This window comes from Stenella coeruleoalba (genome assembly GCF_951394435.1).
Source record: "Stenella coeruleoalba genome assembly, chromosome: 9".
NCBI lineage: Eukaryota > Metazoa > Chordata > Mammalia > Artiodactyla > Delphinidae > Stenella > Stenella coeruleoalba.
The window spans coordinates 23,099,486-23,243,664 of record NC_137155.1 but is presented as its reverse complement, the minus strand read 5'-3'; the positions used below and the strand labels follow the sequence as shown (position 1 = coordinate 23,243,664).

Sequence of the window (144,179 nt, the reverse complement as noted above, 5' to 3'; positions counted from 1 at the left end):
TCTCTGGGAGATTTTCACCATTTGATATAACGTGGAGCTGGGAGTTCTCTGGTGGACCAATGTCCTGAACTTGGCTCTACCATCTCAGAGGCACAGCCCTGATGCCTGGGTGGAGCACCAAGAGCCTGTCATCCACACACCTTTTGTGCCGCTCTAGTCTCAAAGCTCCCACCCCTGCTCCTGAGGCCTGGGGCCCCATAGTAGGTGGACCTGTGTGCTGACACTCTCCTGGCTTTTTTGTTTGCCTCTTCTCCTTTGACAGCTCATTCTCATCTAACAAGCCATTTCCAGTCACTCACCAATCCTGACATTTCTGTCTCCTACTTGTTGCTCAAACCTATCTACTCCTCTCCACCATAATTACCTGCTCTCTTAGTCCATACCAAGATGGCCATTTCTTTTGTTCAACATATATTTCCTGAGCAAAAATGAAGGGACTAGGAATGGTATGTAAAATTAAATAGTGTGATTAGGGAAGGTCTCTTGGAAAGGTGATTTTTAAGCAACAAGGTTGAATGGGTTATGGGTTAAGTCATTGAGGCTAGAACTGAGTGACATAGGGAGAGAGGAACAGAAGGTAAAGTCAGAGAGTTAAAGGTGGATGGTGGACTGATCACCTGGGATCTTGAAGGATAGATATGTGTGGGAAGGTGTAAGAGTCTGGGCTCATTGAAATCATTCCTTTGATATGCACCTTAATTATTTAGGGCCAGTATCCTGTTTTCTCCATCCTGAATCCCCTCAGGATGCACCATCTGGGGACACCTGTGGTAGCTGATGTCTTAATGGCGACAACATCCTTTGTTTATGGATATGGCAGGTGACATTCTTTGCTCACAGTGCCTCCTCTTGGTGATGAATTCAACTAACATTTGGGAGGCATTTCATGACCAGTTTTGTCCTATAGCACTTAGGAAGGCTCATTCCTAGACCAGCAAAGCTTCTCTTGATAGGCCACTCAATGTGTTAATTTTTGGATTAGGCCCTGTTGGTAATCTAAAATTCTCTGGATCGCCTGTCTTTACCAGCCTATTATGATACAGGAGATGTTTTCCCTTGTTCCTCTTCCCATATCTAGAGTTGCACTTTATTAACTTGTTGATACATACTTAAATATGTATCAACCCATACATGCTCATACCATTCATGTAGTCTCTTTCAAGTCAAATCATTCCAAACATAACCTTCCAATTTTTTACAACTCTATCTAGTCATTTGTCTCTATTTCATAAGAAAAAGACAGAAACTTAATGCATTATATAGTCGAGTAAAAGATGCTAGGAGGCCTCAGTCTAATGCATTTTTTTTTAAGGGCCTTAGAAACCAGTTAAAATCCCAACCATTCTTCCTGCTTCGTTCTGTTCAGATTCCTTTGAGATGTGAAAAGCTTTGGAAGGAGTGCTTAATTTAATCTGAACTTACCAGATATTTATCATCCTGTGTAAATGCAGGTCTGAGAGGTAGAATTTGATGGGTATAAAATGGAAAAGGGTAAATGTAGGGATATTATTGGAAATTGGGAGAGGCATGTGACCAGAGAGGAATCACAATGGATCAACAGCACCTCCTTCACAAATGAGGACAAGCTTATCTTGATAATGACATTAACAGTGAGGTGTTAAACTGTTACTGTGAAAAATTATTAACAAAACAGACGGAGGAAAAGTTTTCATGATAGAACACATCTTTCAAATAGCCTGTAAATTTCAGATAAATGTTTCATTATTTGAAATTTAGAGTTTATTGCTTAGAAGTTTTGCAGACTATTCAAAGACTCGCACTATTCCTGCAAGCACTGGCTAGATCGCCTTCTGATTCATGCACTTGGGTCACACTTAACAAGACTTAGCCACAACCTTTGTTGGAGAATGTTCTACAACATATTGTGCTAACCAGCTACAGATCTGACGAGAAACATTCCCTCTCACATATGGGAGAGCACAATTGTCTTCACATGTTTCCTGCTTAGTTAGAACTCTGGGTCATAGTCCATGTCTCCTCAGACTGTGGTAATTAATTTGAATCTGAAACTAAGCTTTATTGTAGGGATGTTGTTTGCAAGTGTGAATCTATGGTTTTCTTGGGGAGAGAGAGAGTGGGGGAAATTACTGAGTCTGAATGACTAGAGTGTAGACAGTACCAGCAGGGAAGCAAAGCCTCTACAGAAAGGCTACTAAAAGGCAGAGGGAAGTGTGAGGGGACAAGTGTGACACCATTTGGCTTCTGTTCCATATATGTGAAAATTAAATGACTCTAGCAATGTGACTTTGAATCAGTTTCCTGTTTTTCTCTCATGAGAGCCAAGTAAGGGCTTTAACTCATAGAGCAAGCATCCTTGTGATATACAGTATGAGAACCAGTAGAATGTTTTACCTGGAGTAGAGAAACTTGAGAATATCCATAGAAATCTGGAAATCAAATACAGATACCTGCCACTGGAGTTTGAGGGCACTGAGGGTGCTTCCCACAGGAGGGATGGGGGTTGGTTAAGGGGAGCCTACATGACTTGAGGTCCTCAGCCCCACCATCTGAATCACAAAAGGGGGGAAAAGGCTTTGAAATAACAGTAATCAAAACTTGCTTAGTGCTTTATAGTTTACAAAGCGATCTTCCATACAACCCCCCAAACCCCTCTAATTTAGGTAGTGCTTTAGTATTTATTATTTCCAACTTATGGGTAAAAAAATGAGATTGAGAGAAGATAATACAGTTCCTCAAAACTTTTACTAGGACCCAAGCCTCTTTTTATACACTTTCCACTATACCCTTGTCTGTATAGCCATGCCATTGGTTCAGTGTTAAACTAACGTATAGAAAGTGTTTCATATGAAGTATATCTCTGTAGATTAGTGATAGGAGTCTATTAATAAATTGAATAAACATGTCAAAGTCAGAAGCTCATTCTTTGAAAAAAGAAATATTTGGTTGTCCATCCGCCCACCCCCACCCCCGCCGTCCCCCTTCAAGCTCACTATATTTAACATTGGATTTCATCTGCCATCTAGTGGAGTTTTGATAAACCACATGTAAAAACTAAGGAGTCATTCCCTGCAGTAGGCTGTCCAATGTACTTCTGAAATTTCATCAAATTTTTTATGTTCACCTTACACTTTTAAAGCACTTGTATGTGCAGATTATTTCCTATATCAAAAATTAGTAAGTGTTCTATCACCTTGAATTTTTGTACAACCTAGTTCTTGACTACTAATATCTTATGTGACCTAGGATAATTATCTCTCTCCTTACTTTATTTTACTTTTTTTTTGACTCTCCATTTACTCTTCTACAAAATGAGGTTAAAATCCCTGTCAGCTATAAAATTAAATGGCACTATGCTACATTTTGACTTCATAACAGTAAAAAATCAGTATGTTTTTTAAAAATTTGTTGATACTCTTCCCCTATTCCCATACCTAACTCTACCCTACCTTTACTCAGATAATTCCTACAGATCAGTGAGCTATTAGAAGACCAGAATTATGTGGAAAATCAACAAGTGATGTTTTAAAAGATGGTTAATGTATGTCACATATGTCATGGGAAAGAGGAAAACAATACCCACTGAGAGAACCATTGAGCCTACATAATTAACTTACATAGATAAAATATTTTAAAATTTTATTTAATCATTACATAAAATTTCATTTTATCTTCACAACAGCTCTGTGAGGACTTTGGAAATGGTATTGTTATCATTCTTTGCCAATGAATAAACAAAGGAACAGAAATATTTAGACGATCAATCTCACAAAGGCAGGCGGTTGTAGAAAATGAATTAAACTCAAATCTGTGCTACTCCCTGCAGAGTAGCAGCTTCAGGATCACCTGGGAGAACTTCCCTGGTGTCACAGTGGTTAAGCATCTGCCTGCCAGTGCAGGAGACACGGGTTCAAGCCCTGGTCCAGGAAGATCCCACGTGCTGCAGAGCAACTAAGCCTGTGTGCCACAACTACTGAGCCTGTACTCTAGAGCCCGTGAGCTACAACTACTGAGCCCGCATGCTGCAATTACTGAAGCACAGGTGCCGTGCTCCACATCAAGAGAACCCACTGCAATGAGAAGCCCGCGCACCACAATGAAGAGTAGCTCCTGCTCACCACAACTAGAGAAAGCCCGCATGCAGCAACAAAGAACCAATGCAGCCAACAGAAAGAGATCACCTGGGAGCTTGTGAGAAATGCAGACTCTGAACCCACATCCTAGACCTAAAGAATCAGAATCTGAATCCTCCCAAGATCCCTAGGTGATGTGATGCTCATTAAAGTTTGAGAAGCACCAAACTAACCCATGAACCATTTATCAGACCAAGATGTCTTTCCAGGGCATGTAAGGAAGCCATGTGGTCTTTGAGGACTATTTGAATCAGTTTTAGTCTGAACAAAAGCTTAAATATGAGAAAATACTGTCTCGAGTGAGAGGGCAAATTTCAAAATAGTCAAATCTCAACAGATATGTAAAATAATAAAATGCCTTGAATGATTTGGTTTTTTATTATTAAAAAAATTTTATTGGGCTTCCCTGGTGGCGCAGTGGTTGAGAGTCCACCTGCCGATGCAGGGGACACGGGTTCGTGCCCCGGTCCGGGAAGATCCCACATGCCACGGAGCGCCTGGGCCTGTGAGCCATGGCCACTGACCCTGCGTGTCCGGAGCCTGTGCTCCGCAATGGGAGAGGCCACAACAGTGAGAGGCCTGCGTACCGCAAAAAAAAAAAAAAAAAAAAAAAAGTATAGTTGATGTACAGTTTTACATAATTTACAGGTGTACAATATAGTGATTCACAGTTTCTGAAGGCTATATTCCATTTATAGTTATTATAAAGTATTGGCTGTATTCCCTGTGTTGTACAATATGTCCTTGTAGCTTATTTTATACATAATACTTTGTACCTCTTACTCTCCTACCCCTATATTGACCCTCCCCGCTCCCTCACCCCACTGGTAACCACCAGTTTATTCTCTGTATCTGTGGGTCTGCTTCTTATTTTTGGTTATATTTCTTAGTCTGTTGTATTATTTGGATTCCACATATAAGTGATATTGTACAGTATTTGTCTTTCTCTGTCTGACTTATTTCACTTAGCCTAATGTGCTCCAAGTCCATCCATGTTGCTCCAAATGGAAAAATTCCATTCTTTTTCCTGGCTGAGTATCTTTTCGAATTAGTGGTCTTGTTATTTTTGGGTATATACCCAGGAGTGGAATTGCTGGGTCATATGGTAGTACTGTTTTTAATTTTTTGAGAAGGCTCCATAATGTTTTCCACAGGGGCTATACCAATTTACATTCATACCAACAGTGCACTAAGGTTCCCTTTTCTCTGCATCCTTGCCAACATTTGTTATTTGTGTTCTTTTTGATGATAGCCATTCTGAGAGGTATGAGGTGTTATCCCATTGTGGTTTTAATTTGCATTTTCCTGATGGTTATCAATGTCAAGTATCTTTTCATATCTGCCTGTTGGCCATTTGTGTATCCTCTTTGGAAAAATGTCTATTCATGTCGTCTGCCCATTTTCAATTGAGTTATTTGGTATTTTTTGGATGCTGAATTGTATTAGCTATTGGTATATTTTTGATATTAACCCCTTGTCAGTCATATGATTTGCAAATTTTTCTCCCATTTGTTGTAGGTTGCCTTTTTGTTTTGTCTGTGGTTACCTTTGCTGTGCAAAAGCTTTTAAGTTTAATTAGGTGCCATTTGTTCATTTTTGCTTTTATTTCCCTGGTATTAGGAGACAGATCCAAAAAAATATTAGTATGATTTATGTCAAAGAGTGTTCTGCCTATGTTTTCCTCTAGAAGTTTTATGGTTTCTGACCTTTATTTTAGGTCTTTAATGCATTTTGAGTTTATTTTTGTTTATGGAGTTAGAGAATGTTCTAATTTCATTCTTTTATGTTTAGCTGTCTGGTTTTCTCAACAACACTTATTGAACAGACTGTCTTTTCTCCATTGTATATTCTTGCCTCCTTTGTCATACATTAATTGACCATAAGTACCCACATTTGTTTCTGGTTTCTCTGTTCCATTCCATTGATCTGTGTGTCTGTTTTTGTGCCATAACATGTTTTGATTACTGTAGCTTTGTAGTATTGTCTGAAGTCTAGAAGGGGTATGCCTCCAGCTTTGTTCCTTATCCTTAAGATTGCTTTGGCAATTCTTGACCTTCTATGTTTTCATACACATTTTAAAATTATTTTTTCTAGTTATGTGAAAATGCCATTAGTATTTTGGTAGGGATTGCATTGAATCTGTAGACTGCCTTGGGTAGTACAGTTATTTTTCCAATCCAGGAACACAGTATATCTTTCCATCTGTTTGTGCCATCTTCAATTTCTTTCATCAGTGTCTTACAGTTTTCAGAGTACAGGTCTTTTGCCTCCTTAGGTACAGTTATTCCTAGGTATTTTATTCTTTTTCATGTGATGGTAAATTGGATTGTTTTCCTAATTTCTCTTTCTGATAGTTCAGTGTTAGTGTATAGATATATATATATTAATTTTGCATCCTGCAACTTTACCAAATTCATTGATGAGCTCTTACAGTTTTCTGGTAGTATCTTTAGGATTTTTTAATATATAGTATCATATCATCTGCAGATAGTTGTAGTTTTACTTCTTCCTTTCCAGTGTGCATTTCTTTTATTTCTTTTTCTTGTCTGATTACTGTGGCTAGAACTTCCAATACTATGTTGAATAAAAGTGATGAAAGTGGGTATCCTTGTCTTCTTCCTAATTTTAGAGGAAATGCTTTCAGTTTTTCACTGTTGATTATGATGTTAGCTCTGGGTTTGTTATATATAGCCTTTGTTATGTTAAGGTATGTTTCTTCTATGCCCGCGTTCTGGAGAATTTTAACCATAAATAGATGTTGAACTTTGTCTAAAGTTTTTTCTGCATCTATTGAGATGATCATATGGTTTTTATTTTTCAGTTTGTTAGTGTGATGTATCACCTTGACTGATTTGTTGATATTGAAAAATCCTTGCATCCTTGGGATAAATCCCACTGCATCACAGTGTATGATCCTTCAGTGGATTTGATTTGCCAGTATTTTGTTAAGGATTTTTGCATCTTTGTTCATCAGTGATATTGGCCTGTAATTTTGTTTTTTTGTGATACCTTTGTGTGGTTTCGATGTCAGGGTAATGCTGACCTTCTAGAATGAGTTCAGAAGTGTTCCTCCTCTGCACTAATTTTGGAATCATTTCAGAAGGACAGCTGCTAACTTTTCTCTAAATGTTTGATAGAATTCACCTGTGAAGCTCTCTGGTCCTGGACTTTTGATTGTTGGGAGTTTTTAAATTACTGATTCAATTTTATTACTGGTAATTGGTCTTTTCATATTTTCTATTTCTTTCTGGTTCAGTCTTGGGAGAATGTATCTTTCTAAGAATTTGTCCATTTCTTCTAGGTTGTCCATTTTATTGGCATATAATTGTTCATAGTAGTCTCTTATGATCCTTTGTATTTCCTTTTTAAGATTTTTTTGATGCAGACCATTTTTTAAGTCTTTATTGAATTTGTTACAGTATTGCTTCTGTTTTATGTTTTTTGGTTTTTTGGCCATGAGGCATGTGGGATCTTAGCTCCCCGACCAGGGATTGAACCTTCACCCCCTGCATTGGAAGGCAAAGTCTTAACCACTGGACCACCAGGGAAGTCCTGATCCTTTGTATCTCTATGGTGTCAGTTGTAACTTCTCCTTTTTCATTTCTGATTTTATGGATTTGGGCCCTCTCTCTTTTTTTTCCTCGATGAGTCTGGCTAAAGTTTTATCAATGTTGTTTATCTTTTCAAAGAACCAGCTTTTAGTTCAATTGATCTTTTGTATTTTTTTAGTCTCTATTTCATTTATTTCTGCTCTTTATGATTTCTTTCCTTCTACTAACCTTGTGGTTTTTTTGTTCTTTCTCTAATTCCTTTAGGTGTAATTTTAGATTGCTTATTTGAGATTTTTCTTGTTTCCTGATGTAAGATTGTATTGCTGTAAACTTACCTATTAGAACTGCTTTTGCTGTGTGCCATAAGTTTGGATGTTTTTGTTTTCATTTTTCTCTAGGTAGTTATTCATTTCCTCCTTGATTTTTTCAGTGATCCATTGGTTGTTTAATAGCATATTGTTTAGCCTCCACATAAGTTGATGTCTAGTCTTACAGTGCTGTGGTCAGAAAAGATGCTTGATATGATTTCAGTTTTCTTAAATTTACCATGACTTGTTTTGTGGCCTAGCATGTGATCTAGCCTGGAGAACATTTCATGTATACTTGAAAAGAATGTGTATTCTGCTGCTTTTGGATTAAATGCTCCATATATAACAATTAAGTCCATCTGATCTAATGTGTCATTTAAAGCCTGTGTTTCCTTATTGACTTTCTTGAGGATCTGTCCATTGATGTCTATTTTAAAGTCTGTTTTATCTGATAAAAGTATAGCTGCTCTGGCTTTCTCTTGATTTCTGTTTGCATGGAATAACCTTTTTCCATTCCCTTATTTTCAGTCTGTGTGTGTCTTTAGATCTGAAGTGAGTCTCTTATAGGCAGCATATGTATGGGCCTTGTTTTTGTATCCATTCAGCCACTCTTTGTCTTTTGGTTGGAGCATTTAGTCCATTTAAATTTAAGGTAATTATTGGTATTTATGTTCTTGTTGCCTTTTTAATTGTTTTGAGGTTGCTTTTGTAGTTCTTTTTTCCCTTCTTTTGTTCTCTTCTCTTGTGATTTGATGACTATCTTTAGTGTTATGTTTGGATTCCTTTATCTTTTTTGCATGTATATCTATTATAGATTTTTGGTTTGTGGTTACTGTGAGGTTTTTATATGGATACATATATATATGATCCCAAATTCTTTGATCATCTTTATGATCATTACCCTGAACTCTTTCTCAGGTAGATTGTCTATCTTCAGTTAATTTAATTCTTCTTCTGGTGTTTTGTCTTGTTCCTTCATCTGAAACTTGTTCCTCTGTTGCCTCATTTTTACTGAGTTACTGTTTGTGTTTTTATATACCTGGTAACTTAATTATGTTTCCCAGCCTTTGAGAAGTGCCCTTTTGTTGGTGACATCCTCTGCATTCTCTCAGTGGACTCCCCTTTTGTCATACAAGCTGTATGTTCTAGAGTTTCTCCTGATGAGAGCTGCATGGGTCCTTATGTTGTGGCAGGCTGACTATGTGGGAGGTCTGGTAGGCTTGGTTGACTCTTGGTCTGGTTGGTTGCCAGGCCATGCCTTGTTCAGAGGCATGGTCTGGTTGGTTGCCAGGCCATGCCTTGTTCAGAGGCTGCTGGCTGGTGGGACAGGTCATGAAGTGGCTGACTGCAGAACCTCAGGGGACCCCAGGGCTAGTGCTGGGTCACTGGTAGGCAGAGTCAGTGTCCAGAAGATTCTGGTGCTCTTGCCCACCCTCTGGTGGGTGAAGCCAGTTCTTGGGGTTAGTGCTGGACTACTAGCAGATAGAGCCAGGTCCTGGAGTTTGGTTACAGGACCCTGGGATCCTAGAGCTAGTGCCAGATAACTGGTGGGGAAGGGTGGTTCTTGACACAGTTGGGAATGGGGTCGTGGGTGTATGAAGCTTGCATGGGCCTGCTAGTAGGCAGGGCTGGGACCTGGCTGGCCCTAGGGCAGTGTCTGGCCTGCTGTGGGCAGGCTGGGTCCACAGGCTGTGGGATTGTGGTTTTATTGCATGTGGTCTCTGCCCCCTGGTAGGTGAAGCTGGTCCAGAGGCTAGATAAAACTTTCTGAGTGCAGTGCTGGGCCCAGAGGACTCTGAGGCTGGTGCCTGCCCACTGGTGGGTGGATCTGGGTCCTGGACCCTCTGGTGGGCAGGGCCATGTCCAGAAGCTTCTGTGGACTCAGGAGATCTTTAGGCAGTCTGTCTGCTGATGGGTGGGGCTGTGTCCCCACCCAGTTAATTGCTTGGCCTGAGTCATTCCAGCACTGGCACCTAGAGACTGTTGGGTGGGACCAGGTCTTCATGCTAATGGCCTGGAGGAAGGATTCTACAATGGCACTCACCAGCACAAACATTTACATAGTAGAAGGACCTCTCAAGAATGGATCCCACCAGTGCTTATGTCCCCAGGGTAAGCTTCAGGCACCCCCTGCCTCTCTGGGGATCTTTCTAAGACAGGTAGTTCTGGCCCATGCTCCTATCAAATAACTCTTTTGCTCTGGGTCCCAGAGTGTGTGAGATTTTTCTATGCCCTTTAAGAATGAAGTCTTTATTTCCCCAAGTCCTGTGGGACTCCCAAGATTAAACCTCACTGGACTTCAAAGCCAAATTCTCTGGGGCCTTGTCTTCCTGGTGCAGGACCCCTGGGCTAAGGAGTGTGACGTGGGGCTTAGAAGTCTGACTCCTGTAGGAGAACCTCTGCAATGTAATTACTCTCCAGTTTGTGGGTCGCCCATCTGGGGATGTATGGTACTTGACTATATCACAAGTCTGCCCCTCCTACCCATCTTGTTTTTGTTCGTTCTTTGTCTTTAGTTGTAGAAGATCTTTTTTGGTAGGTTCTGGTCTTCTTACTGATGGTTTTTCTGCAAATAATTGCGATTTTGGTGTGTTTGTGAGAGGATGTGAGCTCAGGGTCTTCCTAGTCCACTATCTTGGCCTATCTCTCCTGAATAATTTCAATCAGATTACTTTCAAAATATAATCACTATTGTTCTTGTTTACCAATTTTCTTGTTTAGTGTATTTCTGTACCAGTGTATTATAAGCAGATAGGCTTCTTTAAGAAAATCTAGAGTTTGCAAGATAAATAGCACTTAGTTTAGCTCAGTTACTTCAGTTTACAGGTGAAGCAAATCAAATCCACTCAGAAAGTTATTGGAAGCTAGCACTAAATTTGGCAGCTGGTCTATTTTTCTTCAACCAGTTCTTCTTTCCCCTTCACATATATGGATCATAATTTGTCTGGATGACCATTTCCTAGGGCCTGTTCTACACAATACTCGTTCTGCAGGTTGTTCCGAAAAAATATGTTTCAGAAATATTACACAACATAGCTTGTTTGTGGTGATTCTTGGTATATCCTTATAAAAAATGAGAGAATCTATCTTAAAGAAATCTAACTCCTCACCTCAGTTTACCAAACCCTGAATGAAATGTGCTTGCCTTCTTCCCTCTGATGTTTCCTGCTACATTACTTTTGCCTCCAGGCAGAAAAAATTCTCTGCTTTGAGGACTCACACAATTAGTTCAGACCCACCTGGATAACCTCCTTATTTCAAGGTCTGTAACCTTAATTACATCTGCAAAGTTCCATTGCCATATAACAAAACATACAGGTTCTAGGGATTAGAGCATAGGCAACTTTGGAGGGCCACACTGCTTATTGCAAATTCCAAATCATGCCTTCCCTGATTACCCAATATGAAGGAACTACTCAGCCACTTTATCATATCACCTTAATTGAATTCTTTATACATGCCTTTTAAAAAAAATGTTATATCACTTGCTATAATGTAAGCTTAATAAGAAACAAGAACTAGAATCTGATGATCTTGGAATAATATTTGGCACATAATAGGTGTTCAGTAAATATTTTCTGGCTGAGTTTTGTTAAATTCAGGTTTTCCAAACTTATTACACATAAAATTTAGGATATATGCTTGTTTGAGAAACCAAATATTGTGTGAAACAGGACAGTTTTTATGTTCTTATCTGTATACACATACATATATAAACAGACACATATATGCACACATATATATATACATATACATGTGTGTGCACGCACATGCGTTTGTGTGCACTTGTACTTCCATTTGTTTATCTGTTTCAGAATTTTACATGTAATAGGAAATTTTTCTCATGACTGAGAAGTTAAGGTTCAGGTGCTTTAGGTACCCACTCAAATAATCTGCATTTGGAGCTTGACTGCTGCCAGCTAAATTTGAGTGTTGTCCTCACTTATTTCCATTCAAGCACTTTCTTAGGAGTAAAGGGGCTGCTTTTTTGAGCCGACATGTATCTTCTTTGTCTTCCTTATATTGTACCCATTTATCTGGAGCTCTTGAAATATATGAAATATGCATAATCCTTCTATCACTTAGCAGCCCTATTGGAAAGAAGTACTAAACATTTCTCTAGGTTGGCTTTCCCAAATTAGAATTCTGTGTTACTACCCTAAATATTTAATGGAAAAAACCATGTTCCATGCTTACATTTAGAAAACATTGGATTAAAGGAATATTTGTGTCTTGGAACATATATCATGCTTTTATATTTATTGACTCCCCAAGAGGGCTATTTAGTTTGTAATATTTCCCAAATATTTTACAAGAGGACCAGCTTTTCCCATATAGCATCTATTATTATATCCCAGAATTAGTGTTCTAAGGGACACCATTTAGTAAACATTACTACAGAATATCTTAATTCTCAAATATAAGAAACTTCAAGATTTCCAATTTTATTAACACAGGTAGTATACAGGCTGTTGGTTACTTCAAAGACAACTTTAAAACCTTCTAGCTTTGGGGGTTCTTTTATTATTCAAAACTTTTTCTTTTCATGATCATGTAACTTAACAAAATCTGCATGGCTTAACACAACAACAGTTGATTTCTTTCTTATAACACATGCCTCACACTTGAGAGCTGGTGGGGCTGTGCTCCACACGGTCACCCAGGAAGTCAAGCTGATGGGAGCCCACCATCTCATCTGCACGTGGTCAGGTGTAGCAGCAGCTGATAAGGACCTGAATGCTCTGCAATGCTTCTGAGGAAGTATTCTGTGGCGCTGCCATCCACGGACAATCAGCCAGCATTTATTGCATAAGTGCTCCTAATTGTAGGGGTCTGACAGATGCAGGGGAGTGGACAAAATATTTGGGGCTACCACTGTATCTGCCACAGCTAATAACACTCCTTAACTTCTTTTTATGAGCAAAATTGCCATGGCATTAACTGATTGATGTCTCCTGAATGTCATGATAGCTTAATCTAAATATTGTACAATGATGAATAGAATTTGTCACAGAATGAGGACATATTAAATATAAAAAAAGATTAAATCATTAGTAAGCTATCTCACACGTAAGAGTAAGAGAAGAATTTCAGAAATTTACAGCAGAGAATTAAAGGAATATTTAGCATTCAGTTAAAAATGGTAGCTGTGTGGTCCAGGAATGTGTCATGTACAAAAAGTTAATAAAACAATGCAGTTACTACCATGATCAGATGATTAAAGTTAGGATGTAAGTGAAAGCCACGGAATAGGGAAAACAACAATTTCAAATATCGAGCACTTTATATGTACTGCTTTCTGCCTAAGCACTTTATATTCATGCATAGATCAAGTATATTACAATGTTCTTTTTTTAAAAAAAAGACAAAATAAATTGTGAGAGGCAAGCAAAATAGCAGTAACCAAGAGTACTTTTAAAAACTGTACTTGGCATTTATAAGTATTAAGTAAAAAGAAACCATGGTCATAAAACTTCGGGAAACACTGAACAGTAACTTTTCCTCTTGGATATTTTATAGCACATTAAGCGCTCTGAGAAGTCTTCCCAGAAGAAATCACTTTAGTGTCTTTTACCCACGTTTACCAAACTTTTTATCATATAGCCAGAAAGAATAAAGAAAAACTAACCTATTATAAATACCCTGCTCAGCCTGGCATACAACTGAAAGAAACAAAAAGAGGCCTTGCTTACTGCTTGCTTTCAAAGTGGTAGATTCCTGATATTCAGTCTTCCTCAGCTATGATATAAACTTACTATGTGCACAGTCCATTTGACCTTGTTACATCTCCCCTGTGAGATTTGAGGTCAAGGGGAACTGACAGCCAGTAGGCTAATACTCATGCTTTTTTACTGAGCTGTAACAAAGTCTTTTGTCTCTGTCCCAGTAGTATCATGTGCCTTCTGCCAACATCCCTGAACAGTTTAGGCTAACTTATTAGCCTGTAAGTAGGGTAAATTCAAATCCAGGATACAATACTGCAATGTAGTAATAATAAAATTTTTCCTCTTTCCATAAGTTGATTAATTTGAGTAATTTTTCCTGGGCTACTAATTTTGACAGAGGAGAAATATGAATTACTAGACAACCAACTCACAGATGCTATGATCTAACAGAGTTACAAGGCCTTTTTTAATGTGTGTGTCAATATCACATTTTATTAATTTTTTTAATTTAATTTTTTATATTAGAGCATAGTTGATTTACAATGTTGTGTTAGTTTCAGGTGTATAGCAAAGTGATTCAGTCATACATATACATGTATACATTATTTTTCAGATTCTTTTCCCATATAGGTTATTACAGAATATTGACTGTAGTGCCCTGTGCTATACAGTAGGTCCTTGTTGATTATTGATTTTATATATAGTAGTATGTATATGTTAATCCCAAACTGCTAATTTATTCCTCCCCCCACCATTCCCCTTTGGTAACTATAAGTTTGTTTTTGAAGTCTGTGAGTCTGTTTCTGTTTTGTAAATAAGTTCATTTGTATCATTTTTTTAGATTCCACATATAAGGGATATCATATGATATTTATCTTTCTCTGACTTACTTCACTTAGTAAAATAATCTCTAGGTTCAACCATGTTGCTGCAAATGGCATTATTTCATTCTTTTTATGGCTGAGTAATACTCCTTTGTATATATGTACAATGTTTTCTTTATCCATTCTTCTGTTGATGGATATTTAGTTTGCTTCCTTGTCTTGAGTATTGTAAATAGTGCTGCAGTGAACACAGGGGTGCATATATCTTTTTGAATTAGACTTTTCTCTGGATATATGTCCAGGAGTGGGATTACTGGATTTTATGGTAGTTCTATTTTTAATTTTTTAAGAAACCTCCATACTGTTCTCCATAATGGTTGTACCAATTTACATTCCCACCAGCAGTGCAGGAGTGTTCCCTTTTCTCCATACTCTCTCCAGCAATTATTTTTTGTAGACATTTAGATGATGGCCATTCTGACCAGTGTGAGATGACACATCATTGTGATTTTGATTTGTATTTCTCTAATCATTAGTGATGTTGAGCATCTTTTCACGTGCTTTTTGGCCATCTGTATGTCTTTTTTGGAGAAATGTCTATTTAGATCTTCTGCCCATTTTTTGATTGGGTTGTTTGTTTTTTATGTGATATTGAGCTGTTTGTATATTTTGGAAATTAATCCCTTGTCGATCACTTTGTTTGCAAATATTTTTTTCTGTTCTGTCGGTTGTCTTCTTGTTTTGTTTATGGTTTCCTTTGCTGTGCAAATCTTTTAAGTTTAATTAGGTCCCATTTATTTATTTTTGTTTTTATTTTTATTACTCTAGGAGACAGTTCGGAAAAGACATTGCTGTGATTTACGTCAAAGAGTGATCTGCCTATGTTTTTCTCTAAGAGTTTTATAGTATCTAGTCTTACATTTAGGTCTTTAATCCATTTTGATTTTATTTTTGTGTATGATGTTAGAGAATGTTCTAGTTTCATTCTTTTACATGTACCTGTCCTGTTGTCCCAGCACCACTTATTGAAGAGACTGTCTTTTCTCCATTTTATATTCTTGCATCCTTTGTTGTAGATTAATTGACCATAGTTGTGTGGTGTTATTTCTGGGCTTTCTATCCTGTTCCATTGATCTGTATTTCTGTTTTTGTGCCAGTACCATACTGTTTTGATGACTGTAACTTTGTAGTACAGTCTGAAGTCAGGGAGCCTGATTCCTCCAGGTCCTTTTTTTTCCCCCTTAGGATTGGTTTGGGTATTCAGGGTCTTTTGTGTTTCCATGCAAATTTAAGAGTTTTTATTCTAGTTCTGTGAAAAATGTCCTTGTAATTTAATAGGGATTGCATTGAATCTGTAGATTGCCTTGAGTAGTTTAGTCATTTTGACAATATTGATTTTTCAAACCAAAGAACATGGTATATGTTTCCATCTGTTTGTGTCATCTTCAAGTTCTTTCATCAGTATCTTACAGTGTTCAGAGTACAGGTCTTTTGCCTCCTTAGGTAGGTTTATTTCTAGGTATTTTATTCTTTTGATGCCATGGTAAATGGGGTTGTTTCCTTAATTTCTCTTTCTGACCTTTCCTTGTTAGTGTATACAAATGCAAGAGATTTCTTTGTATTAATTCTGTATCCTTCAACTTTACCGATTTTCTGGATGAGTTCTAGTAGTTTTCTGGTAGCATGTTTAGGATTTTCTGTGTATAGTATCATGTCATCTGGAAACAGTGACAGTTTTAGATTCCTTTTATTTCTTTTTCTTCTCTGATTGCCATGGCTAGGACTTCCAAAACTATGTTGAATAAAAGTGGTGAGAGTGGACCTCTTTGTCTTGTTCCTGAACTTAGAGGAAATGCTTTCATCTTTTCACCATTGAGTATGTTGTTAACTGTATTTTTGATGTATATGGCTTTTATTATGTTGAGGTAGGTTCCCTCGCTGCCCACTTTCTGGAGACTTTTTCTCATAAATGGGTGTTGAATTTTGTCAAAAGCTTTTTCTGTATCTGTTGAGATGATCATATGGTTTTTATTCTTCAATTTGTTAATGTGGTGTATCACATGGATTGATTTGTGGATATTGAAAAATCCTTGCATGCCTGGGATAAATCTCACTTGGCCATGGTGTATTATCCTTTTAATGTACTGTTGGATTCAGTTTGCTAGTATTTTGTTCAGGATTTTTGCTTCTATGTTCATCAGTGATATTGACCTGTAATTTTCTTTTTTTGTAGTATCTTTGTCTGATTTTGGTATTGGGGTGATGGTGGCCTCATAGCATGAGTTTGAGAATATTTCTTCTGCAATTTTTGGAATAATTTCAGAAGGATAGGTATTAATTCTTCTTTAAATGTTTGATAGGCAAGGTCTTAATTAACATTTGAGTGGTTGCTCTCTTTCATTTACTGTGGAAATGACTTTATATGCACTAACTTGTTTACTACTCAAAGGCATTCCATGATGGAGGTGCCAGTATCTTCATTTTACAGATGAGGAAACTAAGACACAGAGGAGTTAATTTTCTCAAGGTCGCACAGTATGTGGTAGGCCTGGAATTCAAACCTAGGTATCAGAACCAAATTTCTATCCATCACATAAAGAGAAAGGAGATATAGGAATTTTAAATTTATTCACAGTAGAAACCAGAACAATTGTTACAAAAATAATAATAAAAGATCTCATTGAAGAAAGATTTTTTGAAATATTAAAAACTTGAATTTGTAAATTTCTACCCATTAAAAGAAAAGCAAATCAAAATTTAATTGTCCAACAAGTGTAAGGAATACCTGAGAAGAGAGCAAATGAGTTTTGATCTAAAAGAGAGGGCCCTACTGATTGAAGATATGGTTAACACTTCTTATTTAATCATTCAGATCGTATCAAGCAGAGCAGCCCCATTCAGATGGTAACATGGGCCTCTAATCCCCAAAGTCCAGAGTTCATTGTTGGTGTGGCAAAGCAATTCAGTCAGCTGAAGAATAGCTGTTTTATGTAGTCCGAATTCAACATAACATATACTTTACATAGCTGTGATTGGTTAGCATAATTGTAGTGTTGTAGGAAACTTTCAGGTTAACCAAGCCACTCAAAATGATTACTCATGATACCAAGAGCTACAAAATTGAAGCACCTTCTGCTACAGGGGTCAACAAACTGGCATGTGGGCCAATTCTAGTTCACCCTTTGTTTTGTGAATAAATTTTTATTGTGACACAGTCACACCCCTTTGTTGGGTATTGTCTATGACTGCTTTGTGCTACAATGACAGAGCTGAGTAGGGGCAACTGCCACAGAGGTCATATGACCTGCAAAACCTGCAATATTTCCTATCGGGTCCTTTACAGAAAAAGTTCGCTGGCTCCTGTTCTGGTCCTTTAAGCACATTTTCATCAATAATAAATATCTTCTCCAGCGTGTATATAAAAGTGAGTCAAACATGCAGCTTTAATATCTAAAAGTGAACCTTACTATTAGTATATGCTGAACTTTGAGAATTTTTATTTGTAAATATTTCTACAGTGTGACAGTGAATTAAATTATTTGACCATAAATGTTTATCTCATTTACTGATGTCAGTGGTTAAACCTACACATTAACTTGCCCATTTCATAGTTACCTTTAGGGACTTTTCCTTTCCCTAGAGGTCCAGGGATTTTTCTCTTAACATTTCTCACGATAGAGCTTGCTATCTGTTCGTGGCCTTTGGTCTACACAGATCTTGGACTGTCTATATATCTTTCTCAGCCAGTTTCAGTCTTTCTCAACCAAATGATTTCAGGCAACTACAATCAAACCATTGCTAAAAGAAACTTACTTGCCATCTGGGCTTTATACTGTATACACTATTTGTAATTTTTGTTTATTAAGCAAGTGTGTTGAATATTTTCCTTGTATTTTGCATGCTGGCTTACTCTAAATAAACAGAAATTTGTTTTTGATCACAACATAACTATAGAGTTGGGTAGGAAATTACCTTGACACAGTAGTGGCCTCCAAATATACTTTGAGGCACTTTCCCAGAGGTCTTAGAACAAAAAATCTCAGAGAACTTTAGATAGTTGAATACCGTAATTTTAAAATCAGTTTAAAATACATAGTGGCCTCCAAATACACTTTGAGGCACTTTCCCAGAGGTCTTAGAACAAAAAATCTCAGAGAACTTTAGATAGTTGAATACCGTAATTTTAAAATCAGTTTAAAATACATAGTGAGAAATTAGGAGAGAGAGATGGGGTAGGTTTCCAAACTTTGGACAGGGTGCAAGCAAGGCAGAAGACTCACTACACCTGAATCCTGAGGTACATGATTCAAGAGCAGGGGAGTCCAAAATACAGAAGGTGCTTGGTGTCTAATTCTACCCTTGTTGTGTTGGAGAGACACAGGAGCAAGTATTGCCACAGCAGCAGACAACCAGTGACCTGATGGACAGCATAGTTTTTACTTTTTTTTTTTTTCCCTGTGTGATACGGAGAGGGGACAAATAGGATACCTCTGTGTCTCCTACAAATATAATGTCTTACAGATTTATTTACTCTTGTGTACTTGACATTTCCACCCCTTCCTTTTTTCAAAAAATGCTAAACTTTAATGAGTCACACTAGCTTCTTCCCTTCACACTTAGTTTCATCTATTCTTGTTATTTGTTACTCTTATTAGCATAGCTGAATACACTTTTAAAAACTTGTATAATTGAAGACAGTCACTGCTCCATATCCACAGGCTTCCCACCCACAGATTCAATCAGACTTGGAGTTCAGTCTGTGGTTGGTTGAATCTGGGGGTGTGGACGATGGACATAGAGGATCAACTGTACTATATACCATTTTATATATAAGGGACTTGAGCATCCCTGAATTTTGGTGTCTGTGGGTGTCCTGGACCAGTCCCCTGCAGATACCTAAGGATGACTGTCTAACATTACCTTAGTTTCAGGTGTATAACATAATGATTTGATATTTGCATATGCTGCAAAATGATCACCACAATCAGTCTAGTTAACAGCTATCACTGTAAATGGTTACAAATATTTTTTCTTATGATAGACTTTTAAGATTTACTATATTAGCAGCTTTCAAATATGCAATACATTATTAACTAGAGTCATAATGTTGTACATTACATGCTCAGGATTTATTTATTTTGTAACTGGAGGTTTGTACCTTTAGACTCCCTTCACACATTTCCCCCACACCCATCCCTTGCCTCTGACAGCCACTGACGTGTTTTCTGTACTCATGAATTTGTTGTTTTCTTTTTTCTTTTGGATTCCACATGTAAGTGAGAGCATATGGTATTTGTCATTCTCTGTTTGATTTATTTTATTTAGCATAATGCCCTTAAGGTCCATCTGTGTTATCATAAATGGCAGGATTCCAAGTTTCACGGCTGAATAATATTCCATTGTGTGTGTGTGTGTGTGTGTGTGTGTGTGTGTGTGTGTGTGTGTATCAGATTCTTTATGCATTCATTCACTGATGAACCCTTAGGTTATTTCCAGATTTTGACTTTTGTATGTAATGCTGCAATGAGCATGAGGAGTGCATATATCTTTCAAATCAGTGTTTTTGTTTTCCTTGGATAAATAGCCAGAAGTGGAATTGCTGGATAGTATGGTAGTTCTATTTTTAATTTTTTTAGGAACCTCCAACTGTTTCCCAAGTGGCTGCACAATTTACATTTCCAAAAACGGAACACAGGGGTTCCCTTTTGTCCATATTCGTGCCAACACTTGTTGTCTCTTGTCATTTTCGTGGTTGGTATTCTAACAGGTGTGAGGTGAGATCTCACTGTAGTTTTGATTTGCATTTCCCTTATGGTTAGTGATGTTTGAGCATCTTTGCCTGTACCTGTTGGCTATCCTTATGTCTTCTTTTGAAAAATGTCTATTCAGATCTTCTGCCTATTTTTAAATCAGGTTGCTTTTTTTGCTATTCAGTTTCATGAGTTCTATATATATTTTGGGTATTAATCCCTTGTTACATATATGGTTTGCAAATATGTTCTCCCATTATGAGGGTTGCCTTTTAATTTTATTGGTTTCCTTTGCCTTGCAGAAGATGTAGAGTTTGATATAGTTCTATTTGTTTGTTTCGGCTTTTGTTGCCTTTGTTTTTGTTGCCAAATTAAAGAAATCTTCACCAATGTTTTCAACCTATGTTTTCTTCTAGGAGTTTTATGGTTTCAGGGCTTACATTTTATGGTTTCAGGGCTTACATTCAAGTCTTTAATCCATTTTAAGTTAATTTTTGTGTATGCTGTAAGATGGTGGGCTAATTTGATTCATTTGCATGTGGCTCTCCAATTTTTCTAGCACTATTTACTGAGGAGACTCTCCTTTCCCCATTGTATATTTTTGTCTCCTTTGTTGTAAATTAGACAATCATATATGCATGAGTTAATTGCTGGGCTCTCTATTTTGTTCCATTGATATATGTATCTGTTTTATGCTAATACCATATTGCATTGATTACTATAACTTTGTAATATAGTTTGAAATCAGGGTTCATGATATCTCCAGCTTTGCTCTTATTTCTCAAAATTGCTTTGGCTATTCAGGATCTTTTATGGTTCTATACAAATTTTAGGATTATTTGCTTTATTGCTCTGAAAAATGCCATTGGAATTTTGATAGGGATTGTGTTGAATCTGTAGTTTGCTTTGGGTACTACAGACATTTTAACAATATTAATTCTTCCAATTCATGAGGATGGAATATCTTTCCATTTCTTTCTGCCTTCTTCAGTTTCATTCTTCATTGTCCTACAGTTTTCAGTGTGCAGGTTTTTCACCTCCTTTTTGCACCTTTTATTTCTTGTCTGATTGCTGTGGCTAAGACTTTGAATACTATGTTGAATAAAAGAGGTAAGAGTTGGCACCCTAGTCTTATTCCCAGTCTTAGAGGAAAGGCTTTTATGTTTACACTGTTGAGTTTCATTTTAGCTGTGGGCTTGTCATATATGGCCTTTATTATGTTGAGGTAAGTTCCCTCTAACTTTAAGAGTTTTTATCATACATGGATGTTGACTTTTGTGAATGTTTTTCAGTATCTATTGAGATGGTGATAAGATTTTTATCTTTCATTTTGTCAGTGTGGTATATCACAGGGTTTGATTTGAATATTTTGAACCATCCTTGGACCCCTGGAGTAAATACCACTGAACATGATGTATGATCCTTTTAGTGTGTTGTTGAATTTGCTATGCTAATATTTTATTGAGGATTTTTGCATCTATGTTCATCAGGTATATTGGCCTGTAATTTTCTTTTGTTGTGGCTTCCTTATCTAATATTGGTATCATGGTAATGCTGGCCTCATAAAATGAGCTTGGAGTGTTCCCTCCTCTTCTATTTTTTGAAAAAATCTTAGAAGGATTGGTGTCATTTCTTCTTTCAGTGTTTGGTGGAAATCACCAATGAAGTTGTCAGGTCCTGAACTTTTGTTTGGCGAGAGGTCTTAGATTACCGATTCAATCTCTTTACTAGTAATTGGTCTATTAAGTTTTTCTGTTTCTTCATTATTCAGTCTTAGCAGTTTGTATGTTTCTAGGACTTTATCCATTTCTTCTCGGTATTCAAATTTCTTGACATATGATTGTCAATAGTTGTCTCTTAGGAACATTTGTATTTCTGTGGTATCAGCTGTAATGTCTTCTCTTTCATTTCTAGTTTTTTTTTTTTTTGGATCCTCTTTTTTTCTTGGTGTATGTAGCTAAATATTCGTCAATTTTATTTCTCTTTTCAGAAAATCAGCTCTTAGTTTCATTGAACTTTTCTATTTTCTTTTAGTCTCCATTTATTTCTGCTCTGATTTTATTTCCTTCTTTCTACTAACTTAAGAGTTCATTTTTTTTTCTTTTTTCAGTTCCTTGAAGTGTGAGGGTAGGTTGTTTGAGATTTTTCTTGTTTCTTGAGGTAGAAATTTATCACTGTGAACTCCCTCTTAAAACTGCTTTTGCTGTCCAATAAATTTTGGTATTTTGTACATATTTTGAAACACATTCTCATTTGCCTCAAGATATTTTTTGATTTCTCTTTTGATTTCTTCTTTGACCCATTGGTTGTTCATTGGGATAGTAGCATGTTGTGGAATCTGAACATATTTGTGAATTTCCCAGTTTTGTTCTTGAAATTGATTTCTAGTTTCATACCATTGTGATCAGAAAAGATGCTTGATATTATTTTAATCTTCTTAAAGTATTATTAAATTTATTAAAATTTGTTTTGTGGTTTAACGTATGATCTATCCTGGAGATCCATGTACACTTGAGAAGAATGTGTATTCTGCTTTTGGATGGAATGTTCTATCTACATCTATATCTATATGTATATCCATATCCATATCTATATATAAGTCCATCTTGCCTGACTTATCACTTAAGCCCAATGTTTCCTTATTGATTTTCTGTCTGGATGATCTATACATTGATGTAACTAGGATATTAAAGTCTCCTACTAGTATTGTATACCTATTTCTCCATTTACTTTTGTTAATATTTAGTTTATGTATTTAGGTGTTCCTGTATTGGATGCATAAATATTTACAATGCTTCATCCTTTTTAGATTGACCCCTCTATTATTATGTAATGCTCTCCTTTGTCTCTATCAGTCTTTGTTTTAAAGTCTCTTTTGTCTGCTATAAGCATAACTACCCCAGCTTTCTTTTGGTTTCCAGTTGCATGAAATATGTTTTTCTATTCCTTCACTTTTAGTTTGTATACATTCTTATATTTGAAGTAAGTTTTTTGCTGGCAGCATATGGATGAACCTTTCTCTTTTTAATCCATTCAGCCACTCTTTGCTTTTGATTGGAGAATTTAGTCTATTTAAATTTATAGTAATTATTGATAGATATGTACTTACTGTCACTTTGTAAATTGTTTTCTGACTATTTTGTAGTTTCTCTCTCTTTCTTCTCTTGTTCCCTTCCTTTTTGTTTTAATGACATTTTTAGTGGTAAGCTTAGCTTTTTTTCTCTTTCTCTTGTCCATCTATTATAGGTTTTTGCTTTGTGGTTCCCATGAGGCTTACATATAACAACTTATGTTTATACTGGTCTATTTTATCTTGATAACTACTTAAGTTTGAACACATCCTACAGGTCTACATTTTCACTCTCTCCCTAATATTTTGTTTTTGATGTCACATTTTACATGTTTTTATCTTATATATCCGTTAAGTAATTATTGTAGTTATGGTTATTTTTACTACTTTAGACTTTTAAACTTCATACTAGCTTTACCATATATAATGTTTACCTTTGCCAGTGAGATTTATACTTTCATATGTTTACCTGTTACTAATTAGCACCCTTCTTTCATCTTAAAAGTTCCCTTTAACATTTCTTGTAAGGCTGGTTCAAAGGTAATTTCTTCCTTTAGCTTTTGCTTGCCTGGAAATTTTAAATCTCTCTTTCAATTCTGAATAATAACTTTGCCAGGTAGAGTATTCTTGTTTGGAAGATTTTTTGTTTTCTTTCTGCACTTTGAATATATTATGCCTCTCCCATCAGTACTGCAAAGTTTCTGCTGAAAGTTCTGCTGATGGTCTTATGGGGATTCTGTTGTATGGATCAAGATGTTTCTCTCTTAATGCTTTTAAGATTCTCTCTTTGTCTTTTACTTTTGATGTTTTATAATGTGTGTTTGTGTGGGTCTGTTTGGGTTCATCTTATTTGGAGCTCTGTGTGCTCCTGGATCTGGATGTCTCTTTCCTTCCCCTAGTTCAGACAGTTTTCATCCACTATTTCTTCAAATAAAGTCTCTGCGCCTTTCTCTCTTCTCCTTCTGGGACCACTATAATGCAACTGTTAGTCCACTTGATATTGCTCCATAAGTCCCTTAAACTATCTTCAGTTTTTTCATTGTTTTTTCTTTTTGGTGTTCTGACTTGATGAGTTCCACTGCCCTGTCTTTGAGTTCATTGATTCTTTCTTCTGCTTCATTTACTATAATATTTAACACATCTAGTGTATTTTTCAGTTCAGTCATTGTATTCTGCAGCTCTGTGACTGCTATTTCATACTTTCTTACATTTTCTCTCTCTGTGTTGAAGTTCTCATTGTGTTCTCCTGAGTTCGGTGAGCATCTTTACAACCATTACCTTGAACTCTTTATCAGGTAAATTACTTATCTCCATTTCATTAAGGTTTTTTTTCCTGAGGTTTTATCTTGTTCTTTTTGTGAAACATATTCCTTTAATTCTTTATTTTGCTTGACTCTCTGTGCTGGTTTATGTGCATTAGATGAAATAGCCACCTCTTCCAGTCTTGAAGGAGTGATCTTGTGCAGGAAATGAACCATATCACTCATTCGTGCCCTAGCTCTTGTTTGTCTCTCACATATCTGTGATTGTCCAAGCAGCCTGTTTTATTTTTAATGGCTGCAAGTATTTGGGGGTGTACAAGACCTATAGTGTCCCAAAAAAGAGGAGTTCAGTGAGCACCTAGATTCAAGCTGACTGGAAGCCAGACCTCAGGCTGCAGCTTTTAAAATATGCAAATTCATACTATCCTGTGGGACCACAATTGTAAGCACCATTGGCTACCAAAGACAGATATTCCAGAGGTGTTCCCCTGGGTGGCGGTTGCAAAAATCAGGGCTTCAGCCAAGTGAATAAGCTCCTTTCTGGGAGATACCAGTGAGCTGTGGTGAGACAAAGAGAGAGAACTGAGCTGGCATTCACCAGCCTATGTTCCATGAGAGTATTTCCGTAGGCCTCTAAATGTGTGCCAGTCCTGAGGTCTGCCCCTCAGCAAAGCTCCAGGATAAACAAATAGGCCTCTGTCACAGAAAGAATGGGGGTGTTTCAGTCTGTTTTCTGTGCAGTGGCCTGGGGGCGGTAGTCAACCAAGAACTGTCTCTCCAATTTGTCACAGTCCCATGAGACTTGGGAACTCAAGGCCATCTGGCCTCTAGAGTCAGGCAGTTAAGGGGTATCCCCTGGGAAGTAGCCTCCAAAATCACGACACCACATATAAAAGCAGAATCACCAAATTCGTGTAAACTTGCTCCCGTCTCTGAGATACAGGTTCTCCTTAGCACTGCAGAGGGAGAATGTGAAATTGGCATCTGCTGGCTGGAGTGAGGCAGAGGGAGAGCATAAGCATGGTGTCCACGGTGGGGGTAGGGAACAAGGAAGAGGAAGAGTGTGAAGATGGTGTCACCAGCCCCTGTCCCCAGAAAGTATCCTAGAAGGCCCCTGTATGTGGGTTAAGTGAGATGCCTGCCCCTCAGTCTGACATTTTAAGGTTAGCAAATGATCCTCTTTCATATACAATCTGGGTGCCTCTTGTTCTGCTACTTTTGTACCTGCTCCTGGGGCAGGTGAACCTGAGCGTGTGAGCCCTTTAAGAGTCATTTCTCAGTTTGTTATACCCTTGTGGGTCTCGTGGATGCAAGACGTGTTGGCTTAGAAAGCTGGATGTTCTGGGGGCTCATCTTTCAGGTGCAGATATTAAAAGCTAAGGTGCTCAATGTAGGGTTCAAACTCTTTGCTCCTCTGGGAAGAGATATGGGTTTTAAGTCTCCTCCTGAATGTTGGTTGCCATGCTGGGGGTGGAATTTTTGACAAGATTGTGTCTCAGCCTCTCCTGCCTGCTTTGATGTGGATTTTTCTCACTTGCTCTATGTGCAGGAATTGCTCAGCTAGCGTTTAGTTTATTCAGAGAAAATTGTTTCTTACATAGTTGTAGATTTGAAGTGTCTGTGAGTTAAGGTGAGTTCAGGATCTTCCTATGTTGCCATCTTCAACTGGAACCAGAGCTAAATATTCAGTAATAACACAACAAATATAAATAATACAGAAAAATAACACATTTCAGCAAGAAATTATTTGTAGAAGAAATTTCTGAATCCTAGTGACTCAACTGCCCATTCAGTTGGTTACTCCTCTGATACCCCTCCTTATACTTCTAGAAACATGCTACATGTGTGCTGGTGGCAGGCTGGGGTGGGAAGGGAATGGGGATGGGCAAAAGGAGGTGGCTGACTATCAATACAGATAATTCTCACAATCTTATAGGACCTTTAATTTTAAATGATTATTCAGATATCTATGGAAAAATGTGCAACACTAACGTATGTTAATATTTCCAAAAAGTTTCAGAAATAAGAAAAGTTTTAGAATCCTGCTCCCTGGTCTCTATCAAAATCTGAAGATATTTAATACTTTCTCACAATCCAGATTTCTATTTTAAGATGGTTCCTCAAAGTCTCCAATAACTAAATTCTCCTCTTTAATATTTAGGAGGTGGAGTTTATAAAATGACCCACCACTTATTTCCTATCCTTTCATGTAGACCTATCTTTTCATAATGACCGTGGTCCTCAACTATGTAGGCTGAGGGTAGGATTAGAGAAGAACAGTAGCTGTCAACTTGGCTCTTTGAGCCTAGATAGTTCTCTCCTCCACACTGGCCTTATTTATTCTTCTATAACTGTATAGACACTCATTCTTCTCTAGAAATAAGCCCTCATCTTTGTATGCTTCTCCTTTTCTCCTGCTCCTTATCCCACTCTTGACATCCTCCAAACTAGCAATCCTGCCCATTATCTTGCCCAGAGTAAAGCTCTATAGCTGTTAATATATTCCTTATAACTTATATAATATGTAAAACTCCTGGATGCTGAAGAGTCCCTTTATTCCAGTTGATAATTTCCATCTCAGATAAATTCTGGGGACTATCTCCAGTGTTAGGTCAGAGGCAGGTAAGAGATACTATCTCCTACTTTACATGCGGTCAGTATGAATGTTTGTCATAAATATTGTCAAGCAGATCAAATAAGATATTCCAGAAAATTGAGACAATAAAGTTAGTAGCACTTCATCTTCTACCCTGCCATATAGATTAGCTCTAATACTATCTGAAAATACCATTTACAGGCTCAACAAGGCAAACGACAAAACAGTGGAATACGTATAGCAGATTTTCAAGTCTGATGGGTTTCCTTTTGTCTCAGTAGGCTTATATAGCTTTGCTCTCTTAAGTCCTTGATAAATCAAAGTAATAGCAGCAACAAGTCAAATAAAACGGTTACATAGGTGGTCCAATTTCTGTATGACTTAAAATCAGGACTTTTCCGATTTTTTTTTGTATATGTGAATCACTTGAGGATCCTATTAAACTACAGATTCTGATTCAGTAGGTCTGGGTTAGCATCTGAGATTCTGTTTTTAAAAAAGTTCTCAGGTGTTCTGAGGCTGCTGACTCAGATTTCACAGAATTAAAGAAACCAAACTTTAAAACATTTATGTTTTCCTAGCTATGTCACAATTCCTCTTCATGAGTGTGTAGAACAGAGCATTTCTGAAATATGCACACATAAGCTTACTAGCATCTGAGAACAGTTGGGAAAAGAAAATAGGAGTTAATATGTCAATAATTCATGCATACACAAAAGCAGCTAATACAGAATTATAGTAGCAATATCAAACAACTTTGAAGTCAAACACATTCAAAAATTATAAAGGAAAAGTAAATCATTATTCTAATCATGGAAGTCTTTATGTTCACAAATATTTAAAAATGCAGCTACCTTTAAGTCAGGAAAGGAGAAAGCAGAGTATGCCTGTATGTATTTCATAACAATATTCAACGCTAATCCATTTTTAGTTCATTAGCTCAGCTCACTGCAAATAACCCAGAAAAACAATCATAGGTAGTTCTGTTAGTGTATGCAGAAAAGGGTAAGGGACAGTGATCATTTAAGTGGAGTGAGTGGAGTGGTTATTTAGAGTTGTAGACGGGCCAGAAGAGGCAGATGAAGAGAGAGCAGCCACAGTGTCTCTCATACATTGAACTTCAACCGGAAACACTGAACTGAGAGTTGTAACACACCTGCAACAAACTGAAGCTCCAAAGATAATTAATGTGTAGATCAGACATTGATAATGGGACAGATTATATCTAAACACAAATATCCAGCACCTTCACAAGTGTAAAATTTCAGTGATCGCTAGTTTGCCTATAGCTACATTTTTTCTGAAATGAAATCCTCTTTTTTTCTGAGAACTGAAAGCTGTGTACATTATTCTCTTTCTTCATGTACTTGTCAGCAAGAGTAAACATTAACCCATTTTAATATGCTATAGATTCTCTAATTTGTGTTAACGCCTTTGCAGATGCTATATTACACTTTCTGTAGGGCAAACTACAAGTCATACATTGAATGCATTCCCAAAAGTGCCTCATCCCATCTCAGTGCGTGCACACACACACACACACACACACACACACTCACTCACATGCACACACGTCCAAATATATTTTTCATTAAAAAATCTATCATTTTTTAAAGAAAGTATCATATTTTCTACTGGGTGTTTTTAATGTATTTCACTAATGTTTGTGTATGGATTTTCTTTCATCTTGTTCATAATTTCTAGAGTTTAAAGAAAATATGGTGAGGAATGATGAAGATTAGAATATACATATATTTAGTTAAATAATACTAAAGACACATAAGTCAAAATCTTTTTCCCGATGTATAAATACTATGAGATTCATTTCTGTATGAAGATTTAAAAATCTGAGTCATTGATTGGTTTTATGGTTCTACCATGAGGTGGATATGCAATTTCTCACTCCTTTTGAAGAGTTTCTACTTTACATCATTCAGCCCTACTTATTTTAAGAATTTAAAAAGTATCCTTTATATTCCTGCTAGATCAACATGTCCACAAATATCCTAATGCAAAGGGAGTAGACTTTCAAGTATCAGAAGAGGATGTCTAGGATTTCACATGTCCATATCTTAGGAGGATACTTTTTTCCCCTCCCAATTAAATGAAAGGACATTATATCAGTATATTTTGAGTATCTTCAGATTTTCCAAAGATCCTTCGGAAATGGTGGTATCTTGGTTTGGGGTTTTCAGTATTTACTGTGGCACCTAATATGAGGAGACTGAATTATTCTTGATTTTAGTAGCCAAACAAATCAGTTACAAATACTTTGTCCTATAAATTTCTGTTTGTAAAACATAAGACAGAATGTGGTCCATCTTCCCTTTCTATGGGGAGCTTTTTAGGAGAACTCGTGATCTCTGCCAAAAGTGAACCCCTGCTGAAGAAAGTAGGGTTATCCTTCACAGTCTAGAGCTTAAGTCCTGCTGCTGAAAAGGATGAAACCAAGGGATAAAAGATACTTGGTTGGTAAGCTGTAACCAAGTATCTTTTATTCCTTTTCCCCCAACTTGCTTTAAAAATTAGCTTAGTGGTCAAGATTGAATTAGTGGTCAAGAGTGAATTTAGAAAGAATGTTTCAGAAGAAAATGTTTCAGAAAAGAATATAGATGCATAAAGAAATAAAAGTTCAAATAGACTACTTCAGACATAAAATTAGACTGTTTTGTGACATAACAGGAACTAGGCAAAGCACAGGCATTTAAGAAAGGACATCTTTTAATGATTGAAACCAGTCTTTCTGCAGTTACTATGAAATATTACAACAAATAACTATGAATGCACATTCTACACTTTGTACTCTTCCACACAATAATTTCTTTATTATCATTTATATCTCTTAATACTAGCACAGCATTCTGAAGTTGCCAAGCATAAGTTGTATGCAACTGAATGAAAAGATCAAAATCTACTCAGTTTTCCAGAAGAGCTGCAGAACATGGAAAATGACAAAGTCCTTATACATGTCCATTTGCAGAATCATTGACAAAAATATAAGCCATATTCTTGTAAAGAGCATGGTTATAGTGCCTACTGATGCTGTACAAAGGATTCCATAGAGAAGGAAACTTAAGTAATGTATAATAAATGGTTCATAGGCCAAACATTTGGTTACCATTCTTAAATGTCTTTCAAAATAGTTGATGCTTGTGAAATGCAATGCCCTGACAGTCCTGGGGTCTGTGTGTTGCAGGGGCACTGATGAAGGTAATGCTATTTCCTCTTTGATGAGGAAGACAAGAGTTCAGGGTCCAGGATTTGTTTATATTGCCTACTCCTCTGCCAAATTTGCCAGCAGGGAATTAATTAGTGAATCAATACCAAGTAAGAATAATGGGATCATGAATAAGTGAAGTCTGTAGCAACTTAAATCAATTCGATTGTGTGTACCTGTTGAATTTTAAAAGGTACCTATTTTTGTTCAAAGTATGGACTTCACTGGCATCCTAATAATCCTTTAGAAATGTGCTGATGCTCAGTGCAAAAAAAAGTGCCCCCAGTTCTTCAACTATAAGATAAGGTGTGTTTTGCAAAAATAAAGCATACAAATCTTCATTTTGTAGGTCGATATTAAGAATGGTCCTGACGTATTTGGTGCATGAATGTGAAGACTCATTTGCTTCCTGGAAAGTAGAAGAGAGGTAAGTACTTAGTACTTATCAGAAAGTTGTGAAAAAATAAAACAGGTAATACTCAAATTCTCTACATATATAAGATATCATATTTTCTATAAGTTAGCCCAGTTTCTCAAGCTACAGAGAAAAATTCTGATGAACTTCATGGATAAGGCAGTTATTTTCCCATTCCAGGATACATGGAAGGCTGCTTCCCAGCTCTCAAGAGCTGCGCGTGGCCAGATAAGGAGGGGTAGCTCGTTAAATCTGCTCTGGATGAGCATTTCCACTCTTTGCTGTCCCTTCAGACCATCCTCCATTTAGCGGTGTATATACTGCTACTTTCGAAAGGACTATTGGCTTACTCTCTTTGTGATTCATGGAGTAAAAGCACACCTTAGCTCCACCATCTTTGCTTTATTCCCTCTTGTACACCCATTTCCTTATTTTTTCAATTGTGTGTAAGTCTGCCCAAAGGCACAATTATAACAATACTAAAACTGAGGCTTGTTTAAGGAAATCTATACCTGTGATTCTTCTAAATCTAGTAAATCATGTAATCTACAGAGAACAGTGTTCTTCTCTATCTGTAAAGAAAAAAAGAGACAAATCATTGTGTAAAGAGCAGTAACTTTTCCTTGTAACTGTCAAATGTTTAAGCCAAGTCAATATACTTGTTGACAAAGACACTCTAGAAAGTTTTCAATCTTTCACCTTAATTTAGCCACATAAAGACCCAAGATATTGGACATTCAGGGCTCATTAAGCACTGATGAAATAGATCATATAATTTTAGTAGAGAATAGTATCAGAAAAGTTTTACAACTACTATACTTCATTTTGAAAAACATATTTTCCCACTAGAACAAGGTTTTGTTGTAATTTGGCTTTTAAGTGGATAATCTTTTCTATCTATTATATAAACAGTTATATGAATTACTTTCTTTAATCATAACTTATCTGTTAATTGACTAATGACAGGTTTTAAAGGTGATGCAGTATTTCCTTCATTATAATGTGAATATATTAGGTTAGCATTTTGAATATATTCTGTTCAAAGGATTGTAGGCAGAATTGTTCAGTCCTTTTTTTAGTGAATAAATATAGGCAGAAAGCATCAGAACAAAAGATTGAGTTGCCTTCCTAGGCCCGAGCTCTCAGTCTCACATACTCACAAATATTGTTCCAAATGTTCCACTTTATTTTTTTAATATTAGATTAGATTCACATTTTGAAAATGGACAGTTTTTCACTGTTAAAATTTTAAATTTTCTGGAATGTCTCAAATAGAATGGTTGCTGATGAATCCCTGGCTATTGGAAACATAAAATTTTATTAGAGATTAGTTGTGATAATTCATGTAAAACAGCATAATTTTGGTGCATAAAAGAAGGTCAGTAATTATCAGTGGCAGCTCCAGAATTTCTGTATAAGACAGCTTACAGTCAGTAATCTGATTGGAAGTAGGGTAAGACTTGTTTTTTTTTTTTTTTTTTTAACATCTTTATTGGGGTATAATTGCTTTACAATGGTGTGTTAGTTTCTGCTTTATAACAAAGTGAATCAGTTATACATATACATATGTTCCCATATCTCTTCCCTCTTGCGTCTCCCTCCCTCCCACCCTCCCTATCCCACCCCTCCAGGCTGTCACAAAGCACCGAGCCAATATCCCTGTGCCATGCGGCTGCTTCCCACTAGCTATCTACCTTACTACGTTTGTTAGTGTGTATATGTCCATGACTCTCTCTCACCCCGTCACAGCTCACCCCTCCCCCTCCCCATAACCTCAAGTCCGTTCTCTAGGAGGTCTGCGTCTTTATTCCTGCCTTACCCCTAGGTTCTTCATGACATTTTTTTTTCTTAAATTCCATATATATGTGTTAGCATATGGTATTTGTCTTTTTCTTTCTGACTTACTTCACTGTGTATGACAGACTCTAGGTCTATCCACCTCATTACAAATAGCTCAATTTCGTTTCTTTTTATGGCTGAGTAATATTCCATTGTATATATGTGCCACATCTTCTTTATCCATTCATCCGATGATGGGCACTTAGGTTGTTTCCATCTCCGGGCTATTGTAAATAGAGCTGCAATGAACATTTTGGTACATTACTCTTTTTGAATTTTGGTTTTCTCAGGGTATATGCCCAGTAGTGGGATTGCTGGGTCAAATGGTAGTTCTATTTGTAGTTTTTTAAGGAACCTCCATACTGTTCTCCATAGTGGCTGAACCAATTCACATTCCCACCAGCAGTGCAAGAGGGTTCCCTTTTCTCCACACCCTCTCCAGCATTTATTGTTTCTAGATTTTTTGATGATGGCCATTCTGACTGGTGTGAGATGATATCTCATTGTAGTTTTGATTTGCATTTCTCTAATGATTAATGATGTTGAGCATTCTTTCATGTGTTTGTTGGCAGTCTGTATATCTTCTTTGGAGAAATGTCTATTTAGGTCTTCTGCCCATTTTTGGATTGGGTGTAAGACTTGTTATAAAGTTGTGATTTTCATACTAAGTATATTGCTTTTATTTTGATTGTATATATATATATATATATATATTTTTTTTTTTTGTATATATTTTTTGAGGTTCCTAGGAAGGGAGGAAGGATGGAAACTATGGTTAAGTGGAAAATTACCCCCCGCAGGCCATACTTATTCCACGTATGTTTATTAAAGAAAGGCTTCCATTTAGGGGAGATAAGGTCAGACAGTCATTCCTCTATGTACAAGGGGCCACAGGCAGTAATGTCTAAAACACAGAGGCCTGAACCACCTCTACAGTTTTGCTAAAACTCCTACTGTCCACATTTACCTGATTTTTACCTGATTTTTTCCTGTAAACTCTGAGTAATTCAGTTTTCCTGCGTTGAACATTGTTTTTCTTCAATTTTCTTGTACTGTTGTATTCAGTTTTAGTTCATGAGTTGTAATCATTCATCAGGGCATCCACATTTAAACATATAGGGTGCACACCGTGATTTTGGACGGCATGTCTATATGCTAAAATCCTGTTTCTGTATTAATATGTTATCTTCATTTTAAAATAGCATATTTATCCTATTTTATCTCTATCATTTACTGAGTTTTTATTTCTCATTAATTTCTAGGTTATTGAATTTTGCTTTTTATTTTCTTTTCTCTTGTAAATTTCAGTCTCCCGAAATATCTACCATTTTCATTTTTACATAACCTTTCCTAGTCAGTGACATAATAAATTGTTTGTGATTTCTAAAATAATTAGCTAGAAATAATCAAGAAATGAAAAGTTAGCACATATATAGCTTTTGTGCAACAGTCTAACTTTTCAAGGGAGACAATTTCATATTTTAGCCCATTCCTCCCAGAATAAACATGTAATATAGTGATATGCTTGATATTAATACGCCTTATTACTCATTCAGCCTTCATTTATATTTTAACTTACATTAAGCATCTCAAAACTTCAAGGATGTATTAAAAACATTAGTTGACCAGATATGTTCAGAAATATTTGCAGCCTCATTTATAACCTCTTTTTGATAAAATGAAAACAGCTAATATATAAACTACTGTTATTGAAGCTCTATATAATTTTTGTTATATACTTACTTATTTTACTTTGATCTTCATGCACAGTATGAAATCATAAAAGCAGTAAACATCACCACGCCAACACTCATTAAGATCATTTCTACCAGACCAAGGAGGTTTATTTTTCCAGTCACTTGATTTATGAACATTGCTCTCTTCTCATCACCAAATGGTGCCAGTCTGTAATCAAGTTAATAATTTTTAGCATTATTTGGGTAGTTTAGTGGAGCAAAATAGTCAAAACCCTCCACTTATGTATCAGTCTTTTTTCAAAACACTGCATACATTTTAGTCGTCTTTATCTGTAAGACAAACCAATGGAAGTCCTTTTGCATGTCAAACAAGGTAATAAATGCCAAGGTGGAATATTTAGAGAGAGAAATATAATCCTCTTCCCTTTAAACATGTTATATAGCAGTTTTCAATACACTGGCTTCACTGATCAATACAATGGTCTTACAGAAATATTTTCCAGTTTTCCAAATGATGTTTCCTAGTGACAGAGGGAAATGGCAAATATCAACAGTTTCCTTCCTCTAAAGGCTTATGAAATGCGTGTCCTAATTCTGTGCCTAATCAGTTCCATGATTCACACTAAAAATATCTTGTCAGGTAATAGATAAACTGCCTATACCTACTCAGACCTGGTCTTTATAAACTTGGTTGGCTTTTATTAGCAGTCAGAATTCACATTGAGTTATTTGGAGTTTCACGTTTGCCTCTTTCCCATCACAGGCAGTATGACAAGAAACAGTGTTTAATAGATGCATTATGAAAATAATCTTAAGTGATAGGAAGTACTTTGTCATTCTAAAATAAAAACACTGAAATCTAACATAATCCTGACATTTCTGTGTGTCTTGGTTCTCTCAAAATAATTAATTATATAATTAATAATGTATGAACTTGTCCATATGGGTAATGGAAACTCATACTTCAAATACTATACATACTTATTCAGTTTTCAAACATCAAAAGCTTTTTCTATATACAAAGAAGTTTACTGTTTTTAGTGACTAATAGATTAAAAAATACTAACCTCATTAAGCCAAAGAACAGGCATCATATAGTCTGTGTCAGACCCCTTAATGCTCTGTTATATACACTGAAAATAATTATGAAAATTTATACTAATACATTACACATGTATAACAGAAATGTTAGTAATTACTAGTGTAAATGAATGTTCAGAAATTAGTTGCTCTTGCAACTAATTTTTGTTCCCTCTAATAAATCATTTACATTTTAATATGGATGTTTCTCAGACATCTTTCACTCTTATAAATCTTTCTAATACAGATTTCTAATTAAATTAACTTTTTCTAAGCATATATTTTCCCTTTCACAAATTATGCCAGGAAACTAAAATATGAATTCTAGAAACTATGGTCATGGAAATATTTGGACAGCTAGCAAAATGAGCAATGCCACCATATACTCATTCCAAAATGTGTGTAAATACCATTTCAATAGAAAATATATATAATTCTAAATTACAAATGAAAGTTACAAGCATTTAATAATTATTTAATGACATTAAGCCAAAGAGAAGTTGACATTTTATGTTCTTTCCCCTTCCTTTCATAGATACACTCATATTCTTAGAAGAAAATACTAAAAATCATAATGAAGCTCGTTCAAGAGACTCACTCAATTTTTCTTGCTGGCTTAACCAGTATATTGATCTGCAGCTGTTTTTGAAATCATAAAGTAAATCCAGATACCTAAAAAGAGAACAAACTAAAATAATTACCCACTTCCTTTAAAAAAAAAAGTCTTTTATAAATCCAAAATTTATTTTTACTGTTATGTAGAACCTAAGGTGAAACTGTACTACTTGAAACTTATGAAATTTATTAAATAGTTAATTGAACATATTAAATATCACATACATAACTCTCCATAATTAAATTTTATTTGTATATGTCTGTGCATATACAGATGTATACGCATATGCGTATGCATGCACACACACAATTCCTTTTCCCAGCCTCGTGTCTAAGCTTTAGTTAGATTTGTGGTATTTTTCTGATCTGGTTTTGGAGGATCAACAACAACAACAACAATACTGTTACCTAGAACTCATACAGTCAATTTAAATCCTGAGCTATGCATGTTCAACCATATATCAGCCAGAACCTGTGAATCATCAGTATAATTATAATACTACTTCTATCATTATTTAAACTGAAACATGCCTGCTAAAATTCTGGCATGTCGTTTAAATTTTGAAAAGGAGAATATTAAAATAAATTAAAAGGTGAAACTGTTACACTATTGGAAATTTAATAGATTTTTTTCCTGACACTAAGTATAATAGATCTTGCCTCAAATACACATATACCCATAAAATCTCTTTTAATCCTTTGTAATCTACAGTGTCAATTCATAAAAGCAATGCTTGTAGTTAAGTATAAAATGAGCATAAAATTGTAATTTATACCAAATTGTTTTAAGCCAGTTAGAATCATTCCATCATTGCTTTCCCTGACCTGTGAACAATTAAAAAGTCTATAAAATTCCACATGCTAAAAACCTAGGCTAGAATTACTGTGACATTTCATAAGCAACAATAGGAAGAGATCAATGTAATTTTCATTGAGGTAAAAGTAAGTAATTTATCAAGATTTTGATGTAATAAATATGATCAATAAATATAATTGAGAAAATGGAGATAATATAATTTTTCCTTCATTTTTAGAAAACAGTATTAAACCAATCAGATCAATAATGTAGTTGCTTACAGGTTCAGCATCTAAGTACATACTATGTTCTTCTTCATTTGGACTTAAGCCTTCAAAAGATTCTGTAATTTCAGGACTTGCATGTAGAAAATGAGGAAGTGAAATGTACACAGGTTTTCCTGAAAACAAGTTTTAACAGACAATCGGGATAAATCATTTTCCTCATTACACATACCTCTCAGAAAAGATTTCCTTGAAAATAAAGCTTTTTAAGTTAAAAAAGAAATGCAAATTTGGCTTTGAATACTAATTGGAGGGTCAGGGTAAGGGAAGATTATAACATCTAATCACTTTTGAACAAAAATAAAGTTTAAACTTCTCCTAGTAACCAGTCAATTGATGTCTGTTGTTCATCGCTTTGGTGTTTATTTTAAATATGCAAAGCTTAGCTGTTGAACACAAAGTTACAACCATATACCTTCATGTTTCAGGCAGTAATATGTCTATGGACTGAGAATTTATTGAAGAGGTTTTTCTCTCTTTAGTCACACTAACTCCAACATGAAGAAGGTGAGCAAAATAAGATAGACTCCAAATTTCGTGTTTGAGTCAATTCTTCTTTCAGAGACATCCTGAAATATACTTATTTTTATTTACCATTTTCTAGGGTAGAAAAAGTTAGAAAAATGTCAGCTGGATAAATTGGGATGCAAAAAGTATTCTGGGAACTATTTTCATTTTACCCTAAATCTAAAAGGAGCACAGGGTTTCTGCACAGCAAAGGAAACCATCAAAAATGAAAAGGCTACCTATGGGATGGGACAAAATATTTGCAAACCACATATCCCATTAGTGATTAACATCCAAAATATACAAGGCATTCACACAACTCAAAAAAATAAATAATCCAATTAAAAAATGCATGGAGGACCTAAAGTTATATTATCCAAAGTAGCACAGGGAAATATCAGTATGGTTTTACCTAACAGTAACTAAGTTTTGCAACACTGAAACAACTGGGAGCTTGAAAGCGGTACAAAAATCAGAACAAAAATATCCTACCATCACCCTAACTTTCTGCCCTTATTGCTTTCTCACTTTAAATTTCTAGTGGAAAGGAATCCCGGGTGAAGTTTACATTTTAAAGAATAATGCAAATTATGCCATGGATAGTGACACTGAGAACTTGTACTCACCTTCTTTGCATTTGCTAACATCTAGCACACCATATAAGGTATAGTCTTTGGAGGTAATTGTTTCTGTGCAGAAACAATGGTTGCCTGGATTTTGAAGTGGAGATGCAAAAGCCCTGGATGGAAAAATGAATCTACACACAGGGATTCCTATCAGATCAATTTTGCCTTCAAACACAGCATAGAATGATCTAAACACAGATAAGAAAGAGCTTCATTCTGGGAAACTGAACTTCATTCTGGAGATCCATCTTTTCCTATTTTTAAATTTATATCATTGCTTTAACTTACAAAAATTAGATATAATCTTGTTAGAATTCATGCTTAAATCTTAGGGAAAAAATATCTTGGGAAATTTTAAGGCTTAGCAGAACTGTACTTGAGTATGAGCTATTCTTATCTTTGTTTTCAGAAGCTTCTCAGATTATTTTTTGCTTATGAACTACCAGAGAATATTTATATTGAAGACATTTCTCATAGTTAGTTTCCTCTATGGACTAAATATTTATATGACTCCCTCAAATCCTTTATTTTTGCCTAATTTAAATGAAATAAACATAAAGTTTCAATCTTCCAAAGCTTAATCCTGGAGAGAAAGGCTGCTCACTTGCTGGGGTCCATGCATGTGGGTGTTTATTGTATGTCTCCTACGCTCCATTGTTTACTACGTGTCCACCATAACCCCTAAGTTTGTTGTCTAAGCTGTGAGTCTGTTTCTGTTTTGTAAATAAATTCATTTGTATCATTTTTTTTTAGATTCTGCATATAAGCAATATCACATGGTATTTGTCTTTATCTGTCTGGCTTATTTCACTTAGTATGATATCTCCAAGTCCATCCATGTTGCTACAAATGTCATTATTTCATACTTTCTAATGGCCGAGTAATATTCCACTGTATATATGTACCACATCTTCTTTATCCATTCATCTGTCCATGGACATTTAGGTTGCTTCCATGTCTTGGCTATTGTCAACAGCACTGCAATGAATATTGAGGTTCATGTATCCTTTTGAACCACATTTTTCTCCGGATATATGCCCAGGAGGGGGATTGCTGGATCATATGGTGGCTTTATTTTTAGTTTCTTAAGGAACCTCCATACTGTTCTCCATTGTGGCTGTACCAGTTTACATTCCAACCAAGAGTGTAGGAAGATTTCCTTTTCTCCACAACCTCCCCAGGCTTTATTTGTGGATTTTTTGATGATGGCCATTCCTATCAGTGTGAAGTGATATCTCATTGTAGTTTTGATTTGCATTTCTCTGATAGTTGACAATGTTGAGCATCTTTTGATGTGCCTCTTGGGCATCTGTTTGTCTTCTTTGGAGAAATGTCTATTTATATCTTCTGCCCAATTTTTGATTGGGTTGTTTGTTTTTTTGATATTTAATGATTTTTTTTTTTTTTCAGTACGCGGGCCTCTCACTGTTGTGGCCTCTCCCGTTGCGGAGCACAGGCTCTGGACGCACAGGCTCAGCAGCCATGGCTCACGGGCCCAGCTGCTCCGTGGCATGTGGGATTTTCCCGGACCGGGACACGAACCCGTGTCCCCTGCATCGGCAGGTGGACTCTCAACCACTGTGCCACCAGGGAAGCCCTGTTTTTTTGATATTGAGCTGCATGAGCTGTGGAAGATTTTGGACATTAATCCCTTGTTGGTTGCATTGTTTGCAAATATCTTCTCCCATTCTGTGAGTTGTCTTTTCGTTTTGTTTATGGTTTACTTTGCTGGGCAAAAGCTTCTGAGTTCAGTTAGGATTTATTTTTTCTTGTGATTTCCATTACTGTAGGAGATGGCTCAGAAAAGATATTGCTGTAATTTACATCGGAGAGTGTTCTGCCTATGTTTTCCTCTGAGAGTTTTATAGTATCCGGTCTTACATTTAGGTCTTTAATCCATTTTGAGTTTATTTTTGACTGTGGTGTTAAAGGATGCTCTAATTTCACTTTTTTTTAACATGTAGCTGTCCAGTTTTCCCAGCACTATTTATTGAAGATACTGTCTTTTCTCCATTGTGCAGTCTTGCTTCCTTTGTCATAGATTAATTGACCACAGGTCTGTGGGTTTATTTCTGGGCTTTCTAGCCTGTTCCATTGATCTATATTTCTGTTTTTGTGCCAGTACCATACTGTTTTGATGACTGTAGCTTTGTAGTATAGTCTGAAGTCAGGGAGCCTGATCCTCCAGCTTCGTTTTTCTTTCTCAAGATTGCTTTAGCTACTCAGGGTCTTTTGTGTCTCCATACACATTTTGAAATTTTTGTCCTAGTTCTGTGAAAAATGCCATTGGTAATTTGATAGGAATTGCATTGAATCTGTAGATTGCCTTATGTAGTATAGTCATTTTGACAATATTCATTCTTTGAGTACAAGAACATGGTATATCTTTCCATCAGTTTGTGTCATCTTCAATTTCTTTCATCAGCATCTTATAGTTTCAGAGTATAGGTCTTTTGTCTCCTTCAGTAGGTTTATTCCTAGGTATTTTATTCTTTTTGATGAAATGGTAAATGTTGTTGTTTCCTTAATTTCTCTTTATGATCTTTCCTTGTTAGTGTATACAAATGCAAGAGATTTCTGTGTATTAATTTTGTATCTTGCAACTTTACCAGATTCATTGATGAGCTCTAGTAGTTTTCTGGTAGCATCTTTAGGATTTTTTATGTGTAGTGTCATGTCATCTGCAAACAGTGACAGTTTTACTTCTTCTTTTTCAATTTGGATTCCTTTTATTTATTTTTCTTCTCTGATTGCCATGACTAGGCCTTCCACAACTATGTTGAATAATAGTGGCAAGAGTGGACATCCTTGTCTTGTTCCTGATCTTAGAGGAAATGCATTCATCTTTTCACCATTGAGTATGATGTTAACTGTATTTTTGTCATATATAGCCTTTATTATGTTCAGATAGGTTACCTCTATAGCCACTTCCTGGAGAGTTTTTTTTTTTTTTTATCATAAGTGGATGTTGAATTTTGTCAAAAGCTTTTTCTGCATCTGTTGAGATGATCATATGGTTTTTATTCTTCCATTTGTTAACATGGTGTATCACACAGATTGATTTGCGGATATTGAAAAATCCTTGCATCCCTGGGTTAAATCCCACTCTAGCATGTTGTGTTGTCCTTTTGATGTATTGTTGGATTTGGTTTGCTTGTATTTTGTTTAGGAATTTTGTGTCTATGTTCATCAGTGATATTGGCTTGTAATTTTCTTTTTTTGTGGTGTTTTTGTCTGGTTTTAGTATCAGGTTGATGGTATCCTCATAGAATGAGTTTGGGAGTATTCCTTCCTCTGCAACTTTCTGAATAGTTTGAGAAGGAGAGGTGTTAACTCTTCTCTAAATGTTTGATAGAATTTGCTTGTGAAGTCATCTGATCCCGGACTTTTGTTTCTTGCAAGTTTTTAATCAGTTTCAATTTCAGTACTTGTGATTGGTCTTTTCATATTTCTGTTTCTTTTTGGTGCAGTCTTGGGAGACTGTACCCTTCTAAGAATTTGTCCATTTCTTCCAGATTGTCCAGTTAGTGACATATATTTGCTTGTAGTTGTCTCTTATAATTCTTTGTATTTCTGTGGTGTTTGTTGTAAATTTTCTCCTTTTTCACTTCTAATCTTATTGATTTGAGCCCTCTCCCTTTTTTTAGTTTATGAGTCTGGCTAAAGGTTTATCAATTTTGTTTACCTTTTCAAAGAACCAACTTTTAGTTTTATTGATCTTTTCTATTGTTTTCTTCATTTCTATTTATTTCTGCTCTGATTTTTATGATTTATTTCCTTCTACTAACTTCAGGTTTTGTTTATTCTTCTTTCTCCAATTGCTTTAGGTGTAAGGTTAGGTTGTTTATTTGACATTTTTCTTGTTTCCTGAGGTAAGATTGTATTGCTATAAACTTCCCTCTTAGAACTGCTTTTGCTGCTTCCCATAGCTTTTGGATTGTCAGGTTTTCATTTTCATTTGTCCCTAGGTATTTTTTTTATTTCCTCTTTGATTTCTTCAGTGATCCATTGGTTGTTTAGTAGCATGTTGTTTAGCCTCAAACTGTGCTTTTTTACAGTTTTTTTTTATTATAGTTAATTTCTAATCTCATAGCATTGTGGCTGGAAAAGATGCTTGATATAATATCAGTTTTCTTAAGCTTACCGAGGCTCATTTTGTGGCCCAGTGTGTGATCAATCCTGGAAAATGTTCCATGTGCACTTGGAACAGTATATTCTGCTGCTTTTGGATGGAATGCTCTCTAAATATCAATTAAGTCCATCTGGTCTAATTTGTGTTTTAAAGCCTGTGTTTCCTTTGGTCTTCTTTCTGGATGATCTGTCCATTGATGAAAGTGGGGTATTAAAGTCCCCCACTATTATTGTGTTACTGTCAATTTCTCCTTTTATGGCTGTTAGTATTTGCCTTATATATTAGGGTGCTCCTATTTTGGGTGCATATATATTTACAATTGTTTTATCTTTTTGGATTGATCCCTTGATCATTATGTAGTGTCCTTCCTTGTCTCTTGTAACAGTCTTTAACGTCTATTTTGTCTGATATGAGTATTGCTACTCCAGCCTGAAGTGTGTCTCTTGTAGACAGCATATATATGGGTCTTGTTTTTGTATCCATTCAGCAAGCCTGTGTTTTTTGGTTGGAGCATTTAATCCATTCACATTTAAGGTAATTATTGATGTGTATGTTCCTATGACCATTTTCTTAATTGTTTTGGGTTTGTTTTTGTAGGTCCTTTTCTTCTCTTGTGTTTCCCACTTAGAGAAGTTCCTTTACCATTTGTTGCAAAGCTGGTCTGGTGATGCTGAATTCTCTTAGCTTTTGCTTGTCTGTAAAGCTTTTGATTTCTCTCTTGCATCTGAATGTGAGCCTTGCTGGGTAGAGTATTCTTCGTTGTAGGTTCTTCCCTTTTATCACTTTAAATATGTCATGCCACTCCTTTCTGGCCTACAGAGAAAGCAGCTGAGAAATCAGCTGAATCAGTTTCTGCTGAGAAATCAGCTGATAATCTTATGGGAGTTACCTTGTATGTTATGTGTTGTTTTCCCCTTGCTGCTTTTAATATTTTTTCTTTGTCTTTAATTTTTGTCAGTATGATTACTATGTGTCTCAGTGTGTTCCTCCTTGGGTTTATCCTGCCTTGGACTCTGTGCTTCCTGTACTTGGGTGACTGTTTCCTTTCCCATGTTAGGGAAGTTTCCAGCTATTATCTCTTCCAGTAATTTTTTGGGTCCTTTCTCTCTCTCTTCTCCTTCTGAGACCACTATAATGCGAACGTTGGTGTGTTTAATGGTGTCCCAGAGGTCTCTTAGACTGTCTTCATTTCTTTTCATTCTTTTTTCTTTATTCTGTTCTGCAGCAGTGATTTCCACTATTCTGACTTTCAGCTCACTTACCTGTACTTCTCCCTCAGTTACTCTGCTATTCATTCCATCTAGTGTAGTTTTCATTTCAGTTATTGTATTGTTCATCTCTGTTTGTTTGTTCTTTAGTTCTTCTAGTTCTTTGTTAAACATTTCTTGCATCTTCTTGATCTGTGCCTCCATTCTTTTTCCAAGATATTGGATCATGTTCACTGTCACTACTCTGAATTCTTTTCTGGGTAGATTGCCTATCTCCATTTCACTTAGTTGTTCTTCTGGGGTTTTGTCTTGTCCCTTCATCTGGGACATACTTCTCTGCCATTTCATTTGTCTAATTTTCTGTGATTGCAATTTCCATTCTGCAGGATGCAGGATTGTAGTTCTTGCTTCTGCTCTCTGCCCCTTGGTGTATGAGGCTGTCTAAGCAGCTTATGCAGGCTTCCTGGTGGAAGGGTCTTGTTCCTGCCCACTGGTGGGTTGAGCTGGGTTTTGTCCCTCTGGTGGGCAGGGCCATGCTCATGAAGATGTCAAGCAGCCTGTCTGCTGATGGTTGTGGCTGTGTTCCTGCCTTCTTCATTGTTTTGCTTGAGGCGTCCCAGCACTGGAGCTTACAGACTGTTGGATCAGGTTAGGCCTTGGGGAGGAAATGGCGGCCTCCAGGAGGGTTCATGCCAATGAGTACTCACCAGAATTGCCACTGCCAGTGTCTTTGTTTCCACCATGAGCCACAGCTGCCCCCCCCCCTCAGCAGGAGGCCCTCCAATACTAACAGGTAGGTCTGGCCCAGAGTCATATGATGTCACTGCTTTTTTCTGTAGGTCCTGGTGTGCCTGGGACCTTGTGTGTGCCCTCCAAGAGTGGAGCTTCTGTTTCCCCCAGTCCTGTGGAATTCCTGCAATCAAACACCATGGCCCTTCAAAACCATATTCTCTGGGGTCTCCTCCTCCCTTTGCCAGACCCCCAGGCTGGGAAGCCTGGCATGGGGCTCAGGACTTTCAATCCTGAGGGAGAACTTCTCTGGTATTATTATTTTCCAGTTTGTGGGTTGCCCACCTGACAGGTATGGGATTCAGTTTTATAGCAATTGTGCCCCTCCTACTGTCTTGTTGTGGCTTCTTCTTTGTCTGTGGATGTAGGGTATCTTTTTTGGAAGTCTCTAGTTTTTTTTTTGTTTGTTTTTTGTTTTTGGTGGTGGTTGTTCAGCAGTTAGTTGTGATTTGGGTGTTTTTGAAAGAAGGGGTGAGCTCACGTCCTTCTATTCTGCAATCTTACCAGCCAATCAACCCAGAAATTTGTACACATGTAATTTTTAAATTCTCCAGTAGCCACATTTAAAACTGATGAAAATATCAGTTATATTTTATTTAACCCAGTATATCCAAAATAATATCATTTAGTGTATAATCAATATAAAAATTAACAAAATCTAAAGATCCAGTGTGTACTTTTATACTTATAGCACATTTCAGTTTGTACCAGTCACATTTCAGACACTTAATAGTGACAGGTTACTAGCTGCTACCATATTCAACAAGTCTGTATACTATACTATTCAATGGTATTCAATTTTGTATTAAATTTTCCCACTTCTTAAAAATAAATGAAAGTTTAAAAAAAAAATGGCAAAATCACATGTTGTTAAAACTGTGATTGTGTTTTTCTATCCAATCAGTAGAGTGGCAATTTCCTTACCTTGAGCTTCCTTTACAAGTTCTTTTGGTAAATGTTCTTACTGTCGATTGTGATTCATTCACCTAACCTTATGCTGATTAATGTTTTTTAAATCATTTATTGAAGTTCTCTCACCAAACAGAATTTTATGCAAATAGTTTGAAAATGTATACATCAAAATAAAAAGGGCATTTTTTGAGTTTATTGAACCTCTACAATTGTTAAGATCCGTGGCACACACTGGATATAAGAAGAAATAACTAGATAATTCCTCCATTTACTCCACAAATGAATATCAGTAAAATGAGCCACCACTGAATGTGTTTGTTCAAAACAGTAAGAAGGGCATTGTCTACAACTGCCTTCCAACACCTTAGCCATTAAAGGAAAATAATACATCAAAAAGCCTTAAAAATCATCTGAAGTATTATCGAAGATTATGTCATAATGACGCCATAAAGTATGTCATAATGACACCATAAAGGTCATGACCGTAAGATAGTGGATACTAGCAGGACTCTTTTTTTAAAAAAATACATTCAAATGTAAATCAATATTTTTATTTTATGTCTCTAAGCTTATTAAAGAAGGTATAGGAAGTACTTCTAAATCATGATAAAAATGTTGGAATTTTTCCATTTTATCAGTCTATTTTCCTAGTACTATAACCAACAGTCTCTCTCGCACAGATTCTGTCTGAGTCCCTGGCCTGTCCAAACTACCCCTGCTCCTTATTTGTTTTACTTCTATTTTCCTCTTAGATACTTTTAACTTCATGCCTGATGCTCATATATTTATATTATGGTCATTAATGAATCCTCCAATTCCTGTTTTAAAACTTCACTACTTCTTAGTTTTGGACAAAGTTTTTAAATGCATTTTTTAAACTCATAATAAATACTATTTAAAAGAAGCACAGTATATTTTTCTCTGTATCGAAGGATTGAAGTTTATTCTTAGGAAATTACTAAAGTTAGTGGTATTGGGGCACCTTTATTGGTATTGGGACATTATTCACAGAAATGCATCACTTGGAAAGGAATTTCTTCACCCTTCCCTATGGCTCAAAGCTCTGCAAATCAATCAGTGGTTTTGCTGTTTTTCTTTTTCCTAGAAGAGTGTTAACAAAAGTAAACATGCAAAACTCAGCAATACCTTTGTGAAAATGAACATTCCCTGTGTTTCCTTTTTATTCCCTACCTTTTACATAACTTTGTTTTAACATTTTTCATCTTCATTATATATTTTCCTATAACGTATTGCCTCACCAGCTTTGTAAACATTATGCTCTGCTTCTGTTGATATTTCTTAGTAGCTGAAAGCTCGCCTCTGATTTTAATTACCTCATTTTGATTCCCCTTGCTTTTTAAACCTTAATTCTTAAACTAATAGATATATGTGTACTTTGCTTTTCTTCAAGGAGAATAATAAGTTGGATCTAACTATACTTTAAATCTAAGTTCATAGCACCTTCTTTCTTCCCAACTCTAATTCAGAATGTTCATTTGTGCATACATTTTTCATGGTTAGTACCTTGGTTAGTACGTATGTAACCTTGTTTTTGTTGCTTCTGTTGTTCTTTTCTCTGTAATTCTGATCATCTTATTCAAAATAGATGGCTCTACTTGCAAATTCACTGATTCTACTTCATATTGAAACCTCCCCTTGGATGTATGTTTACCTTTTGTAATTATATTGATTTTTAAATTCTTTCAGTTTTAAATTATTATCTATACAGTATATACAAAACATGTGAACAGTAACTACTACTCTAAGTTTTTCTAACCCCTTACTTCTGCGGCCAGGAAGGCAGTTAATTAAGTAAAGTTTTTACAAAGCAAACATTTCCCTAGGAATGCAGTAAAGGTTTATTCTCAGTGGTTAATCTTGAGAAATTCAGTCACATTAGACAGACATTTACTAAGCCTGTATAAGAACAGAGATTCTGAATTATGTTGTAGGGCTATAAAGACAGGTAAATGCATACCCCTCCAGAACATTGTAGGTATGATGGTGGATTTATGGGAGAAAGGAGGTGATTTCACTGTGATTATTACCACAAAAGAAATGCCCTTACCTGTACCATTAATCATGTCACAATTACTTGCCCACTAAGAAACATGCCTTAGGAATAAAAAATAAAAAAAAAAAAAAAAAAGGAAATGAACATTGTCATTCCAAGAACACCATATCACATTACTTTGTCTATTATAATTCAGTACTTCTGCTAAAATAATAAATATTGATTAGACTAGAACAATTTGGAGCAGCCAGAGTTCTTCAAAAAAGGTTGAGAAATATTTATCAGAAATTTAGATCTCTTCTTAGGCTAAGTTTTTTTTGTTGCAATGGGAGAAGTGGATTGTATCATAGTATGTTGAGTGTTCAACTGAATAGGAGGAAAATATTAAGTGGATAACTGATGCAAACTCAGTATGAGGGAGAAGAGGGCAGTGTGGAGGAGGACAGAAAGAAGCAGATGTTTGATCAATAGCTATTGGAAACATGCAGATAATCAATTTATACTTTTCCCCTCTTTTAACTCTTGCATGAACTGACATTAAAGTAGGACAAAGTTTATTAATTTATACTTTGGTATCTACTTAAGATGTTGTATTGTTTCCTGGTATATATACATATAACAGTAGAGATAGTTTGCCACTTTTTGATGATGGAAAACAGGTTTTTCAAACTCCTAACATACCATCCAGTAAGATGTCAAGGCAAGCTGTTGCTTCTTTTTTAAACAGAGTAAGCTATTAATCATGTTCAGTCTTGCCATGGTCAGTTAAATTAACCTTATCATAATCTTAAACTCATGTGAAATTCTTTCTCCAATTAGGAGCATATAGTAACTCTCCTCAAAACCTCTCTGTGATATTGAAATGGAAGAGATGCTCACTTTCGTCAGTATACAAACACTATGTGATATCCCCTAAAATGAGCATTTAGAAGTGTTTGTTTTCCTCCATTAGACTTTTCTATAAAAAAAATGTGACTGTGGACTCTGTAGAAGAAAAAGGGTTACATGAGTTAGTATTTAACTGTTTTATGCAAATTTTAGATAGGAACTCAGTGTGAGGTAATGGTTACTTAATTAATAAAAAGATTTCATCTCTTATGATTTTGATTACTTTATTCTTCATCAAGAAATCACTGATGTAAAACTCATTTTAACTTTGAGGAGAAAAGGCTTTTTCTTGATATTTATTGGGATTCTTCCTATTTTAGACATATGAATTAGGTGTCTCCAGATAAACAGTCAGGAGCTAGGGAAAAGCAGGAAATCATGGCTATATGAACATATCTCATTCTACTGCTACTTCACAGGAGGCGTGCTCTCTATCAAGTTTAATATGTCAATGTTAGAGCAGGACATAGTAATTCCATTTTCATATTGATAAAGTTTTAAAAAGCTGAGTTATCAATATATAAAATTATTTCAAGAAAAATTTGAAGGGGAAAGTCATGAAAGCATTGGCATGGATTCATTTAGCTTCCATCTTTATAGACATATTTAGTCATGTCCCTGGAATGAACAATTTTTATATTTCATGCTCAGTAAAGAAAACAACAGTAAGATATATTTTCCTACCTGTTGGATGATAAGTTGACATATTGACTTTCTTCCTTTTCATTTGCAGTTATGTAATTGTATGAGTGCACAATAACGCTGGTTATGCAGCAGAGGTGGAAGTAGTTCCTTTAGATTTCTTTATGTAAGAGACCCTGTGCATAAAGGTCAACCCTCAAGTGGGGCTGATACTCAGCACCTATGCACTAGTAGGACCGGTCGTCGCAACTAAAGGGTTAACGCCTGGCAGAACGGGAGTTTCTAGGACTGAGATACAGGCAGATCTGTTCCATAGGTTGGTGCCTGTGCCTTACCAGTTGTTAAACAAGTTTCTTGCCTGCCTTAGAGTATCCTAGTGACACACACACACTTTGTGTGAATACTTACTTTATGCCTTTAAATGTGTCAATTATGGCAATATGGCTTATGTAGTCTTTTCCATTGAAAACTTCATAAACTCCATCTGAAGTATTGTGGTCTGAAAAGATATGTACAAGAAAAAATTACTTCTAGAACAAGCCATATTTTCCAAGTTATAAAATATGTAATTAACTCACTTTTGCATTTCTCAAACACTGGTTGTTCATAATTATTTTATGTGATTTGAAATATATATGCAATAAAGTTTTAAAATTATTGGTCTTTCACATTTTAAAAAGACAGAATGTAAAAGGTGCCTAGAAATAGCTGTAGATGCTGAGACAAAGGTAGAAAATAAATATCAGAAACTGACGTGATCGAACTCCAGCACTCTTTGTTGTAATTAAGCCAGAAAGGCCATTGTGATCACTACTCCTATTATATTGAGATGAGGGGCTAGTGAACAAAACCTACGAGAACAATGACAGATTTCTAGAAGTTTTCTCAATGTTATGATCTCTAATAAGTGGTTACTAAAGATTAGGTACATAGAATTAAAAACAGAATTAGCCAAGGAAAGAAGAGTATTTGAGTTAAATAATAGTAACTGAATTCATTATTCCTCAAGGCTTTCTATACTTATATTTAATTGATATATAAGCTTGCAATCCTAAAAACCATCTAAAATATAATAACAGCAATGAATTAGAAAATATAACAAATATCTCATATAGTGACAAGTGAAATCATACTCAGTTTTTCAGTTCAGTAGTCATCTTGTTCTATTCGTGACTCATAATGTTAAGCTATAACTAAATACATCACCAAGTTCACATTTTAAAAAATCTCCTAACTGCCATTTCATGACATTTGTAGATTACTAGGAGTTCATATCAACTAATTTTATGAACATATGACATTGCTGAGTTATCATTCTCATGTAAATTTTGAGTAACTTTTAAGTTTATATTAAAACAAATTTGTAAGAGGTCTAGAGAAGGAGGAATGATATGATAAATACATTTAACACAAATATATGGCATTAAGCTTGATTATTTATAGATAGGAAATCAAAGCCAAAACTGTATTCAAAGCCCTTACCAGCTTACCATCTAATTTTAGACAATTTATGTATTTATCAAAGAATGGAAACTTGATTAAATGTCAGCTTCTTAATTTTAATTGTTAAATTCAGATATGTAAATTTTCCCAACTAGTATAGCTGAGTTCATGTGAGATAGAGACTTTTAAGTAATTAGAATATGTATTCCCAGATCAGAAATACACACTAAATAATAAAATTATGAATTGCCAATGCCACCATATTTATCCAGTTAAAGTCTAACAATATCGACATTCATATTTGGTACTCACAGGATAAAACACACCAACTGTAGTAGTAATAGGGTGTGGAATCGAGCTCAAGAATGGCTCCTTATAGCCCCACAATAGTTCTTTCAAACTTCTCTTTTGAAACATAGAAGAGCTTGATCTTTTGATAAGTAAATTGAGTACTCCTTGAATAAATACATTTGGATAGAAATGGGGTGCAGTCTCCAAAAATGAAATCACGGTTTAAGACACCAATTGCAGTATCAGATTTTTAACAAATAAATGGAAAATACTAGAATTTAGCTTAATAAAAGAAAGGGCCATAATTCAAAATAATGCCATAAGAATACATTGTCATAAAAATGACAAAATAAATGATATCTAATGATAGTTCTAATCATGAGATTAATTACAGTGGATTCTAGAGATTTCAACACCAATAATTTTGCTGTTTGTCTACTCACTGCTACAGCCAGATTGAGAACAGTGAAAGTGTCATTCTCGGTTCCAACTGACAGTGAGGGTTCAAAGATGTTACCATTGGGCTGCTGAAAAGTGACTGTGTGGGTCTCGGAGTCCCACGTTATATTTTCCTTGGCTAGATAACAAACTCTGAAAAACAAAAGTAAATAAAATTCAAAATAATTGTTGCAAGTGAACATTAAGTCTCAAATGCTGTTTATTCATGCAACAAATAATTTTTGAATGCATAGACTATGTCAGAAATTAGGCTAAACAAGTAGGTTAAAATGATCAGTAGGCCAATGCTGAACCTCTAGCAAAGTTGAGAAGAGGAATCTTAGATGTGCATAGCAGAGGAGAGGGAATACATGTTATTATAGTGGGTTACACAGATTCTGTGGGAAAACACAGAACAGGAACAAACCCAGGCTTGGGTTGGTTGTGGTGGGGATAAGGGACAAGATAGGAGACTGGGATTGACATACATGCATTATTGATACTATGTATAAAATAGACAACTGATAGGAACTTACTGTACAGCACAAGGAACTCTACCTAATGCACTGTGGTAACCTAAATGGGAGGGAAGTCCAAAAGGGAGGGTACCTGCATGTGTATGGCTGATTCATTTTGTTGTGCAGTGGAGGCTAACACAGCATTGTAAAGCAGCCATACTCCAATAAAAATTTAAAAAAAGAAGATACAATTCCACATAAGTGGTCTGAATGACAAAGAGAAGTTTAGTTGGGTAAAATAGCATAGAAAATAGCATGTATTAGGTAAGAAGTAGGAACCAGGTGTAATTTTAGAAATGCAGATGTTTCCATATAGTTGGTTTAAGGAGTAAGGAGAGTGGTGGAAATAAAGCGACTGTAATAGGCAACATCTGGAACGTGAAAGGGTTGCATCCCATACTTAAATGTTTAGCTTTTATCCTGAGAGTCAGGAGGAGACAGCAGAGAGGTTTAAACAGGGGAACAGTAAGAGCACGTTTTCTTATATTAGAAAGACTGTTCAAAGTGCACAGACTTTCCTGTACTGGCTTTTCCATAATTTCCAGTATTTTAATGAGAATTAAAGATAGCTAATGGAATACAATTTCCACTTTGGAGATCAGTTCCTCTCTATCCCTGCCCCATATACTGTATACTCATTAGTTCTAAGCTCCTGGAAAATACCAACTACTTTTTAGGAATGAGGTGAAGCGTGATTATTATGGAAAAAAATCTTTTGCAAGTACAAGATATTTACTGAGATGAAATAGGGTATTCATTGCTCTATCATATATTTGAATGTCTGCTTTGTGAGGCTACAGTAGATATCTGTTGTTATCTAACTAAGGTAAAGACTGAAAAAACATGAAACTGAAGTGTAAAAACCAAAGCAAACCAAAGAAAACCTGACCTGATTTCAATCAGGTATAATAAAAAAGTAAATTCCTATAGGATAGGTATTATGTGTGTTTTGTATCCCCAAGCACTGTCTGGTATATGGTAAATATTTTTGAATAAATAAATAAATTAATTGTTCATATTCTTTAAAAAGGGAATTCACAAAAAGATAGAAATATCTTATTTCTAATATAATTTCATCAAAGCTTTATTATTTACTATTCTTGGAGTACTGTAGACATACAAAGAATATAAAAATCTGAAACAGCAGCCAGGACAGTCTATTAGTAGTCAGTTACTCTTTTCTCTTAGATAATTGTATTTTAAACTTAGGTTACATATTATTAATATTTAAAATTAAAAGACTGTAATTTTCAGGAAGATTGATCTATATGTAGTAGTTGAAATAATAGCAAAAATAATTGTGACCCAAATTCTAGTTTACTTGGTTGTACTTACAACGCTATACCAGTAGATGGCGCTCACTAAGGGAAAAATCCTTCAAACTGAGGCCTGTGCTTAGAATGTACTTTTAAAGAGAGAACATCATCACTCAATTTTTGGTTTAAAAATGAGAATATATACAGCTTTTAGAAAGTGTTGGTTAATAAGGTCAAAGGGAGGAATTTGCCTCAGATTTAGCCCAGTATTGCTTTCTATGTATGCCTGTCAAAGCAAAGTAACTTAAATTATTATTATTTTTTATGTTGAATCTGAGAATATTCTGAAGGAGGTACCAGGTCTTCACAGAAATGGTCTAGGTTGGAATATATATCATTAAGATCTCAATCCAGGCAATTTTATGCTTTGACCCATGTCACATCTTGTCAATCAAAGTTTCATCAAGCTCACTTTAGCAGCCAAAAGCCAAATAAGCCTGTGGTTCTGTTTGAGGAGAGACATCCTCCTCCACTTAGAATTTCAACTGAGTTCAGGGTGTAACTGGTGGAGAGGCAGGATCACCTCAACACGCGGAAGACTCTCAAACTATTAACTTTTTCTGAAAAGTAAACAGTCGTTTTCCCATTATTTAAGGCATCCAAGCGGACACTAAGGACTCTGTTTTGTTGACATCATGAGAGAAGATGACTCATAGTTGATCATAATTTCCTTTAACATTGTCATGTAAATAGGAGTTTATTGTTTATGTACTTTAGCTGCCAATCCAGCTTCTCTAACCCTCAGTTCATTGCTTCTCCAAGTAAATCAATTATATCTAACCCACCCTGCTTTCATCCCAGATAGAGATAGGTTAAAGCCTCTAAGAATACAATTTATATAACCTATCAAGCAAGACTAGGACAGGATTCAATCTTATGTTTATGTTTTCCCATCCTCCAATTAATATCCTTAAAGGTAAAATCATAACCCCTCCAAACAAACAAAAAATTAAACAAAAACTGTGATGAGTTCTCAAATTCTAGAAACTATTCTCTTTTCTTGCATGTGGTCAGTTCACAGAGTTGTGATTTTTAAACAGTTATGCCTAGATTCTTATTAGGTCATATGTGAATTCTAGATTTTCATAGGTACACATCGTAGCTACAACAGTTTTTGAACAAGATATTCATATAGGCTTGACATAGAACTATAAGACCCTGAAAAAATAAAAATATTTTTGAAGGTAAGATTTTTTTCTGTAACAATGAAAACCAAGTCTTCTTTGACAGAGTTGTGAATAGTCGCAGACCTGTGCCTGAAGACAAGGAGATGTGGGGATAATTACTAGAACAGAATAGGTACCAAGGTGCTCTGCAGCTTACATATCATGTGCTGCGGCAGCAGGCATCACCCTTCCAACTACTGTTATTTCATTATATTTGAGTGTGAGTTGTCAATCTAGAAACATATTAATACATGGAAAGGAAAGAAATTATATAATTGTAGAATATCTGAAGCAGATAAGAAAGTTAAACTATGAATTAGAAGAAACCATTATAAATATGAAATTTTGTAATAATGCTTGATCATAGTGTATAACTAGTTGTAATTATTCTTGAGGAAAAATCACATATTTGTATGACAAATGATATAGCAGGACTTAACTCTGTTCCCATATGGGCACCATAAATGTATTCCTAATCCTTGGTTAGGTTTAGTGTTTTTAGCACCTCAATCTTTCCTTTCCTTACTTTGATAGTTAGAAAAGACACATAGTCTAAAATTTAGATAGAAGAAAATGTACTCAACAGTCTAAGAGATATCAGTCCTAAGTTTGTATGAATATGGTAAATCACTTCAAATCCCCTGGTATCAGTTTTTTAAATTTACAATTGAAAAGTTCTGGCTAATTATCTTCCCTTAGTTCTTATAGTTTAAGAATGAGTTCAAAAGTCTATTAAACTGTTAAGGCATGTAAGATAAAGGTATAGCTTGTTTAGTCTCAGTACTGAAGAAAATATAAGAATGAAACTATTGAATAAATACAAATACCCTTAAGACCTGGAAAATAGTTTGAATAGAAGTCCTTAGCAGGTATTGTAGTTAGGTAGAATCAGTTTAATGCTGCGGTTCTCAGAACTGAGTGTGTATTGAAATCCCCCAGAGTATTTGTAAAACTCATTGCTGAGCTCCAAAGCAAGAGTCTCTGATTCATTTGGTCTAAGGTGGGGCCTGAGAATTTGCATTTCTACTTAGTTCTGGCTGGTTCAGGAGCCACCCTTGGAGAACCACTCATATAACCTACGCTTTCAATTTTAGGATTTTAAAGTGCTCTGGTTGTAAAATTGTGATAGATTTTTTTCTATTTAGCATGCATATTTTAGACTTGTTGAGAATATATGCCACAAGTGTAAAACTCCTGTAACTTCCTAAATGTAGGGCAGTTAATTGATGCTGGTAAATTCATAATAAAATATATATTTCTTATCATCATTAAATCCTTAGATTAGGGTTTTATATAGGCAGAAACAAAAATTTCAGTGTATATTAATGGTAAGAAAATAACAAGTATATTCCAATACAATGGCAGTTGTCAAGTGGAAGCTTTTTCAGAAATACATATGGTCAAGGAAAGAGTGCCACTTATTATGGGGACTCGTTCACCTGTACGTGTAAGGACCTCTTTGCTTAACTTTAATTTTGCTGCTGTTAACTGCCACTCCCTCTGGATTCTGCACATCGAAGATTCAGAACTGTCTGTAAACTTCTGTGCCTGTTTTAACCCAATTTTTAAAAGCAATTGTACCTTCATCAAGGACAGCTTCCTATGAAAAAGAAAACAAGTTTGGGTTATTTCTTTGTAGTAGGTACGGGCACTTGTTGGAGTTTAAAACCTTTAATTATTCAATACAAGGACTAAGCTCAAGTATCTTGCTCATGAGAACCTTTGTAACCTGCCATATGTTTGCAACAGAAATGTTTTCAACAAATTATGATAGCAATCTCTTTTAGTTAATCTTTTACACAGAGAATCTGTGTGTAATATTGCAGACATGTCTGTTGATTGTAAAGCCAACCGTTGGCAAGCTTTAGAGTGACTTTATGTGAGAGTTCACAATTTACTAAGGAAATTTTATTAAATCTTTTCCAAAAAGTTCTTATCAGGTTGAACATTAACTTCTGCCCTCAGTGAGTTGGACTGAGAAGGCAATACAGAAAAACAGAGAAAAATCTAGTGGTATTGGAAGCTTTTTCTCTTTTTTCAAAAGTTGGATACTTCCGGGGGAAGTCACTTAACATTTGTTAGATTAAGAAAAATACAAATTTGACTTTTCTCCTTCAAAATCCTGCTCAGTGTGGCTTCCCTAATTCTCAGTATATTTACAGCAACCTGTTAGTACCTGTTTCCAAAAATTACAACAGTCTAATTCAGTACAATTAAGTTACTACTTTTTAGATAAAAGGATGAAGGAAATTTTCCTTTTATTCTTTTGTGAAATCCATTAAAATAATTCATGCCCCTTGTAGTAATGATAGACAAACAAAAAAATACCAATGACAGAATCAGAAAACCCTACATTAGAAATCTCTCCTGTGCTTCAGGAGCTGGCACTGAGTGGAAAGTCACCAAACCCCTTGGGTCAATTTCAGTATCTGTAAAACGAGGGAGTTATCATAGATGCTCTCCTGGATTCCTTGCAAGGCTTTCACTCTCTGGGCAGGAAGCCTCTGGAGCTCTAGTAGCTAACGCAGACAAAGGTGACTTTGTAGCAGGCAGTGTTTCCAAGTAAGTACCTTGGGAGGGATGCCCAGGTATAAACTTCCAACTTACCTTAGCGCTAGAAGAAGAGGAAGGAAAGTATTTCACAAAAAATGAACCCTAATCAGACCCATGAATACAGGGACAATCTGATTTCTTTGTTTCCTTCACCTGCAAGCATCAATTCATAGAATGATGGATCAGGAAAGGACATTGAACATTAGCACATTTTCTAGGAGAGCGTGCTGAGGCTCTGAGAAACCAGGTGTCTGGCCCAAGGTAACCAGGCAAATACCTAGAAGTAGAATCATGACGAGGATCCTAGTCTCTGACCCTTAGGCTGGTCCTCTTTTACACCGTGTTTTTACTAATTTTTTTGTTTTTGTCATCTCTGCACTTAGTTGGTAGAACTCAAATTGAGTTAGCTGTCTTCAGGATACTTTACTTATTGCTTAATGTAGAAAATAAGGGGAATCCTTAGAGAAGAACAGGGCATTGGGTATAATGCCTTTACGAAACCCTGTGCTGTTGCCATCCTTTTACACTGGGTACATTGGAACTGCTAAAGCAATGTGAGACCTTCTTAATTTTTACAAGCAATTGTCCTTGGAAATCTTTTTATTTGCTCCTAAAATGTCTTATTTCCATAGCAAGCCCAAAATTAAGACAGAATTGCACATAGATAAAGTATTATTGCTATTCCTCTAAATGTAAAGATGTTTACCCTAAATGATCAGAGTGTTATAGCTGAAATCTATATGGAAGCTGAAAGCTATGTTAATTTACCCATTTCAAGAGACTTTATGAGGGGAAAACACACATGAGCATACACACATACACATGATTACTCTCACACTATAGAATCTTAAGGACTAATACAATATTAAGTGTTTATCATGTACCTCTGAAGGTACATATTTATTTCAGTTTTTAATGAGAGGAACACAATGTATGTTTATATTGAAAAGGCACTGTGATAGAATGTACTTGGCAGGACAGAAAACTCCCTAACTATCATGCTTGTGCATTTAATATCAAAAGGCATCATAAGTGTATCATGCTTTTTCTTCTAAATGCCATGAATCATTTTGCCTTGTTTGTTCATCTGGAGACATAGATAGATAGATAGATAGATATTTTTTTTTAAATGGGAAAGTTGAAACACAAAGAGTTGAAATCAGTGCATGAATTATCAGCTGTTAGAGATAGGGTCATCTAACCCCATCCATTTTTTTTATAGGTTTAAGTGGGTCCTAGAGAAACAGATGTCTGATTCAGTGTTGTATGACAATTTAGTAGTAGGTAATGGAGAATCAGGCCTTTTACTCCAATCTTGTGTAGTTTCCATAATACCATGATTTGTTCAGAGACAAAGAAAAAAATATTGAAGCAGCAGAACAGAAATAAATTTCTTCTGATTGTAACACTACCGTATGTATCAGAAAATTGTATTGGCCTACTTGAGTACTAAGACTAATTTTATCTCCAGTTCCTTTAGTTTTAAAAGGAGGAAAAGTTTTTATGTCCTGTGTGAATTTAAGAGGCCTTGATTTTAAATTGACCTTGGGCTATCTGGTCTATTTTGCACATCTTTCACTAAATTTGAAGTACAAAGGTGATAAATATGTGTACAGAAAAAGTAATATAATTTAAGATCCTCTCACTTGCCTGAGAAGTACATCAGTATGTGTCCCTGACTTTAAATGTTCAGATTATCCAGCCCTAGTAATAACTGGATTCCAGCCTGATGACTCTTATGTGGCATGGTCTGCAGCTGCATTGAAAGCCATTTACCTTGAAACTTCTCTTTGCTACATTAATTTGAAAGCAGATGTTTGGGAGAATAGTATCTTCTGTCTAGTCACATGGTCACTTCATTATTGCTGTTACAGGAAAACAGTACTCATCAACGTGATGGTCAACTTTAGTGTAACTATTAAATTTAATATCTTCTTATGCGTGAAGTGTATAGAATACATTTGTAAAAATATATATATATATCCCATTTCTCAAGGCTCTTATAGAGTTCCAAGAAACAGAATCATACACAGCAGATTTTAATCTTTGAGTAGATTTCCTTGTCCTAGTCCCAGCCTGATCAAATACATTGGCTTCTTTACTCAAAGCCTAGAGTGAAGTGGTTAACAATGAAACTAGTTGCTATGAGTCTGATCCCCAATTTGGTCACATGCTGACCATTTAAACTTGGGCAGGTTATTTAATTTCTTGGTACCTCTGTTTCCTTATCTGTACAATGGGTATAATAAAAATATTAATATTAGGTTGAACTGTATAAAATTAGTATTTTTGAAAGTCAAAATAAGCAGAATATGGAGTAATTAAATATTTATCCTCATAGGTTGTTATAAGAATTAATAAATGTGAGCACTGAGAATAGTGTTAGCGTATAATAAGCATTCAATAAACATTGGCTACTATTATTATACAAATTCTATCCACCCTTTCTAGGGAGAACTCTCATTTCATTTACTTCCCAGATTGCTTTCACTACTTTGTTCTTAACATTACTGTCTAAACCAGTCCTGTGGAAATAGCTCATGTAAAATCTTATGACAATTCTTTTTCTGTCATTTAATCATTTTAATATTTACTCCCCATCTAGTGAAATAAAAACTTCCTTAAAAAAGTAGAAACATACTGAAAACAGTATTCATCCTCTCCTCTCACTACTAAAATTTGTTCTGATTTGGACCAATTACAAGCAGTTTTCCCATGTTCAAAAAATTTTCTTGTGTATGAATTATGTATATGTATGTCTGTGCATGTTGAGAGAAAGAAATCTTTAATTCCCTTCTTTGTCCTTTTTCTGAAGTCCTTTGGTAGTTTCTACTTTCCACATTCGTGATAGCTCATACCATTGACTTTTAGTCAATCTAGCAAGATTGCATAAACCTGCTGGGTCCATACAAATCTAGTAGGAATCATAGTCTAAAATACTGGTAAAGAAATTTTCACATACAATGCATAAAAAGCACGAAGTCCCTAAAAAAACATTCCTTGGAAATAAAGAGTAAAGAAATACATATATATATGAAGTAAAATATATGAAGTAAAATATATGGACCATTTTAGGCTATTCCAACTGCCAGTGTCAAGGTGCCATCTTTTAGAATGAGAGGGCATCATAGAGTCCCAACTCTATACTTTAAAAATTAGATAACAACATGAGATGATTTTCTGATCTTTTAAAATTAAGCAATTTAATTCTTCTTTTTGAATGGCACATTTATACAGGTAATAACGTTCTCAGTTTGGTATTAGTCCATAAAATGAAGCAAGTAATCTGCAATGATTTCAGTGGTAAACAAAATCTGCTCAGTACTAAAACTTGTATACATTTGTAAAAATAACAGCAGTAACCTAAGTGCTGCTGAGGCAGGGGTAAGACACTTTGCTCTCTGGGATTGCACATAACTCAGAGATGTGTGCTAATTTCTCAGTCCTTTGTCTCTACATTCAAACTCTTTAGAAAGCAAATCTACTGCTTAGTTTTATCTGTAATCTCTATAGTAAAGATTAAATCTGAGCTCTGATCTTTGATACATACACTGATGTTCATATCAAACCACTTATAAAACCTCTCTCTTTTTCTCCTAAGGTATACAGTTCTATCAATAACTCAGTTGGACATTTTGCAGTTGTTCTTTTTACTCCTCTCTCTCCCTGTTTAGTCCCTCTATCCCACTGCATCCCATCACCCATCAGTTCTATGTACTCCATCACGCTAGACCAGAGTGCCTTTTGTTATGTGCAGACTGTGCAAAGATCTTTCTAAAGGGAGTCTTAAATTCTCCTTGAAAGTGGTCATGTCCTATATTGGTGTTTCCCGTTTTTGGTCTCCTCACTTTCCAACACTTTCTATTGTAGAATTACAGAGTACAAAGCTGTGTAAATCAGCAAGTCTCTCCTTTCATATTGCCTAGGTTTGGAAACTGACTCGTCCTCTTTTTGGCTAGGTGAGTTGGCAAGTTGATTTAAGGTCATGTGACTGTAAAATGGGTAAAATAATAGTACCTTCTCATAGATACTTGTGAAGATTAAATGAATTTGTATATATGAAGCTCTTAGTAACACTAAATAACACTAAATTAATTATTTAATATATAGTATATTAGTATATATTATATTTGATATCAATCTCTAAATGCAGATTTTGTTATATCTAACCCCTACCAGAAAACATACACCAACTATTATTGTCTATCATGTCATTAATTACAGTCTTCTGCGTAATGTTCAAAACTACCTAAATCTTACCACATGTTGTCTTTCTAATCATCTCTCTTGTTAATCCTGTATTTCTGGCACATTTTCTACATTGTTCCTTCCCTCATCACATTTAGTTGCATTTCCACAACTTTATCCATCGTATTAACCAGTTCTTTGACACTTTTACTGCAGTCTACTTTGGACACTCAAAGTTTTATTCTTCAAAATTCAACTCAAGTCTCTCCTTCTTCCTGAAGTTATTGAGTACTCTGAGAAAGTTCTCTTTCTAAATAACATTTATTTTTCCATATTCTATACTTTAGAATTCAATTATAGAGTTTCATAGGTCTCTATATGTTTTTACAATTTGCTTTTCCCCAGTTAAAACTTATATTTCTTGAGATAAATATTTATTTTATTCTCTCTTAGCCTCTATACAAAAGCAAATTTCTGATGTCTGAAAACTCTTATTTCCTCAGGATTAGCCATTGTGAATTTAGAGATAAGTATTAAACTATTAAAATAGATGCTAGCACCTCTCCTGCATCTCTCCTGCCATCTAACAGAATCTATATGTATAATATTGTTTAATAATAATAAAAAAATATAGTTGTTCACTATTCAGCTATTGATCATCAATTATGTATCAGAAAAAAATAGTCTTAATGTAAAATGCTATGCACTGGAAGATTGTTGTGACTTTTCTATTCTGAAAACTTTTCCATAATATAAGTTATAGTCTGTGTGTTAGAACTGACCCTGTTCTCTCTACACAGAAAATTCAGAAGGGAAGCACAGTTTATAGAATAAGAAGTGTGTTGAGCAATGACAATTCTCTGTCACACCATTAGATAACCGTCACCTCACCATCACCTGTATGTCTCTGTTGAACTGTATAAAAAATGGTATCAAGAAATCTGGCAATTCCAAGGAAGGAGATGGCATTCAACTTATAATATTTTTTTCAATTAAATGTATACAGTTGAAGATAGGCAATCTGTTAGTAACAGAAAAGATAGAAATTACTATATTATTACTAAGCCAATATAGCAGGCAAGTATAGAAAGTGTACCTTAAAATGTCCTATTTTTCTGTCTTTTATACTGAGACAACAGCTGTAATGGTACAATGAGACAATTTATTTAAACTGTAAAACATAAGCATTTTAGCTAAGCAACAAAAACAAAGCATTGGAAAATAATAACTTCTTGTCCTAAGAAACTTGATTTGAAATTAAATCTACATATTTATTTGTCAAACATGGATGAGACAGATAATGGTCTTGGCAGGAACAGAAATTGCAGTGTAAGTTGGTAGTCTAGCCCATTTTATGAACCAGTTCTTGTTCTCCAGTGTGCACTGTGCTTACTAACATCTAAACCATTGACATCTGAACCACGCTGAGAGCTGAGGCAAGCACTCAGATATGTTTTATTTGGCCAGCATTAGGTTTAGAAAATGAACACACATGCCTTTAGGAAGGCACACACTTTTAAATTCCAGTAGTCCCTCTCTTCACTTTATCTTCTTCTTGGCATCTTCAAAATTTTTTGTTAAGTTTGTCTTCAAACCCTTGAAGCCACTTGAAATTTGAATTTTCCATCCCTGGTTTAGGACTTCAGCAGATCTGCTACTCCTTATCCTAGTTTTCTGTCTCTTTATCAATTAAAGTTGGTGAGTGTGAAGCTGAATTAGAAAGAACTAGGATTGAGTTAAATTTTGGCTTGTTGTGCAAAGTCTATATACCAAGTCATTTTATTTTTAGTTAAAACTATAGTCAACTTATTATGCATGTACTGGGGTATGTCCTATATATCATTTCTGAAAATATTTTTTAAGAGTCAAGTATAAAACTTCATCAGTAGGAAATATCAATATTTATAAGACAATCATATATTATTACACATATTTTAAAAAGCAGTTTAGCAAACAAAAAATTATTTTTTACCAGTTTTGCCAAATATTCCTGTATCAGTATTAAACACAATTATGTTTAAGTTATGTATAAGAAATATCATTTTACTTTTCTGAATATTAACCAGAGTGCAACTACTTCTGTAAATATACTCTCACAAAATACAGTTACTTATTTCTTATTCAAAAGCATATCAATATATGGTTTGGACATAATTAAAAGCAATTAATAATAAGCAGTTAAGGAATACAAAAAATAACTAGATTAAAATATGATATCAAAAAGTCATCACGAGAGGAGGAGAATACAAATGCAGGTTTTTAAAAATGCATTTGAAATTGAGATCAACAACTTAAAACAGTCATACATGTATATATACACTGCTATACAAAAACCACATGGTAACCACAAATCAAAAGCCTATAATACATATACACACAAAAAAGAAAACAGAATAAATCATAACACTAAAGATAGCCATCAAATTACAAGAGAAGAGAACAAAAGAGGAAGGGAAGGAAAAAGACCTACAAAAATGAATCCAAAAATATTAATAAAATGGCAATAAGAACATAAATATCAATATAAATAAATATCAATAATTACATGAAATATAAATGGACTAAATGCTCCAACCAAAAGACAGAATGGCTGAATGGATACAAAAACAGACCCATATATATGTTGTGAACAAGAGACTCACTTCAGATCTAAAGACACAGACTGAAAGTGAGGGGTGGAAAAAGGTATTCCATGCAAAAGGAATTCAGAAGAAAGCCAGAGTAGCAATACTTATATAAGACAAAATAGATTTTAAAATAAAAACAGTTATAAGAGACAGAGAAAGACACTCCATAATGATCAAGGGATCGAACCAAGAAGAAGATATAATAGTTGTAAATATATATGCACCCAAAATAGGAGCACCTAAACATATAAGGCACATAATAATGGACATAAGAGGAGAAATTGACAATAACACAATAATAATAGAGGATTTTTAACACCCCTCTTACATCATATAGATCATCCACATATAAAATCAGTAAGGAAACACTGGCCTTAAGTGACACATTAGGCCAAATGGACTTAATTGATTATATGGAACATTCCACTTAAGAGCAGCAGAATACACATTCATTCCAAGTGCACCTGGAACATTCTCCAGGATAGATCACATGCTAGGCCACAAAAGAAGCCTTGGTAAATTTAAGAAAATTGAAATTATATTAAGCACCTTTTCTGACCACAGTGCAATGAGACTTGAAATAAACTGCAAGAAAAAAACTGCAACAAAACAAAACAAAACACGTGGAGGCTAAACAATATGTTACTAAACAACCAATGGATCACTAAAGAAATCAAAGAGGAAATCAAAAATTACCTAGAGAGAAATGAAAATGAAACATGATGATCCAAAACCAGTGCTTTGCAGCAAAGGCAGTTCTAAGAGAGAAGTTTCCTGTAATACAAGTTTACCTCAGGAAACAAGAAAAATCTCAGTTAAACAATCTTAACTTACACCTAAAGGAACTAGAGAAAGAAGAACAAAAAGAAACCTGCAGTTAGTAGAAAGAAAGAAATCATAAACATCAGAGCAGACAAAAATGAAATAGAAACTAAAAAAAATCAATAAAACTAAAAGCTGGTTCTTTGAAAAGATAAACAAACTTGATAAAGCTTTAGCCAGACTCATCAAGAAAAAAAAGAAATAGCCCAAATCAGTAAAATCAGAAATGAAAAAGCATAAGTTATAACTGACACCACAGATGTACAAAAGATCATAAGAGACTACTATGAACAACTGTGTGCCAGTAAAATGGACAAGCTAGACTAAGAAATGGACAAGTTCTAAGATACAGTCTCCCAAGACTGAACCAGGAAGAAATAGAAAATATGAACAGACCAATTATGAGTAATGAAATTCAATCAATAATTTAAAAACTCCAAATAAATAAAAGTACAGGATCAGATGGATTTACAGGTGAATTCTACTAAATATTTAGAGAATAATTGACACCTATCCTTCTGAAACTATTCCAAAAAATTGCAAAGGAAGGAATACTTTCGAACTCATTCTACGAGGCCAGTGTCATCCTGATACCAAAACCAGACATAGTACAGAAAAAGAAAACTAAAAGCCAATATCACTGATGAACATAGATGCAAAAATTCTTAACAATATGTTAGCAAACCAAATCCAACAATATGTTAAAAGGATCATACATCATGATCAAGTGGGATTTATTCCAGGGATGGAAGGATTTTTCAGTATCTGCAAATCAAACAGTGTGATACACCACATTAACAAAATGAAGAATAAAAACCATATGATCATCTTAATAGATGCAGAAAAAGCTTTTGATAAAACTCAACATCCATTTATGATAAAAATTCTGGTGGGCACAGAGGTAACCTACCTCAGCATAATGAAGGCCATGCATAACAAACCACAGCTAACATCATACTCAATGGTGAGAAGCTGAAAGTATTTCCTCTAAGATAAGGAACAAGACAAGGATGTACGCTCTTTCCACTTTTCTTCAACATGGTTTTGGAAGTCCTAGCCTCACCAATCAGAGAAGAAAAAGAAATAAAAGGAATCTAAATTGGAAAGGAAGAAGTAAAACTGTCACTATTTGCAAATGACATATATTATACATAGAAAATCCTAAATATGCCACCAGAAAACTACTAAAGTTCATCAATGAATACAGTAAACTTGCAGGATACAAAATTAATATAGACATCTGTTGCATTTCTATACACTAACAATGAACTATCAGAAAGAGAAATTAAGGAAACAATCCCATTTACCATTGCGTCAAAAAGAATGTAGTACCTAGAAATAAACCTACCTAAGGAGGTAACAGACCTGTACTTGGAAAACTATACGACACTGATGAAAGAAATTAAAGACAACACAAACAGATGCAAAGATATACTGTGTTCGTGGATTGGATGAATTAATATTATTACAATGAGAATACCACCTAAGGCAAACTAGAGATTTGGTGCAATCCCTATCAAAATACCAATGGCATTTTCCACAAACTAGAATAAATAATTTAAAAATCTCTATGGAAACACAAAAGACACCAAATAACCAAAATAATCTTGAGGAAAAAAAAAATGGAGCTAGAGGAATCAAGCTTCTTGACTTCAGAGAATTATGCAAAGTTACAGTAATCAAAACAGTATTGTATTACCACAAAAACAGATACATAGATCAATGGAGCAGAATAGGGAGCACAGAAATAAACCCATACCTATGATCAATTAAACTTCAACAAAGGAGACAAGAACATACAATGGAGAAAAGACATTCTCTTCAGCAAGTTGTGTTGCAAAAGCTGGACAACCTCATGAGAATCAATGAAACTAAACACTCCCTCATACCATATACAAAAATATACTCAAAATGGATTAAAGACCTAAATTTAAAACTGGATATCATAAAACTCCTAGAGGAAAACATAGGCAGAACGCTCTGTGACATAAATCGCAGCAATATTTTTTTAGCTCTGTCTCAAAAAGCAAAGGAAATAAAAGCAAAAATAAACAAATGGGACCTAATGAAACTTAAAAGCTTTTGCAGAACAAAGGAAAGATTGACGACACAAAAAGACAACTTACTGAATGGAAGAAAATATTTGTAAATGCTATGACCATGGATAAGAGGTTAATATCAAAAATATATAAACATCTCATACAACTCAACATCAAAAGAAAACCCAAACCTAACAACCTATTTTAAAAATGGGCAGAAGAACTTACTAGACATTTTTAAAAGAGGATATCAGATGGCCAATGGGCATATGACAAGATATACAACATTGCTAATCATTAGGAAAATACAAATCAAAACCACAATGAGATATCACTCACACCTGTCAGAATGGCTATCATTAAAAACATGACAAATAAGAAATGTTGGCGAGGATGTGGAGAAAAGGGAACCCTGATTCATTGTTGGTAGTAATGTAAATTGGTGCAGCCACTGTGGAAAATAGTGTGGAGGTTTCTCAAAAAAACTGAAAATAGAACTACCATATGACTCAGAAATTCCACTCCTGGCTATATATGTGAAAAAAACAAAAACACTAATGTGAAAAGATACGTGCACCCTAGTATTCATAGCTGCATTATTTTCAGTTGCCAAGATACGGAAGCATCTTCAGTGGTCATCAACAGATGACTGGATAAAGAAGTGGTATATTTTCACAAAGGAATAAATACTCAGCCATGAGAATTTTTTTAGCTATTTGCAGTGATATAGATGGACTTGGAGGGCATTGTGTTAAGTGAAATAAGACAGACGGAAAGGCAAATACTGTATGATATCACTTATATGTGGAATCTAAAATATACAACAAAGTAGTGAAAAAAGAAAAGCAGCAGGCTCATAGATATAGACAACAAACTAGTGGTTACCTGTGAGGAGAGGAGAGGAGGGAGGGACAATATAGGCCTAGGGGATAAATGGTGAAGAAAATATTTAAGGTAGTGGATGCCTAGTTTCTGTGATAGGCCTTGTTTTCTTACTAATCTCAAATATATATATTTTAACATATTCTAGTGCAGTATTGTTCATTTTGTCATGGACAACTGATTAATGACAATTCTGTTAAAATCAACCAGATGGTGTCAGTATGTATTTCACGTAGTCAATCTTATCGTTGGTATCTTTATATGATATATGCTTATTTCATAAAGATGGCAAGAAAACTTTTAGTGGAATGAGTAGATCCTATTGTAACAAAGAATTTATTATTCTAATATTTGAAAATATACTCATTTGAGCTATTTTGGTTGCAACAGGATTTTTTTTAAATGGAGTTGACCTGACATTGATAAGCAGATTGTGCTTTGTAGCTTTTAATCAAATATTCCCTACTTCAAAATGCCCCTGGCCAGGAAAAACAAAAATGCCAACAGAATGGAGGCTATAGACAAAAAAGAGGCACACATAATATTTTTGTCAACCTTGCAAATATAGTAATAAAAATTATATTTTGTTATGGCCTCAGATTTTCTCTCCATAGCTTTGTTGTGGTAGAAACACCACTCTTATGAATTTATTAGTATTTCTTTCCACTTTAGGAACCACTTAGTTTTTCAGAATTATTACCAGCATAGCTAAGAAAATAAGGGAAATTAGAGTTTCCCCAAAATGCAGAAAGACAAATGTTATAAAAAATTTTCATGGCAGTTTATTAATATTTTACTCTTTTTATCTATTAGGATTTCCCTTTACCTGTTTCACTGTAAGTCAGGATAAACAACTGATTCACACTGAGGTCCTGGTGGCTAAGAAGCTTGAATAGTCATGAGTGTCACATGTTTTTTTTTTTTTTCCATTGTAAGTGAAAAACTCACAAGCCTAAACAAGTGACTTATTTTTCCTGTGGAATTTTATGTGTCACTGAGCAAGTAGGGTGGGCTTTTTATTAATTGCTTGGGGGTGGAGGGTGAAGAATAACAGGCTACCTCCTATGGATTTGGCCAGGGTTGTCATAATGCGATGGAACAAGTTATGTAAACCTGATAATAATGACTAGATATTCTCAGGTAGATAATTGTACAGCACCTGAAAATTTTCGTGGAACATAATCTTTTAAACGATCATTGTAATTGCTAAGTAGAGAATGTCACCCAGGTGTCCTGTACTGCATACAAGTGATCATATTCAGGGGAGCTTATCAAGTAATATTTTACTGAATGCCCATTTCATAGAACATTCCCCAGTTTTCACCTTCAAGTTGTACCTAAGGTGGTCATTAAAATAAAGGGATCCAACCTGGTGTAATTGAGACTGGTAGACTGAAAATGAAACCAAAGCCTGATATGCTGCCACTTAATGGCTCTATACCTCAAATTCCTCATGTGTAACACAAGATGCTAAGATGAGATCTGTAGTTTTTAATTTAAGCAGCTGAACTGGCTCTTCACTCAAATTCTTACACGGAAGACCAAGCAGAGTGACTGATTACAACAGTGGTGGCAACCCTGAGACCCCGATGTCCTTTGCAGTTCTGACAGATGGAATATAAAATGATTTAAAAATTATAATTTGGTTGTTGCTAATATGGATATACGTGTGTATATTTGCTACTTTTCGGATTCTATGCCATCACCTAGTTGACAATCTATCTGACCTTTACCAGAATCATTCTCCTTTATTCAAGCATCCCCATGGACTAGAGGGAAGAGTCCCAAGGGGCAAAGAGTCCCAAGAAAGTCCACTGGAGAACCCAGGGGGCAACACGTTCTTCAGTGCCTCCCTCTTTAAACCTGAAAACTCATTATTATGACTTCTAAGAACCCTGAGCTGAGAGACATCAAATCATGGGCAGACCTGCGTACTGCCTAGACTCTGTCTGCTTTAAAGTTAAAACTAAAGTGACAGTGTACACAACCCACTGCTGTTGAGTCAAGTTCATCAGAAAACAGAAGTGTCAATAATTTATTGTGTTGAATCACATGGTTAGGCAGTTCCTAGTCTAACTCTGAATGATGCATAAGCAATGATACAAGAGTTACTCTAACATTCCTGCACATGTGTACTGATATTTTCAACAGAAAAAGATTGAGTTTATCTACTTTTTCAAGTTTTTAACTGCATGACTCACTTTTGTTACCTTGATGTAAGTTTCCATGTTTTTCCCTCTAAGAATAGGGAACATATTTCACATGAGTGTAGTCCTGCTTTATCAGCAGCTTTGCTTTCTGTGGTTTCAGTTACCCACAGTCACATAAGGTCAACTGAGGGCAACTAAAACTGTCCAAAGCAAAATCTTGAATAAGGGGTACTGCTTAGGGTTTGGTGCTATCCATGGTTTCAGGGCCATGCTGAAAGTCTTGGAAGGTACCCCACGACACCCATGGATAAGGGAGTGATTACCGTACTTGGGTACATTTATTATGCTTCAGTGCCTTGTCACCATGAATAAGTATTGCTATCATAATCATACTTTAACCTTATGCTTCATACTACAAAATTATAAATACAGTTGACCCTTGAATAACACAGAGGGGTTATAGGCACGGACCCTGTACACAGTGGAAAAACCACATTATGACTATATAGTCAGCCTTCCTTATCTGTGGTTCTGCATGGATTCAACCAACCACCCATTGTGGATTGGGCAGTACTGTAGTTTTTATTGAAAAACATCTGCATAAAAATGGACCCTTGAAGTTTCAACCTGTTTTGTTCAAGGGTCACCTGTAGTTTTATTCACGTGAAGCAAAAGAGGGACAAACACATTATGTAAGGCATGCACTGAGTACATAAGAAGAAAGTTCAGGTTACTCAGCACATCCTATTCAACAGCTTTTCCATTTATGTTTATCTTCAAACAAAAAAAACCAAAACATGTGGTTTGTCCCCACTTTTCTCTCAAATGCAGTTATTTATAGCAAGTAAAATTTTTTCTTGCTTACTTGGTTTTCTTAACAATGCAGCATCTTACATATTAAAATTTATTTTATTTGCTAATTTTAGATTAAACTTTTTTCTTTATTGTTTCTTCTTCGTAGAAATAGACGAGATATTGATGTCTGTAGTAATTTACTGCTTGTTTAAAGTACTTAAATTTAGAAAACAAAGGTGCTGGAAAGAAAATTAATTATTAAGACTTATGTCAAGTAGAGAAAGTAAAAAGTATGTTTTAAGATATCACTAATCACATACTTTTCTTGAGTCTGTAGGGATATCAGCTGTATCCTATCAGTTCATAGATCATAAATTCTATTTCTTTTGTAGAATTCGTGAGTATATCTACATGTGGGCTTTCTTTGAAAGAAGGAAGAATAGAATTTTTCTGTTTCTTTTTTTGTTGTCATATCTTCATAGTGTTTCTAGAATGAGCAGTATGCCTTTGCACTATGTTGCACTGGTGGTAGGAACTGAGGCTGAGCTCTAAAAAGCATCTCTAATACGTAGTTCAGAACAACAGAGAAAGTTCCCAGGGAATCTGTAATTATTCCCATGTGTGGATACAGCCGTGTTCCCTGGGAAACTCCACCTAGAAAAGGCATCACCCAGGGACTTCCCTGATGGCTCTTTGGTTGAGAATCTGCCTGCCAATGCAGGGGACATGGGTTCGATCCCTGGTCCGGGAAGATCGCACATGCCACAGAGCAGCTAAGCCCATGCGCTACAACTGCTGAGCCTGCGTGCCACAGCTACTGAAGCCCGCGCACATAGAGCCCATGCTCCACAACAAGAGAAGCCACCACAATGAGAAGCCTGTGCACCGCAATGAAAAGTAGCCCCCGCTCGCTGCAACTAGAGAAACCCGCATGCAGCAATGAAGACCCAAAACAGCCAAAAATAAACTAATTAAAAAAAAAATAAAATAAAAAATAAAAGCCATCACCCAGAGGTAAAATTTCCTGGGATGTGAACTACAAAACTTTAAAACAGTTTCAGATTACAAGAATATATACTTGTACCATAAATGAATGCCAAGACCTGGATGACATTTTCTAACTCATGAGCGAGTATCACAAATTTCCTATTCTATCCATAAGTCTTCTTTCCATTTTTCCTTAGAATAGGGAATCAGATCAGACACCTCTGTTTTCCACTAGCCACACACTATTATTCTTTTGATACTCAATCTTCCTCACCTAATAAATAACAGTATCTGCCCATAAAACTCAGTTTTAGAGTTTTGAGTGTAATTAACACAACAACAGGTTGAATATGAGTGGTGAAATTTAGCTTTCAAAATTAATTAAGTTCCTTTTCACACTCTTACTTTACACGATATCTAGGTGTGTTTATAAAGCCATGATTCCCTAGACATGAGTAAAATGCAGATACACATCCAAGCTAGTTAAACCAGTCATTTAAATCTGGTTGTGTTTCATCATGTGGAAACAGAAGGTCATTAGACTAGTACGTATTTTACATGTGATCCCAATATGTAAAGATAGTTAAAAGAACAGCTATTCTGGTCAAAGTGGGAACTATGGCCCATTCCCCTTCCAGTCACATCTCATTTGGGCTCTAAGTCATCCCCACAGAACCCAAGGGCTCTGTGGAAAATGTTTAAATAACTAGATTAGGAGATCTCCAACACATTTTTTTTCTTGAACTTACCATAATCCTTTTAATATACTTGTGCATTTCCAACCTATCAGAATATATGGAGGTAAAAATATGTAATAGAAAAAAGTTTATAGATATCTATAATATAAAACAATAATATACATCACTAAATTATGTTTTTCAAATATAACAACTTAAAACTTGTTTTGGATGGGCCCTGAACCAAGATGGTGGAGTAGAAGGATGTGCTCTCAGTCCCTCTTGTGAGAACACCAGAATCACAACTAGCTGCTGGACAGTAATCGACAGGAAGACACTGGAACTCACCAAAAAAGATACCCCACAGCCAAAGACAAAGGCGAAGCCACAATGAGACGGTAGGAGGGGTGCAATCACAGTAAATCAAATCCCGTAACTGCTGGGTGGGTGACTCACAGACTGGAGAACACTTATACCACAGAAGTCCTCCCACTGGAGTGAAGGTTCTGAGCCCCACATCAGGCTTCCCAACCTAGGGATCCGGCAACTGGAGGAGGAATTCCTAGAGAATCAGACTTTGAAGGCTAGTGGAATTTGATTGCAGGACTTTGACAGGACTGGGGGAAACAAAGTCCACTCTTGGAGGGCACACACAAAGTGTGCGCATCGGGACCCATGGGAAGGAGCAGTGACCCCAGGGGAGAATGAACCAGACCTACCTGCTCGTATTGGAGGGTCTCCTGCAGAGGCAGGAGGTGGCTGTGGCTCACCGTGTAGACAAGGACACTGGCAGCAGAAGTTCTGGCAAGTACTCCTTGGCATGAGCCCTCCCAGAGTCTGTCATTATACCCAACAAAGAGCCCAGGTAGACTCCAGTGTTGGGTTGCCTCAGGCCAAACAACCAACAGGGAGGGAACCCAGCCCCATCTATCAGCAGACAAGTGGATTAAAGTTTAACTGAGCTCTGCCCACCAGAGCAAGAGTCAGCTCTACCCACCACCAGTCCCTCCCATCAGGAAACTTGCACAAACCTCTTAGATATCCTCATCCACCAGAGGGCAGACAGCAGAAGCAAGAAGAATGACAATCCTGCAGCCTGTGGAACAAAAACCACATTCACAGAAAGATAGACAAGATGAAAAGGCAGAGGGCTATGTACCAGATGAAGGAACAAGGTAAAACCCCAGAAAAACAACAAAATGAAGTGGAGATAGTCAACCTTCCAGAAAAAGAATTCAGAATAATGATAGTGAAGATGATCCAGGACCTCAAAAAAAGAATGGAGGCAAAGATCGAGAAGATGCAAGAAATGTTTTAACAAATACCCAGAAGAATTAAGTAACAAACAAACAGAGATGTACAATACAATAACTGAAATGAAAACTATACTAGAAGGAATCAATAGCAGAATACCTGAGGCAGAAGAACGGCTAAGTGACCTGGAAGACAGAATGGTGGAACTCACTGCTGCGGAACAGAATAAAGAAAAAAGCATGAAAAGAAATGAAGACAGCCTAAGAAACCTCTGGGACAATATTAAATACAACAACATTCTCATTATAGGGGTCCCAGAAGGAGAAGAGACAGGGAAAGGACCAGAGAAAATATTTGAAGAGATTATAGTCAGAAACTTCCCCTAACATAGGAAAGGAAATAGCCAACCAAGTTCAGGAAGCACAGCAAGTCCCAACAAGTCCCATACATACACAGCAAGTCCCAATAGTCCCATTCTACTTGTGTTTCTACAAGTAGAAACACGCCGAGACACATAGTAATCAAATTGGCAAAAATTAAAGACAAAGAAAAATTATTGAAAGCAGCAAGGGAAGAATGACAAATAACATACAAGGAAACTCCCATAAGGTTAACAGCTGATTTGTCAGCAGAAACGCTACAAGCCAGAAGGGAGTGACATGATACACTTAAAGTGATGAAAGGGAAGGATCTACAACCAAGAGTACTCTACCCCAGCAAGGATCTCATTCAGATTCAAGGGATCAAAAGCTTTACAGACAAAAGCTAAAGAAAAGCTAAAAGAATTCAGCACCACTAAACCAGCTCTACAACAAATGGTAAAGGAACTTCTCTAGGCAAGAAACACAAGAGAAGAAAAGGACCTACAAAAACAAACCCAAAACAATTAAGAAAATGGGAATAGGAACATACATATTGATAATTACCTTAAACGTGAATGGATTAAATGCTCCAGCCAAAAGACACAGGCTTGCTGAATGGACACAAAAAGAAGACCCATATATATGCTGTCTACAAGAGACCCACTTCAGACCTAGGGACACATACAGACTGAAAGTGAGGGTATGGAAAAAAGATATTCCATGCAAATAGAAATCAAAAGAAACTGGAGTAGCAATACTCATATCAGATAAAATAGACTTTAAAATAAAGAATGTTACAAGAGACAAGGAAGGACATGACACAATGATCAAGGGATCAATCCAAGAAGAAGATACAATTATAAATGTATATGTACCCAAAATAGGAACACCTCAATACATAAGGCAACTGCAAACAGCTGTAAAAGAGGAAATCAACAGTAACACAGTAATAGTGAGGGACTTTACACCTCACTTACAGCAATGGACAGATCATCCAAAATGAACATAAATAAGGAAACAGAAGCTCTAAATGACACAATAGACCAGATAGATTGAATTGATATTTTTGAATTTATTTGAACTGATATTTCTGTATTTATTCTGACCAGCTGAATAAATACTTCTAAGTCAGCCTTGAAAGACAACCTAACAGTAACAGGCAGAAATACATTTAGTTCATTAGGTCATATTTAAACCAGTCCTCATTGGATTGCTTGTGCTGTCCCTTCTGGGCATGTGTTGGATCCTCATTTGCTAGCTGTGCAATACAACTGGAAAGGAATCCAAAGCACTCTTCTTCCTCAAGCGTTGCATTATTTTTCCAGAGTATTTTGAATGACACATTTATTGTAAAATTAATAAGTTATAAAAAAATTTTAGGTATATTGAGATTCTTTTTTCCAATGTCAGACCACTTAATTACGATAAAGTAGAACTGACCTGTGTAATCTCATTATGCTTTTCATTTAAGAAGAGTAACTTATGGACATTTTAGGTAATCTAAAAAGATGATTTCCTTATATCTGTGACCTTTTATCTTTGTTATGTTAGTAAAAAAGGTAGTATAGGGCTTCCCTGGTGGCGCAGTGGTTGAGCGTCCGCCTGCCGATGCAGGGGACGCGGGTTCGTGCCCCGGTCTGGGAGGATCCCGCATGCCGCGGAGCGGCTGGGCCCGTGAGCCATGGCCGCTGAGCCTGCGCGTCCGGAGCCTGTGCTCTGCAGCGGGAGAGGCCACAGCAGTGGGAGGCCTGCGTACCGCAAAAAAAGAAAAAAAAAAAAAAAAAAAGGTAGTATAAAGGCTAATTTAATAATTATTTTGATTAAGAATGTCTATTTTATTGTATTTAATCTGCTTTGATACATTTCCTTCTCAGCCTTAATTCTCACAAATACACATATGCAGACCCTCCAGTGTGACAATTCAGAAACAGCCCACCAACACAGGAGTTCAGATGCCATTTTAAACAGCATATCTTAAACATATTGAAAGGATAGTTAAATGATAATGAAAATATGAAGACTATTAGAGAAAGGTGATTCAGAAGAAAATACATGTAAAATAGATGCATAAGTTGACACTGAATTTACTTGGATCACTATGTAATCAATGGCCTAATGCCATCCAGTCCTCTGTCTCTGAAGAGGAAAATGTCACACCCTCCCCTGAGCAGCCCAAAGAATCAAATTTACATTCCCAAAGGCAGCTGTTAAGTGTTCAGTCCCATAGACAGCAGTTCCTTAGTAGCTTAGCACACAAGACCCGGAAAATGCAGAGCTAGTATGGTCTGCAACCATATATTTACATTTTGAGCAAAACATTCAGCTTGAGCAATAAGGCAGAAAAATGCTGTACCCATTTCTAATGTATGTTGGGGTTTCCACTTTAAAAAGATTGTGTATGTGCAATAGTTTGAAAGGATATTTTTTATGAGGGTATACCTTGCCTTATGTAAATCCACCAGAGCACTAGACAAATTCAGTGGAGTGAAAGCTAAAACTGTCAACGTGCTAAAGTCAGCTTAGGCACAGTGCTTTGGGAGCTCTTCTTTTTCTTCTGAAAGACCACTTAGAATTTGGAAACAGACAGACATAAGTGACTCCTGATGTTACCAACACTAGTTATATTGATTGGCGATTAGGAGTTAAATAACTACTTATTCATATTTTCTTAATCAGAAAATGGAGAAAACTAAATAAGAGAATCATAATAGGAATTAATTGAGGTGAGCTGTGTGCAACACTTGACAGGGGCCTGATTATGAGGCAACAAAGTGCTTCCCTTTCCATAGGTCCCTTTCCCCTTTTCTCTCTTTGCTATAGCTCCTGGAGGTTACGTCTCTCTGTCTGACATATATTTGACCTATTTTTTTTGTCCTGTCTCTGCATCTACTAGAATGTTGGCTTCATGGGAGGGGAGATAGTTTCATCTGTTTAGAGGTATAAAATGAGAAGTCTTGTTCAACCACCAGTTCTGTTCCTCAGAAGTGACTGATGTCAGGTGTGTCCTCATACCCTCCATTAATTTTAAGAATTTTAAACTTATATACATATGTGTATGGACTATTACATACACTGAATCATACTTTCTGCAACTTGCCTCTTTTAATATCAAGTACCTTGGAGATATTCTCATATCATTGATAGTGTTAACTCTCTTTTTTTCCATTATTAAAAAATAGTCCATAATAAATGTAGTAGTCTTTTAAATGACCAATATCATTTTTAATGAAACTTTTGATTTTTCTAGTTCTCTGATCTTACAAAAACAATGCTAAAAATTCATGCCTGTATAGTTTTGTTTATGTGCTTGGGCACTAGTAAGCAGAAAGTGAAATTTCTGGATTGAAAGTACGTACTTTTTTTTGATAGGGAGAGTTTTACCAAATTTCAGTTCATACAGGTAAACAACAATGTGTGAAAATGCCTCTCTCCATACATCACTCACACTGGTTTATACTGCACTTTAAGTTTTTAGCATTTATTGGTAAATATTTAATTAAGTGAAGTTTAACGTATTTTCTTAATTATATTGGCATTTACATTTTAAAATATTAATGATAATATCTTTTTTTCCCCTTGTGGGTTTATCCCTTCCTTATTAATTAGTAAGCCTTCTTACAGTTGACAAGTAAAAAATTTTTTGACTATTTCAAAGTTTATTTTTATTGTATTTTTATAAATTACTGAAATTTTCAAGTTTTATGCCATTAATTTTCACAGTAATTCCTTTTAAGTATTGTGTCATGTTTTGAAAGTCTTTCTCCAAGAATATGAAAAATAGTGAACAAACTTTCGTCTAGCATTTGTATGGTTTCAGAAAATCCTTTATAACATTATTTCTAGATAAGCTGATTCATGGAATTTAACACTTGTGAAGTAAAGGAGGTAAAAGAGTAAGTTGAGTAATTGTAAATATCCCAACATATTTGAGTAGCAGATGACAGATACATAATAAGAGTTCTAGAAGAAGAATCACATGGCCCAAGTTCTGACCACAGCTTTATTAATAATAATGGGTTTTGTGAACTGGGCAGCACACAGTCATCATATTCCTGATTTCCTCTTTTGTCAAAGAGAATAACTACAAGCCTTAAGCTGAAAACCAAGTCATATGGTAGATTTAAATTTTAAAATGTAAAGCTATATGTATTGGGTTGGCCCAAAAGTTCGTTCGGGTTTTTCCGTAACATCTTTTTTATTTTTAAACATCTTTATTGGAGTGTAATTGCTTTACAATGGTGTGTTAGTTTCTGCTTTATAACAAAGTGAATCAGTTATACATATATATATGTTCCCATATCTCTTCCCTCTTGCGTCTCCCTCCCTCCCACCCTCGCTATCCCACTCCTCTAGGTGGTCACAAAGCACCGAGCTGATCTCCCTGTGCTATGCGGCTGCTTCCCATTAGCTATCTATTTTAGGTTTGGTAGTGTATATAAGTCTATGCCACTCTCTCACTTTGTCCCAGCGTACCCTTCCCCCTCCCCATATCCTCAAGTCCATTCTCTAGTAGGTCTGTGTCTTTATTCCCATCTTGCCCCTACGTTCTTCATGACCATTTTTTTTTTAGATTCTATATATATGTGTTAGCATACTGTATTTATTTTTCTCTTTCTGACTTACTTCACTCTGTATGACAGACTCTAGGTCCACCCACATCACTACAAATAGCTCTATTTCGTTTCTTTTTATGGCTAAGTAATATTCCATTGTATATATGTGCCACATCTTCTTTATCCATTCATTTGATGATGGACACTTAGGTTGCTTCCATGTCCTGGCTATTGTAAATAGAGCTGCAATGAACATTTTGGTACATGACTCTTTTTGAATTATGGTTTTCTCAGGGTATATGCCCAGGAGTGGGATTGCTGGGTCGTATGGTAGTTCTATTTTTAGTTTTTTAAGGAACCTCCATACTGTTCTCCATAGTGGCTGTATCAATTTACATTCCCACCAACAGTGCAAAACGGTTCCCTTTTCTCCACACCCTCTCCAGCATTTATTGTTTCTAGATTTTTTGATGATGGCCATTCTGACCAGTGTGAGATGATATCTCATTGTGGTTATGATTTGTATTTCTCTAATGATTACTGATGTTGAGCATTCTTTCATGTGTTTGTTGGCAGTCTGTATATCTTCTCTGGAGAAATGTCTATTTAGGTCTTCTGCCCATTTTTGGGTTGGGTTGCTTGTTTTTTTGATATTGAGCTGCATGAGCTGCTTGTAAACTTTGGAGATTAATCCTTTGTCAGTTGCTTCATTTGCAAATATTTTCTCCCATTCTGAGGGTTGTCTTTTGGTCTTGTTTATGGTTTCCTTTGCTGTGCAAAAGCTTTTAAGTTTCATTAGGTCCCATTTTTTTTATTTTTGTTTTTATTTCCATTTCTCTAGGAGGTGGGTCAAAAAGGATCTTGCTGTGATTTATGTCATAGAGTGCTCTGTTTATTTTTTTCCGTACATCTTACAGAGAAACCCGAATGAACTTTTGGGCCAAGCCAATAGATTCTATGTAGTAGATAAAGTCTATAAAGAGATTCATTTATTTTTTTTACAGTCCAGCAAATGATAAGAATTTTAATATTATATGCATTGCAATTCTAACAAAGACCTATGAATTACATGGGTAAGCAAAGACCTATAAATTACGGTGATGATACAGTAACAGAGTGAATATGTATTGGGACCTTACTATCTGCCATTTGTCCAAATAAGTGTTTCACGTATGTTATCTCATTGACCTATCATACCACTTACTATGTTCTTTAGAGAACTAGTTGAGGTCACACAGCTAATATTTGCAAAAGGACTGAAACCCAGATAGACTGACTGAGGAACCTATACTCTATTCTAAAAGAAAAAAAAATATATATATATATAAACGAGTTCTTGATCAATACCAACTTTACATATTGTTTTCAAGACATTTGTACACATTGAATAACAATTTTAAATAACCTGATATTAGAAAAGAAAATGATATCTATATACAACAAAGAAGGAATGAACAATGACAGCATTCTGTAAGTGGCAAGTAATAGAATTATTTTGAGATTAAATAAAACAAATAAAATTCATTCTAAAGACCTGTAACACATACCCTGTACACATACACTGTAAAGTATCTCAAAACTTTAGTTACCAGTGTAAAACCATAAGGTAAAATATGTTTCATCACTTTAATCCTTTGGGTAACTAACCATAGAGATTTACACACAGGTATTTATGCACATACATAATACACATGATTGTGTGTCTGTGTGCATATATACATAAGCAAACATATTTCTTCAATCGCTGCTTTGTTCATTAATAGAAATATTACACCAATGGGAGGTTATACCTGCTTTGTATTGTGAGCAGGGTCTTCACATGCAAGGGTAAAAATAAAAACATATGTACATAATTTAAGAAGAGAATATTGAATGCACAAGACATAGCAGGGTATGGTAAGGCCAGTGAAAGCTTGAGTGATTAAAATGGAGGTTACTGATATCACCTTTAAAAGAAAATTTAAAGGACACCATTAAAGATGAAATGTAGACTATCAGGGTCATTAAAATTTAGACTTAAACGATGTAGTTTAATGAATCAAACCACAGAATGAAAGTAAACCTACTGCATTAAAGATATAAAATAAACTTATCCACATGTTTTATAGAAGCCGCAGTAGGAGCTGTGTGTAAAAGACAGATTAAAGAGAGAGCACTTTTGTATATGTGGATAGCTCTCATGTGGGCAGGGCCAGATTAATATGTAAATTTCATGGGCCTGCTGAAAATGTTGGCAGACCTAATCTTCACTTGAACTTTTGCAAAGCTGACTTAACTCTCTACAGGAAGGGGGAAGAAGTCATTTTTATGATCTTATCTATATACACATACCTATGTAACCTCACACTCATATGTATCCTTGTATGTACATATGCACGTGTATTCATGCACATGTGTGTTTTTGTGTGTTGCACCTTGTACTTCCCTTTGCTCACCTGCTTCAAAATTTTATATGTAACAGGAAATTTTTGTCATGACTAGGAAGTTAAGGTTCAGGTGCCTTAGGCACTCCCACAAATAATCTATTCTAGTTTGGAACTTGACTGCTGCCAGCAGAAGTTGAGGGTTGTCCTCATTAATTTCCATCCAAGCATTTTCTTAGGGAGTAAAGAGGGTTCTTTTTTGAGCCAATATGTATCTTCTTTATCTTCGTTATATTGTACCCATTTATCTGGAGCTCCTGAAATATATGAAAGATGCATAGTCCCTCTATCACTTAGCAGCCCTGTTGAAAAGAAGTACTAAACATTTCCTCATGCTGGCTTTTCCAAACTGGAATTCTGTAAGTTACTACCCCAAATATTTTTTTTAGTATTTTAAGTTTTTTGATAGGAATTAAACATTTCACATTTACGTACAGTTAAAATCACTTTTTTGGTATACAGTTTGATGAATTTTTACACATGCATAGACTAGGTTCTTACAGTCTCGTGCACAGACAGCGTGCAGAAAATTTCCAGCACCCGTGTAATTTCTTTGTGCCCCCCACCCCCCCAGCCCGCCCCAGTGCTAACCCGGTGAACCCAGATCTGTTCGCTATGCTTGTAGTTTTTGCCTCTTCTAGGATATCATGCAAGTGGATGTTGTTATACAGTATGTGGCCTCTTGAGAATGGCTTCTTTCACTTAGCGTAACACATTTGAAGTTTACTCATATTGTTGGGTGTATCAGCACTTTTTTCCTTTCTGTGGCTGAGTGCTCTTTCATGGTGTGGATAGACCACAGTTGGTTTATCCATTTTCCAGGGAAGGAACACTTGGTTGTTTCCAGTGTTTGGTGGTTACAGAAGAAAAAAGCTGTTATAAACATTACATTCAGGTTTCTGTGTGAATATAGATTTTATTTCACTTGGATACCCCAAATTTTTAATAGAAAACACTGTCTTCCATGCTTACATTTAGAAAATTGGATTAAAGAAATATTGGTGTCTTGGAACATATATCATGCTTATATGTTTAGTGACTCTTCAAGGGGGCTATTTAGTTTGCAGTATTTCCCAAATATTTCTCCAGCAGACCAATTTTTTACATATAGTATCTATTATACCCAAGAATTAGTGTTCTAAGGGACACCATTTAGTAAACATTACTACAGGGTATCTTAATTCTCAATAACAAGCACCTTCAAGGTTTCCAAATTTATTAACACAAGGAGTAATTAGGCTGTTGGTGGCTTTAAAAATTTCTAGCTTTGGGGGGGGCCCTTTTATTATTCAAAACTGGTTTTCTTTTCATGATAATATAACTTAACAAAATCTCCATGACTTAACACAAAAATAGTTGATTTCTTTCTCATAACACATGCCTCACACTTGAGAGCTGGTGGGGCTGTGCTCTACACGGTCACCCAGGAAGTCAAGCTGATGGGAACCCACCATCTCGTCTGCACGTGGTCAGGTGTAGCAGCAGCTGATAAGAACCTGAATGCTCTGCAGTGCTTCTGAGGCACTTCCTGTGCTTCAGAAGTATTCTGTGGCGCTTCCATCCATGGACAGTCAACCAGAATTTATTGCATAACTGCTCCTAATTGTAGGGTTCTGACCGATGAGGGGGAATGGACAAAATACTTGGGGCTACCACTGTATCTGCCACAGCTTATGACACTCCTTAACTTCTTTTTATGAGCAAAATTGCCACGATGTTAACCGATTGATGTCTCCTGAATGTCATGATAGAGTAATATAAATATTGTACAATGGTGAATAGAGTTTGCCACAGAATGAGGTTGTATTGAATGTAAAGGAAGAATAATCATTAGTAAGATATCCCACATGTAAGAGCAAGAGAAGAATTTCAGAAAGTTACAGCAGGGAATTAAAAGAATGTTTAGCATTCACTTAAAAATGGTAGCTGTGTAGTCCAGGAATGTGTTATATGGTACAAAAAGTTAATAAAACAATACAGTTACTACCATGATCAGATGATTAAGGTTAGCATGTCAGTGAAAGCCACAGAATAGGAAAGGCAACTATTTCAAATACTGAGCACTTTACATGTACCTCTTTCTGCCTTAGGTACTTTATTTTATAAGTTTTGTTTTCCCTTTTTAATTTTATAATTTTTATTGAAATATAGTTGATTTACAATGCTGTGTTAGTTTCAGGTGTACAGCAAAGTGATTCAGTTATATCTATGCATATATATGTTCTTTTTAAGATTCTTATCCATTATATGTTCTTAGAAGATATTGTGTATAGTTCCTGTGCTATACAGTAGGTCCTTGTTGGTTATCTATTTTATATATAGTAGTGTGTATATTTTAATCCCAAACTCCTAATTTCTCCCTTCCCCCACTTTCCCCTTTGGTAACCATAAGTTTGTTTTCTGTGTGTGTAAGTCTATTTATGTTTTATAAATAAGTTCATTTGTATCAATTTTTTATATTCCACATACAAGTGATGTCATGTGATATTTGTCTTTCTGTGTCTGACTGGCCTCACTTAGTATGTTAATCTCTATGTCCATCCATGTTACTTCAGATGGCATTATTTCATTCTTTTTTATGGCTGAGTAATATTCCATTGTGTGTTCATACCACATCTTCTTTATCCATTCATCTGTTGATGGACACTTAGGCTACTTACATGTCTTGGCTGTTGTAAACAGTGCTGCTAAGAACATTGAGGTACTTGTGTCTTTTCAAATTATAGTTTTCTCTGGGTGTAAGCCCAGCAGTGGGATCTCTGGATCATATGGCAATTCTATTTTTACTTTTTAAAATAAACTTCCATTCTGTTTTCCGTAACTGCTGCACCAATTTACATTCCCACCAACAGTGGAGGAGGGTTCGCTTTCTCCACACCCTCTCCAGCATTTATTAGTTGTAGACTTTTTCATGGTGGTCATTCTGAATTGTGTGAGGTGATCCCTCACTGCAGTTTTGATTTGCTTTTCTCTAGTAATTAGCAATATTGAGTATCTTTTCATGTGCCTGTTGGCCATCTGTATGTCCTCTTTGGAAAAATGTCTGTTTAGATCTTCTGCACATTTTTTGATTGGGTGGTTGTTGTTGTTTGTTTTGTGTATTTTTTTTTTTGGATATTGAACTGTGTGAGCTGTTTGTATATTTGGAAATTAATCCCTTGTCGGTTGCATTGTTTGCAAATATTTTCTTCCATTTGGTAGGCTGTATTTTTGTTTTGTTTATGGTTTCCTTTGCTGTGCAAATGCTTTTAACTTTAATTAAGTCCCATTTGTTTATTTTTGTTTTTATTTCCATTACTCTAGGAGGTGGATCCAAAAAGGTACTGCTGTGATTTATGTAAAAGTGTTCTGCCTATGTTTTCTTCTAGGAGTTTTATAGTATCCAGTCCTACATTTAGGTCTTTAATCCATTTTGAGTTTATTTTTGTGTATGGTGTTACGGAGCATTCTAATTTCATTCTTTTACATGTAGCTGTCCAGTTTTCCCAGTACCACTTATTATGGAGAGTGCCTTTTCTTCATTGTATATTCTTGCCTCCTTTTCTGTAGATTAATTGAACATAGGTGGGTGGGTTTATTCTGAGCTTTCTGTCCGGTTCCATTGATCTAAGTGTCTGTTTTTGTGCCAGTACCATACTGTTTTGATGACTGTAGATTTGTAGTATAGTCTGAAGTCAGGGCACCTGATTCTTCCAGCTCTATTCTTCTTTCTCAAGGTTGCTTTGGCTATTTGGGGTCTTTTGTGTTTCTGCAGAAATTAAAAAAAATTTTTTTTTACTATTTCTGTGAAAAATGCCATTGATAATTTGATAGGGATTACACTGAATCTCTAGACTGCCTTGGGTAGTTTGGTCCTTTTAACAATATTAATTCTTCCAATCCAAGAACAAGGCATATCTTTCCAACTGTTTGTTTCATCTTCCATTTCTTTCATCAGAGTCTTATAGTTTTCCAAGTACAGGTCTTTTGCCTTCTTAACTAGGTTTATTCATAGGTGTTTATTCTTTCTGATGTTATGGTAAACAGGATTATGTCCTTTATTTTTCTGTCTGTTATTTTGTTGTTAGTGTATAGAAATGCAACAAATTTCTTTATATTAATTTTGTAACTGTAAGTTTACCAAATTAATTGATGCAGATGACAGGATATTATTCATAGAAAATCTTAAGGATGTCACCAGAAAACTACTAGACCTTGGCACTGTATATTCATGAACAGATTAAGTGTATTACAGTGATTTTTCTTAAAATATCAGGAAATAGTGAGAAGCAAGCAGAATAGCAACAGCAACAGTACTTTTGAAAAATGCACTTGGTATTTGTAAGTAATTCTTCTTAAGTAAAAGAAACCCATGGTCATAAAAGTTTGGGAAACACTGAACAGTAAATTTTTCTTTTTGGAGATTTATAGCACATTAAGAGCTTGAAAAACATTCCAAGAAGAAATCAGTTTAAAGCCATTAAACCCAAGTTTACCAAGCTGTTTATCATAGAGCTAAAAAGAGTAAAGAAAAATTAATGTATCACACACTGCTGGGCCTGGTGTACAAATGAAAGAAATAGTAGTTGTTGAGCTTATTGTTTTCCTACATGTCTTTCTGGGTGTGCCAAGAAAGACAGGACCTAACCGCTTATTATGTGGGCCTTTCCTTGGGCTTATGTTTTCAGTGGTGAACCTGGAGGGATGATACAATGCCTCACTCCTGCCCTCCAAACCATAAGAGGCCTTGCTTACTGCTTGCTGTGCAAGTGGTAGATCCCTGAAACTCAGTTTTCCTGATCTGCAGTACAATCCCACTATGTGCACAATAATGATTTGACCTTGTTGCACCTCCCATGTGAGACTTGAGGTCCAAGGGAAGTGAAAGCAAATAGGCTGATATTCAAGCTTTTTACTGAGCTATAAGAGAATTTTTGTCTCTCTCCCAGGAGTGTCATGTCTCTTCTGCCAACATCCATGTACATTTTAAGGTAGCTTACTAGCTTATAACTAGGGTAAATTCAAATCCAGGATATAATAGTATAATGTAGTAATAATAAACTTTCAGCTTTTTCCGTAAGTTGATTAATTTGAGTAATTTTTCCAGGGCTACCAATTTTGACAGAGGAGAAATATGAGTTACTAGACAATCAATTCATAGATGCTATGATCTACCACAGTTACAAGGTCTTAATTAACATTTGAGTGCTTACTCTTTCATTTACTGTGGAAAGCACTTGACATGAATTAACTTGTTTAGTCTTCAAAGCCGCTCCATGATTTAGGTACCAGTATCTTCATTTTACAGATAAGGGCACTAAGACATAGAGGGGTTAATTAATTTTCCTAAGGTCAAACAGTAAGCAGTGGGCTTGGAATTCAAACCCCAGGCACCACAACTAAATTTCTATCCATCACATTTAGAGAAAGGAGATTTGGAGTTTTAAATGTATTCACAATAGAAACAAGAAAAAAAATAATAAAATACTTTACTGAAGAACAATTTTTTGAAATATTAAAAGCCTGAATTTGCAAATGTCTACCCATAAAGAGAAAAGCAGATCAAAATCTTATTGTCAAACAAGTATAAAGAATATATGAGAAGAGAGCAAATGAGTTTTGAACTAGGAGAGCCCCACCAATTCAAGATATGGTTAACACTCCTTATTTAATCATTCAGATTGTATCAAGCAGAGCAGCCCTGTTCAGATGGTAACACTGGTCCCTAATCCTGAAAGTCAAGAGTTCCTTTGTTGGTGTGGCAAAGCAATTCAGTCAGTTGAAAAGTATCTATTTCATGTAGCCCCAATTCTTCATGACATATACTTTACATAGCTATGATAGGTTAGTACAACTGTAGTGTTATAGGAAACTTTTGGGCTAACCAAGCCACGCAAAATGATTATTCATGATATGAAGATCGACAAATTTTAAGCACCTTCTGGTATAGGGATCAACAAACTGTGGCAGGTGGGCCAATTCTAGTCCACCCTCTGTTTTATAAATAGATGTTTCTTGGAACACAGTCACACCCATTTGTTTGGTATTGTCTACGACTGCTTTGTGCTACAGTGACAGAGATGAGTAGGGCAACTGCCACTGAGGCCATATGACCTACAAAGCCTGCAATATTTCCTATATTGGCCTTTACAGAAAAAGTTGGCTGATTCCTGTTTTAGTACCTTATGCACATTTTCATCAATAATAAATATTTTATTCAGCGTGTATATAAAAGTGAGTCAAACATGGAGCTTTAATGTTTAGAAATGAACCCTACTATCAGTATACGCTGAACTTCGATAGTTTTTGTTTGTAAATATTTCTACAGTGTGACAGTGAATTAAACTAGTTGACCATAAATTTTTATTCCATTTAATGATGTTAATGGTTAAAGCCACACATCATCTTGCCCATTTCATAGTTACCTTTAGCGGTTTTTCCTTCCCCAAGGGATCCATGAATTTTCTTACTTAACATTTCTCATGATAGACCTTGCTAACTGTTCACAGCCTTTGATCTGCATAGATCTTGGAGACTGTATCTTTCTCAACAAGTTTAAATCATTCTCATCCAAATGATTTCAGGCAATTACTATCAAATGGTTGTTGAAAGAAATTATTTGCCATCTGGGCCTTAGACTGAATATACTGTTTGTAACTTTTTGTTTACGTAACAAGTCTGTTGAATATTTTCTTCATATTTTGCATGATAAATTATTCTATTGATAAATAAATAGAAACTTGTTTTTGATTCTGAAATAGGAACTACAGAGCTGTGTAGGAAATGACCTTGATGCAACAGTGTCCTCCAAGTACACTTCCAATCACTATCCCAGTGGTCTTAGAACAAAACAATCTCAGAGCTTCAGATGATTAAATACCATAATTTTAAACTGAAATTTAAAATACACAGTGATAAGTTACGTGAGAAATGTGGGGTAGGTTTACAAATTTAGGACAGGGTGCAAGCAGGGTGAAAGCCCTATTATACCTTAATCCTGAAGTACATGATTCAGGAACAAGGGAGCCAAAAATACAGAAGGTGCTTGGTGTCAAAATCTTCTCTCATTTTATTGGAGAGACACAGGGGCAAGTATCACCAGAGCTGTAGACAACCAGTGACTTGATGGAGAGCATGGATTTTGTTTTTGTTTTTTCAGTGTGATACTGACGGCACAAATGTGGTACCTCTATACCTCCTATAAATGTAACACTTTACCCATACTGCCTAATGTATACTTGATATTTCCATCCCTTCCTATTTTTGACAAATGCTCTACTTTAATTAGTCACATTAGCTTCTACACTTAGTTTCATCTGTCCTTGTTATTTGTTCTCTGATTAGCAGCACTAAATATACTTTTTATGTAAATGGTATAATTGACACATGGTTGTCTCTCCACATCCATGGGTTCCCCATCCACAGATTCAACCAAACTTGGAGTTCAGTCTGTGGTTGGTTGAATCAGAAGATACGAATGGTAGACATGGAAGACCAATGGCCCTATGCCAGTTTATATAATGGACTTGAGCATCCCTGGGGAATTGGTATCCATAGAGGTCCTGGACCAATCCCCTGCAGATACCTAGGGATGACATTATAACATTACCTTAGTTTCAGGTGTACAACATAAAGATTTGATGTTATTATACACTGTGAAATGATCACCACAATAAGTCTAGTTAACAACTATCACTGTAAATAGTTATAATTCTTTATTCTTGTGATAAACACTTTTAAGATTTACTATCTTAGCAGCTTTCTAATGTGCAATACAGTATTATTTACTAGAATCATCATGTACAATACATCCCCAGGATTTATTTACTTTATTATTGGAAGTTTGTACCTTCTGACACACTTTACTGATTTCGTCTACCCGCACCTCTTGCCTCTGGAAACCACCAGTTTGTTTTCTGTATTTATGAGCTTTTTTTTTTTTCCTTTTGGATTCTGCATGTAAATGAGATCATCCTCTGTTTGTCTTCATCTGTTTGACTTATTTCATTTAGCATAATGTGCTTAAGGTCCATCCATGGTATCACAAATGGAAATATTTCAGTTTTTATGGCTGAATAATAGTCCATTCCATATATAGATAGATAGATGATAGATAGATACATATATCTATCTATATGTATATTTCTATCACAATTTCTTTTTGTATTCATTCATTAATGAACACTTAGGCTGTTGCCTGATCTTGGCTATTGTCAGTAATACTGCAACAATATGGGAAATGTATATATCTTTCAAAATTAGTGGTTTTGTTTTCTTCAGATAAATACCCAGAAGTTGAATTGCTGGATCTTATGGCATTTTTATTTTTAATTTTTGGAAAAACCTCCAACTGTTTTTCCATAGTGGGTGCTTCAATTTACATTTCCAACAACAGCGCACAATGGTTTCCTTTCCTTCATATCCTTGCCAAAACTTGTTATTTCTTGTCTTTTTGATGACAGCCATTCTAATAGGTGTGTGGCAAGATCTCATTGTGGTTTTGATTTGCATTTCCCTGATGATCAGTGATGTTGAGCATCTTTGCATGTACCTGTTAGGCCATTTGTATCTCTTTTGAAAAATGTCTCTTCAGATCTTCTGCCACTTTTTTAACAAGATTGGTTTTTGTTTTTTGCTATTCAGTGTTACAAGTTCTTTATTCTTTATGTATTTTGCATATTTACCCCTTATCACACATATGATTTGCAAATATTTTCTGTTATTCCATAATTTGCCCTTTTATTTTATTGGTTTCCTTTGCTCTGAAGGAACTTTTGAGTTTGATGTAGTTCTACTCTTTTGTTTTCGCTTTTGTTGTAAAATTCGAAAAATTGTCACCAAGATTGACATCAAAGAGTTTACTGCATATGTTTTCTTCCAAGAGTTTTATGGTTTAAGGCCTAATATTCAAGTCTTTAATGCGTGTTGCGTAAATTTTTGTGTATGGTGTAAGGCAGTGGTCTAGTTTCATTCATTTGCATGTGGCTGTCCAGTTTTTACAGCAACATTTGTTGAAGAGACTATTCTTTCCCAATTGTATATTCTGAGCTACTTTGTTATAAATTAATTGATCATATATGCATAGGTTTATTGCTGTACTCTCTATTCTGTTCCATTAATAATGTGTCTGTTTTTATGCTAATGATGTACTGTTTTGCTTACTATAACTTTGTGGTATAGTTTGAAATCAGGGTGTATGGTGCCTCCAGCCTTGTTCTTCTTTCTCAAAATTGCTTCGGCTATTCGGGGCCTTTTATGGTTCAGTAGAAATTTTAGGATGACTTGCTCTATTTCTGTGAAAAATGCCATTGGAATTTTGTTAGGGATTGCATTGAATCTATAATTTGCTGAGTAGTATAAACAGTTTAACAATATTAATTCTTCCAATTAATGAGCATGGAAGATCTTTCTTTGTGACGTCTTCAATTTATTTCATCAGTGTCTCATATTTTTCAGTGTACAGGTCTCTCACCTCCTTGGTTAAGTTATCCCTATGTAGGAATTGAAGCAATATGAAGCAATTGCAAATGGGATTGTTTTCTTAATTTCTCTTTCTGAGAGTTTGTTATTAGTGTATAGAAATGAACAGGTTTTTTTGTTTGTTTGTTTTTTGTGGTACGCGGGCCTCTCACTGTTGTGGCCTCTCCCGTTGCGGAGCACAGGCTCCGGATGCGCAGGCTCAGCGGCCATGGCTCACGGGCCTAGCCGCTCTGCGGCATGTGGGATCTTCCCGGACCGGGGCACGAACCCGTGTCCCCTGCATCGGCAGGTGGACTCTCAACCACTGCGCCACCAGGGAAGCCCAAGAAATGAACAGTTTTGATATTGATTTTGTATCATGCAACTTTACTGAATTTGTTTACTAGTTCTAACAGATTTTTGTAGGGTCTTTAGGACTTGATATTATGTAATATCAAGTCATCTGCAAACAGTGACAGTTTTACTTCTTCCTTTCCAACTTAGGTATCTTTCATTTCTTTTTCTTTCTGATTGCTATGGATAGGACTTCCAACACTATGTTGAATAAAAGTTGTGTGAGTGGGCACTCTTGTCGTGTTACTGATCTTAGAGGAAAGTCTTTCAGCTTTTCACCATGGGGAATGATGTTAGTTGTGTGTTTGTCATAAATGGCCTTTATTATGTTGGAGGTGTATTTACTCTAGCCTTGTTAAGGGTTTTTATCATAAATAAATGTTGAATTTTGTCAAATGCTTTTTCTGTATCTATTGAGATAATCATGATTTTTTTATCTTTCATTTTGTTAATGTGGTGTATTACGTGGATTGATTTGCACATGTTGAACCATCCTTGTGTCCTTGGAATATATTCCACTTGATCATGGTGCATAATTCTCTCAGTGTGTTGTTGAATTTGATTTGTTAATATCTTGTTGAGAATTTTTGTATCCATATTCACCAGAGATATTGGCCAGTAATTTTCTTTTCTTGTGGCTTCCTTGTCTAGTGTTGGTATGATGGTTTTGCTGGCCTTGTAATATGAGTTTGGAGTGTTTCCTCCTCTTCTATTTTTTAAAGGAGTTTGAGAAGGATTGGTATCAATTCTTGTTTGAATGCTTGATAGAAATCACTGATGAAGTTGTCAGGTCCTGAACTTTTGTTTAGTGAGAGGTTTTAGATTACTGATTTCATAGCTCTTAGTTTTACTGATCTTTTCTACTGTCTTTTGGTCTCCATTTATTTCTGCTCTGTTTTTATTTCCTTCCTTCTGCTAACTTTGAACCTCATTTTTTTTTCCTTTTTCTAGTTCCTTGAAGTGTGAAGGTAGGTTGTTTGAGATTTTTCTTATTTCTTGAAGTAGGCATTTGTTATTATTTACTCCCTCTTAAAACTGCTTTTGCTGCATCCAGTAAGTTTTGGTATTTTGTATTTCCATTCTCGTTTGTCTCAAGATGTCTTTTGATTTCTCTTTTGTTTTACTTTCTGACCCATTGCTTGTTCAGTAGCACAGTAGCATGTTGGGGAATTGGCACATATTTGTGAATTTTCCAGTTTTCTTCTTGAAATTGATTTCTAATTTCATACCATTGTTGTAAAAGATGCTTGATATGATTTTAGTCTTCATAAAATTATTAAAATTTGTTTTGTGGTTTATCATATGATCTATTCTCGAGATCATGTGCCCTTGAGAAGAATGTGAATTCTGTTGCTTTGGGATGGAATGTTCTATATACACCTGTTAAGTATACACCTAAGTTAGGCAGTATACTGGCCTAACTTATTACAGGTTTTTGTTTTGTGGTTCCCATGAGTCTTACATACAACAGCATTATAACATACCTATAAAGGTTCACATATAACAACATATTTATAACAGTCTATATTAAGCTGATAACTGCTTAAGTTTGAACACATTTTAAAGCTCTACATTTTTACTCTCCTCACTGGCTTTATGTTTTTGATGTCAGATTTATGTCTTTATCTTGTATATCCCTTAAGTAATTATTGTAGCTACAGTTATTTTTACTACTTTTGACTTTCAACCTTTATACTACCTTCAGTAAATATTTACCTTTACCAGTGGGGTTCATATTTTCATAAGTTTTTTTGTTACTAGTTAGCACCCGTTTTTCATTTAAAAAATTTCTTTAACATTTCTTGTAAGACTGGTTTAGTGATAATTTATTCTTTTGACTTTTTTTTCAGTCTATTTATTTTTTTCTGGTTTTATTTTTATTTTTATTCTTTTATTGAAGTATAGTTGATTTACCAATGTTTCACATTACCTCTAAGTGATTCAGTTATACACAAACATACACACATACGTATATATATAAATTCTTTTCAGATTCTTTTTCATTTTAGGTTATTACAAGACATTGAATATAGTTGCTTGTGCTATACAGTAGGTCCTTGTTTTTTAATCTATTTTATGTATAGTATTGTGTATCTGTTAATCTCAAATTCCCAGTTTATTCCTCCCCACCCCTTTCCACTTTGGTCATTATAAGTTTGTTTTCTATGTCTGTGAGTCTATTTCTGTTTTGTAAATAAGTTTATTTGTATAATTTCTTTGATTCCACATGTGGTATCTTATGGTATTTGTCTTTCTCTGTCTGATTTACTTCCCTTAGTATGATAATCTCTAGGTCCATCCATGTTGCTGCAGATGGCATTATTTCATTCTTTTTTATGACTGAATAATATTTCATGGTGTGTGTGTGTGTGTTTATCTTCTTTCTCCATTCATCTGTCAGTGGACATTTAGGTGGCTTCTATGTCTTAGCTATGATAAATAGTGCTGCCATGAACATTGGGCTATCAGAAACACATATTGTTTCTGATTAGAGTTTTTGTCTTTTCCAGATATATGTCCGGGAGTGGGATTGCTGGATCATATGGTAATTCTATTTTTAGTTTTCTGAGGAACCTCCATACTGTTTTCCACAGTAGCTGCACCAACTTACATGCTGACCAACAATGTAGGAGGGTTCCCTTTTCTCCACACTCTTTCCAGCATTTATTATTTGTAGACTTTTTAATGATGTCCATTCTGACTGGTGTGAGGTGGTACCTCAGTGTAATTTTGATTTGCATTTATCTAATAATTAACGATGTTGAACATCTTTTCATCTGGATGTTGGCCATTTGAATGTCATATTTGGTGAAATGTCTGTATAGGTCTTCTGTGCATTTTTTGATTGTTTTTTTCTGTTTTTGTTTTGATATTGAGCTGTATAAGCTGTTTATATTTTGGAATTTAAGCCCTTGTCAGTCACATCGTTTGTAAATATTTTCTCCTAGTCCATGGTTTGTCTTTTCCTTTTGTTTATGGCTTTCTTTGCTATGCAAATGCTTTTAAGTTTAATTGGGTCCCATTTTTTTACTTTTGTTTTTGTTTCCATTACTCTAGGAGATGGATCCACAAACAATTGCCATGATTTATGTCAAAGTTTGATCTGCCTATGTTTTCCTTGAGGAGCTTTATAGATTCTGATGTAACATTTAGCTCTTTAACCCATTTTGAATTTATTTTTGTATATGGTGTTATAGAATGATCTAATTTCATTCTTTTATATGTAACTGTCCAGTTTTCCAAGCACTACATGTTGAAGAAACTGTCTTTTCTCCATTGTATATTCTTGCCTCCTTTTTTTGTAGAGTAATTGACCATAATTGCGTGGATTTATATCTGTGCTCTCTATCCTGCTCCACTGATCTATGTGTCTGGTGCCAGTACCATACTGTTTTAATGACTGTAGCTTTGTAATATAGTGTGAAGTCAGGGAGCATGGTTTCTCCAGCTCAGTTCTTCTTTCTCAAGATTATTTTAGCTATTCGGGGTCTTTTGTGTTTCCATGAAAATTTCAAAATCTTTTGTTCCAGTTGTGTGAAAAATGCTATAGGTAATTTGATAGAATTAATCTATCAAATTGAATTGAATTACATTGAATCTTAGATTGTTTTGGGTAGTATGGTCATTTTAAGAGTGTTGGTTCTTCCAATCTAGGAATAAGGTATATCTTTCCATCTGTTTGTGTGGTATTCAGTTTCTTTCATTGATGTCTTATATTTTCCAAGCATAGGTCTTTGCCCTCCTTAGCTAGTTTTATTCTTAGATATTTTATTCTTTATGATGTGATAGTAAATGGGATTGTTTTCTTAATTTCTCTTTCTGCTATTTCATTGTTAGTGTATAGAAATGCAGCAGACTTCTGTATATTAATTTTGTATCCTGCAGCTTTACTGAATTCATTGATGTGCTCTAGTAGTTTTCTGGAGGCAGCTTTAGGATTTTCTAAGTAGAGTATTATATCATCTGCAAATTACTCCTTTAGGTTTTTCTTGTCTGTGAACTTTTTATCTCTTTCACCTCTGAATGATAACTTTTTCAGGTAGAATATTCTTAGTTGGAAATTTTTTTTTTCTTTCAGTGCTTTGAATATATCATGGTTATCCCTTCAGGCCTGCAAAGTTTCTGCTGAAAATTCTGCTGATGGTCTTATGGGGGTTCTGTTGTATGGAACAAGGTGTTTCTCTCTTGCTGCTTTTAAGATTCTCTCCTTGTCTTTTACTTTTAATATTTTAATTAAAATATGTCTTGATCAGCATCTTTTTGGATTCATCTTTTTTGGAGCTCTCTTTATACATGGATTTGGATGTCTGTGTCCTTCCCCAAATTAGGCAAGTTTTCAGTCATTATTTCTTCAAATAAGGTATGTGCTCCTTTCTTTCTCTCTTCTCCTTTTGGGACTACTGTAATGCAAATGTTAGTCTACTTGATGTTGTCCTATAAGTTCCTTTAACTGTCTTCAGTTTTTTTTTCATTCTTTTTTCTTTTTGGTATTCTGATGGGTAAGTTCCACTGCCCTGTCTTTGAGTTCACAGATCCTTTCTTCTGCTTTGTCTATTTTGATGTTAAATTTTCCTTAGTGTATTTTTAATTATTGTATTCTTCAGCTCTGTGACTTTTATTTTGTACTTTCTTACATTTTCTATGTGTTGAAGTTCTCATTGTGTTCTCCTGAGTTAAAGGAGCATCTTTATGATCATTACTTTGAACTCTTTATCAGGTAAATTACTTATCTCCATTTCATGAAGATTTTTTCTGAGGTTCTATCTTGTTCTTTTGGGGGGAACATATTCCTTTATTTTGCTTTTTTCTCTGTGCTGATTTCTGTGCATGAGATGTAATAGCCCTCCTTCTCAGTCTTAAAGGAGGGGTCTTGTGTAGGAAATGAACCATATCATTCATCTGTGCCCTAGCTCTTGGTTTTCTCTGACACATTTGTGATTGTTCAAGCAGCCTATTTTATTTTTAATAGCTCAAAGTAGTTGCACGTGTGCAAGACCTGTCAGCATCCCAAATAGGAGGAACTCACCAAGGACTTAGATTCAGGCTGATTGGAAGCTCTTAAATTATGCTGCAGCTCTTAAATTATGCAGATTTATACTGTCTGGTGGGATCATAGTTTTATGCCAATTTGGCCTCCAAAACCAAGTGTTCTGGAGATGTGCTCTGAATGGAAGTTGCAAAAATCAGGGCTCCAGACAAGTAAAATAGTTCTTTTCTGGAAGTTATCAGTGAGCTATAGTGAGGCAGAGGGAGAAAACTGAGCTGGTGTTCACCAGCCTATGTTCCCTGAGAGGATGTCCATAGGACTCAGGTCCTATGCCCCTCAGGTCAAAGATCCAGGGCAAGCAAATACGCCTCTATCACAGAAAGAATGGGAGTGTTTCAGTCTCTTGTTTGTGCAGTGTCCTCGGCATGGTAGTCTGCCAAGAACTGTCACTCTGATTGTTAGAGTCCCAAGAGACTCAGGAGCACAAGGCCCTCTGGCCTCTAGAGCCAGGTGAGGGGTATCCCCTGGGAATCATCCTCTAAACCCAGGGCATCAGGTATAAAAACTGAATTATTAAATTCATGTAAAACTCCATTATGGAAGATAGTGGTTTTTCTTAGCACTGCAGAGGGAGAGTGTGAAATCGGCATCTTCTGGCTGGAATGAGGCAGAGGAGGTGCATAAGCATGGTGCTCATGGAGGGAGGGGGAGGTGGCACCCACCTGCTGGAACAGGGCAGAGGAAGAGTGTGAAGATGGTGTCACCAGCCTCTGTCCCACAAAAGTATGCCAGCAGGCGCCTATATGTGTACTAAATGAGATGCCTGCACCTCAGTCTGACATTTTAAAGTTAGCAAATGAGCCTCTTTCATATACAGTCTGGGTGCCTCTTGTTCTGCTGCTTCTGTACCTAGCCCTGGGGGAGGTGAGCCTGAGCATGTGAGCCCTTTAGCAGAGTCATTTCTCAGTTTTTCTGTGCCCTTGTGGGTCTCTTGGAATTGATCAGCTAGTTTTTAGTTTATTCAGAGAAAATTGTTCCTTATGCTGCTGTAGATTTGAACTGTGTGTGGGAGAAGGTGAGTTCAGGATCTTCCTATGTTGCCATCTTCAACTGGAACCAGAGCTAAATATTCAGTAATAACACAGCAAATATAAATAATACAGAAAAATAACACATTTCAGCAAGAAATTATTTGTAGAAGAAATTTCTGAATCCTAGTGACTCAACTGCCCACTGAGTTGGTTACTCCACTGATACCCCTCCTTATACTTCTAGAAACATGCTACATGTGTGCTGGTGGCAGGCTGGGGTGGGAAGGGAATGGGGATGGGCAAAAGGAAGTCGCTGATGATCAATACAGATAATTCTCACAATCTTATAGGACCTTTAATTTTAAATGATTATTCAGATATCTATGGAAAAATGTGCAACACTAACGTATGTTAATATTTCAAAAAAGTTTCAGAAGAAAGAAAATTTTTAGAATCCTGCTCCCTGGTCTCTATCAAAATCTGAAGATATTTAATACTTTCTCACAATCCAGATTTCTATTTTAAGACAGTTCCTCAGACGTCTCCAATAACTAAAATTCTTCTCTTTAATATTTAGGAGGTGGAGTTTATAAAACGACCCACCACTTATTTCCTATCCTTTCATGTAGACCCATCTTTTCATAATGACCATAGTCCTCAACTATGTAGACTGATTCTGGGGAATATCTCCAGTGTTAATATCTCTTACTTGCCCTGACCTATCTGCTACTTTACATGCAGTAAATATGAATATTTGTCATGAATATTGTCAAGCAGATCAAAGAACACATTCTAGAAAATTTAGAGAGTATAAAGTTAGTACTATCTCACCCTCTACTCTGCCATATAGATAGTTCTACTACCATCTGAAAATAGCATTTACAAGTTCAACAGTCAAATGACAAAACTTAGTAGAATATTTATAGCAAATTTTAAAGTCTGATGGATTTCTTCTCATCTCAGTATGCTTACATAGCTTCGTTCTCTTAAGTTATTCTGCTGATATATCAAACTATTACCAGCAACAGGTCAAATAAAACTATTACACAGTGGTCCAATTTCAGTATGACTTAAATCAGGGCTTTTTCAATTTCTTGCGTATAGAAATCGCTTTGGTATCCTGTTAAACTACAGATTCTGATTCAGTAGATCTGGGTTAGCATCTGAGATTCTGCATTTTTAACAAGTTCACAGGTTATGCTGAGGCACCCGACTCAGATTTCACACAATTAAAGAAACAAAACTTTAAAACATTTATGTTTTCCTAGGTATGTCACAGTTCTCCTTCATGAGTGTGTAGAATGGAACATTTCTGAAGTATGTACACATAAGCTTACTAGCATCTGAGAACAGTTGGGAAAAGAAAATGGGAGTTAATATGTCAATAACTCATAGACAAAAACAGCTAATATACAATTATAGTAGCAATATCAAACAATATTGAAGTCAAGCACATTCAAAAATTATAAATGAAAAGCAAATCATTTATCTAAGAAAGTTTTTATTTTCACAAATATTTAAAAATGTAGCTTCCTTTGAGCCAGGAAAGGAAGAAGCAGAGTATGCCTATATGTATTTGATACAGATATTCAGCACTGACTCATTCTTAGTTCATTAGCTCAGCTCACTGCAAATAACTCAGAAAAACAATCATAGGTAGTTCTGTTAGTGTATGCAGAAAAGGGTAAGGGACAGTGATCGTTTAAGTGGAGTGAGTGGAGTGGTTATTTAGAGTTGTAGACGGGCCAGAAAAGGCAGACAAAGAGAGAGCAGCCACAGTGTCTCTAATACATTGAACTTCAACCGGAAACACTGAACTGACAGGTGGAACACAGCTGCAACAAACTCGAGCTCCAAAGATAATTAATGTGTAGCTCAGACATTGAAAATGGGTTAAGATTGACAGATTATTTCACATGTAAAAATCCAAATACAAATATCCAGCACTTTCACAAGAACAAATTTTCAGGGATAACCAATTTGCCTTATTAGTACATTTTTTTTCCTGAAATGATACCCCCTTTTCTTCTCTTTTTCTGAGAACTGAAAACTGTATAGCTCTTTTCATGTACTTGTCAGCAACAGTAAGCCTTCACCCGTTTTAAGATGCTATAGATTCTCTAACTTATGTTAACTCTTTTGCATATGCTATACATTTTCAAACTTAAGTTTTGAACAACTATAGTTTTGTGGTGATTAAACATACCTTGGAATGAAAATGTGCCACTTTACAAAATGGTGCAAGTTTTCTATGGAATAAAACATACAAATTCATTCACATGTACAATGACACTTTCTCTAAGTCAAACAAGTCACGTTTAACACATTCCCAAAAGCGCCCACTCCCAATTCAGTATACGCACATGCACACGGAAACACACACACATCCAAATCCATTTTTTATATGAAAAATCTATCTCCCATTTATTAAATGAAGTATTATTTTTTTCTACTGGGTATTTTTAATGTATTTCACTTATCTTTGAGTATGAATTATCCTTCCTCATACATAATATATAGAATTTAGAGAAAACATGGTGAGGAATGGTAAAGATTAGAATATGCATATATTTAGTTATAGACACATAAATCAAAGCCTTTTTCCTGATATCTATATACTATGAGATGCATTTTTGTATGAAGATTTAAAATTGATTGGTTATACAGTTCTGCCATGAGGTGGATATGTAATTTCTCAACCAATTCTTCTGAACAGTTTCTACTTTACATCATTCAGCCCTACTTAGTTTAAGATTTAAAGAAGTATCCTTTATATTCCTCCTAGATCAACATGTCCACAAATATCCTAATATGGCGAAAGTAGACTCAAGTATCAGAAGAGGATGTTTAGGATTTCATATGTCCATATCTTAGGGGGATACTTTTTTTCTGTTCCCAATAAATGAGAGGACATTATTACATCAGTATGTTTTGAGTATCTTCAAGATTTTCCAACAATCCTTCCAAACTGGTGGTATCTTAGTTTGGGGTTTTCAGTATTTACCCTGGCTGCTAGCATGAGGAGATTAATTATTCTTGATTTTAGTATCTAGACAAACCAGTTACTAATAATTTATCCTAGAAACCTCTGTGTGTAAACATAGGCAGAATGTGATCCATCTTCTCTTTCTATGGGGGGCCTTTTTAGGGGGCCTAGTGCTCTCTGCCATAAGTGAACCCCTGCTAAAGAAAGCAGGGTTACCTAACAATATGTCTTCTAATAAAAAGGAAATATACTTCATAGTCTAGAATTTAAATACTGTAACTCTAAAGCATGACCAAGTATCTTTTTATTTCCTTTTCCCCCAACTGGCTCAAAAAATTAGCAAAGGAAAAAGTAGTCAAGATTGAATTCAGAAATGTTTCATGAGGAAATATAGATGCATAAAGAAATAAAAATTCAGATAGAATTCATCGGTCAGAAAACCAGAGTAAATGTTTTGTGATACAACAGGAACTGGACAAAAGCACAGGAATTTAAGGAGCAACATTTTTTAATGTTTGAAACCAGTCTTTCTGAGGCGACTATGAAAGCAAGAATTATTACAACAAATAACTATGAATGGACATTCTACTCTTTGTAATCTCCCACACAATAATTTCTTTATTATCATTTACATCTCTTAATACTAGCACAGCATTCTGAAGTTGCCAAGCATAAGTTATATGCAACTGAGTGAAAAGATCAAAATCTACTCAGATTTCCAGAAGAGCTGCAGAATGTGGAAAATGACAAAGTCCCTAAACATGTGCATTTGCATTATCACTGACAAAAATGTGAGCCATATTGTTATAAAGAGCGTGGTGATAAGGCTTGCTCATGCTGTGTGAAGGATTTAATAGAGAAAGAAAATTAAATAATGTTTAATAAATGGTTCATAGGCCAGTCATTTAGTTTCCATTCTTAAATGTCTTTCAAAATAGTTGATACTCATGAAATGCAATGTCCTGACAGTCCTGGGGTCTTTGTATTGCAGGGGCACTGATGAGGGTAGTGATGTTTTCCCTTTGATGAGGAAGACAAGAGTTCAGGGTCCAGGATTTGTTTAGAACATCCACCCATCTGCTGAATTTAGCAAACTGGAACCAATCAGTGAATCAGTACCAAATAAAAATAACTGGATCATGCTGAAGCCACATCTGTAGAAACTGAAATCCATTCCATTGTGAACATGTTGAATTTTAAAAGGTGCTGTTTTATTCAAAGTATGGATTTTAATGACATCTTAATAATCCTTTAGAAATGTGCTGCTTCTCAGTACAAAAAAAAAAAAAAAGTGCCACCAGTTCTTCAACTATAAGATAAGGTGTGTTTTGCAAACATAAAGCATATTAAATCTTTATTTTGTAGGTCGATATTAAGAAAGATCCTGATGTAGCTGGTGCATAAATGTAAAGACTCATTTGCTTCCTGGAAAGCAGAAGAAAGGTAAGTACTTATCAAAAACTCGTGGAAAAATAAAACAGGTAATATTCAAATTCTAATTACTGCAGATCTCATGTTTTCTAGTAATTAGCCCAGTTTCTCAAGCTGCAGAGAAAAATTCTCTGATGAACTTCATGGATAAGGCAATTATTTTCCCATTCCAGGATACATGGAAGGCTGCTTCCCAGCTCTCAAGAGCTGCGTGTGGCCAGATAAGGAGGGGTAGCTCGTTAAATCTGCTCTGGATGAACATTTCCACTCTTTGCTGTCCCTTCAGACCATCCTCCATTTAGCGGTGTATATACTACTACTTTCGAAAGGACTATTGGCTTATTCTCTTTGTGATCCATTGAGCAAAATCACACCTTAGCTCCACCTTTGCTTTACTCCCTCTTGTACATCCATCTCTTTATTTTTCAATTGTTTATAAATCTTCCCAAAGGCATAATTATTATAATATTCAAAACTGAAGCTTCTTTAAGGAAATCTATATCTGTAATTCTTCTAAATCTAGTAAATCAAGTAATCTACAGAGAACAGTGTTCTTCTCTATTTGTAAAGAAAAAAGACGTATCGTTGTGTAAAGAGCAGTAGCTTTTCCCTGTAACAGTCAGATGTTAAGCCAAACCAATATACTTGTTGACAAAGGCACTCTAGAAAGTTTTCAGTCTTTCACCTTAATAGAGCCATGTACAGACCCAAGATAATTGGCATTCAGGGCTCATTAAGCACTGATGAAATTGTTCATGTAATTTCAGTAGAGAACTATACAGAAAAAATTTATGACTCATACTTCATTTTGAAAAGCATATTTTCCCACTAGAAGAAGTTTTTGTTGTAATTTGGCTTATCAGTGGATGATCTTTTTGTCTATTGTATGTGTTCATATGAATTACTTTGTTTAATCATAACTTATTTGTTACTGGACTAATGACAGGTCTTAAAGGTGATGCAATATTTCCTTTATGTGTTATAATGTGAATATATTAGGTTAGCGTTTTGAATACCTATTCAAATGGATTGTAGGCAGAATTATTCAGTCCTCTTTTGAGTGAATAGTGACAGAAATAATCAGAACAAAAAATGGAGTTGCCTTCCTAGTCTCAAGCTCTCAATTTCATATCCAAAAAAATATTGTCCAAAAATTCCACTTCATTTTTCTTCATCTTCAGTTTGACTGATTCACACTGTGAAAATGGACAATTTTGCACAGTTTAAATTTATAACTTTCTGGGATGACTCCATAAGATAGAATGGATGCTAATGAATCCCTGATTATTGGAAACTCATGAAATATTATTACGGATTAGTTGTGATAAATCATGTAAAATATTTAGCATGATTTTGGCACATAATAAAAGCTCAGTAATTATCAGTGGCAGTTCCAGAATTTCTACATGACAGGTTACAGTCAACAGGCTGATTGGAAGTAGAACAAGAAGACTTTTGTTTTGAAGTTGTGATTTTTTCATACCAAGTATATTGCTTTTATTTTGATTGTGTTTATTTTTTGAGGTTCCTGGGAAGGGAGGGGGGACAGAAACTATGGGTAAGTGACAAATTCCCCCCCTACCCCCCACAGGCCATACCTATGCCAAGTATGATTAGTAAAGAAAGGCTTAGGGAAGATAGGGTCAGGCATTCATTCCTCTATGTACAAGGGGGCTTGTGCAGTAATACCTAAAACACAGAGGCCTGAAACACCTCTACAGTTTTGTCAAAACTCAAATCTGTCTACATTTAGCTGATTTTCCTGTAAACTCTGAGTAATTTGGTTTTACTGTGTGAACATTTTTGTCTTCTGTTTTCTTGTATTGTTGTATTCAGTTCTAGCTCCTGAATTGTAATAATTCATCAGGGCTTCCACACTAAACATCTAGAGTGCACACTGTGATTTTGGACAGCATGACTATATGCAACAATCCTGTTTCTATATTAATATGCTATCTTCATTTAAAAATAGCATATTTTTACCTAATTTTAGTTCTACCATTGATTGAGTTTTCATTTCTCATTAATTTCTAGCTTATTTAATTTTCCTTTTTATTTTCTTTTCCCTTGTAAATTCTAATTTCCCCAAATAGCTACCATTTTCAGTTTTACATAAACTTTCCTGGTCATTGATCTATTAAATTAATTATTTGTAATTTTAAAATAATTAACTAGCTAGAAATAATTAGGAAAAGAAAAGTTAGTACATATATAGCTTTTGTGCAACATTCTAACTTTGAAAGGTGACAATTTCATATTTTAGCCCATTCCTCCAATAATAAAGATGAAATATAGTGATCTGCTTGATATTAGTAGGCCTTATTACTCATTCAGGTTTCATTTATGTTTAATTTACATTTAGTATCTCAAAACTTCGAGGATGTATTAACAATGATAGTTGGCCAGACATGTCCAGAAATATTTGCAGCCTAATTTATAACTCCTGTTTGATAAAATGGAAACAGTAATATATAAACTAACATTACTGAAGCCATATATATATTTTGTTATATACTTACTTATTCTACACTCTTCAATCTGCATGCACAGTATGAAATCATAAAAGCAGTAAACATCACCACACCAACACTGATTAAGATCATTTCTACCAGGCCAAGGAGTTCTATTTTTCCAGTCACTTGATTTCTGAACATTTCTGCCTTCTCATCACCGATTGTGCCAGTCTGTAATCAAGTTAACAATTAGCATTATTTCAGTTGATTAGTGGAGCAAATTACTCAAAACTCTCCATTTATGTATCACTCTTTTTTCGAAACACTGCATAGATGTTAGTCATCTTTATCTATAAGAAAAGACAGTGTAATTCCCTTTTCATGTCAAAGAAGGCAGTAAATGCCAAGGTAGAATATTTAGAGAGAGAAATATAATCTTCCTTTGAAACATGTTATGTAGCCCTCTCCAATACACTGACTTCATTGATCTATACAAAGGTCTTACTGAAATATTTTCCAGTTTTCCAAAGGATGTTTCCTAGTGACAGAGGGAAATTGGAAAGGCCAACAGTTTCTTTCCTCTGAAGACTTCTGTAGTGCATTTCCTCATTCTGTGGCTAATCAATTCTGTGATTTGTACTAAAAATATCTTGTTAGGCACTCGGATAGACTGCAGACACCTACTCTTAGCTGGTCTTTATAAGTTTGGTTTGCTTTTATTAGCACTACAGTATTCACATTGAGTTACTTGGAGTTACGTGTATGTATGACTCTTTCCTAACACAAGCACTATGACAAGAAAAAGTGTTTACTAGTTGTATTATGAAAATAATGTAAAATTATAGGAAGTACTTCATCCTTCTGAAATAAAAACACTGAAAACTAACATAAACCTGATATTTCTGTGTGGCTTCGTTCTCTCAGAATAATTAATTATATAATTAATAATATATAAATTCACCTATATAGGTAATGGAAACACATACAACTTCAAATTCTATACATATGTATTCAATTTTCAAACACTAAAAGCTGTTTCTATATACAAGGAAGTTTACAGTTTTTGGTGACTAAGAGATAAGAATACTAACCTCATTAAGCCAAAGAACAGGCACCATATAATTCTGCTTCAGACCCTTTAATGCTCTGTAATAAACATTGAAAATAATTATAACAATATATACTAATATAATACCCATATATAACAGAAATGTTAGTAATTACTAGTGTAAATAAATGTTCAGAAATTAGTTGCTCTTAAACTTGCTAAGTTCCTTGATTTTTGTTCCTTGTAATGAATCATTTAAATATTACTATGGCTGTTTATCAGACATCTTTCACTCTTATAAATCTTTCTAATACATATTTCTAATTAGATTGACTTTTTCTAAGCATGTATTTTCCCTTTCGACAATTTATACCCAGGAAACTAAAATTGAATTTTAGAAACAATTGTCCTGGAAATATTTGGACAGCTAGCAAAATGAGAAACGCCATCATACACTAATTCCAGAATATGTGTAAATACAATTTCAATACACACTAGATATAATTCTAAATTACAGATGAAAGTTATAAACAGTAATTATTTCATGATATTAAGTCAAAGAAAAGTTGAAATTTTATATTATTTCCACTTAATTTCATACATATACTCACTTTCTGGCAAGAAAATACTAAAAATCATAATGAACCTGTTCAAGAGACTCACCCAATGCTTTTTCCTGGCTTAACCAGTACATTGATCTGCAGGCGTTTTGCAAATTGTAAAGTGAATCCAGTTATCTAAAAAGAGAACAAACTAAAATAATTACCAACTTCCTTTAAATAATTCATTTATAATATCTAAAACTTATTTTTACTGTTATATAGAACCTAAGGGGAAACTGTAGTACTTGAAACTTGTGAAATTTATTAAATAATTAATTAGACATATTAAATATTATGTACATAACTCTTCATAATTACATTTTATGTGTATATGCATGTGTGTATACAGACCTATACACACATGTATATATGCACACACACACAATTTCTTTGCCCAACCTACTGTCAAGGTGATATTTATCTGAATTGGTTTTGGGGAATCAACAACAACAGCAGTGAAACTTAGAACTCATATAGTCAATTTAAATCCCAAATTATATACGGTCAAATATATATTCAGTCAGAACCCATGTGTCATCAGTATAATTATAATACTTCTATCATTAGTTAAAATTACATGTGACTACTAAAATTCTGGCATGTCTGGCACAAACGTGCCATGTCTGGCACGTTTAACTTTTGAAGAGGAGAATATTAAAATAAATTAAAAGTTGAAACTGTTACACTATAGGAAATTTAATAGATTTTTCCTGACGCTAAGTATAATAGATCTTGCCTCAAATGCGCATATACCCATAAAATCTTTTAATCCCTCATGATCTACAGTGTCCCTTCATATAAGCAATACTTACAGTTAAGTATAAAATGACAGTAAAATTGTAATTTATACCAAATTGTTTTAAGCCAATTAGAATCATACCCATCATTACTATCCCTGACCTACAAACAATTAAAAAGGATTATAAAGTTCCATATGCTGAAAAAACTAAAATAGAATTACCTCGACATTTCATAAGCAACAACAGGAAGAAACCAATGAGATTTTCCTTGAAATAAAAGTAGGTAATTATATACACATTACTCTATATAAAATAGATAACCAACAAGGACCTACTATGTAGCACAGGGAACTATACTCAGTATTTTGTAATAACCTATAAGGGAAAAAAAATCTGAAAAAAATACATATAAATATAACTAAATCACTTTGCTGTACACCTGAAATTAACACAACATTGTAAATCAACTATACTTCAATAAAAAATTTTAAGTAATTTGTCAAGATTGTGATGCAGTAAATATCATCAATAAATGTGATTGACAGAAAGGCAAGAACTTAATTTTTCTTTCATTTAAAAAAATGCTAAACCAATCAGATCAATAATGTATTTGCTTACAGGTTCAACATCTAAGTACGTGCTATGTTCCTCTTCATTTGGACTTAAGCCTTCAACAGGTTCTGCAATTTCAGGACTTGCATGTAGAAAATGAGGAAGTGAAATGTACACAGGTTTTCCTGAAAACAAGTTTTAAGAGACAATTGGGATAAATCTTTTTCCTCATTACGCGTAGCACTAAAAAGATTTCCTTGAAAATAGATTTTTAAGTTAGAAGAAATGCAAAGTTGGCTTTGAATACTAAATGGGGAATGAGGGTGAGGGAAAATTATTACATCTAATCACTTTTGAGCAAAAATAAAATATAAGCTTCTGCATCATCCTACTAACCATTCAGTTGATGTCTGTCGTTTATCCCTTAGGTGTTTATTTTCAATATGTAAAGCTTAGCTGCTGAACACAAATTTACAACCACATACCTTCATGTTTTAGGGAGTAATATGTCTGTGGACTGAGAATTTAAGAGGCTTTTCTTTCTTTATTCTCACCCACTCCAATATGAAAAAGGTGAGCAAAATAAGATAGACTCCAAATTTCGTGTTTGAGTCAATTCTTCTTTCAGAGACATCCTGAAATATATTTATTTTTATTTACCATTTTCTAGGGTAGAAAAAGTTAGAAAAACATCAGATGGGTAAGTTGGGATGCTCAGAGTATTCTGAGAATTATTTTCATTTTACCCTAAATCTAAAAGGAGCACAGGGATTCTGCACAACAAAGAAAGCCATCAAAAAATGAAAAACCTACCTATGGAATGGGAGAAAATATTTGCAAAACACATATCCCATAAGTGATTAAAATCTAAAATATGCAAGGAATTCACACAACTCAAGAACGTAAATAACCCAATTAAAAAGTGAGCAAAGGACCTAAAGAGACATTTTCCAAAGTAGCACAGGGAAATATCAGTAGGGTTTTACCTAATAATAACTAAGCTTTGCAACACTGAAACAACTGGGAGCTTGAAAGCAGTACAGAAATCAGAACAAAAATATCTTATCATCACCTTTACTTTCTGCCCTTTTTACTTTCTCACTTTAAATTTCTGGTGGAAAGGAAACCTAGGTGAAATTTACATTTTAAAGAAAAATGCATATTATGCCATGGATTGTGACATCAAGACCTTTTACTCACCGTCTTTGCATTTGCCAATATCTAGCACACCATATAAGGTACAATTTTTGGAGATAATTTTTTCTGTGCAGAAACAGTGGTTGTCTGGATTTTGAAGTGGAGATGCAAAAGCCAAGGATGGAAGGATAAATCTATACACAGGGATTCCTTTCAGATTAATTTCAGCTCCAAACACAGCATAGAATGATCTAAACACAGATAAGAAAGACCTTCATTCTGGAAAACTGAACTTCATTATGGAGATTCTGTTTTTCTTATTTTTAAATTAGAAAAACTGGATATAATCTTGTTAGAATTCTTGCTTAAGTCTTAGGAAAAATGTTCTTGTGATATTTTAAGACACACCAGAACTCAGTACCTGAGTATGAGCTCTTCTTACCTTTGTTTTCAAAAGCTTCTGAGAATAATTTTTGCTTGTGAACTACCGTGGAGTATTTATACTGAGGACATTTCTCAGAGTTAGTTTCCTTTATAGAGTAAATATATGACTTCCTCAAGTCCTCTATTTGTGCCCAGTTTAAATGAAAGAAAATAAAATTTCAATCTTCCACAACTTAATCCTGGACAGAAGGGCTGCTCACTTCCTAGGGTGTGTGCATGTGGGTTTTGATACATGTCTCCTATGCACCATCATTTACCAAGTGTCCACCATAACCTCAGCAACGTACTGGAACTCAATACATAATATTTCTAATGGCCAGATAATTCTGTATGAAGAAATGCTACTCTCTTCAATTTTATAGATAAGGAAAATATTCAGAGATATTAAATACTTGCCCACACCACACAGTGTCTAGAAACAGAGCTAGGATGCAAGCATACCAGTGTGGGTGCCAGTGCTTGTGTGATAGCTACTGGACCCCATCAATTTGAAAAGATGCTGTAGTGTCAGCAGAGCACATGAACATAGTTCTGTGACTGTGGTATCACCATCTTGGACATTTTTTAAAATTGAAGTATAGTCGATTTACAGTGTTCTGTTAGTTTCTGGTGTACAGCAAAATGATTCAAATATATGCATATATATTCTTTTTCAGATTCTTTTTCATTATAGTTTATTACAAGATATTGAATATAGTCCCCTGTGCTATAAACTAGGACCTTGTTTATATAGTAGTGTGTGTATATGTTAATCCCAAACTCCTAGTTTCTCTCTCTCCCACTTTCCCCTTCGGTAACTGTAGGTTTGTTTTCTGTGTCTATGAATCTGTTTTGTAAATAAATTTGTTCATACAATTTTTTTAGATTCCACCTATAAGTGATATCATACACTATTTGTCTTTCTCTGTCTGACTTACTTCACTTACTATGATAATCAGTAGATTCATCTGTGTTGCTGTAAATGTCATTATTTCAGTTTTTTATGGCTGAGTAATATTCCATTGTGTATATATACCAGATCTTCTTTATCCATTCATCTGTTGATGGACATTTAGATTGCTTCCATATCTTGGCTATTGTAAATAGTACTGCTATGAACATTGGGGTGCATATATATTTTTTAATTAGAGTTTTTGTCTTTTCCAGATATATGTCCAGGAGTGAGATTGCTGGTAACCGTAGTTTTATATTTTAAGGACCCTCCATTCTGTTTTCCATAATTGCTGCACCAATTTACATTCTCACCAACAGTGTAGGAGGGTTCCCTTTTCTCCACACCCTCTCCAGCATTTATTATTTTTAGACGTTTTGACGATGGTCATTCTGGCGGGTGTGAGGTGATACCTCACTGCAGTTTTGATTTGCATTTCTCTAATAATTCGCAGTTTTGAGCATCTTTTCAAGTGGCTGTTCTCCATCTGTATGTCTTCTCTGGAGAAATGTCTATTTAGGTCTTTTGCCCATTTTTTGATTGGGTTGTTTGTTTGTTTGTTTTGACACTGAACTGTATGAGCTGTGTGTATATCTTGGAAATCAAGCCCTTTTGGGTCACATTGTTTGTGAATAATTTCTCCCAGTCTTTATGTTCTCTTTACAGTTTGTTTATGTTTTCCTTTGCTGTGTAGAAGCTTATAAGTTTGATTAGGTCCCATCTGTTTATTTTTGTTTTTATTTCTATTGTCCTGGGAGACTGACCTTAGAAACCACTGCTACGATTTATGTCAGAGAATGTTTTGCCTAGGTCCTCTTCTAGCAGTTTTATGGTGTTGTGTCTTATATTTAGGTCTTTTAGCCATTTTGTGTTTATTTTTGTGTATGTTGTGTGGGTGTGTACTAACTTCGTTGATTTACATGCACCTCTCCAGCTTTCTCAATACCACTTGCTGAAGAGACTCTTTACTCCGTTGTATATTCTTGTCTCCTTTGTTGAGGGTGAATTGTCCATAGATATGTGGGCTTCTTTCTGGACTCTCTGTGCTGTTCCATTGATCCATATGTCTGTTTTTCTGCCAATACCACACTGTTTTGATTACTGTAGCTTTCTGAAGTCTGGAAGGGTTACGCCTCCAGCTTTGTTCTTTTTCCTCACAATTGCTTTGGCAATTCTGGGTCTTTTGTGTTTCCATATAAATTTGATGATTATTTGTTCTATTTCTGTGAAAAATGTCATGGGTAATTTGTTAGGGATCACATTAAATCTGTAGACTGCTTTGGGTAGTGTGGCCATTTTTACAATACAATAAGTCCCCTACATGCAAACCTTCAAGTTGTGAACTTTCAAAGATGCGAACATGCGTTCATATGTCCAATCACATAAGTTAGTTCACCTGTCTGGCATACATTGTCACGTGTGTGCATCCTCCACAAGTGGTTGTGCTTTTGTGTACTTTACTGTACACTACTGTATAGAGTACAGTAGTGCAGTATCTGTATTTCAAGCCCAGGATGTCCAAAAGTAAGAGTAAAAGTGGCGGTGGTATGTAGCTGGTGCTACTGTACTGTACTGTAAGATTGAAAATGTTTTCTTTATTTTTTGTGTTTGTTTGTTTTTTATGTGTTATTTCTGTGAAAAGTATTATAAACCTATTACAGTACAGTCCTGTATAGCCAATTGTGTTAGTTGGGTACCTTGGCTAACTTTGTTGGACTTACAAACAAATTGGACTTACGAATATACTCTTGGAATGGAACTCGTTCCAATGTAGGGGACTTACTGCATTAATTCTTCCAAGCCAAGTGCATGAGATATAGTCATTTATTTGAATCATCTTCAGTTTCCTTTATCAATGTTTTATAGTTCTCAGTGTAGGTCTTTCATCTCCTAGGTCAGGTTTATTCCTAAGCATTTTTTGGATGTGATTTTGAAAGAAATTGGTTTTTTACTTTCTTGTTCTCATATTTCATTGTTAGTGTAAAGAAATGCAACAGATTTCTGTATGTTAATCTCGTATCCTGCTACCTTGCTTTTGTGTGGAGTCTTTAGGCTTTTTCTATATAGAGTATCATGTGATCTACGTATAATGAGAGTTTTACCTCTTCCCTTCCAATTTGGATACCTTTGATTCTTTTTCTTGTCTGATTGCTGTGATGGGGACTTCCAATACTGTGTTGAATGTAAGTGGTGACAGTGGGCATGCTTGTCTTGTTCCAGAATTTAACAGGAAGGCTTTCAGCTTCTCATTTTTGAGTATTATGTTGGCTGTGGGTTTCTAATAAATAGCTTTTATTATGCTGAGATATGTTCCCTGTATATCCACTTTGGTGAGAATTTTTATCATGAATTGATGTTGAATTTTATCTAATGATATTTCTGTATCTATTGAGATAATCATATCTATTGTGACATTTTGTCTTTTCTTTTGCTGATGTGGTGTATCTCATTGATTGTTTGCCTATGTTGAACTATCCTTGTGGCTCCAGAATGAATCCAATTGATCATAGTGTATGATTCTTCTTATATATTGTTGGATTCAGTTTGCTAATATATTGTTGAGGATTTTTTCATCTATATTCATTAAAGATATTGGCCTGTAATTTCTTTCTTGGTAATGCCTTTGTCTGGTTTTGTTATCAGGATGGAGGTGACTTTATAGAATAACTTTGTGAGTGTTCCCTCCTCTTCAATGTTTGGAAGAGTTTGAGAAGGATCGGTATAAGTTTTTCTTTGTATGTTTAGCAGAATTCCCTAGTGAAGCCATTCTGTCCTAGACTTTTGTTTGCAGGGAGGTTTTTTGTTTGGTTGTTTGTTTTATTACCAATTCTATTTTACTTCTAGTGATCAGTCTGTTCAAATTATCTATTTCTTCTTGATTCAGTTTTGGTGGGCTGTATATTTCTAGAAACTTGTCCATTTCTTCTCAGTTGTCCAATTTGTTGGCATTTAATTGTTCACAGTGTTCTCTTATGATTTTTTGTGTTTCTGTGGTGTCAGTTGTTATTTCTCCTTGTACCTTTCTTATTTTGTTTATCTGAGTCCTCTCTTTTTTCTTCTTGGTGAGCTTGGGCAGAATTTTGTCACTTTCGTTTATCCATTCAAAACACCAGCTCTTGATTTTTTTTTCTATTATTTTTTTAATATCTATTGTATTTATTTCCTCTCTGATCTTTATTATTTCCTTCCTTCTGTGCATTTTAGGCTTTCTTTCTTCTTCTTTTTCTAATCCTTTTAGGTGGTAAGTTAGTTTATTTGAGATTTCTCTTGTTTTCTGAGGAAGACCTATATTGCTGTAAACTTCCCTCTTATGACTGCGTTTGCTGTGTCCCATAGATTTTGTATGGTTGTATTTTCATAGTTGTTTGTCTCAAGGTATTTTTAATTTCCTCTTTGATTTCATTGTTGACCCATTGTATTTTTAGTAGCATGTTGTTTAGTCTCCATGTAATCATTACTTTCTCATTTCTCTTTCTGTGGTTGATTTCTAGTTTCATGCCATTGTGGTCAGAAAAGATGCCTGAAATAATTTCTAACCTCTTAAATTTGTTGAGGCTTATTTTGTGTCCTAGTATGTGGTCTACCTTAGAGAATATTCCATGTACACTTGAAAACAATGTGTAGTCTGGTTATTTTGGGTGTAATGTTTTGACAATATCAATTAAGTCTAACTGTTCTATTGTGTCGTTTAGGATCTCTGTTGCCTTATTGATATTCTGTCGTCTGTCCATTGACGTCTGTGAGGACTCTGTGAGCACATTGAGAATGAGGTTGCTCAGGTGGAGCCACGCCTCACTGTTTTACTAGTTTAGTAAGAGAAAAGAAATGTTCTTGCTTAGAAATGAAGAAGGAGAAAATGATTTTCGTTATGCAAAGTATCCTTCTGCAACCTTCAATTTTTTAAAGACTTAATAAACATATTATGAATTCCATATTGTATTTATTCTTAATACGGCAAGAAACACTTACCTAAATGTATTTTATTTTTCTCAAATAATATGATTATCAAGTATGATCTTCTATGCCTGTGTTTTTTCACTTGGAGAAAGAATTCTGATATATAGGAACATATCAGTTTCTTTGTCTTACCTGCAAATGTCAGAGGAAAAGAATTGCAATACCCGGGTCTTCTCAATGAAAGGTGGAAATGAGGCTCCATCTGTTTAAAAATCAAGCAAGTGGCAAGGGATTAGGTGAAATATGTGTCCTAGAAAAATCTAGAAATCTTAATTCCAGCATAGTTAAGAGAAATAGAATACAAACTGTATATATAACATTAAAATTCTCCAGTAGCCACATTTTAAAAATAAAATAAGTATCAGGTATATTTTATCTAACCCACCATATCCAAAATATCATTTTAACATGTAACCAATATAAAAACTAACAAATCTCAAGATCCAGTGTGTACTTACAGCCTATTTCAATTTTTACTAGCCACATTTCAAGTGCTTAATTGTGACACATGGCTAGTAGCTACTGTATTCAACAAGTCTATATACTATACACATTCACTGGTATCCATTCATATTAAATTTTCCTACTCCTTAAAAATAAATGAAAGTTTAAAAAAACAATGGCAAAACCACATGTTGTTAAAACTGTGATTGTGTTTGTTTTTGAAATCCCCACCCTATCTATAGAGTAGCACTTTTCTTACCATGAGGTTCATTTAGAACTCCTGTTTGGTAAATGGTCTTCTTACTTTTAATAGTGATTCATTCATCTGCCCTAATGGCTGATTAATATTTTTTAAATCATTTATTGAAGTTCTCTCACTAAATAGAATTTCCTGAAAATGGTTGGAAAAATATACACATCAAACTAAAAAGGGCATTTGTTGAGTTTATTGAATCTCTGCTATGGTTATGATCCATGCACACACTGGATATAAGAAGAAATAGTTAGGTAATTCCTCCATTTGCTCCACAAATCAATATTACCAAAATGAGCCACTACTGAATGTGTTTGTTCAAAACAGTAAGACCCATCCTTCAGTTATGAATACCACACTCTTTTTCTTATAACTGCACTAACCTTGTGATCTTATTACATTTCACTTATACTCTTGTGATAAGTGAAATACAGCAGATGATCACAGTGAATCAGCATGGAGAGAATGAGATATTAAAGATTAGCTTAAACTCCCCAAACAGGTCCCTGAATGGGCGTTGCCTACAACTGTCTTCCCAACACCTTAGCCGTAAAAGAAAAGAATACATTGAAAAGCTTTAAAAAATCATTTGAAATATCATCGAAGATTATGTATTAATGACACCAGCAATTACCATGGGTCATGATCATAAGATAGCTGATATTAGCAGGGCTCTTTTTTAAATGCATTCAAATGTAAATCAGTGTTTTCCTTTTCTGTCTCTTTAAGTTTGTTGAAGAAGATAGAGGAAGTACATCTAAATCATGGTTAAAACTCCTTGGAACCTTTTCCATTTCATTAGTCTCTTTTCCCTAGTACCATAACCAAAAATCTCTCTCACAGGGATTCCATCAGAGTCCTCTGGCCTGTTCAGTCTACCTCTGTTCCTAGTTTGTTTTACATCTATTTTCTTCTTAGATACTTTTAACTTCATGCCTGATACTCATGTAGTTATGTTATTGTCATTAATAAATCCTCTACCTCATTTTTAAAACTTCTTTCTTCTCAGTTTTGGACAAAACTGTTTAATTTTTTTCTTCTTAAACCCATAAAGACTCCTTTACTATTTAGGAGAAGCACAATATATTTCTCTCTGTATCTAAGGATACAGTATGAAGTTTATCGTTATGAAATTACTAGAGTTAGTGGTATTGGGACACTTGACAATTTATTGGCAGAAATGAACTACTTAGAAAGGAATTTCTTCACCCAATTCCATGACTCAAAGCACTACAAAGCAAACTCAACTGTGGTTTTGCTGTTTTTTCTTCAAGAGAGTATTAAAAAATTAAATCAACATGCAAAACTCAGTAATACCTTTGGAAAAGTAAACATTCCCCATGTTTGCTTTTTATTCCCTTTTACATAACTTTGTATTTAACAGTTTTCACTTTCATTATATTGCTTTCCTATGAAGTATTGCCTAACTAGCTTTGTAAGCATTATGGTCTGCTTCTGCTTTTTAGCAGCTGAGAGCTCACCTCCTGGTATTCAATTCCCATTGCCTTTTACAATCTTAATTCTTAAACTCATAGGCATATATATACTTTGCTTTACTTCAAGAAGAATAGTAAGCTGGATCTAACCACGCTTAAATCTAAGTACATAGTACTTTCTTTCTTCCTAACTCTAATTCAGGATGTTCATTTTTGCATACATTTTTCATGGTTAGTACACATGTAAACTTGTTTTTGTTGCTGTTGTTGTTCTTTTCTCTCTCTTTCTGACCATCTTCTTCAAAATAGGTGGCTCTGCTTACAAGTTCACTGATTCTAACTCAGCCTGAAATCTTTGGAGGTATGTCTTACCTTTTGTAATTATCCTGATATTTTAATTCCTTTAATTTTAAATTATTATCTTTATAGTATTTACAAAAGATGTGAACAGTAACCACTACTCTAAGGTTTTCTAACCCTTTACTTCTGTGGTCAGGAAGGAGTTCGTTAAGTTTGTACAAAGCAAACATTTCCCCAGAAATGCAGTAAAGGCTCATCCTCGATGGTTAATCTTGAGAAATTCCATCACATTAGACAGACATTTACTAAACCTACATAAGAACAGAGACTCTGAATTATGTTGCAGGGATACAAAGATAGGCAAATGCATACACTCAACACCCAGAACATTGTAGGTATGGAGGTGGATTTGTGGGAGAAAGGAGTTGGTTTCATTGTGATTATTACCACAAAACATATGCCCTTGGGCTTCCCTGGTGGCGCAGTGGTTGAGAGTCCACCTGCCCATGCAGGGGACACGGGTTCGTGCCCCGGTCAGGGAAGATCCCACATGCCACGGAGCGGCTGCTCCCGTGAGCCATGGCCGCTGAGCCTGCGCGTCCGGAGCCTGTGCTCCGCAACGGGAGAGGCCACAACAGTGAGAGGCCCGCGTGCCACACACAAAACAACAACAACAACAACAACAAACATATGCCCTTACCTGTACCATTAATCATGTCACAATAACTTGGCCAATAGGAGAGATGCCTTAGGAATAAAAAAAAATAGAAAATGATATTCTTATTTCAAGGGCACCTTTCTCACATCACTTTGTCTATTATGATTCAGTACTTCTGCTAAAATAATAAATATTGATTAGACTAGATGTGACAGGCTAAGTTTAAGAAATGTTCTAAATCATTTGATCCATGTTTTGTTTGAAGTTTCCATTTTGTTGAGTTAAATGAAGTGCCTGAAACCATTAAGTGATCAGATTATAAAATAAAAACTGCCAAATGTTGTTAGAAACAACATGGAACAGAAACAGTTCTGCAGAAAAGAAAATTGAGAAACATTTATCAGACACTTAGATCTTTTAGGGGAAAGTTTTTTTTCCCAGTGGGATTATTTCATAGTATGTTGCATTCAAACTGAATAGGAGGAAGATACTAAATGGATAACTGATGTAGACTCAGTATGAGGGAGAAGAGGGGAGTGTGGAGGAGGAAAGAAAGAGAAGCAGATGTTGGATCAATCGAGATTGGAAACATAGATAATTTATACTTTTCCTTCTCTTTTAACTCTTGCAATAACTGGCATTTAAGTAGGACAGAGTTTATAAATTTATGCGCTGGCATCTACAAAAGATATATATATATATATATATATATATATATATATGGAAGCAATAAAGACAACAGTAGTGATAGTTTCTCTGCACACTCAGCCACTTTTTGGTGATGGAAAACGGGTTTTTCACACTCCTAACATACCATCCAGTAAGATGTCAAGGCAAGCTATTGCTTCTTTTTTAAACAGAATAGTGATTAATCATGCTCAGTCTTGCCATGATCAGTTAAATTAACCTTGTCATAATCTTAAACTCTCCCTAAAACCTATCTGTAATATTGAAATAGAGGAAATGCTCATTTTCCTCAATACAGAGATGTGATTCCCCTGAAGTGAGCATTTAGAAGTGTTTGTTTTCCTCCATTAGACTTTTCTATAAAAAATATGTGACTGTGGACTCTGTGGAAGAAAAAGGACTACATGAGTGAGCGTTTAACTGTTTTAAGCAATTTTTAGATAGGAACTCAGTGTGAGGCAAGAGTTACTTAAAATATTTCATCTCTTGATTTTGATTACTTTATTCTTTGTCAGGAAATCACTGATCTAAAACTCATTTTAACTTTAAGGAGGAAAGACTTTCTCCCTTGATATTTATTGGGGTTCTTCCTATTTTAGACATATGATGAATTTGGTATACTCCAGATAAACAGGTAGGAGCTAGGGAAAAATAGGAAATCATGGCTATGTGAACATATCTCATTTTACTACTATTTCACAGGAGGCGTGCTCTTTGTCTTCAAGTTTAATATGTCAATTTTAGAACTTGAAATACTCATTCCATTTTTTCATTGATAAAGGTTTAAAAAAGCTGAGTTATCAATATAGAAAATTATTTCAAGAAAATGTTGAAAGGGAAGGTCATGAAAGCATTGGCATGGATACATTGAGCTTCCACCTTATGGCACATTTAGTCACGTTACTGGAATGAGCAATTTTTATATTCCATGCTCAGTAAAAAAAAAAAAAAAAAAACACCCAGTAATATATACTTTTCAACCTGCTAGACACGGAGTTGATTTTCTTCCTTTTCATTTGTGGTTATGTAATTGTACGGGTGCTTGATAGTGCCTGTTATGCAGCAGAGATGGAAGTAGTCCCTTTAGATTTCTTTATGTAAGAGACCCTGTGCATAAATGTCAACCCTCAAGTGGGGCTGATACTCAGCACCTATGCACTAGTGTGACTAGTCATCACAACTAAAGGGTTAACATCTGGCAGAGCAGGAGTTTCTAGGGCTGAGATACAGGCAGGTCTGTTCCATAGGTTGGTGCCTGTGCATTACCAGTTGTTAAATAAGTTTCTTACCTGCCTTAGAGTATCCTAGTGACACACACACACATACACATACACACTTTGCCTGGATACTTACTTTTTGCCTTTATATGTGTCAATTATGGCAACTTTGCTTATGTCATCTTTTCCATTGAAAACTTTATAAACTCCATCTGCAGTATTGTACTGAAAAGATGCATACAAGAAAAAATTACTTGTAGAACAAGCCATATTTTCCAAGTTATAAAATATGTAATTAACTCACTTTTGCATTTCTCAAACACTGTTTATAATTATTTTATGTAATTTGAAATATATATGCAGTAAAGTTTTAAAATTATTGGTCTTTAACATTTTAAAAAGACAGAATATGAAAGGTACCTAGAAATAAGTGCTAGATGCTGAGCAAAGGAAGAAAACAAATATAAGAAGCTGATGTGATCCAACTCTATCACTCTTTGCCGTAATTAAGCCAGAAAGGCCATTTTGATCACTCCTCCTATTATATTGAGGTGACGGGATAGTGAACAAAACCTATGAGAACTGTGACAGATTTCTAGAAGTTTTCTCAACGTTATTATTTCTAATAAGTGGTTACTAAAGATTAGGTACACAGAATTAAAAACAGAATTAGCCAACGAAAGAATTCAGAGTATTTAGTTAAATACTAGTAACTGAATTTTTTATCCCTTAATGCCTTCTTAATTGATATATAACCTTGCAATCCTAAAAAACCGTCTACAGTAAAATAACAACAGTGAACTGGAGAATATAACTAATGTCACATACAGTGCCAAGTGAAATCATGGTCAAAATTTCAATTCACTAGTCAGAATATCCTATTTATAACTTGAAACATTAAGGTATAACTAAGTACATCACCAAGTTCACATTTTTCTTAATCTCCAAACTGCCATTTCATAACTTTTGTAGATTATAGAAATTCTTTTCAACTAATTCTATGAAAACATGACATTGCTGATGTATCAGTCTCATTGTGTGCAATTTTGGCTAAGTTTTAAATATTCAGTACAATGAATTTGTAGGATGTCTAGAGAAGGAAGAATGACATGACGAATATATTTAACATAAATAAATAAAAATGTGGCATTAAACTTGATTTTTTTAGACAGGAAATCAAAAACAGTGCTCAAAGCCTTGCCAGCTTACAATCTAATTTTAGACAGTTGTATATTTATCAAAGAGTGGAAATTTGATTAAATGTTCAGTTTCTTAATTTTAAATTAAATTGTTAAAAAAAATTTAATTGTTAAATTCAGATAAGTAAATTTTCCCAACCAGGAAAGCTAAACCCATGTGAGATGGAGACTTAAAAAACTTAGAATATGTATTCCCAGATCAGAAATAGGGTTAACACACTAAATGATAAAATTATGAATTAACAATGCCATTATATTTATCCAATTAAAGTTTAACAATATTGACATTCATATTTGGTACTCACAGGGTAAAACACACCAACTGTAGTAGGAACCGGGTATGGAATCAAGCTCAAGAATGGATCCTTATAGCCCCATAATAGTTCTTTCAAAGTTCTCTTTTGAAACATAGAAGAGTTTGATTTTTTGATAAAGATATTGACTATTATTTGAACAAATGCGCTTGGATAGAGATGGGGCACAGCCTACAAAAAAAAACCCCACTGTTTAAGACACCAATAGCTATATCAGATTTTTAAGAAGAAATGGATAAATAGTACAATTAAGTTTAATAAAACAACTTTCAACTGTTTCTTTAAAATTACTGCCAAATCTTTCCAGGACTAAAAGTGTAATTTTCTTCATCTCTGAATGATTACTTTTCTCTGTCTCAGTGTGAGCCACAGGAAGAAGATTTCAAAGTTAAATCCTACTTTTTTAAAATGATACACTTTAAGTGGTCTTCTCAATTCAGTTGATTATTCTATGATCTTGTCATCTTTCCAAATGACCGTAATTCAAGATAATGCCAAATGAACACATTTTCATAAAAATGACAAAAATAATATTTAATGATAGCTCTAATCATGAGATTAATTACAGAGGATTCTAGAGTATTTCAAAACCAGTAATTTCGCTGTTTGTCTACTCACTGCTACAGCCAGATTGAGAACAGTGAAAGTGTCATTCTCGGTTCCAACTGATAGTGAGGGTTCAAAGATGGCACCGTTGGGCTGTAGGAAAGAGACTGTGTGGGTCTCGGAGTCATGGGTTATATTTTCCTTGGCTAGATAACGAACTCTGAAAAAAAAAGTAAATAAAATTCAAAATAATTGTTGCAAGTGAACATTAAGTCTCAAATGCCGTTCATTCATGCAACAAATAATTTTTGAGTGCACAGACTATGTCAGAAATTAGGCTAAACAGGTAGGTTAAAATGATATATAAGCAAATGCTGAGTTTCTAGCAAATCAGAGAAGGTGGGGAGGGGTGGGTGGGGAGGTGTCTTAGAGGTGCAGAGCAGGGGAGAAGGAGTACGCGTTATTATAGGAGTTTACACAGAGTCTGTGGGAAAACACAGAACAGGTACAAACCCAGGCTTGGGATGGTTATGGGGGGATAATGGACAAGATACAATTCCACATAAGTGGTCTGAATGACAAGGAGAAGTTTAGTTAGGTAAAATAGGGTAGAAAGTAGCATGTAGAACATTAAGGAGTAAGAACATGGTATAATTTTAGATAGGCAAATTTTTTTTTTAAATATCTGTATCGGAGTATAATTGCTTTACAATGGTGTCTTAGTTTCTGCTTTATAAGTCAGAAAGAAAAACAAATACCATATGCTAACACATGTATCTGCAAACATTTTACTATGGTTGGTTTACAGAGTTAGAGTAAGGAGAGTGGTGGAAATAAAGCCACTAAAATAAACAAGATCTCAAACACAAAAGGGTTGTGTCCTGTACTCAGATATTTAACTTTTTATCCTGAGGGTCAGGAGGAGACAGCAGAGAGGTTTAAGGAAGGGAACAGTAAAAGCATGTCTTCTTACATAAGAAAGACTGTTCAAAGTGCACAGCCTTGCCAGCACTGTTTTTTTCATAATTTCCAGTATTTTAATGAGAAGGATAACTAATGGAATATAATTTCCACTTAAGAGATCAATTCCCCTCCATCTCTGCCTCATATATTGTATACTTATTAGCTCTAAGCTCCTGGCTCTAAAATCTCTAGGCAAAGTACCAACTACTTTTTAGGAATGTGGTGAAAGGTCATATTATGGAAAAAAAAATCTTTTGCCAGTACAAGATATTTACTGAGATGAAATAAGGTAGACGTTGCATTATCATATATTTGAATGTCTATTATTTGAGGCTACAGTAGTTATCTATTATTATTTAACTAAGATAAAGACTGAAAAAAACATGGGACTGAAATGTATAAAACATAACAAACCAAAAAAGCCACACATTTCAATCAGGTACAATACCTGTAGGGTTGGTATTATGAGTGTTTTTTTTATTCCCACAGTGCCTGCTACTTGGTAAGTTCTCAACAAAAAATTTTGAATGAATAAATTAATTAATACCTCACATTAATATCTCAAAAGAGAATTCAAAAAAGATATAAATATGTTTTACTTTTAATGTAATTTCTTCAAAGCTTTATTATTTACTTTTCTCTGAGTACTGTAGACATACAAAGAATATAAAAATCTGAAACAGCAGCCAGGACAGTCTATTAATAGTCAATTACTATTTCCTCTTAGATAGTTGTATTTTAAACTTATATTACATATTATTAACATTTAAAATTAAAATGCTCTAATTTTCAGGAACATTTATGTGTATATAATAATTGAGATAACAGCAAAATAATTGTGACCCAATTCTAGTTTACTTAGTTGTACTTACAACACTATACCAGTAGATGGCACTCACCAAGAGAAAAAAAAATCCTTTAAACTGAGGCCTGTGTGTACAATGTACTTATAAAAAGAGAACATAATCACTGAATTTTTGGTTTAAAATTTAGAGTATAAGGAATTTCCTGGCGGTCCAGTGGTTAGGACCCCACGCTTCCATTGCCGGGGGCATGGGTTCTATCCGTGGTTGCAGAACTAAGATCCTGCATGCCGTGCAGGGTGCAGCCAAAAGAAAAAAAAAGAAGAATATATACAGGTTTTAGAAAGGTGGTTTTTTTTTTAATTTTTATTGGGGCATAGTTGACTTACAGTGTTGTGTTAGTTTCAGGTGTACAACAAAGTGAATTAGTTATACATATATCCAATCTTTTTTATTTCTTTTTCCGTATAGGCCATTACAGAGTATTGGGTAGAGTTCCCTGTGCTATACAGTAGGTCCTTATTAGTTATCTGTTTTATATATAGTAGTGTGTATATGTCAATCCCAATTTATCCCTTCCCCCCTCCCCTTATCCCCTGGTAACCATAAGTTTGTTTTCTATATCTGTGACTCTATTTCTGTTTTGTAGATAAGTTCATTTGTACCCTTTTTACAGATTCCACATATAAGTGATATCATACGATATTTGTGTTTCTGTGTCTGACTTACTTCACTCAGTATGACAATCTCTAGGTCCATCCATGTTTCTGCAAATGGCACTATTTCATTCTTTTTTATGGGTGAGTAATATTCAATTGTATATCTGTACCATATCTTCTTTATCCATTCCTCTGTTGATGGGCATTTAGGTTGCTTCCATGTCCAAGCTATTGTAAATAGTGCTGCAGTGAACACTGGGGTGCATGTATCTTTTTGAATTATGGTTTTCTCCAGATATATGCCCAGGAGTGGGATTGCTGGATCATATGGTAGCTCTGTTTTTAGTTTTTTAAGGAACCTCCGTACTGTTCTCCATAGTGGTTGCACCAATTTACATTCCCACCAACAGTGTAGGAGGGTTCCCTTTTCTCCACACCCTCTCTAACATTTATTGTCTGTAGATTTTTTGATGGTGGCCAATCTGACAGGTGTGAGGCAATACCTCATTGTAGTTTTGATTTGCATTTCTCTAATTATTAGTGATGTTGAGTGTCTTTTCGTGTATGTTTTAGCCATCTGTATGTCTTCCTTGGAGAAATGTCTATTTATATCTTCTGCCCATTTTTTGATTGGGCTGTTGGTGGTTTTTTTTTTTTAACTGAGCTGCATGAGCTGTTTATATATTTGGAGATTAATCCCTGTTGTTTGCTTCATTTGCAAATATTTTTTTCCCATTCTGAAGGTTGTCTTTTCATTTTGTTTATGGTTTCCTTTGTTGTGCAAAAAGTTTTTAAGTTTAATTAGGTCCCATTTGTTTATTTTTGTTTTTATTTTCACTATTCTAGGAGGTGGATCAAAAAAGATATTGCTGCAATTTATGTCAAAGAGTGTTCTGCCTGTTTTCCTCTAAGAGTTTTATAGTTTCTGGCCTTATATTTAGGTCTTTAATCCATTTTGAGTTTATTTTTTTGTATGGTGTTAGGGAGTGTTCTAGTTTCATTTGCTTACATGTAGCTGTCCAGTTTTCCCAACACCACTTATTGAAGAGACTGTCTTTTCTCCATTGTATATCCTTGCCTCCTTTGTCGTAGATTAGGTGACCATAGGTGAGTGGGTTTATCTATGGACTTTCTATCCTGTTCCATTGATCTATATTTCTATTTTGGTGCCAGTGCCATACAGTTTGGATTACTGTAACTTTGTAGTATAGTCTGAAGTCAAGGAGCCTAATTCCTCCAGCTCCATTTTTCTTTCTCAAGATTGCTTTGGCTATTCAAGGTCTTTAGTGTTTCCATACAAATTGTAAAATTTGTATTAATAAGGTCAAAGGGAGGAATCTGCCTCAGGTTTTGCTTTCTGTGTACTCCTGCCAAAGCAAAGTAATTAAAAAAAAAAGACTTATGTTGGATCTGAGAATATTCAGAAGGAGTTACTGGGTCTTCATAGAGATGTAGGTTGGAATAATAATTAAGATGTCTATCCAGGTAATTTCATGCTTTGACCCATGTCACACCTTGTCAAAGTTTCATCAAGCTCACATTAGCAGCCATTCTGTTTAAGGAGGGACATCCTCCTCCACTTCCAATTTCAGTTGAGTTCAGGGTGTAATTGATGGGGAGGCAGGTTCAACTCAACACATGGAAGACTCTCAAATTATTAACTTTTTCTGAAAGGTGACCAGTCGTTTTCCCATCATTTAAGGCATCCAAGCAGACACTAAGGACTCTGTTTTGTCAACATCATGAGAAAAGATGACTCACAGTTGATCATAAATTCCTTTAACATTGTTATATAAATAGGAGTTTATTGTTTACATACTTTAGCTGCAAATCTAACTTCTCTTCTCCAATCCTCCCCATATTGCTTCTCCAAGTAAATCAATTATATCTAACCCACCCCCTTTCATCCCTTAGAGAGATAGGTTAAAGCCTCTAAAAATAAAATTTATATTAACTGTCACCTATCAGAGCAGGACTAGCACAGGATTCAATATTATGTTTATGTTTTCTGATACTCCAGTTAATATCTTTAAAAGTAAAAACATAACCCCTTCCAAACAAATAAAAAATTAAACAAAAAACTTGATCAGCTCTCAAATTCTAACAAATATTCTCACACATACTGAGTTCTCTTAGAGTATATTTATTTATTGACGATTAATTTAACACTTACTCTATTGTGTTGTATAAAGTACCTATGTAATGCAAGCATATACTGTCCTAAAATATTTCCAAATAACATGTGGTGTAGCCCACAGTCTCTGCAGAAGCACTGTGAGTAACCTGTGCCTTTACACTTTACAATCCATTTATGGCTGCTGTGAAAAGTGTGATAACAGACGAAGAAAAAAAAATAAAGCTAAATATGAAGACACCTTTCCAAACATGCACAGCTTACAATGGAACGCCAATGGAAAAAGTCAAATGAGCACATTTGATGTAGTATCTCTAAAATGTAGACTCTTCGGTAAAAAGCCAAAGGCACATAAAAATATATTTTAACTTTAAAATAACTTACTGTAATACTTTGCTTGTGTCTTACCAACATGTTGCTGACAGTCAAAATTTCAGGATATAGATATAATATATAGGGATATATAAGAGCTACAAGCAAATCTCCAAAACCCATCAAGTTGTTCAAATGTGGAAACAGAAAAATTTTAACAGTGGAGAATTTGCTATGGTGAACCCAAACAATATAATATAGAAAGGAGTTTAGAAAAAAGGATTAGGTGTTAAACAAATTTTGACTTCCCCTTGCTCAGAAAATGCCAAAGTACTGTAAAGGTCCTTAATGTGACTGGCACAGCCCTTCATAGCTAGATAGTGCCAATCCTGGCCAAGCCAGATTTCTGACCTGTCTGGAAGCAAAAAAATGTGAGCCGTACATCAGCAATGCCCGCCAAAAATGGGTTCTGACTCTCTTCCTCTCTTTGTCAGGACAGTTGTTTGTTTTTTTAACTGTTTTTGCAAATTTTGTTGGAACGTTATTCTAGAAAACCCATCATGTAATGGCAAATATAGTCAGTGAATCTTTCTCTTTGACTGTGGTTAGTTTTGTTTTGATTTTTGAAACCTTTTACCCCAAAGGAAAAGAGCCAGAGGTGTACTGTTACTTATTTTTATCCATGACCTTCAGCACTGCATCCAGAAATGAAGGCCCAAGATCGAGCTGCAGGAAGAGGAGGGAACCCAGTGAGATCAGAGAGGGACTCCTCTGGTTTTTAGTCTTTTCCTTGACGAGCTCACACCAGGCGGGATGGTCAAACATTATTCTTGGCTGCCCAGTAGAGGTACAGTTTGGAGAGGCTGGCAGAGTGGCGGGACTGGGATGGGGACCCACCAGAGCCCCCATGAAACGCCCCCCTGATAGACCATACTGTTCTCTTCCATGACCCACTCACAGCTAAGCCAGGGCAGCTTTCCCGGACCAAAGGACTCCTGTTTGGAATTGAATGTCATCGTTGACAATAAGGGCAACATGAGTGCTTGTGATCCTCCAAGAGTCGGGAGGGAGATGGTGTTTTTGAGCACCAGGGTGAGCGTTTCTGTGAACATGGAGTCGGTGGTGCTGCGGACCCTGAAGAACTCCATACACCCAGGGAGCTGGCCCATGCGTGCTTTCTCCTGGTTTCCAGGTAGAAGATCAGAGTTCCCCTGAAGAAAGGAAATGTCTCCGAAGACATTGAGCTGGCCATCCTTGACCACGTGAATGGTCCGGCAGAAGTCTCCAAGGGGAGGACTGATCATATCGGGAGACAAGATGCCCCTCTGTTTGAATTTCTTTCCTTTCTTATTATTGGCAGCTTTCAGGTAAATTAGGATCTTGGCTGCCCTTCTGGAGTTGGAGAATGTCGATTTCGCAAAAACGGCCACTTTCTTTCCGGATGTTATTTTTCCCCAGTATCCTTTTTGATAGGAACTGTCACATCATTTTTCTCCAGCAGCCTCAGAAGTGGCTGTGAAAGGAGCCAGAGGTGTAGGAGACCTTCTTGGACTTACAGCCGACTGGGGCTTTCTGGAGAGCCGGCTACATCCTCCAGTCCCTGGCACAGCGTGGAGAAACCAGTGGTGCCAAGGATCCCAGCTGCTGCGGGATCCACACAGGTGGATGTGCGGGACCCACACTTCCCGAGGGCACACTCAGCCCCTGCCCATCACGCACAGATCCAGCCAGGTCAGCCAGCACCTGCTCACAGCATTATCTGTGCAGAGGCTGTGTGAAGGCTCCCAGGGCCGGGGTCTCCGGGCTCGCCCCCCGCTGCTTGGACCCCGCAGCTGCGCTCTCTGCCCTCTCAGGCCAGGATAGGAATATTTAAACAACCGTGCTTAGATTCTTATTTGGTCATGTGGGAATTCTAGATTTTCATAGGTACACATCACAGCTACAACTTTTTTTTGGACCAAGATAATACTCACATAGGCTTTTGATAATAACATAAGAACTATAGACCATGAAAAAATAAAAATATTTTCCAAGGTGAGGGTTATTTTTGTTTTTGTAACAGTGAAAACCAAGCCGTCTTTGACAGAGTTGTGAATAGTCACAGATGTGCCTGGAGACAGGAGACGGGATAATTACTAGGACAGAATAGGCACCCAGGCGCTCGGCATGCGTGCTTACGCTCACAGGTATGCTCCTGTGTTGCGGCAGCAGGCATCACCCTCCCAACTACTGTTATTTCATTATATTTGAGTGTGAGTTGTCAATCTAGAAATATATTAATGAATGGAGAGGAAAGAAATTATATAATTATAGACCATCTGAAACAGATAAGAAAGTAAAACTATGAGTTCGAAGAAATCATTACAAATATGAAATTTTGTGATAATACTTGATCATGACATATAACTAGTTGTAATTATTCTTGAGGAAAAATCACACATTTTTATAACAAATCATACAGCAGGACTTAATTCTGTTCCCATATGGGCACCATAAGTGTATTTCTAATCCTTGGTTAAGTTTAGTGTCTTTAGCACCTCAGTCTCTCTTTTTCTTACTTTAATAGTTAGAAAAGACACATAGTCTATAACTTAGATAGGAGAAAATGGACACAAAAATCTAAGAGTTACCAGTCCCTAGGTATGTGTGAACTTGGTAAATCATTTCATATCCCCTGGAATGAGTTTTCAAAATTTACAAAATGAAAGGTTCTGGCTAATTATTTCCCCCTAGTGCTAATGTCTAAGATTCTATTCAAGAATGTGTTAAGCTGTTAAGGAATGTAGATAAAGGTATAGCTTATTCAGTCTAAGTACTGGAGAAAATATAAGAATGAAACTACTGGATGAATAAAAACACCCTTAAGACCTGGAAAATAGTTTGAATAGAAATCCTTAGCAGCCTTGTAATTACATAAAATCAGTTTAATGTTGTTCTCAAATTTGAGTGTGTATTGCAATCCCCCAGAGTACTTGTAAAACTCATTACTGGGGTCTAAACCAAGAGTCTCTGATTCATTTGGTCTAAGGTGGGGCCTGAGAATTTGCATTTCTACTTAGTTCCCAGGAGATGCTGATGTGGCTGGTTCAGGAGCCACCCTTGGAGAACCACTCATATAACCTACGCTTTCAATTTTAGGATTTTAAAGTGCTCTGGTTTTAAAACTTTGATAGATGGTTTTTTATTTAGCATGTATATTTTAGACTTGTTTTTTAAATTCTATTTATTACTATTATTTTTTAATATTTATTTTATATTGGAGCATAGCTGATTAACAATGTGTTAGTTTCAGGTATACAGCAAAGCGATTGATTGATATATATATATATATATATATATATATATTTATATACGCACACACATATCTATTCTTTTTCAAATTCTTTTCCCATTTAGGTTATTACATAGTATTGAGCAGAGTTCCCTGTGCTGTACAGTAGGTCCTTGTTTATTTTAAATATAGCAGTGTGGATAGATTGGGAGTTCGGGATTGACATGTACACACTGCTAGAGTTGTTGAGAATATATGCTACAAGTGTAAAGCACCTGTAACTTCTTAAATGTAGAGCAGTTAATTGATGCTGGTAAATTCATAATAAAGTCTGTATTTCTTATAATCATTAAATCCTTAGATTAGGGTTTTATATAGGCAGAAACAGAATATTTCAATGTATGTTAATGGCAAGAAAATAATAAGTACATTTCAATACAATGGCAGTTGTCAGGTGGAAGCTTTTTCAGAAACACATATGATCAAGGAAAGAATGCCACTTTTTATGGGGACTCGCTCACCTGTACGTGTAAGGACCTCTTTGCTTAACTTTAATTTTGCTGCTGTTCACTGCCACCTCCTCTGGATTCTGTACATCAAAGATCCAAACCTGTCTGTAAACTTCTGTGCCTGTTTTAACCCAATTTTTAAAAGCAATTGTACCTTCTTCAAGGACAGCTTCCTATGAAAAAGAAAACAAGTTTGGGTTATTTACTTGTAGTCAATATGGGCACTTGTGGGAGTTGAAAACCTTTAGTTAGTCACCGAAAGCAATAAGCTCAAGTACGTTGCTCATGAGAACCTTTGCAGCCTGCCACACGCTTGGAACAGAAATATTTTCAACACGTTACGATAGCAATCTCTTTTAGTTAACCTTTTACAAAGAGAATCAGTGTGTAATATTGTAGACATGTCTGTCGATTGTAAGGCCAGCCACTGGCAAGCTTTGGAGTGACCCTTTGGCAATATTGCGACAGTTCGTAACACAATTTATTAAGCAAATTTTATTAAACTTTTTCCAAAAAATTCTTATCAGGTCAAACATTAACCTCTCCTCTGCCTTCAGTGAGTTAGACTGAGGAGGCAAAACAGAAAAACTGAGAGAAAAATGTAGTGGTATTGGAAGCTTTTTCATTTTCTTCAAATCTTGGACAGTTCCAGGGAAGATTATCACTTAACATTTGTCAGACTAAGAAAAACACAAATTTCGCTTCTCCCCTTCCAAACCCTGCTCAATGAGGCTTTCCTAACTCTCAGTACATCTGCAGAAATCTATTAGTACGTGTTTCCAAAAATTACAACAGTCTGATTCGTTACTATTAGGTTACTACATTTTAGATAAAAGAATGAAAAAAGGATATGTCCTATTATTCTTTTGTGAAATCCATTAAAAATCTTTGATGCTCCTTGTAGTAAAGACAGATACAGAAAAAATACCAATGACAGAATCAGAAAGCCCAACATTAGAAATTGGCTCCTGTGCTTTAGGAGCTGGGACTGAGTAGAAAGTCACCAGATTCCTTGGGTCAATTTCAGTATCTGTAAAACGAGGGAATTATAGATGGTCTCGTGGTTTCCTTCCAAGGCTTTCACTCTCTGAGCAGCAAGCCTCTGAAGCTCTAGTAGCTAGTGCAGACAAAGGTGACTTTGTAGCAGGCAGTGTTTCCAAGTAAGCACCTTGCGAGGAATGCCCAGGTGTAAAACTCCAACTTACCTTAGTGCTAGAGGAAGAGGGAGAAAAGTATTTCACACAAAATGAGCCTAACAAGACCCATGAATACAGGGACAGTCTGACCTGTTTGTTTCCTTCACCTGCTTTCATAGAATGATGGATCAGGAAAGGACATTGGACATTAGTACATTTTCTAGGAGAGCGTGCTGAGGCTCTGAGAAACCAGGTGTCTGGCCCAAGGGTAACCGAGGCAAATACCTAGAAGTAGAATCATGACGAGGATCCTAGTCTCTGACCCTTAGGCTGGTCCTCTTTTACACCGTGTTTTTACTATTTTTTGTTCCTGTCACCTCTGCACTTAGTTGGTAGAAGTCAAGTTAAGTTTCATATCTTCAGGAAACTTTACTTATTACTTAGTGGAGAAATAAGGGAATTCCTTAGAGAAGAACAGGGCATCCGGTATTAATGCCTTTACAAAACCCTGTGCTGTTGCCATCCTTTTACACTGGGTACATTGGAGCTGCTAAAGTGATGTTAGATCTTACTTTTTTACAACCAATTATCCTTAAAAAATGCTTTAGTGCTCCTAAAAATCTTATTTCCATAGTAAGCTGAAAATTAAGACAATATTGCACATAGATAAAGTATTACGGCTGTTCCTCTAAATGTAAAGGTGTTTATGAGGGTGTTGAAGCTGAAATTCTACTGAAGTTGAAATCTGTGTTAATTTACCCATTTCAAGAAAACACACGAACCTACACATTATTACTCTCACACTAGTGATAAAAGAATCTTAAGGACTAATATAATATCAATTGTTTACCATGTACCTCTCAAGGCACATATTTTATTTCAGTTCTTAATGAAAGGAACTCTATAAGTACTTAAAGAATTGAAAAGGGACTGTGACAGAATGTACTTGGCAGGACAGAAAACTTCCTCATTCTAATGGTTATGCATTTAATATCAAAAGGCATTGTAAGCATATCATGTCTTTTTTCTAAAAGCCATGAATCACTTTGCCTTATTTGTTCATCTGGAGATATTTTTTCAACTGGGAAAGCTGAAACGCAAAGAGTTGAAATGAATGCATTGAATTATCAGCTATTAAAGTTAGGGTCATCTAATTCCATCCATTTTTTAGGGGTAGAATTAGGTCCTACAGAAAACAGATGTCTGATTCAATACTGTATGACAGTTTAGTAGTAGATAATGGAGAATCAGGTCTTTTACTACAATTTTGTGTGGTTTGCATAACACCACGATTTGTTCACAAAGAAAAAAATACTGAAACAGTCAGAATAGGAATGCATTTCTTCTGATCCTAACACTACTATATGTACTAGAAAATTGTATAGACCTCATTGACTACTAAGATTATTTTATCATCAGTTCCTCTAATTTTAAAGGGAGCAAAAGTTTTTATGTCCTTTGTGAATTTAAGAGGCCTTGATTTTAAATTGACTTCGGACTATCTGTCTATTTTGCAAATCTTTTGCTAAATTTGAAGTACAAAGGTGTTAATTATGTGTATAGAAAAAGTAATATAATTTAAGCTCCTCGCACTTGGCTGATTCAGCCCTAGTAATGACTGGATTCCAGCCTGATGACTCTCACATGGCTTGGTCTCCAGCTGAGTTGAAAGACATTTACCTTGAAACTTCTACATTTGCTACATTTTGTTTACCTTGAAACTTCTATTTTGCTACATTTGCTAATTTGAAAGCAGACGTTGGGAAGAGTAATAGTTTTTATCTAGTCACATGGTCATTTGATTATTGCTGTTACAGGAAAACAGTACTCATCCACATGACTGGCAACTTCAGTATAACTATTAAAATGTCCTTGATATCTTCCTATGCATGAAGTATGTAGAGCACATATGTCAAAAATATATTGTCCCATTTCTCAAGGCTCTTATAGTGTACAGGAGACAGTATCATGTGTAGCATATTTTAATCTATGAGTTGATTTCCTTACCCTACTTCCAGCCTGACCAAGTCCATTGGCTTCTTTACTCAAAGCCTAGAGTGAAGTGGTTAACAATGAAACAAGATGCTATGAGTTTGATCCCCAGTTTGGTCATGTGCTAACCATTTAAACTTGGGCAGGTTATTTAATTTTTTTGTACCTCAGTTTCCTTATCTGTAAAATGGGGTAATAATAATATTAAGTTGAACTCTACGAAATTAGTATTTTTCAAAGTCAAAATAAGTAGAACATGGTGTGATTAAATATTTATCCTCATGGGTTGTTATAGGATTTATTAAATGTGAGCATTTAGAACAGTGTTAGCACATAGCAGGCATTCAATAAACGTTGGCTACTGTTATACAAATCCTATCCACCCCTTAGAAGGAGAACTCTCATCTCACTTGCTTCCCATCTTGCTTTAACTACTTTGCTCTTAGCATTACTGTCTAAACCAGTTATGTGGCAATAACATGTAAAATCCTGTAGCACTTCCTTTTCTGCTATTTAATTATTTATATATTTATTCTCCATCCAGTGAAATCAAAACTTCCTTAAAAAGCAGAAACATACTGAAAATAGTTTTCATCTTCTCCACTCACTACCAAAATCTGTTCTATTTGGGACCAATTACAAGCAGTTTCCACGTCCAAAAATTTTTCTAATGTGTGTGTGCATTATGCACATGCATGTGTGTACAGGCTGAGAGAAAGAAATCTTTAATTTGCTTCTTGGTGTTCTGCAGTTAATATCATAGGGAAATTAAATTAAAATTTATTTTAAATTACCTATGTTATACAGTATTCACTAAGCATTTATCAAGTGATATGAAGAATGTCAAGGTGACAAATTATCCTTTGTAAATAGTGACAAAACTTTGTCCTTTTTCTGAAGTCCTTTGGTAGTTTCTACTCTCCACATACATGGCAGCTCATGCCATTGACTTTTAGTCTGTCTAGCAAGATTGCATAAACCTGCTGGCCCAGACAAATCTACCAGGAATCATAGTCTAAATTACTGGTAAAAAAAAAAAAAAAATAGTTTTCAGCTATAACGCATAAAAATCATGAAGTCCTTAAAAAACATCCCTGGGGCTTCCCTGGTGGGGCGCAGTGGTTGGGAGTCCGCCTGCCGATGCAGGGGATGCGGGTTCGTGGCCCGGTCCGGGAGGATCCCACATGCCACGGAGCAGCTGGGCCCGTGAGCCGTGGCCGCTGGGCCTGCGCGTCCGGAGCCTGTGCTCCGCGGCGGGAGAGGCCACAGCGGTGAGAGGCCCGTGTGCCGCAAAAAGAAAAAAAAAATCCCTTGGAAATAAACAGTAAAGAAATATGAATATATATATATATATGAAGTAAACTGTATGGACTATTTTAGGCCATTTCAAATGCTGGAGTCTGGGGACCATCTTTTAGAATTGAAAGGTATCGTAGAGTACCAAATCTATACTTTAAAAATTAGATAACATCATGAGATGATTTTCTCATCTGTTAAAATTAAGCACTTTAATTCTTCTTTTTTTTTTTTAAATAGTGTTTGTATGCAGGTAATAACGTTCCCAATTTGGTAGTAGTCCATTAAATGAAGCAAGTAATCTGCAATGATTTCAATGGTAAACAAAAACTGACCAGTACTAAAACTTGTATATATTTGTGAAATAACAGCATTAGCTTAAGTGCTCTTGAGGTAGGGGTAAGACACTTGGCTCACTGGGTTTACACATAATTCAGAGATGTGACTCCTACTGTTGGCCAGTTTCTCTGTCTTTTTGTCTCTACATTCAGACTCTCTAGAAAGTGAACCTATTGCTTAGTTTTATCTGTAATCTCTATAGTAATGATCAAATCTCTCTGAGCACTGACCTTTGAAATACATCTGATGTTCATATCAAATCACTTCTAAAACCTCTGTTTTTTATTCTTCTAAGGAATACATCTCCTTCAATAACTCAACTGGTTATCTTACAGTTTGCAACTTTCACTCCTCTCCCTATTTAGTCCTTTTATTTCATTGTATCCCATCACCCATCAGTTATATGTACTCCACCACACTAGACCAGAGTGCCTTTTATTATGTGCAGACTGTGCAATAATCTTATTAAAAGGGAGTCTTAAACGACACGAAAAAAAAGCTGGAAAAAGAAAACACGTGGAGGCTATATAACGTACTTCTAAACAGCCAATGGATCTCTGAAGAAATCAAAGAGGAAATCAAAAATTACCTAGAGACAAATGAAAATGAAAACATGATGATCCAAAACCTATGGGATGCAGCAAAAGTAGTTCTAACACGATAATTTATAGCTATACAAGTTTACCTCAGGAAACAAGAAAAATCTCAGTTAAACAACCTAACCTCACACCTAAAGGAACTAGAGAAAGAAGAACAAAAAGAAATCCAAAGTTAGTAGAAGGAAAGAGATCATAAAGATAAGAGTAGAAATAAATGAAATAGATACAAAAAATAAACATCAACAAAACTAAAAACTAGTTCTTGGAAAAGATAAATAAAATTGATAAACCTTTAGCCAGACTCATCAGAAAAAAAAGAGAAATGGCCCAAACCAATAAAATCAGAAATGAAAAAGAAGTTACAACCAACACCACAGAAATGCAAACAATCATGAGACTGCTGTGAACAACTGTGTGCCAATAAATTTAAAGAATATTTCTTTCAATAAAAAATGGTATATATTTATGCAAAAAAAGCATATCAACATACTCTTGGACATAATTAAAAGCAATTATTTCTTTTAATATGCATACCTAATATAGTTTTTTTATCAAAATTTGGATATTTAGACTTAAGATGACAGTGCATTCATATAGAATACACATCATGCTTTGACCATTTCTCTATCATGTAGAGTTTCAATTGTTCATTATCACCTTTGTCTCGAAGACACAGAATTGCCAGTTACAATGAAATATAAAACAGGCACCCTAAGCCGAAAAGGGATGGAAGATAGAATGAATCAGGATGACAAGAAACAGTCTTGATAATACTTGTACCTTTTTAACTGTCTTCTCAATAAGTATGTCTCCAACTGGCATTAGAATACCTCCAAACACAGCCATGAGTGCACCAGTGACAGCACCAGCGATGAGCCCACAGTTTCGATCGCAGCCCATTTTTCTTGTTCTGGGAAAAAACTAAGGTTCAGCGCCTGCTTCTTTCAAACTCCCAGGTCTGATGAACGTGGTTTCCAGGAGGTCTGGTTCTATCATTGGAAGGAGATCATAAAGCAGAAACTTAAATACCAGTAGAAAAAGATCAAAGTAAACATGCAACTGAAACAGATCATTTTGCCAGTTATAAACAAACAGATGCTTTTTTTTTTTTTTTTTTTTTTTTTTTTTTTTTTTTTTTTTGCGGTACGCGGGCCTCTCACTGTTGTGGCCTCTCCCGTTGCGGAGCACAGGCTCCGGACGTGCAGGCTCAGCGGCCATGGCTTACGGGCCCAGCTGCTCCACGGTATGTGGGATCTTCCCGGACTAGGGCACGAACCCGTGTCCCCTGCATCGGCAGGTGGACTCAACCACTGCGCCACCAGGGAAGCCCAGATGCTTTTTTTAATATACAAACTTTCTAGGTTTTGTCCTTTCTTAATTTGAACTACCTACCAGTGGTAGAAGTAATACATATTGTCACATAGAGCATTCTTTAAATTTCTCCTCTTAAATTTTCTTTCTATGGATGATTAACACACTGAAATATTAACTAAGGAGAATATGCTTACTGTACTCTCACACCCTGCCTACCTTCCATCAGCTTGGGACACTTACGGGCATCTTTATCCTCTATCTGACTTCTCCACTCAAACACAACCATCTGTCTGCACCCTACCTGGAGTTCTCCTGCAAACTGAATGTGGGTGGACTGATGTCTTTTCCATCCAAATCCTAAGCAAGTACAGTGACAGATGTTTTCTTTACTATTCCTTTTTCACAAATAGAAAGATAGGGATTTTATAGGAAATGATCTGATGAGTCTGTGAAGAAATCATTTTTTCTAATCATTTATAAGCTATCTGTTAAAACAGAAAAGCATGGGTAAGTTGGGAAAATAATACTAGAATAGTCTCTAATATCATCAAAATTATAAGCACCATTAAAAGAAAATTCCACTGTCAGGAATATTGAGTTCATGCCTGAATTCTTTCTTATGCACAGTGTTGAAAACATTGAAATATTTTAAAGAAGAGTATTTTCAATTTAATTTTTAGTAACTGACTTTTAGATAGTTGTGAGGTAAAAAAGATTTGAAGAAAATATGTAAGGTAGAGGATACATAGTTTCTGTCACAGCATTGGTTTCTTACTAGTCTCAAATGAATTTTTTAACATATTCAAATGCAATATTGTTTATTTTGTCATGGACAGCTGACTCATGCCAATTCTGTTAAAATATGTAGATTGTGTCAGTATGTATTTCACCTAGTCAGTCTTATCTTTGGTATCTTCATATAATATATGCTCCTTTCATAAAGATCGAAAGAAAACTCTTAGTGGAATTGGTAGATCCTTCTGTAACAAAGTTAGTAAGAATTTGCTATTCTAGTGTTCAAAAACCTGTTCATTTGAGATATTTTGTTTGCAACAGCATTTTTTAAAATGGGGTTGACCTGACATTGATAAATGGAATGTGCTTTGTATTTATAAAAAATTATTCCCTGCTTCAAAATGCCCCTGGCAAAGGAAAACAAAAATGCCAACAGAATGGAGGCTATAGACAGAAAAGACACACAAACAGTATTTTTGTCATCCTCATGACTATAATAATAAAACTTATATTTTGTTATGGTCTCAGTTTTTCCCTCCCTAGCTTTGTAGTGGTAGAAATACCGCTCTGATGATTTTATTAGTATTTCTCTTCACTTGAGGAACCATTTAATTCTTTTAAAGTCTTGATATTAATTAATTCTTTAAGAAAATAAGGAAAGTTAGGTTTTCCCCCAAATGTATAACAAAATTATAACCATTTTTCATGGCATTTTTTTTATACACCACGTTCTTATTAGTCATCAATTTTATACACATCAGTGTATACATGTCAATCCCAATCGCCCAATTCAGCACACCACCATCCCCACCCCACTGCGGCTTTCCTCCCTTGGTGTCCATACGTTTGTTCTCTACATCTGTGTCTCAACTTCTGCCCTGAAAACCAGTTCATCTATACCATTTTTCTAGGTTCCACATACATGCGTTAATATACGATATTTGTTTTTCTTCTTCTGACATACTTCACTCTGTATGACAGTCTCTAGATCCATCCACGTCTCAACAAATGACTCAATTTTGTTCCTTTTTATGGCTGAGTAATAATCCATTGTATATATGTACCACAACTTCTTTACCATTCATCTGTCAATGGGCATTTAGGTTGCTTCCATGACCTGGCTATTGTAAACAATGCTGCAATGAGCATTGGGGTGCATGTGTCTTTTTGAATTATGGTTTTCTCTGGAATATGCCCAGTAGTGGGATTGCTGGATCATATGGTAAATCTATTTTTAGTTTTTTAAAGAACCTCCATTCTGTTCTCCACAGTGGCTGTATAAATTTATATTCCCACCAACCGTGCAAGAGGGTTCCCTTTTCTCCACACCCTCTCCAGCATTTGTTGTTTGTAGATTTTCTGCTGATGCCCATTCTAACTGGTGTGAGGTGATACCTCATTGTTGTTTTGATTTGCATTTCTCTAATTATCAGTAATGTTGAGCAGCTTTTCATGTGCTTCTTGGCCATCTGTATGTCTTCTTTGGAGAAATGTCTATTTAGTTCTTTTGCCCATTTTTGGATTGGGTTGTTTGTTTCTTTAATATTGAGCTGCATGACCTGTTTATATATTTTGGAGATTAATCCTTTGTCTGTTGATTCGCTTGCAAATATTTTCTGCCATTCTGAGGGTTGTCTTTTCATCTTGTTTATGGTTTACTTTGCTGTGCAAAAACTTTGAAGTTTCATTAGGTCCCATTTGTTTATTTTTGTCTTTATTTCCAGTACTCTAGGAGGTGGATCAAAAAGATCTTGCTGTGATTTATGTCAAAGAGTGTTCTTCCTATGTTTTCTCTAAGAGATTTATAGTGTCTGCTCTTACATTTAGGTCTCTAATTCATTTTGAGTTTATTTTTGTGTATGGTGTTAGGGAGTGTTCTAATTTCATTCTTTTACATGTACCTCTCCAGTTTTCCCAGCACCACTTATTGAAGAGACTGTCTTTTCTCCATTGTATATCTTTGCCTCCTTTGTCATAGATTAGTTGACCATAGGTGCGTGGGTTTATCTCTGGGCTTTCTATCTTGTTCCATTGATCAATGTTTCTGTTTTTGTGCCAGTACCATATTGTCTTGATTACTGTTGCTTTGTAGTATAGTCTGAAGTCAGGGAGTCTGATTCCTCCAGCGCCATTTATTTCCCTCAAGACTACTTTGGCTATGGGGGGTCTTTTGTGTCTCCATACAAATTTTAAGATTATTTGTTCTAGTTCCGTAAAAAATGCCATTGGTAATTTGATAGGGATTGCATTGAATCTGTACAGTGCTTTGGGTAGTATAGTCATTTTCACAATATTGATTCTTCCAATCCAAGAACATGGTATATCTCTCCACTTGTTGGTATCATATTTAATTTCTTTCATCAGTGTCTTATAGTTTTCTGCTTTCAGGTCTTTTGTCTCCCTAGGTAGGTTTATTCCTAGGTATTTTATTCTTTTTTTTGCAATGGTAAATGGGAGTGTTTCCTTAATTTATCTTTCAGATTTTTCATCATTAGTGTATAGGATTGCAAGGGATTTCTGTGCATTAATTTTGTATCCTGCAACTTTACCAAATTTATTGATTAGCTCTAGTAGTTTTCTGGTGGCATTTATAGGATTCTCTATGTATAGTATCATGTCATCTGCAAACAGAGACAGTCTTACTTCTTCTTTTGCAATTTGTATTCCTTTTATTTCTTTTTCTCCTCTGATTGCCGTGGCTAGGACTTCCAAGACTATGATGAATAATAGTGGTGAGAGTGGATATCCTTGTCTTGTTCCTGATCTTAGAGGAAATGCTTTCAGTTTTTCACCACTGAGAATGATGTTGGCTGTGGGTTTGTCATATATGGCTTTTATTATGTTGAGGTAGGCTCCCTCTATGCCCACTTTCTGGAGAGTTTTTATCATAAATGGGTGTTGAATTCTGTCAAAAGGTTTTTCTGCATCTATTGAGATGACCATATGGTTTTCATTCTTCAATTTGTTAATGTGGTATATCAGATTGATTGATTTGCATATATTGAAGAATTCTTGCATCCCTGGGATAAATCCCACTTGATCATGGTGTATAATCCTTTTAATGTGTTGTTGCATTCTGTTTGCTAGTATTTTGTTGAGGATTTTTGCATCTATATTCATCAGTGATACTGGTCTGTAATTTTCTTTTTTTGTAGTATCTTTGTCTGGTTTTGGTATCAGGGTGATGGTGGCCTCATAGAATGAGGTTGGGAGTGTTCCTTCCTACACAATTTTTTGGAAGAGTTTGAGAAGGATGGGTGTTAGCTCTTCTCTAAATGTTTGGTAGAATTCACCTGTGAAGCCATCTGGTTCTGCATTTTTGTTTGTTGGAAGATTTTTAATCATGGTTTCAATTTCATTACTTGTGATTGGTCTGTTCATATTTTCTATTTCTTCCTGGTTCAGTCTTGGAAGGTTATCCCTTTCTAAAAATTTGTCCATTTCTTCCAGGTTGTCCATTTTATTGGCATAGAGTTGCTTGTAGTAGTCTCTTAGGATGCTTTGTATTTCTGTGGTGTCTGTTGTAACTTCTCCTTTTTCATTTCAAATTTTATTGATTTGAGTCCTCTCCCTCTTTTTCTTGATGATCTGGCTAATGGTTTATCAATTTTGTTTATCTTCTCAAAGAACCAGCTTTTAGTTTTATTGATCTTTGCTCTTGTTTTCTTTGTTTCTATTTCATTTATTTCTGCTTGATCATTATGATTTCTTTCCTTCTGTTAACTTTAGGTTTTGTTTGTTCTTCTTTCTCTAGTTCCTTTAGGTGTAAGGTTAGATTTTTTATTTCAGATATTTCTTGTTTCTTGAGATAGGCTTGTATAGCTATAAACTTCCCTCTTAGAACTGCTTTTTTGTATCCTATAGGTTTTGAATCATCGTGTTTTCATTGTCATTTGTCTCTAAGTATTTCTTTTATTTCCTCTTTGATTTCTTCAGTGATCTCTTGGTTATTTAGTTACGTATTGTTTAGCCTCCATTTGTTTGTGTTTTTTATGTGTTTTTCCCTGTATTTAATTTCTAATCCCATAGCATTGTGGTCAGAAAAGATGCTTGATGTGATTTCCATTTTCTTAAATTAACTGAGACTTGATTTGTGACCCAAGATGCGATCTATCCTGGAGAACATTCTCTGCGCACTTGAGAAGGAAGTGTAATCTGTTGTTTTTGGATGCAATGTCCTATAAATATCAATTAAATCTATCTGGTCTGTTGTGTCATTTAAAGCTTCTGTTTCCTTATTTATTTTCATTTTGAATGATCTGTCCATTGGTGTAAGTGAGGTGTTAAAGTCCTCCACTATTATTGTGTTACTGTCTATTTCCTCTTTTATAGCTGTTAGCAGTTGCCTTATGTATTGAGGTGCTCCTATGTTGGGTGTGTATGTATTTATAATTATTATATCTTCTTCTTGGATTGATCCCTTGATCATTATGTAGTGTCCTTCCTTGTCTCTTGTAACATTCTTTATTTTAAAGTCTATTTTATCTGATATGAGTATAGCTACTCCAGCTTTCTTTTGATTTCCATTTGCATGGAATATCTTTTTCCATCCCCTCACTTTCAGCCTGTATGTGTCCCTAGGTCTGAAGTGGGTCTCTTGTAGCCAGCATATATATGTGTCTTGTTTTTGTATCCATTCAGCAAGCCTGTGTCTTTTGTGTGGAGCATTTAATCCGTTCATGTTTAAGGTAATTATCGATATGTATGTTCCTATGACAATTTTCTTAATTGTTTTGGGTTTGTTTTTCTAGGTCCTTTTCTTCTCTTGTGTTTCCCACTTAGAGAAATTTCTTTAGCGTTTGTTGTAGAGCTGGTTTTGTGGTGCTGAATTCTCTTAGGTTTTGCTTGTCTGTAAAGCTTTTGGTTTCTCCATCGAATCTGAATGAGATCCTTGCTGGGTAGAGTACTCTTGGTTGTAGTTCTTCCCTTTCATCACTTTAAGTGTATCATGTCACTCCCTTCTGGCTTGTAGCATTTCTGCTGACAAATCAGCTGTTAACCTTATGGGAGTTCCCTTGCATGTTATTTGTCATTTTTCCCGTGCTGCTTTCAATAATTTTTCTTTGTCTTTAACTTTTGCCAATTTGATTACTATGTGTCTCAGCATGTTTCTACTTGGGTTTATCCTGTATGGCCCTCACTGCACTTCCTGGACTTGGGTGGCTATTTCCTTTCCCATGTTAGGGAAGTTTTTGACTGTAATCTCTTCAAATATTTTCTCTGGTCCTTTCTCTGTCTCTTCTCCTTCTGGGACCCCTATAATGCGAATTTTGTTGCTTTTAATGTTGTCCCAGAGGTCTCTTAGGCTGTCTTCACTTCTTTTCATGCTTTTTCCTTTATTCTGTTCTGCAGCAGTGAGTTCCACCATTCTGTCTTCCAGGTCACTTATCCGTTCTTCTGCCTCAGGTATTCTGCTATTGATTCCTTCTAGTATAGTTTTCATTTCAGTTATTGTATTCTACATCTCTGTTTGTTTGTTCTTTAATTCTTCTAGGTCTTTGTTAAACATTCTTTGCATCTTCTCAATCTTTGCCTCCATTCTTTTTCTGAGGTCCTGGATCATCTTCACTATCATTATTCTGAATTCTTTTTCTGGAAGGTTGACTATCTCCACTTCATTTTGTTGTTTTTCTGGGGTTTTACCTTGTTCCTTCATCTGGTACATAGCCCTCTGCCTTTTCATATTGTCTATGTCTCTGTGAATGTGGTTTTTGTTCCAGAGGCTGCAGGATTATAGTTCTTCTTGCTTCTGCTGTCTGCTCTCTGGTGGATGAGTCTATCTAAGAGGTTTGTGTAAGTTTCCTGATTGGAGGAACTGGTGGTGGGTAGAGCTGACTGTTGCTCTGGTGGGCAGAGCTCAGTTAAACTTTAATCCACTTGACTGTTGATGAATGGGGCTGGGTTCCTTCCCTGTTGGTTTCTTGGCCAGAGGCAACCCAACACTGTAGCCTACCTGGGCTCTTTGTTGCCTCTAATGACAGACTCTGGGAGGGCTCATGCCAAGGAGTACTTGCCAGAACTTCTACTGCCAGTGTCCTTGTCCCCACGGTGAGCCACAGCCACACCCTGCCTCTGCAGGAGACCCTACAACACTAACAAGTAGGTCTGGTTCAGTCTCCCCTGGGGTCACTGCTCCTTACCGTGGGTCCCGATGTGCACACTACTTTGTGTGTGCCCTCTAAGAGTGGAGTCTTTGTTTCCCCCAGTCCTGTCAAAGTCCTGCAATCAACTCCCAGTACGCCTCAAAGTCTGATTCGCTAGGAATTCCTCCTCCCGTTGCTGGACCCCCAGGTTGGGGAGCCTGACGTGGGGCTCAGAACTTTCACTTCAGTGAGTGGAGTTCTGTGGTATAAGTGTTCTCCAGTCTGTGAGTCACCCACCTAGCAGTTGAGGTATTTGATTTTATTGTGATTGCACCCCTCCTACCATCTCATTGTGGCTTCTCCTTTGTCTTTGGATGTTGGGTATCTTTTTTGGTGAGTTCCCGTGTCTTCCTATTGATGATTGTCCAGAAGCTAGTCGTGATTCTGGTGTTCTCGCAGGAGGGAGTGAGAGCCTGTCCTTCTACTCTGCCATCTTGGTTCCTCCTTTCATGGCAGTTTATTTGTTTTATATCCTTTAGGATTTCCCTTTACCTATGCCTAATACCTAGGATACTTCCACTGTAAATCAGGATGAACAAACTGATTCACACTGAGGTCTTGGTGGCGAGGTAACTTGTATAGTCATTAGTGTCACATGATTTCCCAATGTAAACAAAATGTTTATATTGGAGAAATCAGAAGCCTAAACAAGTGATTTACTTTTCCTATGGAATTTTATATGTCCCTGAGCAAGTAGGATAGGATTTTTATTAATTGCTTGGGGATGGAGGGTGAAAAATAACATACTACCTCCTATGGCTTTGACCAAGGTTGTCATAATGCAATGGAACAAGTTATTTAAACCTGATAGTAATGACTAGATAGTCTCAAGTAGGATCTCCTATGCAAAGGATAATTGCACAGCCCCTTAAAAATTTTGTGAAACATCATCTGTTAAACCATCATTGTAATTGCTAAGTAGAAACTATCATCCAGGTGTTCTGTAGTATATACAAGTGATCTTATTCAGGTGAGCTGATTAAGTAATATTTTACTGACTGCCCATTTCATAGGCCAGAGGTCCCCAACCGCCAGGCCATGGACAAGTACTGGTCCATGGCCTCTTATGAACTGGGCTTCACAGCAAGAGGTGAGTGGCGGGTAAGCAAGCGAAGCTTCATCTGTATTTATAGCCGCTCCCTATCGCTCGCATTACTGCCTGAGCTCCACCTCCTGTCAGATCAGTGGCGGCATTAGATTCTCATAGGAGCACGAACCCTACTGTTCATGAACTGCACATGCAAGGGATCTAGATTGCGTGCTCCTTATGAGAATCTAATGCCTGATGATCTGAGGTGTAGCTAAGGTGGTGATGCTAGCACTAGGGAGTGGCTGCAAATACAGATTATCATTGGCAGAGAGGTTTGACTGCAGAGAGACCATAATAAATCAACTGCTTGCAGACTCATATCAAAACTCATATCTCAGTGAGTGGCAAGTGAAAACAAGCTCAGGGCTCCCACTGATTCTGCATTATGGTTAGTTGTATAATTATTTCATTATATATTACAATGTAATAATAGAAATAAAGTGCACAATAAATGTAATGCCCTTGAATCATCCCAAAACCATCCCCCCTCCCCGACCCATGGAAAAATTGTCTTCCACGAAACTGGTCCCTGGTGCCAAAAGGTTGGGGACCGCTGTCATAGACCATTCCCCAATTCTCACCTGTAGGTTATCAGAATACAGGGATCCAACCTGGTGTAATTGAGTCTGGTAGACTGGAGATTAAACCAAAGTCTTGCCACTCTCTTGCCAGGTGACCATGGGCAAGCCCCTTAATCACACTTTTCCTCAATTTCCTCATGTATAAAAAAAGATGCTAAGATGAGGTCTGCATTTTTTAATTTAAGCAGTTTTTATTTTAAGCAGCTGAACCAGTTTTTCACTCAGTTTCTTACATGGAAGACCAGGCAGAGTGACTATGATTACAACAGTGGTGGGAACCCTGACCCCAATTCCTAACTTGATCTCCCACCTCCTAGCTAACACTATCCTGTCCCATCTTTAGGAAACTAAAGGAGAATCTCTGTAGAAACCTATGGTTCCAACTCATTAAAAAGTTGGGACAGAAAATCCCCAGGGTCAAATTCCAGTTTTGTTTACATAACAAAAAAAAATATAACTCAAAGATAAAGTCATCTCTTTTGGAAAGATATTTTATTTTCTGTATAAGCACCACTAAAAATTATTCAATATCAATGTCCTTTGCAATTCTGACAGGTGGAATAAAAATTGTTCTATTCATTTTGTTTATGGTTTCCTTTGCTGTGCAAAAGCTTTTGATTTTAACTAGGTACCATTTGTTTATTTTTGTTCTTATCTCCATTACTGTGGGAGATGGATTGAAAAAGATATTGCTGCAATTTATGTCAGAGAGTGTTCTGCCTGTGTTTTCCTCTAGGAGTTTTATAGTGTTCAGTCTCACATTTAGGTCTTTAATCCATTTTGAACTTATTTTTTTTATACGGTGTTAAAGAATGATCTAATTTTATTTTTCTACATGTAGCTGTCCAGTTTTCCAGCACCATTTATTGAAGAG

General features: G+C 35.5%; 1 protein-coding gene and 2 pseudogenes across 3 annotated transcripts; all 3 read right to left on the bottom strand.

Annotated features, from left to right (window-relative positions):
* Positions 1-34,370: 34,370 nt before the first annotated feature.
* On the bottom strand, positions 34,371-134,513 carry LOC307191681 (platelet glycoprotein 4-like; annotated as a pseudogene). The gene is made up of 12 exons: positions 134,223-134,513; positions 128,093-128,253; positions 119,502-119,649; positions 118,875-119,054; positions 117,507-117,595; positions 115,509-115,555; positions 112,508-112,577; positions 38,216-38,403; positions 37,080-37,198; positions 35,986-36,059; positions 35,375-35,428; positions 34,371-34,515 (listed from the first exon to the last, which is right to left on the bottom strand). The product of its transcript is annotated as a platelet glycoprotein 4-like (transcript).
* Positions 49,205-108,809, bottom strand: LOC307191471 (platelet glycoprotein 4-like; the record flags this gene model as incomplete). The annotated part of the gene is given in 10 exon segments (XM_079931609.1): positions 49,205-49,299; positions 50,552-50,735; positions 50,978-51,125; positions 55,412-55,494; positions 55,498-55,572; positions 56,580-56,586; positions 104,676-104,749; positions 105,973-106,091; positions 107,107-107,294; positions 108,793-108,809. Coding segments are annotated over 10 exon segments (990 nt in total).
* Positions 124,967-126,515, bottom strand: LOC307191470 (cdc42 effector protein 3-like; annotated as a pseudogene). The gene is made up of 3 exons: positions 126,479-126,515; positions 125,857-126,004; positions 124,967-125,692 (listed from the first exon to the last, which is right to left on the bottom strand). The product of its transcript is annotated as a cdc42 effector protein 3-like (transcript).
* Positions 134,514-144,179: the final 9,666 nt, after the last annotated feature.